The 138,944-nt window shown below is 45.5% G+C and overlaps 3 protein-coding genes, 1 long non-coding RNA gene and 1 pseudogene across 4 annotated transcripts in view; 3 read left to right on the top strand and 2 right to left on the bottom strand.

Annotated features, from left to right (window-relative positions):
- The window catches only part of LOC135878769 (uncharacterized), a 16,510-nt gene extending 15,886 nt beyond the window's left edge, over positions 1-624 (top strand). Inside the window, exon 4 of the long non-coding RNA XR_010561403.1 lies at positions 554-624. This is a non-coding gene — a long non-coding RNA (uncharacterized LOC135878769). The remainder of the gene's footprint in view (positions 1-553) is intronic.
- A 24,491-nt stretch (positions 625-25,115) lies between these two features.
- LOC135878415 (E3 ubiquitin-protein ligase TRIM39-like) lies at positions 25,116-33,417 on the top strand. Its single transcript, XM_065404085.1, has 6 exons — positions 25,116-25,529; positions 27,312-27,407; positions 27,634-27,864; positions 31,411-31,433; positions 32,045-32,160; positions 32,876-33,417. The coding sequence occupies exons 1-6, from the start codon at positions 25,116-25,118 to the stop codon at positions 33,415-33,417; spliced, it is 1,422 nt and encodes a 473-aa protein (XP_065260157.1).
- A 2,622-nt stretch (positions 33,418-36,039) lies between these two features.
- On the bottom strand, positions 36,040-36,992 carry LOC135877852 (olfactory receptor 5M5-like; annotated as a pseudogene).
- Positions 36,993-54,992: 18,000 nt separating this feature from the next.
- Positions 54,993-114,871, top strand: LOC135877851 (olfactory receptor 5F1-like). The gene is given in 4 exon segments (XM_065403382.1): positions 54,993-55,168; positions 101,033-101,050; positions 114,096-114,398; positions 114,400-114,871. Coding segments are annotated over 4 exon segments (969 nt in total).
- LOC135877088 (olfactory receptor 5V1-like) lies at positions 69,999-70,949 on the bottom strand. Its single transcript, XM_065402438.1, has one exon. It carries the CDS (start codon positions 70,947-70,949, stop codon positions 69,999-70,001), a length of 951 nt encoding a protein of 316 aa, XP_065258510.1.
- Positions 114,872-138,944: the final 24,073 nt, after the last annotated feature.

Raw genomic sequence — 138,944 nt, 5'->3', positions numbered from 1 at the left:
AGACAGTGGACTCCTGGAGAAGCAATTTTCAAGTCTTCTAGGCTCCCAGCTGTGAAGCCAGGACTCGGAGGCTAGCCACACTGCTGCAGAAACATTGGGGTCCCTGGCCCTTGGACAGGTTGCATGGTGGAGCCACAAAGCCAGGGATCCCCCACCCTGCTACAGACCACATTACAGGCCTGGCCAGAAACCACAGACTTTGGAGGCCCTGGCATCCTGTGACAGTCTGTACCATTATGTTCAACACTTTTACAAGACTATGATACATTTTATAAAAAGTGTGCCTTGTAAGGTATCATTTGAAAAACCATAATCTACTGGATATTATTATCCTATTGAAATATGGGTAGCAATGCTATATGTTAAGTTATAAGATTCTACTGTATGATTGTTACTGAAATATGTTGTAATTCGGGTAACATGCACAAACCTTTTTTTGAGAGACAAAGACACACTGGCACCGCAGCCACATGTTAAAGGGCTATCACCTGGGTAAGCAGCCATTTTCAATCAGGGTGGAAGGTGTAAACAAGAAATTTACATTTCATCACAGGGATGGTTCAAACCTCACATCCAGAGGAGACTGTTTTGTCACCATGACTCAGCAAGGATATTTCCAGCACAAGGAATTGAATTATAAAGAAGGTAGGAAAGGCTTGACTTCACTCCTCCTCCCATTTCTCTGCTCAGCTTGTTAGGTATTAGCTTGTGTATTATCTTTTATTTCTTTTGTAACCAATTCTGAGTTTATGCATCATTACTTGTAATCACTTAAAATCTATCTTTCTGTAGTTAAACTTATTTTATTGTTTTATCTTAACCAGTGTGTGTTTGGATTGAAGTGTTTGGGATCGTTTAAAATGGAGTGAAGTCCTACGTGATGGTCCCCTGCATTTTGAACTTGCTCGCCGACAAGCTGAAGAGGACAAAAGGTGCAGAAGGAAGGAGAGACTGGCTTCCAGTCATGGTCAACAGCCTCCTGCTGAGCCTGAAAACATCTGCCCTCATTGTAATAGAACTCGTGGTTCAAGGATTGGCCTTATTAGCCACCTGAGGACCCATGACTCCCATGGAAGATGATCATACTCGGTAATGAGTGATCGCCCATCAGCATCATAACAATAGCATGCAGTGTGCGAACACGGGTATACTCTGTCATATGCCCCATTCATCTGAATGGGGTGTTAACTCCAGGGCACACTACTCTGGGAGCCCTGCCACCCCCATCCCAGCAGAGTGATGTGTGTGGCAGGAAGGGGGTAGTGCAGTTGACCTGCTCTCCTCAAAAACAGATACACCGTATCTCCTGGGGCAAGTACTGGGACATGCCACCACCCCTTCATCTCTAGGGTCAGAGGAAACTCCTGATGTTCCAAAAGTGAGGGAGGGATGGACATGATGCTAATGCTGGGTGAGAAAATGCATTATCCCTGCCTCTCTGGAAGGGGACGTCTCTGTCATCATCATTCCAAGTGGCGGGTGAGGTTATGAGGGGGAGGGAGGAGAGGAACATGTCATGATGTGCCTAGGACCATAAATTGCCTTTAATCTCACTCTGATCTTTTTAAAAACAAATAATAATTTGAAGATTTTTTTAGTTTAAAAATTTTAGTAGCATAAGCATAACCAGGCCCTGGTTCTCAGCTCACACAAGTAAAGTGATGCACTGGGCAAGCACTGGCAGCAGAGAGCTTTAAGAGATTATTTTCCTTTATAATATTTACCTGGGAGGAAGGGGTTGTGCTAGGATATCAGCAGTTATCTGTGGGAGAGGGGGCAAAGTATGTGTCTGTGGCGGGGTGGGGTGTCTATTGACTTAAAAGGAGCTGGTCAAAAAACGGAGTTTTTCACAAAAAGGTTTACCCCTTTTTTCCTGTGGAAAAAATCCACCAGCTCTACTTTAAACTCAAACCGTGGCAGTCGCGCAGCTTCTTCCCCTGAGATACAGGATACCTCCATTCCAGCAAAGATCTGTGTATTTGGGGGAAGAGGTACTGAGCTGTCTGTGCTTTACATTGATTAAAAGGCTAGAAATCAGGAACTCCGTCATTGCCACTGACTGGCCATAATAACACTTTGCACTTATACACAAAGATGATAAAAAATATGATAGAAAAAATATTGTTATATCAGGCGTCACCAGGTGGCGCAATTGTACATAGTCTTAGTTCTTTTTCTTAGAGTATGTCTAACCTACAGCTGGAAGATGTAACTTCCATCTCAGGTAGACATATTCAGATTAGCTCTGATTGAGCTAGCATGCTAAAAGTAGAAGTGTAGCCCTGACAGCATGAGGGTTTATGCCCAATTACATGCTTAGGGTTTCAAATGAAATCATACTTGGGGCAGCTAACATCCTGCCGTTCGCACTGCCATGGCTACACTTCTGTTTTTAGCATGCTAGCTTGATCAGAGCTAGAAGGAATATGTCAACCCTAGCTGGAAATTACACCTCCAGTGCCAGTATAAACTACTTCTTAGTGTGCCAGCAAGATTTGACTTTTTGGGAAACGTGCTGTCTTGTTATCTTTGGGTAAAACAAGACTTTGGTTCTAGAGGCAGCTTCAGGGGAGTGGGAGTTGTGTGCATGGCAGGAAAGTTTGCTGTCTGCCTTGGTATCTGATTAGAGTAAATTCTTGAGGCGGAGGGACCTGGGCATTGGTGTTGGGATGAGATTCCTGGAAAAAGAGATTGCCCTGCATCTTGTTTGACCATCTAATTTCAGGACTGGTATATATGTGTAAATAAAGCAAGTTACACTTAGAGTGCACCCCGACTATGCATCATGGATTTAACTACTACTGGGAAGCTGACTTGCAAGGCCCCAGACATCGGTGAGGGGTGACGTTGGTATCAGAATAAGAGGCAACAATATTATTTTATTGTCCATTATTTATACTGAGCCACAAGTACTCTTGATGCCCACACAAACAGAAAGACAAGGTCATTGCCTTGAAGACCATACCATGGACAATAGTGCCATCATGCAGCGTTCATGGATTTATTGGAACTGCCCAAATTTGGAACTTTTCACATTTCTGGAGAAAGCAATGTGTTGGCAGATAATTTCCTTAGGGCTGATTTAACTTCCCTGTTTCTCAGACTATAAACCACAGGGTTCAACATAGGGCTAAACAAGGTAAAAGACAAGGCAATCAAAGTGTCCTTATCTAGGGAAGAGGTTGATTTGGGTATTAAATACACACACAAAATCACAGCCGCAGTGTGTGTTCACAACGATGAGATGGGAGGCGCAGGTGGAGAAGGTCTTGGGCCTGCCTATGACAGAATGGATCTTCAGGATAGTGGAGAGAATATAGATGTAAGATGATTATTGCTGTGAAGGTGCCTAGCAAAACAAAGTCACATAAAACAACAACAATCCCAGGGCCATGATGGTCACCACACACCAGCCTCAGAACAGGCGAGATGGCCCAGAAGAAATGTCTGATGACATTGGGCCCGCAGAAGGGCAAACTGAATATATGGGAACTGATGCCTAGTGCTATGAGACAGCCCCTTGCACATGAAATAGTGACCAGCTCAGCACAGGACTTGTGATGCTGTCATAGGTTTCACCCCCACTCTGAACTTTAGGGTACAGATGTGGGGACCTGCATGAGAACCCCTAAGCTTAATTACTAGCTTAGATCAGTATGCTGCCACCACCAAATCGTTTAAACAACCATTTATGAGTCATTTGGGAACTCTGTCTTCCCCCCAAAATATCTCCCTCCCAAGTACTATAACCCTTCCCTGGGTAGCCTTGAGAGACTTCTCCACCAATTTCCTGGTGAACACAGTTCACAGTCCAAACCCCTTGGATCTTAACAACAAGAAAAAAATCAATCAGGTTCTTAAAAAGAAGACTTTTAATTAAAGAAAAGGGGTGAAAGGGATACCTCTGTGAGATTAGCATGCAAGCTACTCTTACAGACAACAGATTCAAAACACAGAGGATGTTCCTCTGGGCAAAAACCTTAGTTACACAAAAGAAAACCCACTTTGATTATCCCTCTATGCAAAAAGAACAAGTCACAAAAGGAAATAAACATAAGCTAACATATTCCTTCTCTAATACTCACTACCCTGTTGGATTCCTGGGTCTTTTCACTCCGGCACAAAACTTAATGAACTAGAACAAAGGAAAAATTTCCCTCCTTCCTCTTGAAAAATCTTGTCCCCCCATTGGTTCCTCTGGTCAGGTGTCCACTAGGCTAGGTGAACTTCTTAACCCCAAGGTGGTACCACTGAAATCACTAAGTTCCTCTGTATTTGCACTGCTGTGTATGGAAGTTGTATCTAGCACATTAATAGCCTTATTTCCCCCTTGAGATGAAGTTAGAGAGAAGCAGATCACTTTTACCCATCAGAGTATGATTTTGTTCAGCACCATCAGAGTCACTTCCATTAGCTCTAACACAGCCTCAGACATGATCAAATTATTGGTGTAAAGGAACAAAAACAAACCCAAGACTGCTGATTATATAATTTTTTATTTTACAGTAAAGTAGTCATTGCTCAGATGTTGCAGTGGTGGGAGCCCATTTAAGGAGCTGGGTAGATTGACTGATCAATTGATTGATTGATTGATTTATAAAAGTTACGGGAGTAATGTTAGCTTTGGCTGCAATATTCTCTGTTTCCATGGAACTGTTATAGTATGGACAATGACAATGTAAGTTTATCCCAAGCTATTTCCCCAACCTGACTCCCACTTTGTTTCAGAAGAATCACTTCTAGAGGAACCAAGGCTTCGCGGACTATTTATTATTAATTATTCTTCTAGTTATTTATATTGGTGTTGTGGTAGCATCTAGGAACCTCAGTCATAAACCAGAACCCATTGTGCTAGATGTTGTACAAAAACAGAACAAAAAGACAGTCCCTGACCCAAAAAGCTTACAATTTAAGTATAAGACAATAGACAACAGTTGGATGCAGACTGACAGATGGGGGAATACAAGGAAGCAATGAGCTGATAGGCAGTGGCTGTAGCACACCATCTGCTTAGCTATGGTCAATGTTTTTGTAGTCATCAGAGAAGAGGGGAATATTATTTAGTCCTTTTTATTGTCTGTTGCAAGTGCCCCAAAAGGCTAATGTATGCCTACTCATATGGGGTGTTATTATTACTAAAGGATATGCTCTAGGAAATATTTTGGGGAAGTTCTCTGGCCTGTGTTATATAGGAGATCAGTCTAGATGATCACATTTGTCCCTTCTGGCCTTGGACTCTATGAATCTGTGGAAAAAAATGATATGGGCACGTGTCCATTAGCAACTGGACAGAAAATAGAACTGGGAGTTCGCAGACCTGATTTCTGTTCCCAGCTCTGCCACAGGCTTTCTGCATGATCATGGGCAAGACACTGCACCTCTCTGTGCCTCATCTATAAAATGGGGGCAATTGTGCTCATAGGGCCTTTGTAAAGCACTTTGAGATCTATGTGTGAACCGTTATATAAGTTCTAAGTATTATTAACTACATGTTGTGGATGTAGAGGCATGGAGGTATGGAAAAAATGAAAAGTGCTATATAAGAGCTAGATATTAATATCATATCATAATCATCACCCAATCTTTCCTTGAAACCCCAGCTACAACACTAGGAGAGTTACCTGTTTGCTAGCTAGCTATCTCAGGATGTCTACACTGCAATAAAAGACCTGTAGCACTGAGTCTCAGAACCTGGGTCAATGAACTTCGGCTCATGGGGCTCGGATTACGGGGCTACAAAAAGCAGTGTAATCATTTGGGCTCGGGCTGGAGCCAGGACTATGAAATCCGGCAAGGAGGGAAGGTCTCAGAGCCCGGGGAACAGCCTGAGCCTGAATAAGAAACTCTACACCTCTATTTTTAACCCCCAAGCCCAAGCCCTGCAAGCCCGAATCTGTTGACCGAGGATCGGAGACTTGGTGCCGTGAGTTTTTCTTTGCAGTGTAGATGTACCCTAAGGTACTTATACAGCTCCCATCATTGCTGATGCTGGGTGCAAGAACAGGTTCTTCTGAACTACTGCTGAAAACCATTTAACAGCTAGACAGCACTAAACAATTCTCACCATCCAACTTTCTGAACAAAATCATACTCTGATGGGTAAAAATGATCTGCTTCTCTCTAACTTCATCTCAAGGGGGAAATAAGGCTATTAATGCGCTAGATACAACTTCCATACACAGCAGTGCAAATACAGAGGAACTTAGTGATTTCAGTGGTACCACCTTGGGGTTACACGAGCCTGAGTGCTATCACAATCTGGCTGTATAAGGAAAAATTCTATTTATGAAGGACTCACTGTCTCAACCAAGATATTCCAGGCACTATACTTCCTGGCACTGTCCTTCTAATATGGTTTTCCAACCAGGCATCTGCAGTGCATCCACATAGATTAAATAGTCACCCTTTCCTATATTCTAAATCATCCTTCTTCATTTGTGGAACAGGAGGGTTTTATTTTTTCTGGAATGTAGGGACAGGCATGATGCTTTCCTGCAATGATTTCTGAATTAAGGCACCCTGAAAAATAGCTGATAAATTCATTTCCAATAGTTCGTGTTCTCTCTCTATATATATATATCTATGTCTATATATTTATATTTAGAGCTAGTAGAAAATTTTCCAATAGAAGATTTTTCCATGAGGAAATGCTGTTCTGTCAAAATTGATGGGGAAAAAGTGAGAAGAGTTTCTTATTGTAATGGGATGTTTTGAGTTTTCTTTTCAAAATGTTTTTTTTCCAGTTTGAGATTTATTTTAATTTTGTACTATATTATAACAAAACTTAAAATTAAATTGTAGAAATTGGAATGAATCAGTTTGATTGTATTGAAATGGAACATTTTGCTTCTCCTGAAACAATTTCCCCCCCAATTTAATTTCATGAGAATTTTTTTACTCTTTATTTTCTGATTTGCAATGAAAACAAATGTCAAAATGTCAGAATTTCCCATGGAATAGAATTTCTACCAGCTTTTATGTCCTATCTCTCTATTATTGAGATGATAGCTAGACAGACAGATAGATAGATAGATCACTATACCTTTGCATGACATTAAAAACACATCTATCAGTCTATTTATTTTTACATCCAATTAAAGCCATCACCAGGTAACATACCTGTAGCACCAGGAAAGAGACTCCAAAAGGATCTGTGCTTAGAGATGTTTATATTGGGTTTTGATCACCACTTGGGATGTGATCCCCTGTTGCTTCCCCCAGCTGCTAATCCAGGCCAGGCACTCCTGAAGCAATTAAAAGGGAATTATAATCCATCCACGTGCATTTGGATGTGGGTTGCGTGGGTCGAGATGGAAACGTTTACATTTGATGCTGACTATTGATACAGATGATGCCCTGATTAATACACATTAAATACTGGAATCTGATTATTCCAGGTCTGTGTAACACTCTCATAGCTTCTTTTAAAATTCCATAGAGTGAGAAACCTTTTAAAGATTAAAAGTGAGCATAGCACTGTGAGGTTCTGCACTGATAGCCCTGGGGAATGGAGCCCTCAGGGCAGATCCAGCCAGTGGCATTGCAAACTTCCCTACATTGCCCTGCCTATGGGCATCTACTCTCAGGACAACTGCACCTGTGTTTCCCCTCAGCATCCCAGCAAGGGCATTGTAATAGATCTGGCAGATTGTCATGGAAAAATGACCATGCGTTGTGTTTGGATCAGAACCGCCTGAGGCCCCTTTATTATGAATATGCAAGGGGGTACCAGTGAACTGGCAGTCCCCCCGAATACAGATTTTCAGCAGCTTATATAGCGTAAAACCACAATTAGCAATACATACTTCCTTGTTAACATTTTTGCCATAATTGGAATACACTTTCCATAAAAGGAAGACAGCACCAGCCAGCTTTCCTGTTATTCACAGTTTGCCCTTTGCGGTTACAAGCTTCTTCTAACACTAGCAGTGGGCAGTTATATTTCTCAAGCCCTGTGATTACAAATAGTTCTGCTTTTGTATTTTTTCTTTACCCTGTCTCCAATACCCCCCCCCTTACGGTTAACTTGACCAAAGTTCAGGCCTGAGCCAAAGTTTAGGCCTGAGCCAATTTTCTACTACACTATCTTACAGCGCCCTCCTCCTGTCAGGCTGAGCTTTATTCTGTCAGGTCAGCTCACTCCCTGGGGTAACCCTGTGCTTTCACAAGGAATCCAGGGAAGCTGTCTTCAGCTCAGGTAGTTTCTGTAACTGAACCTCACTAACAAACACAATCCCATCCCATGCAGACTCTTTCTTCAAAGTCTGTGCAAGCACAGCAGTCTCTCACCCCAATAATTTCCATAACAAGGTTTCCTAACTCTGACCCTCAGAGTCTCAGCCGTCCAGGGTTCCCCAGACAGTCTCCCCTCTTGTCCATTTGGTTTCTGCAGCAGTTCCTCTCAGCGATAACTCTAGTGGCAGTCCATTGGGAGTTCTACCCCCTCTTTTATAAGGGTGAGCTAATGAAGTTCCACCTGTTTTCTCAGGAGTAGGGGGCAGGCAAATCAGGCAGTCAAGCCAGCTCCCGGCCTATGACTGCAGAGGAATGCTATCCCTTACTCTTTCACAGGCACTGAGTCCCAAACTTTGAGCTCCCCCACCATTGCCTCTCTTGGGTGCAGTATGATTGCTCAGAGCTCCAGTATGAAACTGGAGAAAAACCTGTTGAGAGTCTTTGGGTTAAGTTTAGAGGTGAGAGCAACAAGGTTGATGTCATGGTGGGCATCTGCTGTAGACCACCATACCAGGAGGTGGAGGTAGATGAGGCTTTCTTCAGACAACTAACAGAAGTTTCCAGATCACAGGCCCTGGTGGGGGACATCAATCACCCTGACATCTGCTGGGAGAACAAACCAGCAGTGTACAAACAATTCCAGGAAGTTTTTGGAGAGTGCTGGGGACAACTTCCTGGTGCAAGTGCTGGAGGAACCAACTAGGGGTCAAGGATGTGGACAAATTGGAGAGAGTTCAATGGAGGACAAGGAAAATGCTTAGGGGCTGGAGCACGTGACTTATGAGGAGTGGCTGAGGGAACTGGGCTTGTTTAGTCTGCAGAAGAGAAGAGTGAGGGGGGGATTTGATAGTAATCTTCAACTATCTGAAGTGAGGTTCCAGAGAGGATGGAGCTCGGCTGTTCTCAGAGCTGGCAGATGACAGAACAAGTAACAATGGTCTCAAGTTGCAGTGGGGGAGGTCTAGGTTGGATATTAGGAAAAACTATTTCACTAGGAGGGTGGTGAAGCCCCGGAATGGGTTACCTAGGGAGCAGCAGCGTAGCTAGTGGGGTGCAGGAGAAGCGGCTGCTCCCCCCGAGCACATTTTGCAAAAGCTGTGCCTTTCCATGCAGCCATCACTGGGCTCCGGACTCGAAATCCGGAGCCAGGTTTTGCATGCTGCCGCTGGCTGGCTCTGGGCTCCACACCGCCCTCCCCCACCCCCAGCCCTGCTTGCTCGCTCCGGGGCTGCAGGCAGCTGCCTGGCTCTCCGGGGATGATGATGATGAGGAGGCTCCCTAAGCCGGGGTGGCCTCTGCCGGGAGGGGAAGGGGTGGCAGCATAGCCCCCCCCAGCGCGGCGAGGGGGGGGCGCTGTGGTCAGACTGGGGCCGGTTAGTGGTGAGGGGCGCTGAAGCAAGATCTCCAGACTCCCAGTCCATAACCTTAATCACAATATCATCCTTCCTGCCATTCATATAAACTGTCACTTCCATCTTTCTGAGGGTGAGATGATCACTAGCTGCGCCGCCCTGCGCCTCTGAAATCCCTACACTGAGGGCAGACCCATATAAATCCCTTGTTTAGGGACAGGCTAATTTTCTCCCTACACCAGTTGGGGGTCTACCCACTCCATCATATTACAATTAAAATAACCCTGAAAGAAAGGAAAACTTAGCCTTCTTAAAATAGCATTAAAAAAAAAATCTAAACCTAGAGATACAAAGATTCAGCATTAGGGCTTTTTGTTCCATCCTTCAGTCACCTGTTGAACCTTAGTATTATCACATGCTATTCTGAGACCGTTACAATCAAGAAATGACATTACAGCTAAAGTTCCCCCATCCTTGATTCTTTTCCCCCCTCTTCTCCCAAATTTGGATGACTTTGAAGAATCAGGCCTGCTGTGGACTGTGGTGTTCGTGCAGCATTAGATCATGTTAATATTCGATATAATCCAGCAGAAATCCTCTTAGTGATACTGGCACTATAAGGGGTGTTATAATTGCTCAGAGCTTAAAAACAATTTTGTAGCTTTTTCTCCCCTTGTGCACCAGTTCCAATTAGGCCAAGGGAACCTTATGAACGCACAGAGGTTCTATTTAGGACCCAGCCCAATCCTGACAACATGCTGTCATCCCCACAAAGAAGCTGGGAAAATGTCCGACTTACACTCACTCTGCTTTGTCATGTGTAACTAAAGAACACGTTATTCTTAAAATCTAGTACAGCCCTCCTAAGGCGATTGTCTGTGCTTGATGCTAGGGACAGTCTTGTCCTCTTCTCCTCTCTTGATGTCAGTGTAGATGCAGGTAGTGCAAACTGTACTACAGTCATATAGTATCTCAAATGCAAAGCTGCATTTCTCTGATCTGAGGTTTGAAGAACAATGTGGAACTAGCTATTTTACGGGATGTCTAGATTTAATTCCTGTAGTAACAGAACTGGTGATAGGAAAGCAGGAAGAGGTGTGTGTGTGTGTGTGTGTGTGTGTGTGTGTACACAGCTTAAATTGGTTAAAAACCCTAACTTTCAGTACTCAGTGTTTCAAAAATTTTAGACTGCCAACCTGTGTCGTAGAGATGTCTTTTGTTTAAAACCGCCCCCCATGAATAAAGCTACTTTAAGGGAAAATACTGCTTTGTCCAACCCCGAAGAGCTATGAGATCTTTGCTCACCAATTCTCATAAAACTTGCATTTGTCATGCCTTTTTGTTGACTTTAGTATTACGATCTATTATAAATAAAGTGCATTTCATTGATTTTTAAAATTAAATTAGTAACTGGAAAAAATGTCACAGGTTTAAAAAAATACTGGCCAATTATAAACTACTGTATTCTGTCATTTACTTTCTAGAATCTAAAGTATATCTAAATATAATCTAAAGTTCTCCTGCAAAATGCCAGCTGTGCAAACCCTTCCGTTGCTGGATCATTCTTGTGTTTTTATTTTAAGTACAAATAAATATGTATAACGAATTTAAAAGTATGTAATTAGTAATTTGATATGCCGGGTGACACCTTTTTTTAATGTTTTCACTCTCCCTGATGTTAGAACCTGGCTACGCCACTGCTAGGGAGGTGGCGGAATCTCTATCCTTAGAACTTTTTAAGACCTGACTTGACAAAACCCAGTCTGGGATGATTTAGTTGGGGTTGGTCCCGCTTTGAGAAGGGGGTTGGACTAGATGACCTCCTGAGGTCTCTTCCAACAATAATCTTCTGTGATTCTATGATTGGGTGGAGATACATGTCCCTCTCCCTTCTGACAGGGGTATTCCCAGGCTGCACAGTTCCCTGCCTATACCAGCCCAGGACCCTCAGCCTCTCCTCGTAAGTCATGTGCCCCAGCCCCCTAATCATTTTTGTTGCCCTCCGCTGGACTCTCTCCAATTTGTCCACATCCTTTCTGTAGTGGGGGGCCCAAAACTGGACACAATACTCCAGATGTGGCCTCACCAGTGCCAAATAGAGGGGAATAATCACTTCCCTCAATCTGCTGGCAATACTCCTACTAATGCGACCCAATATAATATATGGAGATATACCTATCTTATAGAACTGGAAGGGAGCCTGAAAGGTAATTGAGTCCAGCCCCCTACTTTCACTAGCAGGACCAAGTACTGATTTTGCCCCGGATCCCTAAGTGGCCCCCTCAAGGATTGAACTCACAACCCTGGGTTTAGCAGACCAATGCTCAAACCACTGAGCTATCCCTCCCCCACTAATCTTCTTGGCAACAAGGGCACACTGTTGACTCATATCCAGCTTCTTGTCCACTTAATCCCCAGGTCCTTTTCTGCAGAACTGCCACTTAGCCAGTCAGTCCCCAGCCTGTAGCAGTGCATGGGATTCTTCAATCCTAAATTCAGGACTCTGCACTTGTCCTTGTTGAACCTCATCAGATTTCTTTTGGCCCAATCCTCCAATTTGTCTAGGTCACTCTGGACCCTATCCCTACTCTCCAGCATAGCTACCTATCCCCCCAGTTTAGTGTCATCCACGAACTTGCTGAGGGTGCAATCCATCCCATCATCCAGATCATTAATGAAGATGTTGAACAAAACCGGCCCCAGGACCGACCCTGGGGAATTCCGCTTGATACCAGCTGCCAACTAGACATCGAGCTGTTAATCACTACCTGTTGAGCCCAATGATCTAGCCAGCTTTCTATCCACCTTATAGTCCATTCATCCAATTCATACTTCTTTAACTTGCTGGCAATAATACTGGGGGAGACCATATCAAAAGGTTTGCTAAAGTCAAGGTATATCATGTCCACCACTTTCCCCATATCCATAGACCCAGTTATTTCATCATAGAAGGCAATCAGGTGGGTCAGGCATTACTTGTGCTTGGTGAATCCATGTTGACTGTTCCTGATCACCTTCCTCTTCTCCAAATGATTCAAAATGGATTCCTTGAGGACCTGCTCCATGATTTTTCCAGGGACTGAGGTGAGGCTGTAGTTCCCCAGATTCTCCTCCCCTTTTTTAAAGATGGTGTCAGGGTTCCTTCCCCACTCTGAACTCTAGGGTACAGATGTGGTGACCCGCATGAGAGCCCCCTAAGCTTATTTCTACCAGCTTAGGTTAAAACCTGGTACTCTGCCACCACCAAGTGATTTAACAAGAAACAGGGAAAGGACCACTTGGCATTCCTCTTCCCCCAAAATATCCCCCCAAGCCCTTACACCCCCTTTCCTGGGGAGGTTTGAGAATAATATCCTAACCAATTGGTACAAAGTGATCAAAGACCCAAACCCCTGGGTTTTATTTTATTAAAAAGAAAATGTAAAAATCATCTCTGTAAAATCAGGATGGAAAATAACTTTACAGGGTAATCAGATTCAAAGAGCCCAGAGGAACCCCCTCTAGCCTTAGTTTCAAAGTTACAACAAAACAGGGATAAACCTCCGTCTAGCAAAGGTAAAATTCACAAGTTGAGAAAACAAAGATAAACTAATACGTCTTTCCTGGCTGTTACTAGTTTGAAATATGAGAGACTTGTCTAGAAAAGATTTGAAGAACATGGATTGATGTCTGGTCCCTCTTAGTCCCAAGAGCGAACACCACCAAAACAAAGAGCACAAACAAAAGCCTTCCTCCCCCTCCGAAGATTTGAAAGTATCTTGTCCCCTTATTGGTCCTTTGGGTCAGGTGTCAGCCAGGTTACCTGAGCTTCTTTACCCTTTACAGGTAAAAGGATTTTGGTGCCTCTGGACAGGAGGGATTTTATAGTATTGTAAAGAGGAGGGTTGTTACCCTTCTGTAGGAGGGTTCGGTTGGGGGTCGCCCCTCTCTGGGGCGGCTGGGAGCCAGGCCGCCTCACTACTTAGGTTCGGTGAGTCGGGGAATTAGCCTGGTGGGTCAGGAAACAGTCAAGGGCTCAGGCCCTCAGGCAGGGGCTGAGCAAATAGTTCAGTAACAGGCCCAGGCTCTGGGGCAGGGCGGGGCCACACACAGTCTGGAGCTCAGGCCCTCAGGCAGGGGCTGGGCAAAATAGTTCAATAATAGGCTCAGGCCCTGGGTCAGGGCGGGGCAGCAAACAGTCTGGAGCTCAGACCCTCAGGCAGGGGCTGAACAAATAGTTCAATAGCAAAACCCAGGCTCCTGGTTCTGAGTGTCTGGGGCAAGGGGGAGACTGCCACCCGTGAGTGGGGTGGCAGGGGGGAAGCAGGCCCGCCCACTCCACTGCATCCCAGCCCGGGGCCCTAACAGCGGCAGGCAGCCTGCTGCTGTGTCAGTGGGGATCCTGGTTGCAACACACCGACATCGGCTCTGGGTGTGCCGCAGCCAGACTAGGGTCGGCTGCCCCCGGGCTACTTCCTACCTCCCCCTCTAGCAGTACCTGCGTCTGGTCGGTGTCCTCCACGGAATCAAGCACCATGGGCTCCTCAGGGTACTCGGCGAGCGGTAGGCTTGGCAGCTCCTCTGGGTCGCTTCTCACAGGTAGGCTTAACAGCTTCTCCGGGGTCTGGTCGCCATCAGGCCTTGACTGGTATGGCCAGTCCTCGGGTCGGTCACAGGCTGCAGGAGTCTCCCCAGCGGGAGCTAGGCCCCCTGCGTCTGGCTTCTCCAGCAGCCAGGCAGCTTCTGAGCCCTGGGGTGGGGCTTTTATACTTCCTGTCCTGCGCTTTGACCTCTGGGGGGGCGGGTGCAGGCTCCTGTGGCTCCACCCACTTTGGCATCCGGAGGGGCTCGTCCCTCTCTGGGGCGGCTGAGAGCCAGGCCGCCTCACTACACCTTCCCTTTATAGTTATGACAGATGGGCACTATATTTGCCTTTTTCCAATCATCTGAGACCTTCCCAACTCCACGAATTTTCAAAGATAATGGCCAATGGCTCTGCAATCACATCAGCCAACTCCCTCAGCACCCTTGGATGCATTGCATCAGGCCCTATGGACTTGTGCATGTCCAGCTGACACATAGATAAGATATCTGACTGCGGAGAGGATACCTTGCTGACAAATTCATAACATGTTCCAATGGCTGGAAGTTGAAGTTAGACAAATTCAAGCTTGAAATAAGATGCAAGTATGTAGAAGTGAGAGTAATGACACATTGGAACAGCTTCCCTGGGGAGGTGGTGGACTCACCATCCCTTGGAATTTTTAAAACGAGATTAGCTCTCTTTCTGAAAAACAGGTTTTAATCCAGTTTGTGGGATTAATTTGTGGCCTGTGTATACAGGAGGTCAGACAAGATGATGATGGTAGTCCCTTCTGGCCTTAGAATCTATGAATCTGTGAGGAGGTTTACAGCCCACACACTATGTTAAAGAAGCGTTGGAGGAATATTGGGCCAAGAAGGCACAGGGGAAGAACCAGGACTGGGAGTATGATTCAGCTGGGAGGCCGGGGGCCTGACCAGGGGGACCAATGCTCTGACCAGGGGAAACAACTGGATTCTGAGATCCTTGCATCCAAAGAAGTGGGTATTCACCCACGAAAGCTCATGCTCCAATACGTCTGTTAGTCTATAAGGTGCCACAGGACTCTTTGCTGCTTTTACAGATCCAGACTAACATGGCTACCCCTTTGATACTGGATTCTGAGAGTGAGCAGGGAAGCCTCCATTGCCCCAAGCTGTGGCTTTGAATTCCTGAGACTGTGTAAACAGAGGGTTGGTGCCATGCCCCAAACTGAAGGGAAAACAGGAAAGGTAGGAAGCTGCCCAGGAGAGGCTGATGTGAAGTAGGAGCCAGAAGGGACTGAGCCATCCCTCACCTCTACCCTCTTGGGCCCTGGGCCAAGACCTGGTGGAGAGGGAGAGCCTGGGTCCCTCACCCTTTCTTTCTCCTCCAGCCATGTGAGAGATCCCAGAGGGCTCTAGGGGTGGGGGGGGGCAGTGATGAACTGTGACTTGGCTGCTGGGCCCTCCAGGATGAGCAAAAAACCCATCCCAAAACTCAGAGAGATGGTTTGGCTGATCTCTAGGCCAGCTAGCCCTCAAGCAAAGCCCCTCTGCAGAATATATGAACGGTTAATTCCCCCTCTCCCACTTACATGTTTTCTTGAAAATGGAATTGCTGGTCCCAGTTGCTGTCAGCTAAGAGACTAAGGGTATGTTTACACTATGAAATTAGGTCAATTTTATAGAAGTTGATTTTTTAGAAATCGATTTTATACAGTCGATTGTGTGTGTCCCCACTAAGCGCATTAAGTCGGTGGAGTGCGTCCACAGTTCCGAGGTTGGTGTCGACTTTCGGAGCATTGCACTGTGGGTAGTTATCCCACTCATTGGAATTCTGAGTTGAGCTCCCAATGCCTGATGGGGCAAAAACATTGTCGCGGGTGGTTTTGGGTACATGTCGTCAGGCCCCCCTCCCTCCCTCCCTCCCTCCCTCCGTGAAAGCAACGGCAAACAATCGTTTCTCGCCTTTTTTCCTGGGTTACCTGTGCAGATGACATACCACGGCAAGCATGGAGCCTGCTCAGCTCACCATCACCGTACATCTCCTGGGTGCTGCTGGCAGATGCGGTACTGCATTGCTACACAGCAGCAGCTCCTTGTCTTCCTGGCAGCAGATGGTGCAGTATGACTGCTAGCTGTCGTTGTCGTCTCCTGGGTGCTCCTGGCCGACCTCGGTGAGGTCGATCAGGGGTGCCTGGGCAGACATGGGTGCTCCTGGCAGACCTCGGTGAGGTCGGTCAGGGGCGCCTGGACATAAATGGGAGTGACCCCAGGTCATTCTCTTCTTTAAGTTTCGTCTCATGGATATTCAGTCCTGCCTGGAATATCATGCGAGCTGGAGGCTTCTGCCTCAGGCTGCTCTCCCAGCTGGCAGCACGGCGTGGTCGCATTACCCCAGCCTACCCCTTGCTCCCATGGCTCATGAAGCCTGAACAGTAGTAAGGAGCAGTTAAACTATAGGCTGAGCAAGTGCAGAATGGTGGTAGAATGTGCCTTTGGACATTTAAAAGCACGCCGGCGCAGTTTACTGACTTGGTTAGACCTCAGCGAAACCAATATTCCCATCGTTATTACTGCTTGCTGTGTGCTCCTCAATATCTGTGAGAGTAAGGGGGAGACATTTATGGCAGGGTGGGAGGTTGAGGCAAATCGCCTGGCCACTGATTACGCGCAGCCAGACACCAGGGCGGTTAGAAGAGCGCATCAGAGAAGCTTTGAAAACCAGTTTCATGACTGGCCAGGCTAAGGTGTGAAAGTTCTGTTTGTTTCTCCTTGATGAAAACCCGCCCCCTTGGTTCACTCTACTTCCCTGTAAACCAACCACTCTCCCCTCCCCCCTTTGATCACATCTTGCAGAGGCAATAAAGTCATTGTTGTTTTAAATTCATGCATTCTTTATTAATTCGTCACACAAATGGGGGGATAATTGCCAAGGTAGCCCGGGAGGGGTGGGGGAGGAGGGAAGCACCGGGTGGGGTGGTGGAGGAGGGGAGGAGGGAAGGACAAGGCCACACTGCACTTCAGAACTTATTGAATGCCAGCTTTCTGTTGCTTGGGCAGTCCTTTGGGGTGGAGTGGAGTTCTGATAGCACGGATTCCTCTCCCCATACAGCGATCAGATCCAGTACCTCCCGTTCAGTCCATGCTGGAGCTCTTTTGCGATTCTGGGACTCCATGGTCACCTCTGCTGATGAGATCTGCACGGTCACCTCTGAGCTCACCACGCTGGCCAAACAGGAAATGAAATTCAAAAGTTCACGGGGCTTATCCTGTCTACCTGGCCACTGCATCTGAGTTGAGAGTGCTGTCCAGAGTGGTCACAATGGAGCACTCTGGGATAGCTCCCGGAGGCCAATACCGTCGAATTGCGTCCACACTACCCCAAATTTGACCCAGCAAGGTCGATTTCAGCGCTAATCCCCTCATCGGGGAGAAGTACAGAAATCGATTTTAAGAGCCCTTTAAGTCGACAAAAATGGCTTTGTCGTGTGGACGGGTGCAGGGTTAAATCGATCTAACGCTGCTAAATTCGACCTAAACTCGTAGTGTAGACCAGGGCTACGAAACCCAACTTCCATTGAATTTTAATGGAGATTTGGGCTTCTAACTCCCTCAAGCTTCTTTGAAAACCCCAGAAATTCCTAATGTTCAGGTATTTATATCTCCACCCCATCCACTGAAGAAACCATATAGTGATAACTGGCACTGGCTGGGACCCTTGTAGGCAGCCTGGGCACAGATACTGAAGAGTGGAAGAATTAATTCCTCCCGTTCTCTCCCCTGATGATTCCTTTATCAAGAAATCTGCTGTCTGCAGAGGCAGCTGCTATTTTGTAAGGCAGAGGTGATGTGCCATGTGACTGAGGACACAACGCATGCACACATTGTGCTTTCTCCCGAGGACTTACATTTGTTCTTTCTTGTTCTGTTGTTTTCCTTAATCTAACATGAAAGTCATTTAGACATTTGGTTCCTCCATGTTTATGGTAAATATATATTCCCCACTGGGGATGAATGAACTAGTTGCAATCCCCCCCCCAAAGAACAAACCATTGCTCCCCCATAGACCCATCCTCTTCCTCTAGCCCCCAATTCAGACATGAGTTGGTTTAAGATTCTGAAACACTCACATGTATTTTCATGTCTTAGTGTTTTCAGTGTCCAACTAAGACCAGAAGTAGAGGTGTTGGGACTCTCATGAGAAAGTGGGTATTTGCCACCCACTTTTTGCTCATTGCCAGCCCAGTGTTATAGATTCCAGATATTTGCTTTGCACAGAAAAGCTTTGGATGCTTAAAGAAAACAGACATACATTCTGAGAGCCAGAGCCTGACCTGGCTTTATGGGGTCATTCACACATGAGGAAGGGTAAGACCCCACAGACATGACCCTATGTAGGGGACACTATGGGGAAAGCTGGGGCTGCACAGCTGATACACAGGTGGGTGGAAAGTTGGCAGAGCATTGGCTCTTCCCCTCTGTCTCAATGAACCAGCACAGGTGATATCTGCTGTGGTACCTGTCACAATTCAATCCCTGACCTCCTGCTGGGGTGGTATAGTTAAGCATTGCCCATTACATAGAGCTGGTGATCTGATCTGAAAGTTACTTATGTAGAAAACTGCTCCTTCAGCTGTAGCTGAAGCTCCTACACTTAGAATCTAAGGAGCAGCCCTGGGTGCAGACCTTCCAGCTGTACACAGCAGGCAAATCGCTGTGTAGCTAGGCTATACTGGGGTGGGGGGGGGGGGGGGGAGGGATGGTGCTGCAGATTACAGCAAAGTGTTTTTGGTTTATTTCATGTACTGTAGTTATTTTCCGTCCTCCCGAACACTGAGTCCTTTCTCCTCTAGCCCCTTTGCTTTCCTTGTAAAAGGCCACCTAGTGGGATCCCAATGGGTAGTGTATAAATCTCAGTTTACCTGCTGAGTTTTACTGGTTCTGTAATTACCCTGCATTGGGTGGATATCAGTAATTCCTATGGGATTTCCAAGAGGAGGCACCAGAATTGTACCCAAGGATCATTCACGCCAAAGCAACAGCGTTAGCCCTTGCAACACAATACCGTGAGTGTAAGGGTCACAGCTACATACAGAAATCATCTTCCAAATGAGTTATTCTGGAGTTACTAGACTTGGCCAAGAGCGAGATGTTACCCAAGGACCTCTTGATGCCAACTAACAGAGGGCACAGAGGTACACAAGGATTACAGGAACCCCCTGAGTTGGATATCTACAGACTAGTCCACCAAAGACTGTCATGTAAGGTCCCTAATGAAAGCCTGTGTTCCACTGGTCAGCATAATCATTGTGAGATGTATGTATGTAAAATATGTGAAGATTTATGTGTATATACCAAAATATAGGTTCTCTAGGTCTGTGAGTTAACACAGGTCACCAAAAAATAATCCACATATTCCTGGCAGTCGGGGAGGAAGAGATGCTTACCTCACTCTAACTGGTCATGTGCAAATTAAGTGCTGTATGGTTCACAATGGACATCATTTACAGTCTGAGCAAAATGGTAATCAATAGATTACGGGGGCTGCAGGGGGAAAAACAGCAGTGGTAACCTGTGTAGGGGTAAGACAATGAACTTTTGAAACTATATCTGGGGTGCAGATAAACCCCCAGTTATTGCTTCAACCTGTGAGGAAAAGCTGCTAGCGGGCTTGATTTTATGGGAAGGGATCTCAGCCAAACTGGTTGAAAATGCTGAGGAAGCCCTGGAGTAAGCTATCTTGTGGGAGACAGGGGAACACCTTGAGATACAAGGTGGGTGAGGTAACATCTTTTATTGAACCAACTTCTGTTGGTGAAAGAGAGAAGCTTTTAAGTTCTTCTTCAGATCTGTGAAAGGTACTCAGTATGTCACAGGTAAATACAAGGTGGGACAGATTGTTTAGCATAAGTAGTTACATATTGTAAGAGGTGAAGTGGCCTGTTAACACCTCTGTGAAAAGGACAAAACGGGGATTAGTGGGTTACAGATTGTTGTAATAAACCATAAATCCAAAATCTTTATTAAAACCATGATTTTTAGCGTCTAACAATGTTATGAATTCAAGCTCCCAGGCTTGTCTTTTGAAGGTGTTGTGCCTTATTAGTTAAATTTAGGCTCTAGAAAGCATATTATGATTTTGTTTTATAAGTAACTGTTTCCAGTTATCTTACTTTCTATCACTTGAATCCCTGTTCTTTGATAATAAACTTACTCTTGTTGTCTATATTTCTATATATCTTATTCTTGTTGTTGGAAAGCTTAATCACAACTCTACATATAAAATGATGGGGTCTAAATTAGGTGTTACTACTCAAGAAAGAGATCTTGGAGTTATTGTGGATAGTTTTCTGAAAACATCCACTCAATGTGCAGTGGCAGTCAAAAAAGTGAACAGAATGCTGGAAATAATTAAGAAGGGGATAGAAAATAGGACAGAAAATATCGTGTTGCCTCTATATAAATCCCTGGTACGCCCACATCTTGAATGCTGTGTGCAGATGTGTTCGCCCCATCTCAAAAAAGATGTACTGGAATTCGAAAAGGTTCAGAAAAGGGCAACAAAATGATTAGGGGTATGGAACAAGGGATGATTAAGGCAAGTCACTGAGACTAAACTCCAGAGAAATTCCAAGGGGAGTGGAGTCTGTCTCATTCAGGGCAATTGAACCTGTATTCCCCCTGTATTTTCCAGTAAGACACCTGCTTTTAGGTTTCTGGCTCCTCAGCCACTTCTCTTGGACGGAGATGCACATCTCTTTCCCTCTTGATTGGGGTTTTTCCAGGCTGCACAGTTCCCTACCTACACTGTGAATTCCCCAGCAAGCCGGACTGCCTAAGGCAACCTGCTTTACTTTTCTCCGCAAAGATACAAAATGGTGTAATTTCCACAGTTATAAGTTACCACACAGTTCTTTCTAAGCAAGCAAATTTATTCTTAAGGGGAAAGCATTATATATTTATATATTATAAAACAATAAAAGAACCTACATGCATGCTAATAAGCTCACCAGAGATCACCCCAACTCCAACAAGGGCTCTGGATGCTGAACAGTACTTCGAACCCTGCCATCAAGGGGTTTTTCTATGCTTACAAGCTCATAATAACTTTTGCTCAGAACAAACATACAGACTGGGCCACATCCTTCCAAACCTTCCCAGGAAGGATTGGGGCAGCCCTTAGATAGAAAATCCTGTCTGTTTGGAGGACTAGAAAGAAGGCTCTGAATCAGTTTTAACTAGAGCTATTCAACCCAAAGTCCTTTTTTTGTCCGTTGGCCCTTGACGAAACCAGTTTGAACCAATATACGTGAGCCTCTCTCCAGGTAGCGGTAGGTCTCTGGAGGTGTTACAATCTGAGTGAATTTGCCACTCCAACCAATTCTTAATTTTTGGAAGATTGTGGTCCTCCTGTCCCATGGAATTTTAATTCAGTCCCTAGCACACAATGATACATAAACTTAATTCAATAAGGTTTGTGCAGGATATTGCAGGAAATTGCCATCACAAGGTCTATAGATAGACAAAATAGGTGAGGTAATATCTTTTATTGGACCAACTTCTGTTGGTGAGACAAGCTTTTGAGCTGTACAGAGCACTTCTTAAGGTCTGGGAAAGAGTCTATGGGGCAGAGAAGGAGGACACTGGGAGCCAGGATTCCTGGGTTCTAAACCCAGGTCTGAGTGGGGCCTAGGGGGTTAGAGAAGACAGATCTCACACCCATTCTGTTCCTGAATCTCCCTGCTGTGAGCGAGAATATCCTCTCTTAAAATTCTCTTCATGGGGACAGAAACCAGGAATTCTAGCTCCCAGACCTCCCTGCTCCAGCCAGAGCTGGGAACAGAACGCAGGAGCCCTGACTCTCAGCCCTCCCCTACAAAAGCCGGCTACTTCTTCTTGCGACCACCTACAAACACAGTCCTATCTTACAAACAAACTCAAACTCTTGCTCTAAAGGAAACCACTGCTGCCTGAGAATGGTCCTTTATAAGGAGAAGCAGAGTCAGAATATTTGTGGGTGGGACTAGAGGGCCTTAGCTATACTTTAGGGGTACAGGCTCCAGGGTGCTTACCTCAAGCAGCTCCCAGAAGCAGCAGCATGTCTCCCCTCTGGTTCCTACATGGAGGCGCAGCCAGGCAGCTCTGTGAGCTGCCCCGTCAGCAGGCACCTCCCCTGCAGCTCCCATTGGCCACAGTTACCAGACAATGGGAGCTGCGGGGGCAGCATGTGGAGCCCCCTGGATGCCCCAGGCATAGAAGCCGGAGGAGCAACAGGTCAGCTGCTTCCTGGGAGCCATATAGCATGGAGGCTAGCAGGGAGCCTGTCAGCCCCGCTGTGTGGTGCCACCAACTGGACAGTCAACGGCCTGGTCAGCAGTGCTGACCGGAGCTGCCGGGATCCCTTTTCGACTGGGTGCTCGTGACCTCAGCAGGGAGGCTGAGGGCTGAACAGGCCACAGAGACTGAGCTCCCCTCTGCCCCAGCTCTGGGGGTTACACAGAGGCCTCCAAACTCCTTTTCCCAGTCACCAGAATCAGCAGGGCTGTGTAAGGAAACCTTTACCTTGTGTTGCTTTAAGGGCCTGGAGGGCATCTGACCACAGCCCTGAGGATATAAGAGCAGCTGTGCTCATTTAGTGGTGTTAATAGACTAGTGCTCAGCTGCGTTGGGCTTTGGAGGAGTGAGAGTTCACCAGATCTGCTGAGATACTGCAAGTATTATTGCTATTATTACAACTAATCATAGATTAAACATGTTGTCTTGATGCAATGCTTAGGGTCTGAGATTTGACATCTCGGTTAGGAAATGTGGGGCGATTGAGCTTCAGATAGGACCTCCTGGGGTCTAGTCCCAGCTCTGAGAGGAGAGTGGGGTCTTCTGGGTTAGAGCAGGGGTGGGGCAGAGCAGGGCTGGGAGCCAGGACTTCTGCATTCTACTCCTGGATCTGGGAGGGGAGTGGGGTCTAATGGTTAGAGGGGAAGAGACAGGAGTCAAGACACCTGGTTTCTGTCTGTAGCTTTGGAAGGGGAGTGAGGATTTTGGGGTTAGATCAGGAGGGCTGGGAGCCAGGACTCCTGGGTTCTATTTGTGGCTCTGGGAGAGTAATGGGGTTTAGCGGGTGGGGGGTATCCTAGTTGTCAGGTCTCCTGGGTTCCATTCCCAGGTCTGGGAGGGGAGTCTAGAGGTGTCTGTATTTCCACACTGCTGAGCCAGTATTGAAGGATGGGGAAAAGTGTGCAGTTATTGCATAGGGTTGATTGTCATGCAGAGCCCGTGTGGAGCTTTTTCTCTGTGCTTCCCATGCTGCAGAGAGATGGAGAATGAGCTCTGAGCGGCTCAATGCCTGGTGTTTTCTCCTCACCTTGGGGGCGGGGGCAAGAACTGAATCACACAAGGGCATTTTTTCTTCTGATGATTAGGTGCTAGGCCCTGCTGTCTGGGCTGCTCAGTATGGGGATCCCTGAGGGAGTGTCCAGGAAGCGGGGCTTTGTAGTGGGGTGAGCAGGAACTGGGGTGATTCACCCATCCAGGCCTGGGCTCCCCAGGCTGGAAGCCCTGAGCCATTTTGCTATGTGCACTGTGTGCAGCATATAGTTTTGGCGTGGGAGAGCTGGGGATTGCAGGGCAGGGCATGAAGGGTTAAAATCAGCCGTCTCTCCTCTCCCCCCCTCCCGCATCCCCAATTGGGAGGATGTATAATCCCTGGGTGGAGGGGTGCTTTTGGACTGTAAGGGGTTAAGCTTGGGGTGCTGAAGAGTAAGGTGCCATGTATGGGTTTATGGGTTTGGGGAAAGCTGCATGGCATACAAGAATGGGTTCAGGTTCTGGGATAGCAGCAGAGAGCAACAAAAATGATTAGGGGTCTGGAGCACATGACTTATGAGGAGAGGCTGAAGGAACTGGGATTATTTAATCTGAAGAAGAGAAGAATGAGGGGAGATTAGATAGTTGAAAGCAGCTACCTGAAGGGGGGTTCCAAAGAGGATGGATCTAGACTGTTCTCAGTAGTAGCAGATGACCGAACAAGGAATAATAGTGTCAAGTTGCAGTGGGGGAGGTTTAGGTCGAATATTAGAAAAAACTGTTTCACTAAGAGGGTGGTGAAGCACTGGAATGGGTTACCCAGGGAGGTGGTGGAATCTCTTTCCTTAGAGGTTTTTAAGGCCTGGCTCGACATAGCCCTGGCTGGGATGTTTTAGTTGGGGATTGGCCCTGCTTTGAGCAGGGGGGTTGACTAGATGACCTCCTGAGGTCCCTTCCATCCCTGATATTCTATGATATGGGGCCTTTCTCCTCTGTGGGGCATGGCCTTTGATCCGGCCACAGGGTGAGGGGCACTGATTGGCTCAGGAGGGTGCAGAATGGGCTACAGGGCCTTTTACTTCCAATGGGACCTGGCTGTGATCTAGCCTGACGGCAGGGGGACTGGCTTGCTGGCTGGCTCATGGGGGTGAGAAATGAGAGTTGGGGCCTTTCCCCTCTAGGCATAGTTCAGAAGAAAGGGTTGGCTTGGGGAAAGGAAGGGGGCAGGTATGGAGCATGGGGCTGTTCCCCTCTAGTGCTGATCCCAGTCTGACCCAGACCAGGGTGCACTGGCAAGCTGAGTGGGCTTGGGGGGAATGTGAGAGGGAGGCTTTCCTCTGTACTGATTCAAGTGTGTTTTGGTTTTGTTTCCTGGCTGTCTTGGTGCACCAATACCAGGATGTTACAGTTTTAAAAACAAACCAAATAAATAAACTAGGAGTCAGAACTTTGGCTTCTCCCACCCCTGTGGCTCCTATTTCTATCCTCTAGACTCCTTGGCCCACCCAGAGCCAGGGATAGAACCGAAGAGTCCTGACTCCCAGACACCTGCCCTTGCACCAGTGCAATCTCACATGGTGAATAATGTATTGCTTTTCCCCATAGCCTGCCTTTGGGTTGTTTCTTCCCTCTGCCTCTCACTGAGCGGCCCTCCCACCTCATCCTAGAGTGGTCCAAGCAATGGCCTCCCTCAATCCCTTGGAGATCCTGTGCATGGACACCACCTGTTCCATTTGCCTGGAGTACCTGATGGACCCAGTCACGATTAGTTGTGGCCATAGCTTCTGCAGGGCCTGCATCAGCCACTGTTGGGAGCCTGGGACCCAGGATCACCTCTGCCCTGTGTGCCGGGAGCTCTGTGCCCAGCATGTCGTGGTGCCCAACCGGCATCTAGCCAGTGTGGTGGAGATCACCAAGCAGCTGCACTCAGGCAAGTGTGAGGTGAAGGACGAGCCCCTCTGCCCCTGGCACCATGAGGGGCTCCACTTCTTCTGCAAAGAGGACCAGGAGGCCGTGTGCCTGGTGTGTGCAGTCTCCCATGGCAACCGTGGCCACAGTGTGGGGCCCCTGGAGGATGCCATCGTGGAATACAAGGTACCGGACTGCTATCCCCTGGCAAGAAATGCTAGACCCCAATCTCCTCTTAGAGCTTAAGGAGAATCCTGGGTTCCTGGCCTCCTTGTCCCTCCTGCTCTAGCCCACTAGACCCTTCTCCCCTCCCAGAGGTGAGGGTAGAACTCAGGAGTCCTAGCCTCCCTGCTCTGACCCCCTCCTCTCCCAGAGCTGGGCATGGGACTCAGGAATCCTGCCCTCCCCACCATTCCTGTTCTAAGGGAGGGGAGGGATAGCTCAGTGGTTTGAGCATTGGCCTGCTAAACCCAGGGTTGTGAGTTCAATCCTTGAGGGGGCCATTTAGGGATCTGGGGCAAAAATCTGTCTGGGGATTGGTCCTGCTTTGAGCAGGGGGTTGGACTAGATGACTTCCTGAGGTCCTTTCCAACCCTGATATTCTATTATTTTAACCCAGTGGCCTCCTAGAGCTGGGATAAAACTCAGAAGTCCTGTCCTTCCAGCTCCTTGGTCTAACCATTAGAAACCTCTCTCCAACCGAAGAATTGAACACAGAAATTTTCTTGGGCCTTATCTAGTCACTAGACCAACTTCCCTCCCAGAGCTAGGTATTAACCCATCAGTCTCTCTGAATCCCCCTTGAACAAGTCACTGAATCGGTCTGTGCTGCCATTCCCCATCTGTAAAAAGGAATGATCATTCTTCATTTATCTCAGATTGTAAGCTCCTCAGTGCAGGGGAGTGTGTTTGTACAGCCTTGAGCTTGATAGGGCCTTGATCTTGATTAGGGTTCTGCCATAATGCAGATCATTTAGGTGTGAAACACTGAATCAGAATGGATTCATCCCCTTGCCCTCTGGAAGGGAAATTGACTTTCTCCTGGTCTTATTGCTTAGGGTAAGATAGACAGAGATGGAAGGGGATGGACTGATGAAGCATGATGCTTGGGTCATCAGTGGGATTTGAATGCACCATCTTCATTGTTGTAAGCATGTGCCTGTACTGCTTAAGCTAAAGGAAATAACTCCATGTGGTAGACATTTATCGTCTCAGGTGGATCAACCACTAAAGGGAAATAAAGATCCCCACATTTTGCTAGCGCTGGCTCCACGGTGATTCCATGATAGTTAGCTCCTGGATATGTTTCCAGGTTCTTGTTTGGTGGTGAGAACATGTTTAGTAGCTTTGAAGGCCAGAAGATATTGTTGTGATCATCTAGTCTAAGCTCCTGCAGCAGCATAACACAAGTCAGAGGACCTCCCCTAGTGATTCCTGCATCCAGTCCCTATCTGGTGCTTGAACTAGAGCAGATCTTTAAGAAGGACACACACAGGCTTGATTTAAAGCCTGCCCATGATGGAGAAGCCACCATATCCCCTGGAAGTTTTTCCAGTGCTTTATTACCCTCCCTTTCAAAAATGTGCCCCTTTTTTCTAGCCTGAATATATCTAGCTTTGGCTCTTAGCCCTTAGCATTCCTGTGCATTCAGAGTATAAATCTTGGCCGTGGAGGAAAGTTACTTGGGATTCTTTGTCTTATGATAGCAGCTAAATCCTCCAGCCAAGATCAGGACCCAAGTGCGCTAGGCACTGTACACACACATTGTGAAAGATAGCACCTTACCCAAATTGCTGAACTGCCTAAATAGACAAAGGGTGGAAGTGGAAAAAGATGCGCACGCACACAGGCAAAAGTTACTTGCCTGAAGCCACCGGGAACAGGTTCCAGGTCTCCTGAGTCTCGTTCCAGTGCTGAATCCACTGGCTATCTTGCCTAAATAGAAACTGTTTCTTGTCCCACCCCCAGTCCAAGCTGCAGGATTGCCAGCTGCAGCTGGATGTGAAATTGCAGGAGGTGAATAAGCACATCTCTGCCAAGGAGAAAAGGCCCAAGGAACTGAGGGTGAGTGGGGTCAGAGAATCCCTAGGAGTGGGGATAGGAGACCTTTCAGCTTGGGGGGTACTGGCTCCAATCTGCGACCCTGGCTGGGAGACTGGCTGGCTTAAGGTGTGGGTGGGTAACTGAAGAGAGGGGGGGCTTTGCTCTCCCTGGGTCCTGGCTCCGATGCAGACCCAGGTCAAGGAATGTTCTCCACTGATCTCCTGCTATTTGTCTCCCCTGCTGATAGGAGTTGGTGAAGAGCTGCCACCAGCGCATCATCTGTGAGTTCAAGGAGTTGTGCTGCCTTCTGGAGGAGGAGAAGGAGATGCAGCTGCAGCGTCTGAAAGCAGAGGAGGCAGAGATCCTGGAGAAGCTGAAGGACCACATGGCCCTGCTCTCAGAGAAGCGCCTCTCCCTCAGCAAACTCATCACTGAGATGGGGGAGAAGTGTCTGGAATTGGGTCCAGAGATGCTGAAGGTCAGTGGGGGGTCTAGCAGTTAGAGCATGGGGCAGAGAATATCAACTCCTGGGTTCTCTCCCAGCTCTGGGAGGAGAGTGGGGCCTGGAGGTTAGAGCAAGGGAGGAGTCTGGAGTCCAGAGTTCTATCTCTGGCAGGGCAATGGGGTCTAATGGGTTAGAACAGGTAGTCAGGACTCCTGCATTCTTTAACCCTTTTGTTTCAGGCCAGAAGCCAACCTTGAACTGCATGAGACTGAGGGTTGGCCTACACTTAAAACTTAGGTTGAGTTAATTATGGCCTCAGGGGTATGAAAAAATCCACATCCTGGAGCACCACAGCTATGCTGACCTAGACCCACAGTGTAGACATGGCTAGATCAATGGAAGCATTCTTCTGTTTGACCTAGCTACCTTCACTTGGAGAGTTGGAGTTACTACAGTGAAGGAAGAACCCATTCCATTGCTGTAGTGTGTGTCTACACTACAGGGTTACAGTGGCACAGCTGTGGCACCGTAGGTATGCTGCTGTGAGCACTGTAGTGTAGACAAGCCCTAAGGAGTAACTTCTCCCTATGGTCAATTATGGAATTGAACCAGTAGAGGGTAGTTCGTCCCTTTCTGTGAAGCAGCTGGTGCAGGCCAGCACTGGAGGCTAGATGGGCCTGGAAAATCCTGTGTTAATACAGGATTGCTGGGTTCCAAAGTTCATGTGGGACACTATTGGATATCATTCAGCGGGAATGTGTGGCTGGTCTTGTAGTTAATGCAGGAAAATGGGACTGGAAAGAGCTGGGTTCAAGTCTCAGTTTGGCCACAGGGTCCCTCTGTGACCTTGGTCTCTGGCTCAGTTCCCTGTGTATTAAATAAAATTCATTATGTACCTATTTAGATTGAGCCTTTCAGGGCAGGGACCACGTCTCTATGTATAAATGCAGCACTCGGCATAATGGGACCCGATCTCAGTTGAGTTCTTTAGGCCTTAACATAATATACCTAAGAATTAACCTTCTTCTTACTTGACGGCTTAGGAATGTGGGGGAACCAGCCAGCCAGGAATTCCTCATAGATTTTAAGGCTAGAAGGAACCATTCTGATCATCTAGTCTGACCTCCTGCATATCACAGGCCACAGAATCTCACCCACCCCATCCTGTGACAGACCCAGAACCTCTGGCTGAGTTACTGACGTCCTCAAATCATGCTTTAAAAACTTCAAGTTATAGAGAATCCACCGTCTACTCTAGTTGAAATGAAGGTGAACTCCCCCCACCCACACCCCCAGGTCGCTGCCAATCTGACCTGGGGACAAATTCCTGTTCAACCCCAAATATGGCAATCCGACCCCGAGCAGGTGAGTGAGACCCACCAGCCAGAAACCTGGGAAAGAATTCTCTGTAGTAACTCAGAGCCCTCACCATCTAGTGTCCCGTCTCTGGTCATTGGAGATATTTACTAATAGCAGTGGCAGATGGGCCATATGCCATCGTAGGCAACCTAACCATACCATCCCCTTCATAAACTGATCAAGCTCAGTCTTGAGTTAAATTAGGTGTGGTTTTTTTTTTGTTTTTTTGCCCCCACTATTCCTCTTAGACAGCTATTCCAGAACTTCACTCCTCCGATTGTTAGAATCCTTTGTCTAATTTCAAGCCTAAACTTGTTGATGGCCAGTTTATATCCATTTGTTCTTGTGTTCACACTGGTGCTTAACTTAACTCCTCTCCTTCTCTATGATGTATTATCCCTATAATGTATTTATAAAGAGCAATTCTATCTCCTCTCAGCCTTCATTTGGTTAGGCTAAATAAGCCAAGCTCCTTACATCTCTCGTAAGGCAGATTCTCTATTCCTCTGGTCATCCCTAGTAGCCCTTCTTTGCACCTGTCCCAGTTTAAATTCATCTTTTTTTAAACATGGGAGACCAGAATTGCACATGATATTCCAGATGAGGACTTGCTATTGTCTTGCCCAAAGACACTAACACTTCCCTCTCTCTACTGAAAATGCCTCACCTGATGCATCCTAGGACTGCATTAGCCTTTGTCATGTCTGCATCCTCAAACCCAGCAGAGAGGAATTTGAGGTTGACAGTACTAAAGGAGGTGTGGTTACTGAGGGGAAGAAAAGTGGCTCTGTGCTTAGGTCATTACGTTAGGATTTCAGAAACTCGGGGTCAAATCCCTGCTCCACTGCAGTTTTACTGTCTGATCTTGGGCAACTCACCTGGCCCCTCTGCCTCCACTTCTCCTCTGTTAAATGGAGTTAATAGCATTGCCCTTCCTCATTGGAGTGTTGTGAGGATAAATATATGAAAGATTGTGTGGTGCTCATATTACAGTGTGGGGGTGTCAGAAACATACAGCTACGGATAGCATAAAATCCCTCCTTTACCTGTAAGGGGTTAAGAAGCTCAAATAACCTGATTGGTCCTTTTGATCAGGTGCCCATGAGGGAAGAAGATCCTTTCAAATCTGTTGGGGGTGGTTTTTTGTTTGTGGTCTCTTTGTTGTTCTCTCTCAGACAGAGAGGGACCAGGGCAGGAAAAAAAAATCTCCTAAAACCCTACCTGAAATAAGCATCTAAGAGTATAAAAATTGTAAGTAATTGCAAGGAAATGCGCTAGATTACCTTTTGTTTTAGCTTGTGAATTTTCCCTATGCTAAGAGGTAATTTTATTCCTGTTTTGTAACTGGGAAGCAGAATCAGAGGGGAATCCTCTGGGTTTTAAATCTTTTTATTTACCCTGTAAAGTTATCTTCCATCCTGCTTTTGCAGGTGTGATTCTTTTATATATTTTTTTAAATAAAATTCTTCTTCTAAGAACCTGATTGATTTTCAGTGTCCTAAAAACCAGAGATTTGGTCTGGGCTCACTTTGTTAACCTAACGGTTGGTGTATTATTCTCAAGCCTCCCCAGGAAAGGGGGTGAAGGGGTTTGGGGGGGGGGGGAAATAGGGCTCCAAGTGGCCCCTCCCTGAATGTTTGTTTAAATCACTTGGTGGTGGCAGCAATACCATCCAAGGACAAGGAAACTAATTTGTGCCTTGGGGAAGTTTTAACCTAAACTGGTGAAATATAAGCTTAGGGGGTCTTTAATGCAGGTCCCCACATCTGTACCTCAGAGTTCAGAGTGGGCAGGGAACCCTGACAGGGGGCCATGGAAGTACCTAAGAGCAACATTGGAAGACAAGAAGCACACTCTAGTGAATTAAGAAATCTGCTGCTTGCAATGGAAAGTGCCCTAACCACTGGATTATACTTCCCTTCCTGAGTCCAAGTATATTAACCCCAAGGAATGTGTAGGGGGTGTTCAGGGCAGGACTCAATGTATTTATCAGAAATAATCAGTCACTATATTTTGGAGGGAAACGCGAACACTGTATGATATGTTCATTTGCAGATTATTCAGCCACTAGCTTTTGCTGTCTGCTTAGGGATCCAAATGCGTTGTGGTTCATGATAGAGAAGAGAGAACAAGCTGGGACTCCAGCTGTGTGGATTCAGGGATGTTGTGGGACTAAACCATAGAACTTGCTTTAAATTTACCCCTCCTCCTTCCTTCTAGGATGTGCAGAGCATCATGCAGCGGTGAGTTCCATCCTCTCCTGGCTGTGAAGTGGTGTTTAAAGATGCTGTGATTCTAGAGTGATTCAGAAGGGAGCACTTTTCCATTGGCGTCAATACTGATTCCATTGTCCCAGCAAGGTGCCAGAGGACTGTAGTGTTCTCCTCACTGGACCACAGCACTAGCAAGTGCTCTATTGCAGGGTGCAGTATGGGAGGCTCAGTAGGGAATGCTCTCCTCTCTGGATCAATACAGACCCCAGTGGCCCAGCACAGCACTGGAGCTAGATCCTCCAATTTTAGATGTTATGAAAGGATTCTGACTCCTCATGGTCACTGAAGAACCCCTGCTTCTTCCCCCTCCAGCCCCCAGATTTGGGGCATTGATCACGGTGTCCTGGTTCAATTCCTGGCAATTCTATCCTTCCTCCCCTCAAATGCCCCCTGTGGTTTCAATTATATATGGGATTCCCCTTCACTTTGTGGCCTGTTCTGCAGCAATTGCTCTGCTGATGTTAATCAGCTGCCAGGCTCCACCCCAGAAGCAGCTGCATGTCATCTCTGGGTGAATAATTTCTGTTAAACATAGGCTGTAAAGTTCACTGCAGTAATAATATGACATTCGTTTTCCTCAGGTATGAAATATCTAAGATCCTAGAGCTGCCTTCAATTTCTCTTGAGCTAAAGAAGACAATGGAATTTTTCCCACGGCAGTTCTTCACACTTACTAAATTGCTGAGAAAATACAGTGGTAGATAAATAACTAAAATATATTCAGCCCTGGGCGTTGGGATTCATGAGTTCTATTCCCATCTCTAGGAGGGGAGTAGGGTCTCGTTGGTTAGAGCAGGGGGGCTGGAAGTCAGGACTCCTGGATTCTATTCCTAGCTCTGGGAAGTAGGATGCTGCATACTGAGTGTTTTGTGCTGGCCATGGGGATGGATGGGGATACAGGGGTGTGACTCAGACACTGCGTTTATCCTGTAGGGTGACTGCATGCTGCTCCAGCTTCTTGTGGGCCAGGCATGTTCCCACTGGCATTAATTGGCCCCCTCGCTGGTGCACCCTCTGCAGGGAGGCCAAGGGCTGACTGAGCCATGGAGGCAGTCTTTCTCTGCCTCTTAAAGGATGTTCTCTGCAGATGGATTGCTAAGGCAGACTGGTAGGGGGTGCTGCTCGTGTGTATGGGGGAGCCTCTGGAGACTAAATGTCTTTATTCCCCAACTGATCTCCCTCTTGTTGCTCCTAGACTCTATTCTAAATGTCTCTCTCTCTCACACACACACACACACACACACACACACCACACACGCGCACACCCCGCAACATCTAGCCCTCTGTTAAGCCCCCCCCCTTTTTGAGGTTACCATGGGGGCAGGGAGGTGCTAGGCACCTGTTGGCCCCCCCCACTTTTATGTGGGGGTAGATGAGTAATGGGTCTTCTTTTCCCCACCTCTTCTGTCTAGGGGACATGACCCTGGATCCTGAGACGGCTCATCCCAACCTTGTACTCTCAAAGAATCTCAAGAGTGTGCACTTCATCAATGTCTCCCAGGTGCTTCCCGACACCCCATGGCGCTTCATCATCTACCCCTGTGTGCTGGGCTCAGCCGCCTACATCTCAGGCCGGCACTACTGGGAGGTGGATGTGGGCAACAAGACCCAGTGGGCCCTGGGTGTCTGTTATGAGTCAGTCAGCCGCAAGGCCAAGATCGATGCCAAGCCGGACACTGGCTACTGGCGAGTGCGGCTGTGGAATGGGAAGTATGCGGCCACCACTACTCCCTTCACACTGCTGCACCTGCGCGTCAAACCCAAGCGGGTCGGGGTGTTCCTGGACTATGAGGCAGGGAAGGTCTCCTTCTATAATGTGACAGACCATTCCCACATCTACACCTTCAGCGTTGAGTTTGCTGAGCCTGTCTGTCCTCTCTTCTACCCGGGGATCCGCTTCGGGCATGTTAACGCTGCCCCCCTTGTAATCTGCCAGCCCTTGGACTGGGACTAAGCTGTGTCTTCTCCCTTCTCTTCCTCCACCAGCCCTTGGCCTGGAAGTGACTGTCACCAGCACCAGCAGCCAGACCCCAATTTGACATAAGAGCCTTTTCATATCCCACTCCTGACCCTATAAATGACACCCATATGCCCTAAACCCTTTTTTGTCTCTGGCCCCCTACAGTGCTATAATCAGACCCCCAGGGGCAGTGATGCTGGCCTTGCTTTGATGGGCATGTTCAATCTTCTTTGTGTTCCCCTCCCTGTTGGCAGATCAAAGCTGACCCAGCTACCCAAGTTACACCCACTTTCCGATACCACTGATCATAAAAACCAGGATTTCCCCAAGAGTGTCTTTTGTGCTTTAGCAGAAACTCTGCTACATAGGCCATTCCCCTCTCTCCCCCGTAGTATATTATTTCCTCCAAGACCTATCTCAAGCGCTGTGCAAGTTAAACAGCAACTGTGGGGAGGGGAGGTCAGTAAATGTTGGAGGTAGCACTTTGGTTTGGACTCAACTGATCGAGGTTGAGAGATGGGTTCTGAGCTCTTAACTCCTGTGCTCCAGCCTGTTTTGTCTTTCTGTCTGTTCGTTTGTAATTTAAGTCTAGTCATAACTGGTGCTCATTGTCTGTTGCACTGAGATATGTTTCTTGTTATGTCTGGTGGTTTTGCAATAAAATTATTTTGGGTTTTGGAAACCAACATCTCTGCCTTCATTGGTTGACCTGTGCTTAATTCTTTGGGGCCTCAGCGCTGTAGATAAGTAATTCTTAACCTCTTCCACACTTGGAAACCACCCACACTCTTCTATGTAGCAACATAGGGAGTTGTGACCTGTCCTAGCTGGTTGAGACCCCCAAGTTAGAAATCCTTGTTGTATGATGTTCCTGTAATGTTTGTCTAGATAGTCATTTCATTGCTTCACTTACCCTCTACTGAATAGGATCACGTGCTTACCTGTGTCATGGGCACTACATTACTAAGCACATAAAAGCAATTCCCCTTTACTGAAGCAAGAGGGGGCCGGCCTTGTTTGGTGCAGGAGAAGCTGAGGGATGAGTTAACACGTTTGCCCTTTATACACCTCTTTCCAGCAGCAGATCTCAAAGTGCTCTACAAAGGGAGAAATGGAGAGGCGGGGTTGGAAGGGACTTTTCTGATGTCAAATAGTGATTTGGGGTAGAAAACAGGATAGACGTACCAAATGTTCTGACTCCTAGTCCTGGACTTATGCATCAGACTTGTACCAATTTTCCATAACTAGGAATTTGAAGTGGGTTGGGAATTAGGAATTGGGTCTCCTTATGCAGAGTTGGTAAGAAATATTTACAGGGCCAAGATTTCAAAAATTGGGTGCCTAAAGTTAGGCCCCATAACTAATATTTAGACAGTTTGAGAGGGAGAGTTTCAAAGGTTCAAATGGTAGTTAGGCACCCAACTTCCACTGACTTTCAATTAGCTCTATTTTCAAAAATGCTGAGCACCAAGAAGCTTCTATTGACATCAAAAGGAGATTTTGGGTGCTCAGCAGTCTTGGAGATACATATTTAGGCCCAAAGATGAATTTAGCAGCCCAACTCAAGGCAGCCATTTTTGAAGATCTTAACCCTAGGACCTGGTTTTCAATGAGTTGCACTTTTGAAAATCAGGCCAGCAGTATTATAAAAATATTACCAAACCCTTCTAAACCTGACCAAAGATCATATGACAACATAGACTGAAGCTAATAAAAAAATGGAGTACCATTCTGTGGGAATTTCTGAAATTTCAATGTTTGTTTTCATCCTTTTTTTAAAATTTTTTTTTGGAGATTATTGTATGAAATGTGACATGTTGACTTTCACAACTGGAAAAGTTTCATCTTGGATTGTTGAGGTAAATTGAAATGTTTCTCTTTAGGTCAGCTCAGAATTCATCTACATCTGCTTGAGTAGCTGCAGTGCCTTCTGGGAGTTGTAGTTCTGTGTCTCATGCCCCCATTCCTTCCTCTGAGCAGGCTGCCATAGCTGATTAAATTTCCCATGATGCATCATAGTCTTACACCATGGCACCTCACCAGAGGGAATCATAGGAGTTCTCTGAACACAGTGCATCATGGGAAATGTAGTTCAACAAGGAATGCCAACCCTGAGGTCATGAGGCACTCAAACAACAGCTCCCATAAGGGACCACAGCAGCTTAGGTGAATGCAGAAATTAATGTAGAAATGATCCAAAGCAAAATATTTGGTTTAGATTTCTCACACCAGAAAGTCTAAACTAGTCTTCAAAATCAACGTTTTCTTGTGGAAAATTTCACTTTTGTGGAAAGTAGTAGCTAAAAAGACAAATTATGCCAAACTAGTTGCGTGTTCTAATTTCCACATAATGATGCACAATTTTTATTCTTTCTTTCCTATTAACTCCCTTCATGAGCTTACAATATTTTTTTTCTGTTGAATCACATTTCTATTGAAGACAAAAATTTCAAGGAAAATTCCTGATCAACCTTGATATAAATCTTGATCTATTTTTTTTTTCAGTGCTTGATCATTTCTAAAAGATATATATTATTAACAGAGAAGTGTTGAATAAGCAGTGTGAATTATGTCAAAAAAGTCTATCCGTGCCGTTTGATGGGGTATTTTTTTTAATCAGGTTCTAAACAATAGTATTTTTCTTCTTACAGTTGATGTCAGAGCATCCTTCACCTCTTTGTTCCTCAAGCTGTAGATCAGGGGGTTCAACAGGGGAATCACCAGAGTATAAAACACCGAGATGATTTTGCCCTCTTCAAGCAAATGTTTGGATTGAGGTATGCCGTAAATGCAAATGGCTGTCCCATAGAACACAGTGACGGCTGTCAGATGGGAGGTGCATGTGGAGAGGCTTTACACCTACTCTCAGTGGAGCGGATCCTCTGGATGGTGGTGAGGATGTAAATGTAGGACACAAGGATGATCGAAAATGTTGTGAGGGCAATAACCCCACAGAAGATGAAAAGCACCATCTCTGAAATGTAGGTGCTGGAGCAGGAGAGCTTGACGACTGCTGGGATGTCACAGAAGAAATGATTGATGATGTTGGAGACATGGAAGGATAATCGAAAGGCACCGCTTGTTTGAACCGAAGCACCAGTAACACCCAAGATATATGACCCAGCCACCAGCTGGGCACAGACCCTTGGGGACATGATGGTCATATAGAGCAGGGGGTTACAAATAGCCACATATCGGTCATAAGCCATCACGGCCAGGAGGAAACATTCTGTAGTTATCAATGTAGTGAAGAAGAACATTTGAGCAGCACATCCCATGTAAGGGATTGATTTCCTTTCTGACAAGAAATTCTGCATTGCCTTTGGGGCGATGGCTGAGGAGTGACAGAGGTCGACAAAAGACAAATTACTGAGGAAGAAGTACATGGCCGTGTGGAGATGGGGATTGACCCTAATTAGCACAATCAGCCCGAGATTCCCCACCAGCGTGGTGATATAGATCACTAGAAACACCATGAAGATGATGCTCTGCAGCACTGGATGGTCAGTGAATCCCAGGAGAATGAATTCGGTCACTGTAGTGTAGTTTTCCCCAGCCATGTATTCAGTATTGAGCATCTTCCAAAAGAAGGTTAAAGTATATGTTAGAATTAGAGAGGGTCTTAAAGAAAACAGTCTTTGAGTCACAATTTTTTTGTCTAGTAATTCCTCCCCTTAGACAGAAGAAATGCCTAGTCCCTGTTAAATCCCTCAGAAATACATGAGAGGTAGTGATAGGTGGGAGGCACTTTATTATAACATGGCAACTTTGAGTGCTGCCTGTAAATAGGACAATTGGGCAAATGCTTACCTTCCAGGGAAAGTATAGAGTTCACAATACCCCCTGCGAATGCTTCCAAAACTCTGGGACCGGGTGAGAGGAAGGGACAGCTGTTGAAGATGTATACATGAACATTGATAAGCCTTTATCAACACATGGAGGGGTTGCAGCAGAGGATGTGATTGGTTTCATTTTCTTAAAGTGGGATTCAGCTTTCAAAAGTCTGGGCAAAGCTGCCCTGTATGACAGCTAGGAGGCAAGCAGGTCCTACCCATAGTTTGTCTTGGGTGACTCATGTGCAACATAGTGAATGGGATTTCAAAATATAGTTGAAAGTTTTCTAAAGTTTTTTTTTCTCTCCAGTAATATGTTGTGGCAGAGAGTTCCAAAGGTTAATTATAACGCTGTGGAAATTTATCCAAAGGCTAATTATAATGTTACATTCAAAATTACTTCCTTCTATGCTTTATTCATTTTGGAATTCCATATAGGAGCACACTTGCATCTCATAAGATAAAAATAACATAGGCAATGGAACCACATATTTCAGGGCATAACCTCGTTTACTGAGATCAGGAAATCATTTCTTAAACCCATCCCTGTTTTTAAAGGAATTTATTCTTAACCTTTGCTTACTTTTTTCCCATCATTAATTTATATTGTAGTTCCATCACTTGCCTATCAGCAACTCATTACTTTTATTTTTAGCTCCCACCTGATATTTGTTTACCTGTTATTTATTGACACATTCACTGAATAGTAAAATAGTAAAAACAGGAAAAAATAATGGGGAGGGGGCTAGACTCACAAACCAGCAATAGCCCACCTTATAACTTTTAAGCCCAGTGGTTAGGGCACTCACCTGGAATGTGGGAGATCCCAGTTCAAATACCTACTCTACAGCAGGGATTTGAATCCAGGTTTTCCCTCTTGTAAGTGCATTCCTAACAACTAGCTGTAGGCTACTTGCTCTCAATCATCATTGGAGCAGGGATTTAAAGTTGGGTCTCCCAAGTTCCAGGTGAGTGCCCTAAACTTCAGGCTACAATGTCAGTCTGAACTTCTTTCTCTCTCTGGCCCAATGGCTATTCAAATCTTTTATACATAGTGGAACAGTTTCAACATGGGAGATGGAGAAATCCCAACTTAAGAATGTCTCATAGGCTGGCAGTTAGGGTACTTACTTAGCAGATGGGAGACCTTAGTTCAAATCTCTATTCCAGAGCTGGGATATGAATGCTGTCTTCCCCATCTGAGGCATGTGCTCTAATCACTGGGTTAAAAGTTACATGCTGGTTTCCTTCGCAAGCAATCTTCTAAATGTAGCCCTTTAAAAATGCCCAGAAACAAAATGTTGCAGGTTAAACAACATTTTTCATTGGATCCAAAATTGACTGGATTTGTCAGTTGTTTTTTCAGAAATTTCAGATTGTTTGACACACACCAATTTTTTTCCAGAACTGCCAGCGAATTGAAAACATCTTCATTCATGATCTGGATGATGGGATAGATTGCACCCTCAGGAAGTTCATGGATCACACTAAGCTGGGGGGAGAGGTAGGTATGCTGGAGGGTAGGGATAGGATACAGAGGGACCTGGACAAAATGGAGGACTGGCCAAAAGAAATCTGATGAGGTTCAACAAGGACAAGTGCAGAGTCCTGTACTTAGGACGGAAGAATCCCATGGCATATTGGCCTGCATTAGTAGGAGCATTGCCAGCAGATCAAGGGGAGTATTTTTAACCCACTCCCCCTCAAAAAGTTGAATTTTGCTTTTTTTTAAAAAAGCTTTTTTTTTTTTTTTTTTTTTTTTTTTTAACAAACACATGAGAAATTTCAACACCGACAGACTCCTTTCAAGAAAAATGTCAGTTTATTAAAAAAGCCATTTTCCATAGAAAAATGTGTTGGAAAATTTTCCACCAGCTATTGTTCTAGAAGCTGTCTGGCTTATGCAGAGTGGACTCAAATCCCACAGATGACATATGATGGATTCTCTACATCTTGCAGGATTTGCTCTCAATTTGCACTTTAAATCTTAGAGTTTCTCTCTGGGATGGAGGTGAGGTGGAAGAGAGAATTGAAGTACTGTGCATGATAAGTTTAATTACATGTATTTCTCAACCTTCTACTGTCCAGAGGGTAACTTAAAAGAACAAGTATGTAACAAAAACTGTGTGGCTCCTCATCTGTCAATTTCAAAGCACATTAATCCTAATTATTCTCCATTCTACAGATTCGCAAAGCTCAGGTAGACAAAGTTTTAAGCAATTTGCCCAAAGTCACACTGCAAGTCAATAGCAGAGTGAAGAATAGAATACAGGTCTCCTACATCACATCCTACAGTTTTCTCCAGCTGACCACATTGCCTCATGTATAAGAATGCTGAATTAACATACTGCCCTACTCTGTCCATTATTAAACTAACATAATTGAAATGGGAATGGATTAAGAAAGGTATTTTGTATCTATTAATTTCAATTTCTGGATCATCACAGTTTGATTTCTATGACACTGCACCTGATTATACATTTGTCCTCGCTCTGTTATTAGACCATCATTTCACATCTGAGTTAAAAACGGTTCTTCTTTGACATTCTCTGGAAAACTCCACCTACTGTACCACTGAAGATATTCAGATAGACAGCTCTTCATACTAGCTTCAGTGTAACCCACAACCACAGAACCTACCTGCATCAGAAACATACTCATCCACTCAGATTCCAAAGGATCCGTTATTTGATCTGGTAGAGTTCTTTATTATGGGTTTTGGTCATCATTGGAGATGCAATTCTCTTGATGTCCTTCTCAGAACCTAACCTCAGGCAGGTGCTTCATTTGCAATTAAGAGCTACCTTAGTGCCTTTTGAATCAGAAAAGCCCTTGGGAAATTAACAAAGTATCTTGAAACTTCTCTTTAATTTGAAGTGATTCAGTACACTTTGGACTCATCCCTCTATTCCATGTAGTGCACACACATAACAATCCCTTCATATCACTCTGTTTGAAAAAGATGTTATATGTTTTAAAGTGAAATTTTTTTTGCTGGTGAATGGCATTAGGTTGACCTAGCAGCCCTTCTGTATGAAATCCATACAACAGGTACAACATGGGTAGTAACTGTACAATCCCCAGCTACACACACTGCCCCAACCTGGAGAAGCCAAATGAAAGGGGAGGACAATCTCCATGACTTTCATCCTTGGCCTTTTTGGCAAAAAGAGGGCACATAAGACTGTGTTGTGACCAGGTGCATTGGATGGGCTACACTGAGAATGCCAAACTCAGACAGTCCCCCAAAATGCTGATTTATTCTATAATTAGATTCACCAAGCCAGTAACAAAAGAGCCTCTGCAGTGCCACACTGGGTAACCAGAAGCCAAACACAGTCCAACTCCCTGCTCAAAGCAGGACCAACCCCAACTAAATCATCCCAGCCAGGCTTTGTCAAGCCAGGCCTTAAAAACCTCTAAGGGTGGAGAGTCCATCACCTCCCTAGGTAACCCATTCCAGTGCTTCACCACTCTCCTAGTGAAATAGTGTTTCCTAATATGCAACCTAGACCTCCCGCACTGCAACTTGAGAACATTGCTCCTTGTTCTGCCATCTGCCACCACTGAGAACAGCCGAGCTCCATCCTCTTTGGAACCCCCCCTTCAGGTAGTTGAAGGCTGCTATCAAATCCCCCCTCACTCTTCTCTTCTGCAGACTAAATAAACCCAGTTTCCCCAGCCTCTCCCCATAAGTCATGTGCCCCAGGCCCCTAATCATTTTTGTTGCCCTCTGCTGGACTCTCTCCAATTTGTCCACATCCTTTCTGTAATGGGGGGCCCAAAACTGGATGCAATACTCCAGATGTGGCCTCACCAGTGCTGAATAGAGGGAAATAATCACTTCCCTCAATCTCCTAGGCAATGCTCCTACTAATGCAGCCCAACTATGCGAACCTGCTGAGGGTGCAATCCATCCCATCATCCAGATTATTAATGAAGATGTTGAACAAAACTGGCCCCAAGACCGACTCCAGGGGCACTCCGCTTAATACTGGCTGCCAACTAGACATGGAGCCATTGATCACTGCCTGTTGAGCCTGACAATCTAACCAGCTTTCTATCCACCTTATAGTCCATTCATCCAATCCATACTTCTTTAACTTACTGGCAAGAATACTGTGGGAGACCGTATCAAAAGGCTTGCTAAAGTCAGGGTGTATCACGTCCACCACTTTCCCCATATCCACAGAGCCACTTATCTCATTATAGAAGGCAATCAGGCTAGTCAGGCATGACTTGCCCTTCGTGAATCCATGTTGACTGTTCCTGATCACCTTCCTCTCCTCCAAAAGCTTCAAAATGGATTCCTTGAGGACCTTCTCCATGATTTTTCCAGGGATTGAGGTAGTTCCCTGGATACGCCTTCTTCCCTTTTTAAAAGGTGGGCACTATATTTGCCTTTTTCCAATTGTCTGGGACCTCCCCCGATCACCATGAGTTTTCAAAGATAATGGCCAATGGCTCTGCAATCACATCAGCCAACTCCCTCAGCACTCTCAGAGGTGTTGCACTCATTGTCTTGTGCATGTCCAGCTTTTCTAAATAGTCCTTAACCTACTCTTTCACCACTGAGGGCTGCTCACCTCCTCCCCATACTGTGCTGCCCAATGCAGCAGCCTGGGAGCTGACTTTGTCTGTGAAGACCGAGGCAAAAAAAGCATTGTGTACTTCAGCTTTTTCCACATCATCTGTCACTAGGTTGCCTCCCCCATTCAGTAAGGGTCCCACACTTTCCCTAACCTTCTTCTTGTTGCTAATAAAACTGTAGAAACCCTTCTTGTTACCCTTCACATCCCTTGCTAGCTGCAACTCCAATTGTGCTTTGGCCTTTCTGATTACACGCCTGCATGGTCGAGCAATATTTTTATACTTTTCCCTAGTCATCTGTCCAAGTTTCCACTTCTTGTAAGTTTCCTTTTTGTGTTTAAGCTCACCGAAGATTTCTCTGTTAAGCCAAGTTGGTCTCCTGCCATATTTGCTATTCTTTATGCACATTGGGATGGTTTGTTCCTGCGCCCTCAATAAGGCTTCTTTAAAATACAGCCGGATCTCCTGGACTCCTTTCCCCCTCATATTAACCTCCCAGGGGATCCTGCCCATCAGTTCCCTGAGGGAGTCAAAGTCTGCTTTTCTGAAGTCCAAGGTCCATATTCTGTGGCTCTCCTTCCTTCCTTTTGTCAGGATTCTGAACTCGATCATCTCATGGTCACTGCTGCCCTGGTTGCCACCCACTTCTACTTCCCTTACTAATTCTTCCTTTTTTGTGAGCAGCAGCTCAAGAGGAGCATGGCCCCTAGTTGGTTCCTCCAGCACTTGTACCAGGAAGTTGTCCCCAACACTCTCCAAAAACTTCCTGGATTGTCTGTGCATTGCTGTATTGCTCTCCCAGCAGATGTCAGGGTGATTGTATTCCCCCAGGAGAACCAGGGCCTGTGATCTGGAAACTTCTGTTAGTTGTCTGAAGAAAGCCTCGTTCACCTCATCCTCCTGGTCTGGTGGTCTATAGCAGACGCGTACCACGACATCACCCTTGTTGCTCTTATCTCTAAATAGCAACAGGGGGTCCTGTGGCACCTTTGAGACTAACAGAAGTATTGGGAGCATAAGCTTTCGTGGGTAAGAACCTCACTTCTTCAGATGCAAGTTATCTCTAAATGAAACCCAAAGACTCTCAACAGGCTTTTCTCCCGTTTCATACTGGAGCTCTGAACAATCATACTGCTCTCTTTCATACAGTGCAACTCCTCCACCCTTTCTCCACTGCCTGTCCTTCCTGAACAGTTTATACCCATCCATGACAGTGCTCCAGTCATGTGAGTTACCCCACCAAATTTATGTTATTCCAAGCACATCATAGTTCCTTGACTGTGCCAGGACTTCCAATTCTTCCTGCTTGTTTCCCAGGCTTCTTGCATTCATGTACAGGCACCTAAGATAACTAGCTGATTGCCCAACATTCTCGGTATGAATCAGGAGGCCTCCCCTGTTGCACCCTCCTCCTTGTGTTTCCTCCTGGTATCCCACTTCCCCACTTACCTTAGAGCTTATGTCTGAATCCCCCTGTGAACCTAATTTAAAGCCCTCCTCACTAGGTTAGCAAGCCTGCCTGCGAAGATGCTCTTCCCTCTCTTCGTTAGGTGGATCTCATCTCTTCCTAGTGATCCTTCTTCTGGGAACAATATCCCATGGTCAAAGAATCCAAAGCCCTCTCTCCGACACCATGTGCGTAACCACACATTTACTTCCACAGTTCAATGGTCCCTACCTGGGCCTTTTCCTTCAACAGGGGAGGATAGATGAGAACATGACTTTTAGGGCATCACAAATGTTTCCAAGTTCATAGCAAAGGGGCTTCAAAGCATCAGTGCGACTCTCCCATCTTGTCTGACTAAATGGTTTCACAGTTCGAGAATTCACACAATTCAGAATCTCCCAACGGCATGTTAAGCCATTATTCTCTTTTGCACACCATTGTCTTTACCCTTCATATTACTCCCATTATTATTGCCTTGGCCATGTAAGTTTTTAACAGATAATGACACTGTTTCAAGCTCTTGTAGAATAGTTTCAGTCATAAATGCTCCAGTCATCTCCTTCAGTGGTACAAAACCCAAAAAATGTTCCTTTATGAGCACTTCAACATTATCTTCATCTGCAGACTTTTCCTTATCCACAAAATGAATGATCATCATCATTTGTTCAACATGACTCACATCTGGTGTACAGTCCAGTATTATTGAAAAGTTTTTGCAGAATGGGCAGCTTCTACAATTTTCTTTTTAATGGCATTTGCTAGGATTTGAATCAGTTCATTCTGCATATTTTTTCCTGTGTTTCATGATCAGTTATTTTACGTAGATGCTCCTTCATGACTGGATCAAACAAAGCTAGGTATTCAACAAATTTTAAAAAGTTTCCATTACTTGGAGTGTACAATTTTCATTTCTACCGCGGCCATGGAATGCTAAATTTTGCCCACCAAGAACTCTCACTAAAGCAATCGGACGCTCTAATATTTGTTACCAATATTCTTCTTTTTCCTTGATCACATGTAAATTTTCTTCATCGATAGTTTCTCCTTTTTTCAATCGTAATTCAAGTTCTTTCCAATTTTGAAGACATTCCAAATGTTCTGTACTTCTTTCATGTGAAGAGAGAATTGAAGATATGTTTTTCCAGTCCTTTGAACCATTTTCAGTAAGTGATGTACCAATTGCTTGATTTCTAAACAATTGCAGCAAAAGCAAAACACAGAGTCTTTCGACACTGAATATTGTAACCAGTTTTGATGAATTTCTTCCCCATTAATGAGTTTCCTCTTGTAATGCCGAGCAGAGAATTTTCTTTTATTTCCATCCTTAGGGAAGGGAAATTCATGAACTTGTTCGGGTCCATGTTCCACGAGAATTTGCTGCACACTGTCATCACATCTGGGCTATGAAGCTGGGTCCCCATACTGTAACTTATTTGTAACTTCCTCATCCTTTCTTCCTTCTACTTCATTTACTTCAATTTCTGCAAGTGTCTCTAAAGGTGAATAAATTTTCTCCACTTCCATATCAGTCTGATGCTGTGAGTTGCCTTCATCTAGAAGTAAGTATCCATCATCTTGAGTTTCCAAACTGCTTTTTTGTGGATGTGAGCTACCTTTATCTCGAAGTAATATACCTTCATCTTGATGTTCCAAATGCTTCCATGCGGATGTGAGCTAACCTCCTCTCCAAGTAAAATTCCTTCATCTGGATGTTGTGAACTGCTTCATCTTTATTTGGATTAAAGAGAAGATATTTCAGGAAGGATCCCTGCTGTTTTTGCTTGGTCCTTTTCCTTCTCAGTCTTTCATTTATGATACTCAACTCCTGGGGGTTTTCTTTTTCCTCTTTCTGCCATGGGACATTTGAATATTGTTATGTACTGTGCTCCCGACTGCAAGCATTATAGCATTAAGGAGGGCTGACACACCCACCACGTGGTTGTCAATTTAAACCACATTGCAGCCATCCCAACACGTCTTTTCACTGCTTAAAGGTTCAATGATTAGTAACATACACTCACTTACCTATTAAAACAGTTAGGGTATGTCTACACTACGGGATTACTCCGAATTTACAGAATTCAATTTTGGGCAACCGATTGTATAAAGTCGAGTGCATGCGGCCACAGTAAGCACATTAATTCGGCGGTGTGCGTCCATGTACCGACTTCCGGAGCGTTGCACTGTGGGTAGCTATCCCATAGCTATCCCATAGTTCCTGGAGTCTCCCCCACCCATTTGAATTCTGGGTTGAGATCCCAATGCCTGATGGGGCAAAAAACATTGTCGTGGGTGATTCTGGGTACATCCTCCCCCTCCCTCCGTGAAAGCAACGGCAGACAACTGTTTCACGCCTTTTTTCCTGGGTGAACTGTGCAGACGCTATACCACGGCAATCATGGAGCCTGCTCAGCTCAAGACAGCAGTCATGAACATTGTAAACACCTCGCGCATTATCGTGCAGTTTATGCTGAACCAGGACCTGAAAAACCAGGCTAGGAGGAGGCGGCTACGGCAGCGTGGCGACAAGAGTGATGAGGACATGGACACAGAATTCTCTCAAACCGTGGGCCCCGGCGCTTTGGAGATCATGTTGTTAATGGGGCAGGTTCTACTCATGGAATGCCGATTCTGGGCCCGGGAAACAAGCACAGACTGGTGGGTCCGCATAGTGTTGCAGGTATGGGATGATTCCCAGTGGCTGCGAAACTTGCGCATGCGTAAGGGTGCTTTCATGGAACTTTGTGACTTGCTTTCCCCTGCCCTGAAGCGCCAGAATACCAGGATGAGAGCAGCCCTCACAGTTGAGAAGCGAGTGGCGATAGCCCTGTGGAAGCTTGCAATGCCAGTCAGTCGGAAATCAATTTGGAGTGGGCAAATCTACCGTGGGGGCTGCTGTGGTGCAAGTAGCCAAAACAATCGCTGAGCTGCTGCTACCAAATATAGTGACTCTGGGAAATGTGCAGGTCATAGGAGATGGCTTTGCTGCAATGGGATTCCCTAACTGTGGTGGGGCGATAGATGGAACCCATATCCCTATCTTGGCACCAGAGCACCAGGGCAGCCAGTACATAAACCGTAAGGGGTACTTTTCAATGGCACTGCAAGCACTGGTGGATCACAAGGGACGTTTCACCAACGTCAACGTGGGATGGCTGGGAAGGGTTCATGATGCTCGCGTCTTCAGGAACACTAATCTGTTTAAATGGCTGCAGGAAGGGATTTACTTCCCAGACCAGAAAATAACCGTTGGGGATGTTGAGATGCCTATAGTTATCTTTGGGGTCCCAGCCTACCCCTTAATGCCATGGCTTATGGAGCCATACACAGGCAGCCTGGATAGTAGTCAGGAGCTGTTAAACTACAGGCTGAGCAAGTGCAGAATGGTGGTAGAATGTGCCTTTGGACGTTTAAAGGGTCGCTGGCGCACTTTACTGACTCGCTCAGACCTCAGCCAAACCAATATTCCCATTGTTATTGCTGCTTACTGTGTGCTCCACAATCTCTGTGAGAGTAAGGGGGAGACCTTTATGGCGAGGTGGGAGGTTGAGGCAAGTCACCTGGCCGCTGATTACGCACAGCTAGACACCAGGGCGATTAGAAGAGCACACCAGGAAGCGCTGCACATCAGAAAGCTTTGAAAACTAGTTTCATGACTGGCCAGGCTACGGTGTGAAAGTTCTGTTTGTTCCTCCTTGATGAAAACCCACCCCCTTGATTGACTCATTCCCTGTAAGTAACCCACCCTCCCCCCTTCGATCACAGCTTGCTTTCAAAGGAAATAAAGTCACTATCGTTTATAAATCATGTATTCTTTATTAATTGATTATAAACATAGGGAGAGAACTGACAAGGTAGCCCGGGTGGGGTTTGGGAAGAGGATAGGAGGGAAGGAAAAGGCCACTAAAAAAGTTCAAAATAATGACAGCCTTTTGCTTGGGCTATCCACTGGGGTGGAGTGGCAGGGTGCACGGAGCCTCCCCCCCCACGTTCTTACACGTCTGGGTGAGGAGGCTATGGAACTTGGGGAGGGGGAAGGGCAGTTATACAGGGGCTGCAGCAGCACTCTGTGATCCTGCTGCCGTTCCTGAAGCTCCACCAGACACCGGAGCATGTCTGTTTGTTCACGCAGCAGCCCCAGCATTGCATCCCGCCACCTCTCATCTCGAGCATCCCTCCTCTCCTCACGTTGGTCCCTCCTGTCCTCACGTTGGTCCCTCCTGTCCTCACGTTCACTGACATCTTTCCTGTACTTTGATACTGTGTCCTTCCACTCATTCAGATGAGCTCTTTCATCGTGGGTCGATTGCATGATTTCAGAGAACATTTAGTCTCACATGCATTTTTTTTGCCGCCTTATCTGAGATAGCCTTCGGGTTGGAGGAGGGAGGCTTGAAAAATTTGCAGCTGCGGGAGGGAGGGAAAAAAGGGAGAGAAGTATTTAAAAAGATACATTTTACAGAACAATGCTTATACTCTTTCACGGTGAACAACACTATTCACATTACATAGCACATGTGATTTTGGTACAAGGTCGCATTTTGCATCTTAATATTGAGTGCCTGCGGCTTTGGTGTTAGAGATCACAGACGCAGGTCTGGGCAACAGAATTCAGCTTGCATGCAGCCACGGTAAGCCATTGTCTTTCGGCTTCTGCAACCTTCATTAAAGCAGCGCCCTCCTTTCCCATACCAAGCAAAGCCTGTTGAGTGCTGCGGTTTTCCTGTTAACGTGCAGCAGCAGAAACCAAACTAACCCCCCCCCACCACCCATCCAATTCTCTGGGATGATCGCTTTACCCCTCCCCCCACCGCATGGCTGGTATCAGGGAAGATCCCTGCTAGCCAAACGCGAAAAGCTCAGCACCAATGCCCGCCCCCCCCCCCCCGCTTGGCTAACTGCAGGGAAGGATTTCTTTTCAGCCACAGGCAAACAGCCCAGTAGGAACGGCCACCTCTGTCCCCTTAATTAAATTCCCGTATTTCAACCAGGTTCCCATGAACGATATCACTCTCCTGAGGATAACACAGCGAGATAAAGAACGGATGTTGCTTGAATGCCAGCAAACACCGGGACCATACGCTGCCAGGCTTTGTCATGCAATGATACCAGATTACTTGCTACTAGCATGGCGTGGTCAAGTGTCCTACCATGGAGGATGGAATAAGGCTGCACTGCCCAGAAACGTTCTGCAAAGGCTTTTGGAGTACCTCCAGGAGAGCTTCATGGAGATGTCCCTGGAGGATTTCCGCTCCATCCCCAGACATGTTAACAGACTTTTCCAGTAGCTGTACTGTCCGCGAATGCACCCCTAGTCCGCAGGGCAAATTAATCATTAAAAAACGCTTGCTTTTAAACCATGTTTTATATTTACAAAGGTATACTCACCAGAGGTCCCTTCCATGGCTTCATGGTCTGGGATACCGCCTTGGGAGGTTTGGGAGGGTACTTCAGTCAGGCTGAGAAAAAGATCCTGGCTGTTGGGGAGAATGGAGTGCTGTGTGCTCTCCGCAAGCTCGTCCTCCTCCTCATCTTTCCCGTCTGCAGAATCCTCAGGCATGGCTGAGAGTACCCCCTCCTCGGAATCCACGGTCAGGGGTGGGGTAGTGGTGGCGGCCCCCCCTAGAATTGCATGCAGCTCAGCGTGGAAGCGGTATGTCTGCGGCTCTGCCCCGGACTTTCCGTTTGCTTCTGGTACGCTTGTCTGAGCTCCTTAACTTTCACGCGGCACTGATATGAGTCCCTGTTGTGGCCTCTCTCCATCATGCCCTTGGAGATTTTTTCAAATGTTTTGGCATTTCGTCTTTTGGAACGTAGTTCTGCTAGCACGGAATCCTTTCCCCATATAGCGATCAGATCCAATACCTCCCGTACGGTCCATGCTGGTGCTCTTTTTCAGTTCTCGGATTGCATGGTTACCTGTGCTGATGAGCTATGCGTGGTCACCTGTGCTCTCCACGCTGGGCAAACAGGAAATGAAATTCAAAAGTTCGCAGGGCTTTTCCTGTCTACCTGGCCAGTGCATCCGAGTTCAGATTGCTGTCCAGAGCGGTCACAATGGTGCACTGTGGGATAGCTCCAATACCGTCAAATTTCGTCCACACTAACCCTAATTCGAACCGGCAATGTTGATTTCAGCACTACTCCCCTCGTCGGAGAGGAGTACAGAAATCGATTTTAAGAGCCCTTTATGTCGAAGTAAATGGCTTCGTTGTGTGGATGGGTGCAGGGTTAATTAGATTTAACGCTGCTAAATTCAACCTAAACTCATAGTGTAGACCAGGCCTTAGGGCTGGTCTACACTAACCCCCCCACTTCGGACTAAGGTACGCAAATTCAGCTACGTTAATAACGTAGCTGAATTCGAAGTACCTTAGTCCGAAGTTACCGCGGTCCAGACGCGGCAGGAAGGCTCCCCCGTCGATGCTGCGTACTCCGCTCGCCGAGCTGGAGTACCAGCGTCGAAGGCGAGCACTTCCGGGATCGATCCGGGGCACTTCCGGGATCGATCCGGGATCGATTTATCGCGTCTTAACCAGACGCGATAAATCGAACTCAGAAAATCGATTGCTTACATCCGGACCCGGATGTAAGTGAAGACGTACCCCAAGCTACAGCATTTACACAGAAACAAAATGACCTTTTTTGACATTATAACCCGACACCAGTTGTTTGGAAAGTAATCCCCTTCCTCACGGTTATCCTCTTGAAGTGTGACATCATCACTTTCGTAGTCTATTAAGCTTTAACGCTGTTACTTTTCTTTTATGGACCTTATTTATTACATGTGAACCAGTTATAACAAAGAAAAGTTCATAATTATACAGCCCGATAATAACGCTAAGGTTAATAACGCTTAAAGATACTCACATTTTGGATTTATAATGCTGAAAGACATTATTCTTTATTCTTTGGCACCAAGAAACACAATTTTTCCACAGTATTCTCTCGATTCTTAACCATCTACCTGCGACGTGTGTTTAAAATGACCGTTTGACATGTAAAAACTCAAGATATCTCCGTTCTACATGAATTTCCGGCTATGTGACCTTGATGTATATTCGAGTTAGATGTCACTAGCATTGCAGCTCTTGCCGCTGGTGGATGTGTTTCATTGTGGCTGAGTTATTGCTTATCAAAATTGCGGAATGGGTCATCTTGACTCTACGTCGCAAATTAAATTTTTTTGCTAAAATATTATTTATTTTTGCAGTAAATAAAAGATTTGACATATTAATACATTATCAGAAATGTAGAGAAATGAATTATAATTCATATTCCCTCCGTACGTGCACCAGAATTGAAATAATGACATCTTCATTATTTTATTCGTATTTTTTTCATCTTTTTCAATTTTTTTCATTTTATTTTTTTAATTTGATTTTTTTCCTTGAATTTGGTGCCCCATTTAACTTGGCACCCTAGGCGACTGCCTAGTTCGCCTATATGGATGGGCCGCCCCTGCCCACAGAAAACTGATACATTTGCCGTGAACAGCCTACTCCCAGATTAGAGATTTCTGAGTTTGCCTGGGAATTAGAGATGTTAGCAAGATGCTTTAAATCCTGCTTGTTGCTTAACGACTTATTTTTAACAAAAGAAAACCAAATTTTCTTTCCTTTCAGGCCTTAAGCAGGCCATAGAATGTCATCCAGTTACTCATATGTTGAGCCCAATAACTTGTGTTTGAATAAAGCATCTCTTCCAGAAAGCTTGGAGAATGTGAAGAGGGGACATTAAACTTCCTCAGTGAAATTGTAATTGCAGAAGACAGGTAAGATGTACTGTAACGCTGCATTATACTGTAGCTTGTAAATCCCTCACAAAGACCACCAAGGGTCTAGAAGATCAATGACCATCCATTTTGCCCAAATTAGGGGTGTATGTGTGGCCAGGTTTGATTAAAATAAAAAACATTCCTAACCTGATTCCAAAGTTCTCGATCACTTTTTAGAACACCCACGCGTGTTGTTAACATGGTTAAAATCAGTGAGTTAAAGAAGGAATGAGTGTGGTATTTTGTCCATTCATGTTTTGTTGTTGATGTTGTCGTCGTTATTGACCTGACATTTAAAAATCAGTTTCATAGTAGCTAGTTGTAGTGGACACAGCCTGAGTCAGCAGTGGCAGAAAGGTGTCCTTATGTGCTCTCAGTGATCTATGTGAATTTAGCTAGTGAGCCAGCAAAATGACTACACTCCCTTTGGAATCAGTTGTCCCTCAAAGCTGGCATTCTGAGAAGAGAGGCCAAAGGATGACCAGATGCAGAGTATCAAAGTGTACCCCACTGGTGTTTGTATGTTATGGTTCCTGTTCTGAAGATATGGGTTGGTACAGTACATAGTAATGGAGCTTTTGCTCAAGCTGTCACAGCTTGGGGGAGTTAGGAAAAAAAAAGAAAAGCTCTGGAGGTCCCTGGTTCAAACCCTGGCATGTCAGTCAAGAGTTGGTCATCACAAATTCTTAGTGGCTGGGTAGGGTGCTTCTGCTTTGCAGGAGGACGGCAGTTTCCAAAACTGTCATCCACACTAAATTCCCCTGAAAAATAAACACCATGATTAATGGCCTTCTCCATCTATGACATTTCTGAAATCCACCACTTCTTCCTCTCAGGCCCTCCCGTCTCTCATATCTTCACTCTCCAGTCCATCCAACATGCACATAGTATTATCAGGTTTCACTCATTGCCCGGACAGTGTAGCCCCATCACTCTCTCCCGGTCTTTCCTCATTAAATGTGGTCTCCTCATCTTCACTTTTAAGGCTCTACATGACGGTGCCCCTACCTACATATCAAAACAAATTTCCTATTCCCCCTGTCACTATCTGCGATCCAGTCAACCCTTCTCCATGTTGCTCCCTTTGTCTATAATCATAGAATCATAGAATATCAGGGTTGGAAGGGACCTCAGGAGGTCATCTAGTTCAACCCCCTGCTCAAAGCAGGACCAATTCCCAACTAAATCATCCCAGCCAGGGCTTTGTCAAGCCGGGCCTTAAAAACCTCCAAAGAAGGAGAATCTACCACCTCCCTAGGTAACGCATTCCAGTGCTTCACCACCCTCCTAGTGAAAAAGTTTTTCCTAATATCCAACCTAGACCTCCCCCACTGCAACTTGAGACCATTGCTCCTTGTTCTGTCATCTGCCACCACTGAGAACAGCCGAGCTCCATCCTCTTTGGAACCCCTCCTCAGGTAGTTGAAAGCAGCTATCAAATCCCCCCTCATTCTTCGCTTCTGGAGACTAAATAATCCCAGTTCCCTCAGCCTCTCCTCATAAGTCATGTGCTCCAGACCTCTAATCATTTTTGTTGCCCTCCGCTGGACTCTTTCCAATTTTTCCACATCCTTCTTGTAGTGTGGGGCCCAAAACTGGACACAGTATTCCAGATGAGGCCTCACCAATGTCGAATAAAGGGGAACGATCACGTTCCTCGATCTGCTGGCAATGCCCCTACTTATACAGCCCAAAATGCCGTTAGCCTTCTTGGCAACAAGAGCATACTGTTGACTCATATCCAGCTTCTCGTCCACTGTGACCCCTAGGTCCTTTTCTGCAGAACTGCTACCCAGCCATTCGGTCCGTAGTCTGTAGCAGTGCATGGGATTCTTCCGTCCTAAGTGCAGGACTCTGCACTTGTCCTTGTTGAACCTCATCAGGTTTTTTTTGGCCCAATCCTCTAATTTGTCTAGGTCCCTCTGTATCTGATCCCTACCCTCTAGTGTATCTACCACGCCTCCCAGTTTAGTGTCATCTGCAAATTTGCTGAGAGTGCAATCCACACCATCCTCCAGATCATTAATAAAGATATTAAACAAAACTGGCCCCAGGACCGACCCTTGGGGCACTCCGCTTGAAACCGGCTGCCAACTAGACATGGACCCGTAGAGCCCGACGATATAGCCAGCTTTCTATCCACCTTACAGTCCATTCATCCAGCCCATACTTCTTTAACTTGGCGGCAAGAATACTGTGGGAGACCATATCAAAAGCTTTGCTAAAGTCAAGGAATAACACATCCACTGCTTTCCCCTCATCCACAGAGCCAGTTATCTCATCATAGAAGGCAATTAGGTTAGTCAGGCATGACTTGCCCTTGGTGAATCCATGCTGACTGTTCCTGATCACTTTCCTCTCCTCTAAGTGTTTCATAATTGATTCCTTGAGGACTCTACTTCCACCACTCAGCTTTTCATGCCTGGAACAGCCTCATCAGACATCAGCCTGCATCTGACACCCTTTCAAACTCACTTCCTTCAATTAACTTTCCAGCCATCGCCTCTACACCTGCTCTAATGCCCAGCATTACTCAGAACACACAACATGGATGCATATATCTCTGGAATTCCTTACTCAAACTACCCCAGAGTTGGACCACTAACCCTACTCCTACACTGTAGCAGTGCATGGGATTCTTCCGTCCTAAGTCCTAAGTGTTCCAGGCATGAAAAGCTGAGTGGTGGAAGTAGAGTCCTCAAGGAATCAATTATGAAACACTTAGAGGAGAGGAAAGTGATCAGGAACAGTCAGCATGGATTCACCAAGGGCAAGTCATGCCTGACTAACCTAATTGCCTTCTATGATGAGATAACTGGCTCTGTGGATGAGGGGAAAGCAGTGGATGAGGAAAAGCAATTTTCAAGATAATCCAAGTCACACAGAAAAATCAGCTATTAAACGGTATGCTAATTTCTCCCTTAATTATAGCAGAACTATACAACTCCTAAATCTTCTGCCTCTTGTCTCTCCCTTCCTTGTTCTACCTTTGGCTCTTGTAATAATTTGCTGTGTTTGTCTGATTCAGTTTCTATCTACTGTTCTCATTACAGAAGCATCTGAGTACCTCACAGTCTTTCATCTATGTACCCTCACAGGTCCCCGTGAGGTAGGGAAGTGCTATTATCCCAATTTTACAGATGAGGAATCGAGGCACAGAGAGACTAAAGGCTTGTCTATACAGGGACATCCATAACAGTTAATCTGAATGAACTAAAGGCATGAATTTGAAGTGGATTTGTGGGGGGGAAAGAATTAGATAAGTTCATGGAGGATGGGTCCATCAATGGCTATTAGCCAAGATGGTCAGGGACACAACCCCATGCTCTGGTTGTCCCTAAACCATCAACTGGTAGAAGCTGGGACTGAATGACAGGGAATCACTTGAAATTGCCCCGTTCTGTTCATTCTCTCTGAAACATCTGGCACTGACCACTGTTAGAGACAGGATACTGGGCTAGATGGATCCTTGGTCTGATAGAGTATGGCCATTTTTATGTTAATTGCATTAAACTCCTGTGTGGACACTGTTATTCAGAGTTAAAGTGGCCTGCCTTTGGTTTAGTTTAATTCACTTTGGAACCCCCACACTGTGCTATCTTCACAGCTATTGCTCCCTGCACTAGCTCAATTCAAACTAGTTCAGGTAAGTTAGCCTATGTGCTGCTTTTGCTCTATAGATATTCTGTGACTTGCCCAAGGCCCCCTGGGAAGTTTGTGGCAGAGTAAGGAATCGGAGCTGAGTCTCCCAAGCCTTAGGCCATTGCCCTAATCAATGGACCATCCTTCCTCTTTTTGTAAATTGGAAACCCTTAGGCTTTGGGATTGTTTCTGCTACTATTTATGTAAATCACTGTGCCCTCTTATGGAATAATAATTATTGTCATCCTTCTTATTGCAGAGACAAAATATGTGGAGAAAGATGGCTGGGGAGAATGGTACCCCAGTGACTGAGTTTATTCTTGTGGGATTCACAGATCATCCAGCACTGCAAGTGCCCCTCTTCATGGTGTTCCTGGTGATCTATATTATCACCCTGGTGGGGAATCTTGGGATGATGTTGTTAATCAGGAGTGATCCCCAACTTCACACCCCCATGTCAGTACCGGGTTTATAATGGCGCCAAAGGCGCCATGGCACTGGGCCCATGCACAGCAGAGGCCCCCTTGGGCCTGGCGCTCCACTTCTGCTGCAGACGCAGCCCAGCGGCCGCAGTGCTGGCTCTGCTCTCCAGCCCTTCCCTGACGACCTGGACCCTGGGCTTCTCCTCCGCCCCCCCCCCACTCGCTCCTCCTCTCCCCCTATTTTCTGACTAGCTCTACTCAGGAACGAGCCTAAATGTTCAATATAGACCTTAATTTACTAATAGATCCAATACATAAAAAGATATTTTTCTTTCTGTAATTTTCCAAAATGAACCCAACTACTCTTGACAGAAGCTTCTGAAGCACTGTAATATACTGAAAATATACCCATTAATCCTTATCAGGCTGTCTTTTTTATTAGCTTAGCATTTGACAGCTATTTAGCACCTGCTTAATCACCATTATATTCCTTGGTACTAGCTAAATTTATGCTAATAAATTAATCCTTGTTAAAGAAAAAAACAATATGTGACCATGTAAGTAAATACTTTATTATAATACATACACGCAAGAGGGCTGAATTAAAGTTGCACAGGCAAGCTTAATTCTGGTATTTCCTAACTTTTGAGTGCTTGAATTTTCAAACGTAATGACATTCTTTTAATGAAAGGCTAATTTGCGTGTGCAATTTCCTACTTTAAAAAAAGACCAAATTGAATAATCAGAAATAATCATACTGAAACCCACATGGTTCAGCAGCAGGGTTGGAACCTTCAGATCCACCTCACAGACCTCTGCCACTGGAGCTAATAGAAAAAACTGATAACAGCAGTAGGTTGTCAACTCCTACGTAGACCAGCACCTGAGGGGGATGAGACACACTTTGCCAGTGTGTTTCACAGCTATTCGCTGACCACAGAGGAATGGTGAGACTCAGGATTCTTGGGTTCCATTCCAAGCTTTGGAGAGGAGTGTGTTCTAGTACCACAGACACTTCTGCCTGTTCCCCCTGAAGTTTGAGCCCTTTCGTCCTGTCCCCTCCAATATGTCCTTTCCCCAGACCTGTCTTTTCCCCACCTCTGATTCCTTGTCCCTATCTCATTCTCCTTGCCTTCACAGTCCTAGTCTCCACTCCTTAGGCTTCTCATCTCAGTCCCAGTCTTGTTGCTCAGCCAGTTTTGGTCCCAGTCTCCCATCTCTCTCCTGCTGCTTGTCTAAACTCAGTGTTTTCTCCCAGCCAAGTGGCTCCCAATCCCTCCCACTGCTTCCCTCTCTGACTCCCAGTCCCAATCTCATTGCCCAATAAGGGCAGGTCTTCACTACGGGGGGGGGGTCGATTTAAGATACGCAAATTCAGCTACGTGAATAGCGTAGCTGAATTCGACGTATTGCAGCCGACTTACCCCGCTGTAAGAACGGCGGCAAAATCGACCTCCGCGGCTTCCCGTCGACGGCGCTTACTCCCACCTCCGCTGGTGGAGTAAGAGCGTCGATTCGGGGATCGATTGTCGCGTCCCGACGATACGCGATAATTCAATCCCCAAGAGGTCGATTTCTACCCGCCGATTCAGGCGGGTAGTGTAGACCTAGCCTAAGTCTCAGCTTCCCCTCCCCCAGCCTTGTTGGCTCCCAGTCTCTATCTCCTTGGTAACCCAGTTCCAGCCTCACTTCTACACCTGCAATTCATAGGCCAAATCTCCTTGCCTGGGTAGTCCTAGTCCCAGTTTCAGACTCCTTGTCCCAATCTACTCTTTAACCCTCCCCTCTGCTCCAGCTTTTGTCCACACTGCATTCAAATTGGACAGTTTCCTCCAACACACTGCCCAGGTGTCAATGGGGGGGGGGGGCGGCGGCGGCGTAATTAAGAGCACAGGAAAGACGGGCTCACTTTCTGTTCCAGTACCTGGCCTCATCCTGGCCTGGAGCAGCAGGGAGCACCAGTTACAGGGAAAGTCTGGCTTCACCCTTACAGCCCTTGGCTGGAGCATGCTCTTTTGTTCTGTGAATTTGGTGCACATGTAGGAGTCTGGTCACATGTAGGAGCTGTGAGGGGATGGAGCATGCACAGTGAGGATAGAATCTTTGGACATTTTAAAGCAGTTAAAATCAAAGACATTTCTGTTGAGCATGTGCAAATTCAATTTTTCAGAGGTTTTATAACTTGGCCAAATTCAAGCAGATTTCCATGGTTGTAGCAAAAAACCCATATCCTTGATTTTAAGGACACCCACCGGACAAATTTCAAGTCCCTGCTCCAAAACATGGAAGGACTAAAGCTGTTGAAAGAAAAGGTGTCCAGAATTTTTTTTACCGTAGGCAAAACAACATATTTTTCTCTAGCCTCATTCTCAAAAATGGCTGAACTATTTTGGGTGAAAATTTTCAAAAATAATTTAGTCTGATACAAACAACCAGCATGGGAAATTTCAGCCTTTACAGTTAGTTTTTCAAAGTTGTAAGCAACTGAAAACAGGGTCATATAAAGGGTCATATAAAGGGAAGTGTCAGGCAATCTTAATAAAGATAGAGGTGATGTTATCAACCCTGCCTAGAATACTCAGAGGAGCATGAGACAGTGCCAATCTCATGGATAAGGGCAGCAGCCAACCAGTGCCCAGGATGCTCCTCTACAATGTGGGGGGAGAGTAAATCTGATATGATGACCCTAGGACAAGCCTAACACTTTCTCATTGCATCATGGGCTATGTTGCATCCACACACAGCCAAGAGGACTTCAGTATTCAGTACCAACTCTACCTTTGTAACTCATGACAGTGCAGTAGTGATTGATCTCCTGGGGCCCGCAGAAGCATAAGCAAAAGGTAAAAATAGTTTCCAGTACTGCATGGATGACGTCAATAGTATAGATACCCAAATTAGCTGGAAACAGACCCTGAAGAACCTGACAACAGTATAGAGCAGTGAGTTACAGATGTCTGCATCCCGATCATATGTCATCACAGCCAGCAGGAGACATTGAAGGGTGGCAAAAAGAACAAAGTAATATAATTGAACGGTACTCCCAGGGAAAGAAATCTTCTTCCTCCCCAATAACAAGCATGGCATCATCTTGGGGGTGATGGTGGAGGAATAACCAAGATCAGCGATTGACAAGTAGCTGAGGAAGAAGTACAGGTGGCTATGGAGCCAGGAGTCAATCCTGATTAATGCAGTCATCCCCATATTCCCCACTAAGGTGAAAGGTGCATGATGAGGAAAGCCACAAAGAGGAAACAGTGCAGCTGTGGACAATTCGTAGCTCCGAAGAGGATGAACTTACACACACTGGTGTGATTTTCCCCAGCCATTGAACTGGTTTCTACACTGTGGGAAGAATGAGATATTAACAATACTGTTGCATAAGGAGGGTATGAAGGAATTAGGAAAGACCACATTGTCTAAAAAGCCAACAAAACTGTAATAGTCCATATCATTCAGTGTGGTGCTATGTCACCCTCTAATGGTGAGTTGGCCACAGATACAGGTTGATGAGCCTGCTACAGTATTTAGTAACAGATGTGGGTCTCTCAGCTTAGATGGTTGAGGCTGCTGCTTTAAGGTCTCAGGTTTGATCCCTACTGATGATGAACTGCCCAGGGGCAACAATTTACACCCTCACACACACCTCACCACCTTTCCTTCTGCTGGCAACAAATAGCACCATTCACCAAAAGGACACTTTATTTTATTTTCCCATTCCCCCAGTCTCTCTCTCACACCCTATTCACCTGCCACCCAACCACCAGAGGATGGGCAGCCCATTATAATACATTACTATAATTTCTTTCCTTCCTGAAGTGCTTTACAGGCTGAAGTATTGCCGACCCCAAGCATTCAAAAACCAGGAGATCTGACCCTCCCAAGAATCATAAGATTGGCTTAAAAGTTAATAGGTAATCTTTTTATTTACTGGTTTCAGAGTAGCAGCCGTGTTAGTCTGTATCCGCAAAAAGAACAGGAGTACTTGTGGCACCTTAGAGACTAACAAATTTATTAGAGCATAAGCTTTCGTGGGCTACAACCCACTTCTTCGGATGCATATAGAGTGAACCATATATTGAGGAGATATATATACACACACATACAGAGAGCATGAACAGGTGGGAGTTGTCTTACCAACTCTGAGAGGCCAATTAAGTAAGAGAAAAAAAACTTTTGAAGTGATAATCAAGATGGTTCAGTACAGACAGTTTGATAAGAAGCAAGTGTGAAAATACTTACAAGGGGAGATAGATTCAATGTTTGTAATGGCTCAGCCATTCCCAATCCCTATTTAGCCCTGAGTTGATTGTGTCTAGTTTGCATATCAATTCCAGCTCAGCAGTCTCTCGTTGGAGTCTGTTTTTGAAGTTTTTCTGTTTTAAGATAGCCACCCGCAGGTCTGTCAAAGAATGGCCAGACAGGTTAAAGTGTTCTCCCACTGGTTTTTGAGTATTATGATTCCTGATGTCAGATTTGTGTCCATTAATTCTTTTGCGTAGAGACTGTCCGGTTTGGCCAATGTACATGGCAGAGGGGCATTGCTGGCACATGATGGCATATATCACATTGGTAGATGTGCAGGTGAATGAGCCACTGATGGTATAGCTGATGTGATTAGGCCCTATGATGGTGTCACTTGAATAGATATGTGGACAGAGTTGGCATCGGGCTTTGTTACAAGGATAGGTTCCTGGGTCAGTGTTTTTGTTCAGTGATGTGTGGTTGCTGGTGAGTATTTGCTTTAGGTTGGGGGGTTGTCTGTAAGCGAGGACAGGTCTGTCTCCCAAGATCTGTGAGAGTAAAGGATCATCTTTCAGGATAGGTTGTAGATCTCTGATGATGCGCTGGAGAGGTTTTAGTTGGGGGCTGAAGGTGACAGCTAGTGGTGTTCTGTTATTTTCTTTGTTGGCCCTGTCTTGTAGGAGGTGACTTCTGGGTACTCGTCTGGCTCTGTCAATCTGTTTTTTCACTTCAGCAGGTGGGTATTGTAGTTTTAAGAATGCTTGATAGAGATCTTGTAGGTGCTTGTCTCTATCTGAGGGATTGGAGCAAATGCGGTTATATCTTAGAGCTTGGCTGTAGACAATGGATCGTGTGGTGTGTCCTGGATGGAAGCTGGAGGCATGTAGGTAAGTGTAGCGGTCAGTAGGTTTCCGGTACAGGGTGGTATTTATGTGACCATCGCTTATTAGCACAGTAGTGTCCAGGAAATGGACCGCTTGTGTGGATTGATCTAGGCTGAGGTTGATGGTGGGATGGAAATTATTGAAATCATGGTGGAATTCCTCAAGGGCTTCTTTTCCATGGGTCCAGATGATGAAGATGTCATCAATGTAGCGCAAGTAGAGTAGGGGCGTTAGGGGACGAGAGCTAAGGAAGCGTTGTTCTAAGTCAGCCATAAAAATGTTGGCATACTGCGGGGCCATGCGGGTACCCATAGCAGTGCCGCTGACTTGAAGGTATATATTGTCCCCAAATGTGAAATAGTTGTGGGTGAGGACAAAGTCACAGAGTTCAGCCACTAGGTTAGCTGTGACATTATCGGGGATACTGTTCCTGATAGCTTGTAGTCCATCTGTGTGTGGAATATTGGTGTAGAGGGCTTCTACGTCCATAGTGGCCAGGATGGTGTTTTCTGGAAGATCACCGATGGATTCTAGTTTCCTCAGGAAGTCAGTAGTATCTCGAAGATAGCTAGGAGTGCTGGTAGCGTAGGGTCTGAGGAGAGAGTCCACATAACCAGACAAGCCTGATGTTAGGGTGCCAATGCCTGAGATGATGGGGCGTCCAGGATTTCCAGGTTTATGGATCTTGGGTAGCAAATAGAATGTCCCTGGTCGGGGTTCTAGGCATGTGTCTGTACAGATTTGTTCCTTTGCTTTGTCAGGGAGTTTTTTTAGCAGATGGTGTAGTTTCTTTAGGTAATCCTCAGTGGGATCAGAGGATAATGGCCTGTAGAATGTGGTGTTAGAGAGCTGTCTAGCAGCCTCTTGGTCATATTCCAATTTATTCATGATGACGACAGCACCTCCTTTGTCAGCCTTTTTGATAATGATGTCAGGGTTGTTTCTGAGGCTGTAGATGGCGTTGTGTTCAGCATGGCTGAGGTTATGGGGCAAGTGATGTTGCTTATCCACAATTTCAGCCTTTGCACGTTGACGGAAGCAATCTATGTAGAAATCCAGTCTGTTGTTTCGACCGTCCGGAGGAGTCCACGCAGAATCCTTTTGTTTGTAGTGCTGGTAGGGGGGATTCTGTGGGTTAGTATGCTGTTCAGAGGTATGTTGGAAATATTCTTTGAGTCGGAGACGTCGAAAGTAGGATTCTAGGTCACCGCAGAACTGTATCATGTTCGTGGGTCTGGAGGGACAAAAGGAGAGGCCCCGAGATAGGACAGACTCTTCTGCTGGGCTAAGAGTATAGCTGGAAAGGTTAACAATATTGCTGGGTGGGTTAAGGGAACTACTGTTGTGGCTCCTTGTGGCATGTAGCAGTTTAGATAGTTTAGTGTCCTTTTTCCTTTGTAGAGAGGCAAAGTTTGTCTTGTAAATGGCTTGTCTAGTTTTTGTAAAGTCTATCCATGAGGAAGTTTGTGTGGAAGGTTGGTTTCTTATGAGAGTATCCAGTTTTGAGAGCTCATTCTTAATCTTTCCCTGTTTGTTGTATAGGATGCTGATCAGGTGGTTTCGCAGTTTCTTTGAGAGTGTGTGACACAGTCTCTCAGCATAGTCTGTGTGATATGTAGATTGTAATGGATTTTTTACCTTTAGTCCTTTTGGTATGATGTCCATCTGCTTGCATTTGGAAAGGAAGATGATGTCTGTCTGTATCTGTACGAGTTTTTTCATGAAGTTGATGGATTTCCACTCCATACACTAAACTATCTAAACTGCTACATGCCACAAGGAGCCACAACAGTAGTTCCCTTAACCCACCCAGCAATATTGTTAACCTTTCCAGCTATACTCTTAGCCCAGCAGAAGAGTCTGTCCTATCTCGGGGCCTCTCCTTTTGTCCCTCCAGACCCACGAACATGATACAGTTCTGCGGTGACCTAGAATCCTACTTTCGACGTCTCCGACTCAAAGAATATTTCCAACATACCTCTGAACAGCATACTAACCCACAGAATCCCCCCTACCAGCACTACAAACAAAAGGATTCTGCGTGGACTCCTCCGGACGGTCGAAACAACAGACTGGATTTCTACATAGATTGCTTCCGTCAACGTGCAAAGGCTGAAATTGTGGATAAGCAACATCACTTGCCCCATAACCTCAGCCATGCTGAACACAACGCCATCTACAGCCTCAGAAACAACCCTGACATCATTATCAAAAAGGCTGACAAAGGAGGTGCTGTCGTCATCATGAATAAATTGGAATATGACCAAGAGGCTGCTAGACAGCTCTCTAACACCACATTCTACAGGCCATTATCCTCTGATCCCACTGAGGATTACCTAAAGAAACTACACCATCTGCTAAAAAAACTCCCTGACAAAGCAAAGGAACAAATCTGTACAGACACATGCCTAGAACCCCGACCAGGGACATTCTATTTGCTACCCAAGATCCATAAACCTGGAAATCCTGGACGCCCCATCATCTCAGGCATTGGCACCCTAACATCAGGCTTGTCTGGTTATGTGGACTCTCTCCTCAGACCCTACGCTACCAGCACTCCTAGCTATCTTCGAGATACTACTGACTTCCTGAGGAAACTAGAATCCATCGGTGATCTTCCAGAAAACACCATCCTGGCCACTATGGACGTAGAAGCCCTCTACACCAATATTCCACACACAGATGGACTACAAGCTATCAGGAACAGTATCCCCGATAATGTCACAGCTAACCTAGTGGCTGAACTCTGTGACTTTGTCCTCACCCACAACTATTTCACATTTGGGGACAATATATACCTTCAAGTCAGCGGCACTGCTATGGGTACCCGCATGGCCCCGCAGTATGCCAACATTTTTATGGCTGACTTAGAACAACGCTTCCTTAGCTCTCGTCCCCTAACGCCCCTACTCTACTTGCGCTACATTGATGACATCTTCATCATCTGGACCCATGGAAAAGAAGCCCTTGAGGAATTCCACCATGATTTCAATAATTTCCATCCCACCATCAACCTCAGCCTAGATCAATCCACACAAGCGGTCCATTTCCTGGACACTACTGTGCTAATAAGCGATGGTCACATAAATACCACCCTGTACCGGAAACCTACTGACCGCTACACTTACCTACATGCCTCCAGCTTCCATCCAGGACACACCACACGATCCATTGTCTACAGCCAAGCTCTAAGATATAACCGCATTTGCTCCAATCCCTCAGATAGAGACAAGCACCTACAAGATCTCTATCAAGCATTCTTAAAACTACAATACCCACCTGCTGAAGTGAAAAAACAGATTGACAGAGCCAGACGAGTACCCAGAAGTCACCTCCTACAAGACAGGGCCAACAAAGAAAATAACAGAACACCACTAGCTGTCACCTTCAGCCCCCAACTAAAACCTCTCCAGCGCATCATCAGAGATCTACAACCTATCCTGAAAGATGATCCTTTACTCTCACAGATCTTGGGAGACAGACCTGTCCTCGCTTACAGACAACCCCCCAACCTAAAGCAAATACTCACCAGCAACCACACATCACTGAACAAAAACACTGACCCAGGAACCTATCCTTGTAACAAAGCCCGATGCCAACTCTGTCCACATATCTATTCAAGTGACACCATCATAGGGCCTAATCACATCAGCTATACCATCAGTGGCTCATTCACCTGCACATCTACCAATGTGATATATGCCATCATGTGCCAGCAATGCCCCTCTGCCATGTACATTGGCCAAACCGGACAGTCTCTACGCAAAAGAATTAATGGACACAAATCTGACATCAGGAATCATAATACTCAAAAACCAGTGGGAGAACACTTTAACCTGTCTGGCCATTCTTTGACAGACCTGCGGGTGGCTATCTTAAAACAGAAAAACTTCAAAAACAGACTCCAACGAGAGACTGCTGAGCTGGAATTGATATGCAAACTAGACACAATCAACTCAGGGCTAAATAGGGATTGGGAATGGCTGAGCCATTACAAACATTGAATCTATCTCCCCTTGTAAGTATTTTCACACTTGCTTCTTATCAAACTGTCTGTACTGAACCATCTTGATTATCACTTCAAAAGTTTTTTTTCTCTTACTTAATTGGCCTCTCAGAGTTGGTAAGACAACTCCCACCTGTTCATGCTCTCTGTATGTGTGTGTATATATATCTCCTCAATATATGGTTCACTCTATATGCATCCGAAGAAGTGGGTTGTAGCCCACGAAAGCTTATGCTCTAATAAATTTGTTAGTCTCTAAGGTGCCACAAGTACTCCTGTTCTTTTTATTTACTATCTACTTTCTGCACCTTTTGGGAGCACTCGTCTCATGCTTTCAAGATTTCCTTTGCAAACTCAAAGGGCCAGAAATTAACTTTTTCATTAAATGAAAGTTGTGATTCTCCTGAAATATCTTAATTCTTGGAACTGGGGCTTTAAGAAAACTACCAAATATTGAGAAACTCACAGTATAATCATGAGAGTTGGCTACTCTGCAACTGTGGGCCTCTTTCTCCTCTAACACTGGTTTTACATAGATGTTATGCTGTTATGAGAGACCTGGACTTGACATAACCCGCAGCCATCTTGTGCACTTAACCACCATAAGCTGGAAGTGAGAACACCACGTAGTCAAGAAGAATGTGGCCTTGCTTAGGCAGACAGAACAAAAACATATGCACTGCTGCAGTGTTACTAACTAGGATAGATAGAGTAAAGTGGCCAATTCATGAAAATGGAAGGGAGTGTGAATAGCTGACCTTGGGCTGGGTGCTTGTGCCTGTAAGTTTCTTGCCAGAGCTACTTTGCTGATAAGTAAAAATTATGAGTTCTTTGCTGTTGCTGGGGAAATTGTTAGCATCTTAAGATATTTTGAGTTATGTGCTTTATTTGGAGAAACCTACAGTTTAGTGAGTGTGTATACTCTGGAGAAGTTTGGATTTTCTATGAGCAGCAGCTAGGAGGACACCACTCTAGACTTTGGGTAACTATATTATGGGGTGCTCTAGTCTATTGCTATTTTATATGTGTGCTTTGTACTCAATAAAAACGAGTATTTTTGGGTGGAAGCACTCTTGTGTGTACCAATCATTTATTAGACAGAGGTGCTGTGCTCCCATCCCTATTTATTTCCTGACACCATCAGGAAAACAGAGACTAGTTACCATAGCTTTGGGTTCAGATAACCCTGGGTAACAATGCCACTCTCATAGTCATGGAATCATGGAATCACAGTCCTTAAACAGGAAGCATTTATTATACAAAACAGTTACATGCTACTGGCTTCCATATGGCTCAAGTGCCAGATTGGTCTTGCTTTATCATGTAATCTAGAGGAGAGGCACTGGATGAATAGTTAGGAAATCCATTTTTTAATCCCAGCTCTGCCACTGATCTTTAGAAAGGTTACTTTCAATCTTTGTATCACTGTTTCCATTCACATCCTTTAGCTTGTCTATTTTTACTGTAAACTCATTGGGGGCAAGAACTGTCTCTTGTATAGACCCCAGCACATTGAACAAAGGAGAGTAGACTACAGCTACCATTGACTCTTCTGAAGCTGTGAAAGGTTAGATTTTACCACTATAGTGTTCAATTTAGGATTATGGGGAAAGAGATGAGAGAGTCAGGAGCAGCATGGTGTCAGAGACCACAATGTCAAACCCTGATCCATAGGGCTCCTGGGGCCAGAAATCTCTGACATGCTACCTATTAACCTGTTAACAGCTGTCAGAACTAGAAGATCAACTCTGACAGAGGACTCCAGTCCTGAGATCTGATGGACTGAGCTCTGTTTCCATTTAAAACAAGCAGAGGATCAGGAAGTTGTCTGTGCAAGTGGGTTTTTCCCAGCTCAAGATTGCCTCCCCTTATGCTACCTTCTCCTGCTGCCTAACTATGACCTCCTGATATCCTGACACCTGACCCTTGGATCACCCTCTGGCCTGTCTTGGAACCTGATCTCTTGGTAACCTGACCCTGCCTACCTCCTGACCCCTGATTCTCAGTCCACTCTCTGGCCTGTCACAGACTCTGATCCTCTGGTATCTGACCTGGCCTGGCGTCTGACTCTGCTCTGACCATTAGGTCAGACTGCCTACATCCTGGTGCCTGAAGATCTGATAAGTGTGAGGGATTCCAAAGCCTTCTGAGACTCAAATGGGATTAATCAGAGAGACGCAAATGTCTATGTCTGTATTTGTTTTGGTCCTTGAAATAAAAAAAAAAAGAACCTAAATGTGAACTGAGTTATTGTGATTTCCATGTGGTTCCAGGAGAACAGAGAGGTCCATAGATGTTATTGGTCATGTTTGTGTGGCTGGGGAAGAATAGATGAAGCTGGATTTGGGTTCTCAACAAAGACACCAGACTTTAATCCAAGCCTGCTCTCTTCCCTGTACTCAGCCTTATGTTGTGAAGCTAGTTCAGATTCCCATTTCAGTCATTTGCCCAGCCTAGGAAGGAGTGCCAGCATTATACTATCAAAATAGTCCAGTCAGGATACCTTTATATACTGAGTGAGAGAAACATCCTAATGACAAAGCTGAACAAGTGACTAGTGATTTTGTGTAGACAAAAATGAGACCCCCTTAAAGGGGCTTAATTTTTCAGAAGGTGTGTGCGCAGTGCTCTCTGAAAATCAAATCCTTTTGAGGTGCCTGAAGCTGGGCACCCAAAATCATATTCCCTTTTGAAAATCTTGACTCTAGTGATCAGCTTCATTCTTCAAGCCCTCATCCCTCACCTCAGACCCAAACACATAAAGGGAGTGAGAGCTAATGGGAATCAAACTGTTAAACTATATTTCCTAGCAACATCTAACTCCTGGCCTTTCAACTGAATAAAATAGCAACAACAAAAAAGGAGAAACTAATTGTTTTACTCAAACAGGGAAAAATCAGCACAAAATTAGAAAGAGTAGAAGATACTAAAAGAAAACAAAAGATGATTGGTAGACAGATAGAACTCCAACATTTCAGACCTACATCAAGCGGGAACACATTTGCATCCTGCCTCCAAAGCAGTTCCATCTTGTTATCAGCATCCGAGTTTATCCTGCCTCTTCATGAGCAATGGGGACCCTGATCCCTGAGGCATGATTGTGACAGACGTTCCCGGGGTGCAACCTGGAACTGGGCACCGCTGAGCCCTCTGTCTTACCAACCTGAGCTTCCTTTCATACTGTGATAATGTGAAAGGTCTTGCACTCACACAAACTTTCACAGGCAGGAACACATCTAGCAGAGTTACATGAATGCTTTTGCCAGCCACTCATGAACCAACAATAGAGAGGCTTCAGTCAGTTCCCTCCAGCTCCCCAGCCTAGGATCCCAAACCTGTCCTGTACTGTCCTGGTCAGAAGCCTGACTAGTGTAAGTTATTACCCCATCCACCCTCCCTCAATGTGGAGAGGACAGTGCACCAGCCCCTGTTCCTGAGCAGATTTCCCTTTACATGTCAAACAACACACTGTTTTAGGTAAAAAATATAAAACAGGTTTATTAACTACAAAAAGACAGATTTTAAGTGATTATAAGTAATAAGTGTACATATGAAAGTAGATTCCCTAAGAAATAAAACAAAATCACAATCTAAGTTCTATAACCTAGACAAGATTTGAATCAAGCCGTGTCTCACCCTGATGGTACAAACAGCTCACCAATATTCCATACACAGGCTGGTATTCCTCCTTTCCCACCTGGGACCACCTCCCCAATCCAACTCTTTATCCTCTAGCCATCTTTCCAGGTGCTCAGTTGTGGGGGGAGTGAGTCCAAGTGATGATGTCATTTCTCCCTTTTATAGCTTCTGCAATGTGAAGGGAACTTCATTGTCCCAAACAAAGCCCCCAGCAGAGTTAGTGGAAAAGTACAGCACAAGATGGAGACCAGTGTCATATGAGCTGATCACATGTCCTTGCATGCTTCGATGAATCATAGCAAGGGCCATTACCCATATTCTGGCTAGAACGTCAACAGCAAAGTCCATTAGGTGGGGATAAGCTTCCTCCATGGCCCATTGTGTTAATTGATGGGCCATCAACTTGAATAGTCCATTCACAATGTGCTGACTAGACTGGATGTAAACTACCTTGTGGGAGTTACCTCAGGAGCAAACTTATTTGAAATACAGGTACATAGTCAATATTCATAACTTCAGATACAAAAATGATACATGCATACAAATAGGATAATCCTATTCAGCAAACCATAACTTTTCCATTGACACTTCACATGACATATTTTGTACAAGGTTTGTTGCAATTATATAACAGTGGTGAATATGTGGGTGCCAGGGTGTTGCTTTGAGGTACAGAGTGTCACAATGATACAGCAGAGAAACTTGGTCACACCACAAATAACTAATCAAGCTGTTTAACCAGGTGTGTTTGGGGGTTGAAGCATAAATTGCATGTGAACTCTCAAGTGCATTTTCAATTCATTATTACTTGGTAAACTTTTTTTGCTTTTCTCCCTAGGTTTCCTTCCCAAAGGCTATTTGTATTTAGTTCCCATCCACAGGAGGATAAAGGTACCAACAACCATGTTTAAAGAGGACAGCTGCAGCTGGCTCAGTTTTCCAGGGGATACAGCAGACTTATGCTTAATTTGGGGTGCAAGATGCACTTGTCACGTATAATAGGTTCATTCTTTGGTGGCTACTTAGAGATTAATTATGAAGAAGACAGTTGGTGAGATTCAAATAGAGACTTTATGGGTTTTATTAATACCACAATCAATATAAGTAAAATCACAGAACTATTAAAACAAGATAGGGATAACAGCAGAATCCTCATCAATACACTCATAAATTTGTGGGGCTGTGGGTTTCCCTTCAGGTGAGATAAGCTTTAAGGCTGCTACTGTCCTACCTTCCTGAGATCCCACTGAGGGTCAGGTTTGATTCCCTCTTATGCACCTAATTCCTTACACCTACCTATTTCCAAGACCATATTTAATTAAGCCTCTTGTCCATATTTGTCATTCCTGCCATCTATTTTGTGTGTGTGGGGGGGTACCTATTGTTGTAAGAATTTGTGCAGATAGATGGTTCTCTATACAATGTGGTTAAGAAAGTTTGGCCTTTGCAGTCTAAAGGTATGTCTACACAGGGACCTGGGTCAGCTGATGGACTTGTGAGGCTTGGGCTCTGGGGCTGAAAAATTGCTGTGAAGACGTTTGGCCTCAGGCTCCAATCTGAGATCTGGGACCCTGCAAGAAATACAAAAATTTCTGAAGGACAGCAATTCCACTTCCTGCCCAGCTCTAGTAACTGCCATTGATAACATTGGGAGGTGCTACCAACATGCCATTAGCATGGTCAATTCAATGTCAAGTGAACCCAATGGTGATTGTGCTTTACACGTTACCCTCTGTGCCAATCACTGGGGGCCATGAGTCTGTTACAGCCCCCATCCAGAAAAACTTTCATGTTTAGCTCAAGCTGTAGCAGATTATGTTTTCAGCACTGGATTCATTCCCTGGTGGACTGGCCAGGAGAGGAGAGGATTTTTCCTTCTTAGGTCCTGGTCCAGCTCCGACAATGGAAAGACACCCATTGGCTTTAGTGGTTGTGGCATTGCAAAAAGTGGCTAAGAATACTAACACTCTGATCCAACAAAGCATTTAAGCCTGTGCTTAGCTTGAAGCATGAGTGGTCCCAGGGACGTCAGTGGAACTACTCTTAAAGTTAAGCACGTATATAAGTGCTGGGACTGGGGCTTCAGCGAGTTAATCTTCACTCCTGGCTGTAAATCTTTCCTGACTGATCACTCTCCTCAGGGCCCGTTTCACTTCCTTATTCCGCAGGCTATAGATCATGGGGTTTAACATGGGAGTGATGATCCCGTAGAGCATAGAAATGACCCTGTCCTGATTTGGTGAGTAGCGAGAGGAAGGGCGCACGTAGGTGAAAATGGTGGTGCCATAAAACAGGCCAACCACAGTCAGGTGGGAGGCACAGGTGGAGAAGGCTTTGTGCCTGCCCTTGGCAGAGCTCATGCGCAAGATGGCAAAGACAATATAGATATAGGAGACCAGGGTGATCACAAAAGCACTGCTTCCTAAGACCCCAGCCACGATAAGAAGTACCATTTCACTGGTGTAGGTGGAGGAGCAGGAGAGGGCCACCACTGGAGGGATATCGCAGAAATATTGATTGACTTCATTAGACCCACAGAAAGATAATGTAAAGGTGAATGAAGTGTGCAGCAGGGAATTAAGAAACCCTGATATCCAGGTACCAGCTGCCATCTGAGCACAGAGTCTTTTATTCATTATGGCCGTGTATTGCAGGGGATGGCATATTGCGACATACCGGTCATAGGCCATCACCGCCAGAAGGAAGATCTCTGTCCCCACCACATCAATGAGGAAATACAGCTGCAACACGCAGCTGGCAAATGAAATCTCCTTGTTCCCAGACAGGAACATGTCCAGCATCTTTGGTACTGTGATGGTTGGACACAGGATATCCAGCAAGGACAAGTTGCTGAGGAAGAAATACATGGGGTTGTGCAGGCGAACATCTGTTCCTATGGCAATGAGGATGGTGATGTTCCCTGCCAGTGTGGCTAAATAGATGAGAGAAAACAACAGAAAAAGAGGGAAATGCACCTCCGGGAGGTCGGAAAGTCCCGTGAGAATGAATTTGGCCACTGTGGTGACATTGTCTCCCTCCATCTATCCTTGGCCAGTAGGATTTTACTGCAGGGGTTTACATGGAAGAAAAGCAAATGCATATATGTCAAAATGTCAGATGCATCATATTCAATTAGACCAATGTTTCTCAGCCTTCTCAGGTTGGTGACCCCTTATTCCAAGTCAAACATTTTCATGACACCATTCTACTTACTGTAAGAGTAAAATATGTATCAGTGATAACAATGATAAATCTATGTCATTTATTTGCATGTGTGTTTCAAGAGGTTGACCTTGAAGGCCAAAGGTGGGCAAGTTTTTCTTTGGTTTAGATTGTTCAGAACATTACAACCCCCCCCCAATTCATTTTCATGACCCTCTAGGGGCTCATGACTCACCATCTGAGAAACACTGAGGTAGATGATCTGATATACAGTAGTTTCTGAAATCTCTGCTTCTAAATGCCTGGCGAGCTCACTATCCCAAGGTATTATTGAGGCATAGAAAGATAAGGATTGCCATATTGAATCAAACCAGTCATCTACTACAGTCTAGTCCAGCTAATTTAATCTTCAACAATGGCCAGGACTAGCTGCTTTAGAGGAAGGTGCAAGAAAATCTGCAGTTGTCAGATATGGGATAACTTGTTTGAACAAAGTTTCTTCCTAACACCCACTGGTTAGAGGTTGGTTTCTGCAATAAAAGAAAAGGGTTTATATCTATTCCAAAAATAATTTTTAATTTTTTTAACCTTTATTATAAATCTGGATATTGTATTTATCCATAAAATTCCCCTTCCTTTTTTAATCCTGCCTCAACGATATCTTATGATAGTGAGTTCCATAGGCAAATATATCAGACCTGAGTCTCACATGAACTAGTATAGTAGGAGCACTTGAAACGTTCCTTCTGTTTATCGAGAGAGATGTTCCCTATAATTTAATTGGGTATTACTGCTTAAACTGATAATACTGATAGAGCCAAAAGGAATATTTTAAGTGCAATCACTGTACCTTATTCAGGGAATGATCACACTTAAATCAAAGGGAGTTAAGAGTAGCAGGCAGATTTGGGTCCAAAGAGTGAAGTGATTAATTATTCATTTATTAGTTAGTAATTATTGTGATCATGTAGAGAAACCAGAGAGGGGAAAATTTCTTTTTTGCCATTTTAATTTCACAAATTGTAATTATTAGGACAAGACAGTTCAAATACTATATTTCATTATATAAGAATCATACAAAAATAGATAATAGGACATTACAAAAAGTTTAGCACCACCCAGGATAGGTACCCAATCCTCCCCTATTTAAATTCTATGGGAGCTTTGCTACTGATTTAAATGGGATTAAGATCAGACCCTTTAACAGAAATATTTTGATTTACAGTAATAACAGAAACCTTTACCTAGGAGAACCATCTAACATCACAGAACTGCAAAATACTAATATCAATACATTAATCTGTTGCCACAAAAATTGTAAGAATTTATTTAGACATTTTGTTGGTGTCATTTTTTCCATTCTCCACATGCATAAAAATTGGATATGACCTTTAATTTTGTATATCTATTTGACAAATCAAACCAGTATGCTAAACATATAATTATTTGTAGATTTACTTGCAATACAAAAATATTATTAGGCACAATCAGAAATGATAACATAAGTATTCATTCTATAACAAGATAAAAAGGACAGAAGAACTGAGTCCAAAGAGTGAATTAATTCATGATTCAATTCTCTATTAACTATGAATAATTATGATCATATGTTTTGTTTATAATTGCCTATCAACATAAATTTAATTTCTAGGACAAGATAGCTTGAACATTATATTATGTTTCCTTGCATGAAAGTTGTATCAAAAATTAGGTTGTTACAAAAATTACCTCTTGAAACACACATTAGACCCTATAAGATTTGACATATTTCACTTTACAGTAACAAGAGGCATCATTACATAAGACATCTGTCTAAACCAAAGCATCATTTTATGGTTGAAAAAGGAGAAGGTATTTTGGTTTAAACTCAGATGAAATACACCATAGAAGTTCAAAGTGTTGTGTAGTTATCATTAGTAATAATAATGATATATATTGACCTACAAGTGCATAAACGCTAGGAATTTATTTATATATTTTGTTAGCTTTTCCATTTTCAAATCTACATACAAGTTAAATATGCCCTGAAGTTTAGTTTATTAACTAAAGGAAAGAAAATTAGAAAATTACATAGAGCAAATTAGTTTATTTATTTGCAATATGGCAATATTAGTCACAGTCAGAAATACTGGCATAAAAATTCATTCTGTTGTCAAATCACAATTTTGTTTGCCTACCTTGAGAACAAAGGGCAGTGTCTTTTTTGATGCTAGAGGTTTTCATAAATATCTGCTGGCAATTATACCTGGGGACCACAATCTCTAAGGGCTCTCACACTTACTACCCTCAGCAGACACATAAGACTTTTCTTAGTCTTATCAAAGAATCACAAAGCTAAAAATGGAATGGACCTATTACGTCATCCAGAACTCTGTGGTTTCATGCCTATTTTATTCCATAGGAGTTTCCCATAAGGTCATGTTTCCCAAACATTTGAAATCTAAGCGTCCCTTCAGGAAAACCAAATCAATCATGCCCTGATCCTTCTGCAGCTCCACCATGTTTTTTGAAAGGCCTACACATCTTAATTTAAACATTTTCCACATTGCCCTGTCCTCTGGCCAGTCCTTTGTATACATATATGGGGGGAGGGATAGCTCAGTGGTTTGAGCATTGGCCTGCTAAACCCAGGGTTGTGAGTTCAATCCTTGAGGAGGCCATTTGGGGATCTGGGGCAAAATCAGTACTTGGTCCTGCTAGTGAAGGCAGGGGGCTGGACTCGATGACCTTTCAAGGTCCCTTCCAGTTCTAGGAGATGGGATATCTCCATTAATTATTATTAGTATAACCCTCTTGTTCTCCTCACACACCGAATTTTGGAAATGTGTTGAAGATCTTCATAATATTATTGCTCCTTTGCTGAGCAGTTGCAGATTTCAGAACCTTTTAGATTAGCTTCCCATTGGAGGAGAAATCAGAGATGAGGGGTGTGGGTATTTTCTTAGTGTAACTTATTTTTTTACACTTTATACACCAGTCCTTGAACAAAGGTGGTCACAAATATTACGTAGGCAATCCCCTCTTTCAGAAATCAAAGCCCTTATCTCCCGTATCCAATTCCCAAGAGCAGCCTACCCTCAGGACTGACCTAGTTAGAGAGATTAAAGCAGAAAGCAATCTCTCCTACTGCTTGCAAAACTCCCCACAAAAGAAAGTCAGTCACAAAGCTAGCAACAATACAGCTTTTCTTGAGACAACCTGCACACTAAAAAACAGAACTTGTAGTTCTGTGCGTAACAATGTCATCTTGTGACTTCCGCTATAAAGATATTGTCATAACTATAAAGGGAAGGGTAACAGCCCTCCTGTGTACAGTACTATAAAATCCCTCCTGGCCAGAGACTCCAAAATCCTTTTACCTGTAAAGGGTTAAGAAGCTCAGGTAACCTGGCTGACATCTGACCCAAAGGACCAATAAGGGGACAAGATACTTTCAAATCTTGGTGGGGGGAAGGTTTTTGTTTGTGCTCTTTGTTTTTGGGGTTGTTCGCTCTTGGGACTGAGAGGGACCAGACATCAATCCAGGCTCTCCAAATCTTTCTGAACAAGTCTCTCATATTTCCAACTTGTAAGTAAACCGCCAGGCAAGGCGTGTTAGTTTTTATCTTTGTTTTCTCAACTTGTAAATGTACCTTTTTGCTAGAGTGTTTATCTCTGTTTGCTGTAACTTTGAACCTAAGGCTAGAGGGGATTCCTCTGGGCTCTTTAAGTTTAATTACCCTGTAAAGTTAGTTTCCATCCTGATTTTACAGAGATGATTTTTACCTTTTTCTTTAATTAAAAGCCTTCTTTTTAAGAACCTGATTGATTTTTCCTTGTTTTTAGATCCAAGGGGGTTGGATCTTGATCCACCAGGAGTTGGTGGGAGGTAGGAGGGGGGATGGTTAATTTCTCCTTGTTTTAAGATCCAAGGGGTTTGGATCTGTATTCACCAGGGAATTGGTGAAGAGTCTCTCAAGGCTACCCAGGGAAGGGAATTAGCATCAAGAGTGGTGGCAGCGGACCAAATCTAAGCTGGTAGTTAAGCTTAAAAGTTTTCATGCAGGCCTCCACATCTGTACCCTAAAGTTCAGAGTGGGGAAGCAGCCTTGACAGATATATATCCTCTCTGTTCTTACACACTTTGGTGATCTGTGAATTAGTTAACAATGCTGACACATAAAGTATTATTACTGGCATCTGAGTTAGCACCAGTTGAAATGTACAATGCAATTCACACCTCTCCGGTATTATTTCAGGCTCTCCGCTAACTCAGGCAGATGTCTCTGCATCCATTACACTTGCTTCAGGTTTTGATGATTTACTTTATAACCAAAACAGCTAGAAACTTACTATTTTAAATAAAAACTGAGACTCTGGAGAACAATTGAAATGTCAATCCACACCCACACTTTGATAAACATTGCCAAAAAGAGCCTTTCAAACATCCATCAAAAATGACTACAGCTGATGACTAGAAACCTACTGCAGTGATTCAAACAACTGGGAAGTTAAGTTTTTCTTTGATAAAGACACTAGACAGACATTGCTACTGCAGTAGGGTCTCCATAAACCAATGCAATAATAGCCTGATTTTCAAAGGCGATCATCCTAGCTCCCAATCCCTTGAATGGAAGTGGTAGGTGCTCACTACATCTGGAAAACTATGTCATAGACACGTACAGTAAAAACTGGTGACACCTGTGATGTGCCAGTTAAATTCAAGACCTTTTACAGAGATAAGCAGGATTGACAATTGGGGTATGTCTACACTACGAAATCAGGTCGAATTTATAGAAGCCGGTTTTATAGAAATCGGTTTTATACAGTCGATTGTGTGTGTCCCCACATAAAATGCTCTAAATGCATTAAGTCGGCGGACCGCGTCCACAGTACCAGGGCTAGCGTCGACTTCCGGAGCGTTGCACTGTGGGTAGCTATCCCACAGTTCCCACAGTCTCCACTGCCCATTGGAATTCTGGGTTGAGATCTCAATGCCTGATGATGCAAAAACAGTGTCGCGGGGGTTCTGGGTACATGTCGTCAGAGCAACGGCTGACAATCGAGTCATGCCTTTTTACCTGGGTTACCTGTGCAGACAACATACCACGGCAAGCATGGAGCCCGCTCAGCTCAGCTCAGCTCACCGTCACCATATGTCATCTGGGTGCTGGCAGACATGGTACTGCATTGCTACACAGCAGCAGCTAATTGCCTTTTGGCAGTAGACGGTGCAGTATGACTGGTAGCCGTCATCGGCTATCTGGGAGCTGGCAGACGTGGGGCTGCATTGCTATACAGCAGCAGCTCCTTGCCTTTTGGCAGTGGATGGTGTATTACGACTGGTATCCGTCGTCGTCGTACTCCTCAGTGAGTTCGGTCAGAGGCACCTGGGCAGACATGTTTTGTCTCCTGGAGACTCAGTCCTGCCGGCAGTCCTATTGAACCATCTTGACGATGATGGCTAGCAGTCATAATACAGCATCTTCTGCCAAGCACCCAGAAGATGCCGATGGCTATCAGTCATGCTGCACCATCTGCTGCCAGCCTAAGATGTAAAAAATAGATGGACCAGATTTGTTCTGTATTCAGTTGCTTTCCCCTCCCTCCGTGAAATCAACGGCCTGCTAAACCCAGGGTTTTGAATTCAATCTTTGGGGAGGCCGTTCTGTGTGACAGTTGTTTGTGTTTCTCCCTGATGCACAGCCACCTATGTTGATTTTAATTCCCTGTAAGCCATGTCGTCACTTGCCCCTCCCTCCCTCCGTCAGACAATAGTTTCGCGCCTTTTTTCAGACCAGACGCCATAGCACTGGGATCATGGAGCCCGCTCAGATCACCACGGCAATTATGAGCACTATGAACACCACGCGCATTGTCCTGGAGTATATGCAGAGCCAGAACATGCCAAAGCAAAACCAGGCTAGGAAGCGATTGCAGCGATTTCAGCGCGGCGACGAGAGTGATGAGGAAATTGACATGGACATAGACCTCTCACAAAGTACAGGCCCCAGCAATGTGCAAATCATGGTGTTACTGGAGCAGGTTCATGCCGTGGAACGCCGATTCTGGGCCCGGGAAACAAGCACAGACTGGTGGGACCGCATCGTGTTGCAGGTGTGGGACGATTCCCAGTGGCTGCGAAACTTTCGCATGCGTAAGGGCACTTTTATGGAACTTTGTGACTTGCTTTCCCCTGCCCTGAAGCGCCAGAATACCAGGATGAGAGCAGCCCTCACAGTTGAGAAGCGAGTGGCGATAGCCCTGTGGAAGCTTGCAATGCCAGTCAGTCGGAAATCAATTTGGAGTGGGCAAATCTATTGTGGGGGCTGCTGTGATCCAAGTAGCCAACGCAATCAAAGACCTGCTGATATCAAGGGTAGTGACTCTTGGAAATGTGCAGGTCATAGTGGATGGCTTTGCTGCAATGGGATTCCAAAACTGTGGTGGGGCGATAGACGGAACCCATATCCCTATCTTGTCACCGGAGCACCAAGCCACCGAGTACATAAACCGCAAGGGGTACTTTTCAATGCTGCTGCAAGCCCTGGTGGACCACAAGGGACGTTTCACTAATATCAACGTAGGATGGCCAGGAAAGGTACATGATGCTCGCGTCTTCAGGAACTCTGGTCTGTTTCAAAAGCTGGAGGAAGGGACTTTCTTCCTGGACCAGAAAATAACCGTTGGGGATGTTGAAATGCCTATCGTTATCCTTGGGGACCCAGCCTACCCCTTAATGCCATGGCTCATGAAGCTGTACACAGGCAGCCTGGACAGTAGTCAGTACCTGTTCAACTATAGGCTGAGCAAGTGCTGAATGGTGGTAGAATGTGCATTTGGACGTTTAAAAGCGCGCTGGTGCAGTTTACTAACTCGGATAGACCTCAGCGAAGCCAATATTCCAATTGTTATTGCTGCTTGCTGTGCGCTCCACAATATCTGTGAGAGTAAGGGGGAGACATTTATGGCGGGGTGGGAGGCTGAAGCAAATCGCCTGGTCGCTGATTACGCGCAGCCAGACACCAGGGCGGTTAGAAGAGTACAGCAGGGCATGGTGCGCATCAGAGAAGCTTTGAAAACGAGTTTTGTGACTGGCCAGGCTACGGTGTGAAACTTCTGTTTGTTTCTCCTTGATGAACCCTTCCCCTCCCCCGGTTCACTCTACTTCCCTGTAAACTAACCACCCTCCCCTCCCCCCTTCGAGCACCGCTTGCAGAGGCAATAAAGTCATTGTTACTTCACATTCATGCATTCTTTATTAATTCATTACACAACTAGGGGGATAACTGCCAAGGTAGCCCGGGAGGGGTGGGGGAGGAGGGAAGGAAAGGGACACACTGCAGTTTAAAACTTTAAAACTTTAACACTTATTGAAGGCCAGCCTTCTGATGCTTGGGCAATCATCTGGGGTGGAGTGGCTGGGTGGCCGGAGGCCCCACCACCGCGTTCTTGGGCATCTGGGTGAGGAGGCAATGTAACTTGGGGAGGAGGGCTGTTGGTTACACAGGGGCTGTAGCGGTGGTCTCTGCTCCTGCTGCCTTTCCTGCAGCTCAACCATATGCTGGAGCATTTCAGTTTGATGCTCCAGCAGCCGGAGCATCGACTCTTGCCTTCTGTCAGCAAGCTGACGCCACCTATCCTCTTCAGCCCGCCACTTGCTCTCTTGCCCGCGATTCAGCCCGCCACCTCTCCTCTCGTTCATATTGTGCTTTTTTGCACTCTGACATTGACTGCCTCCACGCATACTGCTGTGCTCTGTCAGCGTGGGAGGACATCTGGAGCTCCGAGAACATATCATCCCGAGTCCGCCGTTTTCTCCTTCTAATCTTCACTAGCCTCTGTGAAGGAGAAACATTTGCAGCTGGTAGAGGAGAAGGGAGAGGTGGTTAAAAAAGACACATTTTAGAGAACAATGGGTACACTCTTTCACGTTAAATTTTGCTGTTCACATTACACAGCACATGTGCTTTCGTTACAAAGTCGCATTTTTCCTCTTATATTGAGGGCCTGCCGGTTTGGTGTGAGAGATCACTCACGCAGTGCCATGCAACAGAATTCGGCTTGCAGGCAGCCATGGTAAGCCACAGTCTTTTGGCTTTTTTAACCTTCATAACATGTGGGAATGGTTTCAAACAGTAGCGCCCTCATTTCCCATACCAAGCACCCGTTGGGTTGGCCATTTAAAATGGGTTTGCAATGTAAAAGGAGGGGCTTCTGTTTCCGGGTTAACATGCAGCACAAACCCAACTACCCCCACACACACCCAATTCTCTGGGATGATCACTTCACCCCTCCCCCCCACCTCGTGGCTAACAGGGGGGAACATTTCTGTTCAGCCGAGCAGGAACGGGCACCTCTGAATGTCCCCTTAATAAAATCACCCCATTTCAACCAGGTAACCGTGAATGATATCACTCTCCTGAGGATAACAAAGAGAGATAAGGAATGGATGTTGTCTGCATGCCAGCAAACACCGGGACCATACGCTGTCATGCTTTGTTATGCAATGATTCCAGACTACATGCTACTGGCCTGGTGTGGTAAAGTGTCCTACCATGGCGGACGGGATAAGGCAGCCCTCCCCAGAAACCTTTTGCAAAGGCTTTGGGAGTACATGAAGGAGAGCTTTCTGGAGATGTCCCTGGAGGATTTCCGCTCCATCCCCATACACGTTAACAGACTTTTCCAGTAGCTGTACTGGCCGCGATTGCCAGGGCAAATTAATCATTAATCATTAAACACGCTTGCTTTTAAACCATGTGTAATATTTACAAAGGTACACTCACCAGAGGTCCCTTGTGTGCCCTCAGGGTCTGGGAGCACGCCTTGGGTGAGTTTGGGGGTTACTGGTTCCAGGTCCAGGGTGATAAACATATCCTGGCTGTTGGGGAAACCGGTTTCTCCGCTTCCTTGCTGTGAGCTATCTTCATTGTCTTCATCATCATCTTCCTCGTACCCCGAACCCTCTTCCCTGTTGAGTGATTCTCCATTGATGGAGTCAAAGCACACGGTTGGGGTAGTGGTGGCTGCACCCCCTAGCATGGCATGCAGCTCCGTGTAGAAGCGGCACGTTTGCGGCTCTGCCCCGGACCTTCCGTTTGCCTCTCTGGCTTTGTGGTAGGCTTGCCTTAGATCCTTAATTTTCACGCAGTACTGCTGTGTGTCCCTGTTATGGCCTCTGTCCTTCATGGCCTTTGAGACTTTTTCTAATATTTTGCCATTTCGTTTACTGCTTCGGAGTTCAGCTAGCACTGATTCATCTCCCCATATGGGGAGCAGATCCCGTACCTCCCGTTCGGTCCATGCTGGAGCTCTTTTGCGATCCTGGGACTCCATCATGGTTACCTGTGCTGATGAGCTCTGCGTGGTCACCTGTGCTCTCCATGCTGGGCAAACAGGAAATGAAATTCAAACGTTCGCGGGGCTTTTCCTGTCTACCTGGTCAGTGCATCTGAGTTGAGAGTGCTATCCAGAGCGGTCACAATGAAGCACTGTGGGATAGCTCCCGGAGGCCAATAACGTTGAATTCCGTCCACACTACCCAAATCCGACCCGCAAAGGCCGATTTCAGCGCTCATCCCCTCGTCGGAGGTGGAGTAAAGAAAACGGTTTAAGTCGAAAAAAAGGGCTTCGTCGTGTGGGCGTGTCCAGGCTTAATTCGATTTAACGCTGCTAAATTCGACCTAAACTCGTAGTGTAGACCAGGCCTTAGTATCAGATGGAAACATAACTTGGGATATTCCTAATTCTCAAACGTGATTGCATAATTGAATACCAGTTTGGTATAACTTGCCCAAAGACTACTGAATATTAAATCTCCCAGATGGTGCCAGTGTGCTGTTGCATGATAAAAGTTACAGTGGTCTTATTGTAGCAAGCCAATGTGACAAGGACAACTGATACAATTAACATACATCTTACACAGAACTAGGAGAAGAACCCTGGCCTTCCATTTCCTAAAAAGGCAGTGTGATGGGTTGGACCCCCCTCCGGAATGCCACCCACTGAGCCCGCCCTTTCCGCCAACTTGGGTTTCCTCACCCTGTTCTTGCTGTGCCAGGCTCTCAAGCCTTCTCTAGCACACACACAGGTAAGGCCACACCCAGCTGCAGACACAGACTGTAACCAGCTCTGTGTGGGAAGACTCAGCTTGGGGATTTTATCCAGCACTCACGTGCACACCCCCTCTGTGTTGTGCTGTATACAGAAATCTGTACAGCATAAACTCATAAAAATCGCCCTCTCCCTCAATGTGGAGAGAGATATGCACAACTTCTCCCCCCCACGCCCAGTTATAAATTGCACAAACTGGGTTTTATAATAAACACAAACAAGTTTATTAACTACAAAAGGCAGATTTTAAGTGATTATAAGGGATAGCAAACAGAACAAAGCAGATTACTATGCATATAAACAAAACATGCATACTAAGCTTAATATCTTAAAGAGACTGATTTCAAGAAGTAATTTCTCACCCTAAATGTTGCTTTTGGGCAGGTTGCAGAAATTCTTGAAGGTTAGCTACCCTGCTTGCAGCTTAAATCTTCAGACACCATATTCACAGACCAGATCCCTTTTCCAGCCTGGGCTCAACTCTTTCCCCCTCCACCCCTGTGTCTTTGTTTCTCAGATCTTTCCAGCTGTCATCCTTGGTGGGGATTCAGTGAAGAGTGAACCAAGATCAACTTATTCTCCAGCCTTAAATAGAATTTACATAGGGCAAGAACCTTCTGTTTCCCAGTCTTGACTTCCCGGCCCTTTTAGTGGAAAATCACTAGAAGTCCAAGATGGTGTTTAGTACCAGGTGACATGACCACATGACCTTGTAGTGTCAAAGAAACATCCCAGGATGCTTCTAAGGAAGGAGAGAGATTAGTATCTTCAAACTCTTAATGTTTCTTCCTAATGGCCCATCAAGGCTGATGGCCTGTAATTTTTACATAGTCAATTTTCCTAACTTTAGACACAGAAATGATACATGCATACATATTGGATAATCACATTCAATAAATCATAACCTTTCCAATGATATGTCACATGACCCATCTTGCATAAAACATATCTTAGTTATGCATATTCATATTATAACAATATTTCTTGAAGAATATGGGGGGTAACATCATACCTCTCCACTTAGATTACTGCTGGAGGGTTGGTCACTGACCAATGCGAAGGCAGTATGTCTAAAATTCTCTTTAGTTTTTGGTCATCTAACTTATTAGTGTTTACCAAAAATTTTAGTGACACTCCCAAATGTTTTTACAAAGTTCTGGGTGCCTTTCCCCAAGTTGCCTGAAAGCCTTTTAAAGTACAGCATTGTTAACACAATATAGATATTAATATTTTCTAGAGTGTAGGTATCTGAGCATTTAGCCACCAATGCCATGAGGGGGTGTGCCTCAGTTTCCCCTTTCACACAGCAGTCTAGATTGGTTATGCTTTTCCTGCTGTGCCAAGCTCTAAGCCTGTTCACAGATACTGGCTGAGAAGTAGTATTTTATAGGACTTTCTTGTTACCACTCCTAGCCTGTACTAAAGTTTCTTCCAAAAATCATGCATGTTACATATTTTTAAAGTATTTACCATCAATACCAAATTCTTTGTCTTAACACATAGATTGTGTAGGAAGAGACATAAAATTACCAGCAAATTCATGAGAGAGAGGCGCTTCCAAGTATGATTTTCATACCATGCCTTCTGTTCAGACAATCCAGTTTGTTCAGCATTTATTGTATTTCTCACCTGCTTAGTAAAAGTTTTTAGTTCATGTAGGTTATGAAAAAAACCAAGTCCTCACTCTGCATTTGTTAGCAACAAGTTCAGAGACAGTTTATTACAAGCAATTGCATGGGAAGACTGCGGTTGGACGGGGGGGCCCCTGACCTTAGGCAGACCTTCCCCCTCCAAGCAGCATAAGACAAGTATTTATACCTTCCCGTTACATGCACCAACGGCTAATGGTTATCCTTTGTTTATAAAAACTCCCTCCAGACACTACCTTATCTCAAGGTTTCTGCTTAAATCAGCATTCCATTCTTATCAACTAAAGCGAGCAGAAAAGCGAGGCATGAAGCAGCATCTCATTACAACTCTCGTGTTGTTAGGGTTAGGGTTACATTTCACTCTGTCCTTAAGACACCTGTCTAAAACATTTACCCTGCTTTAATTCTGCTTCCACAAGGGCTTTGGGGTTTTGGTAAGGAAAGGATGTATGGAGACCTTGCATGTTACTGGCCCACCCCCTGTGGATTTTTATTTCCTCTTAAGCCCATGGGAAGAATCCGCCCCCGTCCTGGGATTCACTCCCATTACTCAGTGTTCCCTGCTTAGCTGCTGGGAGGGGTTTACCTGCCTGAGAAATGGCCTTCTCCTTCCCTTTGTCAGGTGGGTCATTAGCATATTCACTGACACCTGAGCTATTGGAAAGGCTCTTTTCCTGCATTAAAGAGACAGAGTTAGTTTTTACAAGTGCAGCGGGAACAACATTTTGCAAAAGTGGGGCCCAGATTGGGGTACCCTCTGCCACCCCTCTCTCTGTTCCAAAGAGGTCAGCTGTATGGCTGCTCCCCTCTGGGAGGACAGTTACACAGTCCCCTCTTAAAATCTGAGTCTCAGGTTGGGTGCCTGAAAGTACAGATGCCACTCCAGCAAACTCCTCCTGGGCAAATCCTTCCCTGTAATTAGTGGGGAGACATTCCTGTACTTCCGCACATTCCCTCTTAACTTCCGTCTCTGGGCCCCGCTCCAAGACCTTCCACTGGCAAGCACTGTACCCTTCTCCCTCTTTGAATTGGGTTTGCCTCCAGTTACAGAGCCCATGGAATCTGCACCGACCGCAGTGGTTTCTAGGATTCCATGACCCTTTTCTGGGCTTCCCTCCAGGACATATTTCCATATGCTTCCTAAAGCAAGATTTGTCCCGTGCTCAATTGCAACTTCCTGGACAGTTTTCTTTTAGTTGGGTAAACACGCCCTTCTCCCCCCAGATAAAAGCTTGTCTGTAGCCTCCGGGTAAGAGATGGTCTCAAGCACTTCCACCCTTGTTAGCAGACTGTGCTCCACTTCTTCTTCTTCAACGCTTAGCTAGAGAGTTGGCCATAACAATTACTCACCATTTGGTCCATTCCTGCGCAACCGCAAAGGCTTGATGGCCCAAGAGTCCAAAAAACAAGAGCGAATGATTATCCTGGGAAATACCTCGCCTCACTGGGATGAGACAGAGGTGCAGTAATTCACCCTTTTCCTGATCGACCAGTACTGGCTTCATGTTGTGTGACGAGCCGTTGAGTCTTTCTCAGCGACTTCCTTCACCTCGGGTAGCTAGGTGCAGCTGATGCCCTGCATCTTTGCCGCCTGTGTTAGCCATCATTTTCAGGGTTCACGTTGGATCTGTCCACCTCTCATAATGCCCAAGGCAATATTTCGGAGAAGCCTTCATTGCTGATGGCATAGCTCCAATGAGCAATCCCCTACTTCAGATGTTACACCCCCCTCCACCACGATGAGGTACAGGTCAGACTTCGGGGGTGGGGAGGCTGCAGAGGAATTTCCCCAGAAGTTTCTGTGACTTTACTTTTTCCCTCTGGGGCTTCAGCACAAGATTCCTTCTTGCTGCTGACAGACCCTTGGACAGCCTGAGTCATTATCAAAAGGATTTGTGTTGGGTTATGAGGGACCACGGCAACTGTCAGTTCAGCTTGCAAATTCTCAGCTTCCATGTGCACTTTAGTCAAAGGCACAAGGATTTTGTGACCACCTACTAACTAAAGAATTGCTGATCAGGGATCCATGTAAAGAGGAAGCAAACATCCAGGAGGCAGAAAAAGATCTTGAGATCAACACAGACACCCCAACTAAGGAAGAGATCATTCAAGCCATCAAATCCTTAAAAAATGGGAAAGCTCCTGGCAAGGATAACTTGAATGCAGAATTGTTCAAGGTAAATCCTGAGTTACCAGCATCTATCCTGGCCCCTCTATTTACATCAGTCTGGGAAAGGGAAAAAGTGCCAGATGAGTGGATCAATGGGGTTATAGTGAAGATACCAAAGAAAGGAACTCTCAGTGATTGTAATAACTGTTGTGGTATCACACTTTTATCTGTGCCAAGTATTGTGTAACATCATAGTTCAGCGTATATCAGAGGCAGTCAATAGTGTTCTCAGAAAAAAGCAAGCTGGTTTTCAGAAAGGGCGTGGATGCACAGACCAGATCTTCACTCTACAAAACATAATAGAACAGTGCTTAGAATGGCAATGACAACTCTACATAAATTTCATAGACTTTGAGAAGGCTTTTGATAGCATTCACAGGACCAGCCTATGACACATTCTGCGGGCATATGGAATTCCTTTTCATATAATCAATGAAGCTTCTATTTCAACTTTACTTGCAGCGTTAATCACAGTGAGCTCAGTTTTGAAATCAAAACAGGAGTACATCAGGGGTGTGTCATGCCTGCAATCCTCTTCAACATTGCCATCGACTGGGTAATGCAGCGTACAACAGAAGACATGCCAAGAGGCATTAAATGGACACTCTTCTCATCCCTTGAAGACCTGGACTTCACAGATGATGTCGCTCTCCTATCATATACCCAAAACTATATACAAGAAAAAACAACTCGACTCAATGCATTCAGCCAGCAAATTGGACTGAAAATCAACCGCAATAAGACAGATATCATGACCTTTAATATTGCCTCACCATCAGCAGTATGGATAGAGGATTATGTTCTCACCAATGTAGAAACAGTCATATACTTGGGCAGCACCATCAGCCAGGATGGTGGAACAAGCCAGGACATCAGGAACAAAATCAGTAAAGCCAGGAATACCTTCAGGAGCTTAAATACAGTCTAGTATCAGGAGGTAGCCGTGTTAGTCTGTATCCACAAAAACAACAAGGAATCTGGTGGCACCTTAAAGACTAACAGATTTATTTGGGCATAAGCTTTTTACCCACGAAAGCTAATACCCAAATAAATCTGTTAGTCTTTAAGGTGCCACCGGACTCATTGTTGTTTTTGTAAATACAGTCTGGAAATCATCAAAATACAACACCAAAACCAAACTCAAGATTTATCAGAGCTATGTACTTTCAACACTACTTTATAGTGCAGGATGCTGGGGAATGAGAAAGTATGACATGTCCAAACTATCTTCATTCCATACAACCTGCCTCAGAAAAATCCTCCGTATCTTTTGGCTCAGAACAATCTCAAACCAACATCTATTAACACAGTGCAGCCAAGAGGATATGAGCACCATCATTGTCAGGAGGCGCTGGAGTTGGATTGGCCATGTGCTTTGGATGGAAACTGATTCCATCACCAGAAGAGCAATAAGATGGACACCTGAAGGCAAGCAAAAATGAGGCCTCCCAAAAACAACATGGTGAAGAGCTGTGGAAGCCGAGCTGAAAAACCTGGGGCACAGCAGGAGAACCATTGAAAGACTTGCCAGAAACAGACATGAGTGGAGGAGCTTCGTCACTGCAGGTCTGTACCACTTGATCCAACAAGAGCTTCTTGAGTGAGTAGTAACTGCTCCCTCCTGCGTTCCCAGAGCTTGGGCTTCTAGCATCTACACTCCTATTTTATAGCCAAACAGCCTGACCCTGCGAGCCTGAGTCAGCTGACCTGGGCCAGCTGCCTGTGTTTTATTGCAGTGTAGATATATCCATTGAGTTCATGGTAAGCAATTAACTTCAGTGAGACTTACCACATTCTTAAGGACAGGTTTCAGAGTAGCAGCCGTGTTAGTCTGTATCCGCAAAAAGAACAGGAGTACTTGTGGCACCTTAGAGACTAACAAATTTAAATTTAAATTTAAATTTGTTAGTCTCTAAGGTGCCACAAGTACTCCTGTTCTTTTTGTACATTCTTAAGGTTAGGTACATGCTTACCATTCTTCCTGAATGGGGATCCTTTCTAGAATCAGGGCCTATAACCTTAGAAGCAGATGAGACCATTTCATAAGACATGCCAAATTTCCAAATGTGGTTGCCTAAACCAGCTTTACATTTGGATGACCAAACTGTCATTTTGTTGACAAATACCTACTGCAGATATCTAAATGCTGGCAGACCTGAGTACCCTGCCATAGTTGACAAAGTCTGAATATGAGACTTGATGCACCAAATTAATCTGTGGTGTAATTTCACTGATGCTATAGGAGTTACTCCTGGCATGAATTGGGCTCAATACATCCACAAGCTCAGCAAGATGCCATGGCCTTATCATAATCAGGTAGCTAATCATGTGTCTGCTCAAATCAAAGGCAAACATTAAGGGCCTGTTCTTCTGAATCAATGAGGGCATCAGCTGAATAGCACAGCACCTCAGGGGGTCTGAACCTAATTTAATTGCAGAATAGTAATAAATACCTAACTCTTATATGATGCTTTTCACCAATAACTCTCAAAGCTCTTTATAAAGGAAGGCAGTATCATTGTTCCCATTTTACAGATGGGGAAGGTGAAACACAGAGAGGGGAAGAAACGGGACCAAGGTCATCCAGGTGACCAAACACAGAATCAGAAATAAAACTTGGGTTTCCTGAGTCTCAATCTAGTGCTCTATATACTATGCCACACTGTTGTAGCATTATGCAAATAAGACACAGCATTAAGAGCCTAGTCTACACTGCTGTAATGCACTATGAGGCTGGCATACCAGTCACATAATATAGGAGCACTCAGCTGAACTGTCTGGTTAATGAAGGCAGTGCTAGTCTGGTCTTGTTTAGAGATGGGAATCAAACACAATCTACACCCTGGAACTAGCCACTGTTGAAATTGGGAGATGTTTGTATTTTATGATTGGATCCTGCCCCTTATAAAGGCAGGCTCATACTGTTGGGTTAGTAGCTAAGGGCTACATTCTGCCCACAGTGCTGTCTGTCAAGTTAGAGGAGTTGTAAAGGGGCTGAGTCCCCAGAAAGAATTCTTGCTTACCCTTCCAAATCAACTCCTGGGAGCACTTACACAGTGAATAGCAGAGCACCCACAGCTTTACCCTTGAGAAGTGTGTATCATATGCCCCACAAGAGTTGTGAAGGAGATGGAATTTCCATTTCATGGGAAATTCCAAGATTTCAATAATTGTTTTTATTCTTAATTGGAAACATAATTTCAAAATTTCTTGTGAAATGAATTTTTCAAAAACAAATATTTCAGGACAATTGAAACATTTTGTTTTGATAAAATATTTCATTTAAATTTCAACTTCTATTAATTTTATATTATATTATACAATGGTAATATAACATTAAATAAAACAGATATATATTAGACCTTAAGTCTAGATGGGAGTATCTGTGTGATATTGCCCCCCTAAATATTATTAGGCCTTGAGCCTGTCTGGCCGTACCTGTGGGTTATCGATAACTTAAAGTTTATTAGGTCACAAATCTGCATGGCAATACTTATGAATTACTGCTTACCTAAAGATTATTAGGCTTGAGTCTGCCTCGCTTTAACTTTAGGGTATTGCTCACCTAAAGATTATTAGGCCTTGAGCCTAGATGGAAACACCTGTGAGGTATAACTGACCTAAAGGTTACTAGGCCACAAACCTGCATGCCAATATTTGCATAGCATTCCTCACTTAAAAATTATTAGGCCCCTCATATCTGTTGGGCAATGCCTATGACATATGACTCACCTAAAGTTTATTAGGTCACAATCCTGCATAGCCGTACCTGTGTGGTATTGCTCACCTAACTATTATTAGGCCATATGCCTGCATGGAAGTACTCATGTGTGGCATTACTCATCTAAAGATGAATAGGCTTCAAGCACTCCTTGTGTGGTTGTGACAGATGTTTTCCAAGAATATTGTCGGAAATTCATATTGGATTAAGTTTAAATATCTTTGGAGTCCATTGTATTAAACACAAAGTTTATGTATTAATGTGGGCCTGGATGATCAAAGGACCATATTGAACAACGTGGCAGACAAGAATGGTCTTTTAGAACAACACATGTAAAGTGGATTTCATGGCAAATGTCTAAGGAGAGGCAAATGTAAATTTCCCACCTCCAGTTACGCAAAAACCCAGCCTTTTAAAGCTATGGCCTGAAGAGTGGGCCTTTGTCTGCTGACTACTTATTCCTGGAGGCACAAGATCAGTGGACAAAGCTGTATAAAGGATAGACTGACTTATTCAGAGGGGGAGTGAGTTCTGAGCTGATGCTGTTATGAACTTTTAGTCACAGGGGAAAACCCTGAGGTGCGGTTTGAAGGACTGACTCCTACCACAGCCCTTGCTGGAGTTGGGAGGTAATCTCTGGTAAGCTTATTAGCAAGTGTGTAGGTTTGGTTATTGTTTTTAATATGTTTTCTCTGTAATGCTTTCACCTTAAGAATAAATGTGCTATCTTATCAAGATCTGTGTCGTAATTTATAACTGCGGGCAATTACACTGTTCATAATCTTTGATAAGAAAGCAAAGCACAGAAGCTGGCCTGTTTAGACAGTCTGATTTTCTGGGGATATCACAGTGTAGGCAGGGAACTGGTAAGTCCCCAGTCAGGAGGGAGAGAGATGCAGATCTCTGTCCAAGAGAGGTGTTGGCTGAGGAGCTGGGAGCCTAGAATGGGTGCCCTTAGTGGACCAGGGAGTGGGAAATACACGTGCAGTTGCTCTGAACTGTGACAGTGGTATTGCTCACCTAAAGATTACTAGGCCTTAGTCCTAGATGGCATTACCTGAGTGTTATTTCTCACCTATAGAGCATTAGGTTTCAGGCTTATATGGTAGTCTCTATGTGGTAGTCCTAATCTAAAGGTTATTAAACTTTATGCCTAGATAGCCGTATTTTTGTGGCACTGCTCATCTAAAGATTATTAGGCCATACGCCTTCATGCCAGTACCTGTGTGGTATTGCTCACCTAAATATTATTAGATCTTATGCTTTAGGTGGCAGTACTTGTGTGGTAATGCTCATCTAAAGTTTATTAGCCTATAGCCTTATCTCTGTGATATTTCTGATGAATAGAATATTACGTCTTGAAACTGCCTGTAAGCATAGGTACCAACTTTCCCCGGCGCCGGTGGGAGCTCATGCCCCCCCCGCCCCCAGCCCCGCCCTGGCTCCGCCCTTTCCCCGCCCCTGCCCTGCTCCCATTCCAACCCCTTCCCCAAAGTCCCCGCCCCAACTCCGCCCCCTTCCTGCCCCCATTGGACTCCTTCCCCAAATCCCCGCCCTGGCCCCGCCTCTTCCCCGAGCGCACCGCATTCCCCCTCCTCCCCCCTCCCTCCCAGCCGCGCGAAATAGCTGTTTCGTGGCGGAAGCGCTGGGAGCTAGGGGGAAAAAGCAGGCACGTGGCGGGCTCAGGGGAGGAGGCAGAGACGGAGCGGGGGGGGGGAGCCCACCAATTTTTCCCCGTGGGTGCTCCAGCCCCGGAGCACCCACGGAGTCGGCGCCTATGCCTGTAAGATATTGCTAACCTAAAGGTTTGTGTGGTATTGCTCACCTAAAGATTATTAAACCTTAAACCTGCATGGTATTATCTGTATGGTATGGCTTACCTAACGATTATTTGGCTTCATGCCTGTATAGCAGTATCTGTGCGGTACTGCTCACCTAAATATTATTAGGCCACATGCCTGCCTGGTAGTATCTGTGTAGTATTATTCACCCAAAGATTATTAGGCCTTTGTCCTAGTTGGCATTACCTGTGTGTTATTTCTCACCTGCAAGGTATGTCTATACTTTGAGCTGGGGGTATGATTCCCAGCTTGAGGAGACATACCCATGCTAGCTCTGATTGAGCTAGCACACTAAATATAGAGTGTAGCTGGGAAGGCATGAGGGGCTAGCCACCATGAGTACATGCCTAGCATCTCGGATGGATATGTACTTGGAATGGTTAGCCCCTCCTGCCACTTGCACCACTCCAGCTACACTCTAGTGCACTAGCTCAGTCAGAGCTAATGTGGAAATGTCTCCTTGAGCTGTGAATTACAGCCCCACTTTGAAGTGTAGACACACCCATAGAGTATTAGGCTTCAAGCCAATATGGCAGTACCTGTGTGCTATTGCTAACCTAAAGATGAATAAAGCTTAACCCTAGATGTCAGTACCTGTGTGGTATTGCCAGGGGTGGCGCTAGCTTTTTTGCTGCCCCAAGCACGGCAGGCAGGCTGCTTTCAGCGGCATGCCTGCGGGAGGTCCGCCAGTCCCGCGGCTTCGGCGTACCCGCCGCCGAATTGCCGCCGAATCCGCGGGACTGGCGGACCTCCCGCAGGCAAGCCGCCGAAGGCTGCCTGACTGCCGCCCTCGTAGGGACCGGCAGGGCGCCCCCCGTGGCTTGCTGCCCCAGGCACGCGCTTGGTGCACTGGTGCCTGGAGCCGCCGCTGGGTATTGCTCACATGAAGATGATTAGGCCACAAATCTGCATGGCAATACTTGTACCACATTGCTCACCCGGAGATTATTAGGCCTCATTCATGCCTGGAGGTGCCGGTGACATATTGCTACTCTAAAGTTTCTTGGGTCACAAACCTACATGCTAATATCTGTAAGGTATTGCTTACGTAAAAAATATTAGGCCACAAACCTGCATAGCAACACCTGTCAGGTGCTGCCAACCTAAAAGGTATGAGACCTTAAGCCTAAATGGATTATTAGATTTCATGACTGTGTGGCAGTACATGTGAAGTATTGCTCACCTAAAATGATTGGGCTATAAACCTAGGGTTGCCAATTCTGACTGAAGTTATTTCAGGAGATTTTCCCCCCCAACATGACATAGTGTCATTTTCTTAAAATATCCTATTAAAATCTCCTGGGTTGCTTTCAGTGGTCACTGGGAGATCAATGCCAATTCTGGGAGACTCCAGGCCAATCCTGGAGGGTTGGCAACCCTAGCCTAGATGGCAGTACCTGCATGGTTTCGCTCACCTAATGAATAGTCCTTGTTATGGCTCAAGTGCTTATTATAGGGAAAATTGATGGTGTTAAAAGTGGTGTCAAAATGGCATTGTAATTTGACATTTGTTTATATTTTTGACATTGAGCCAAGTTCATCTAAGAGGCAGCTCTGCTGAGTTAATTTGGAGTTACACTGGGAATGATTATGGCCCACGGTTTTTACCCAAAAGCACTTTTATGTTCAGGTTTCTTACATATTTGAATGTTGTTTATTGTAAAATCAAATTTACTCATGTTGTCTACTCAAAACCTTGTCCCTTATTTGTGTATCTCTGACTGCCCCCTCCTAGCCAGTGACTTTAGTGCCACAACTGGCAATAGAACCATATTGTCAATTGTTCTGTCAGGCAGAGTGAGCAGTATGAGACCCAAACAAGAGGACGTGTGCAGAACAGGAGTGCTGGGAGTGATGAAACAGCTAGGCAGCGTGACAAACTCAGAGGTATGTTTGGCAAAGATAAGACATCTGACATCTATTATCCATGGTACTGGAACTGTGGGCCAGATTCATCAGTCTGCTCGGGCTGCTTTGTGCCACTCTAGCAAAGCAAAGTATCTAGAAAGTATCTAGGAGGGGGCAGTCAGATACACAAATAAGGGACAAGGTTTTGAGTAGACAACATGAGTGAATTTGATTATGAGTCAACATTGTGCCCTTGTTGCCAAGAAGGCTAACGGCACCTTGGGCTGTATAAGTAGGGGCATTGCCAGCAGATCAAGGGACATGATCATTCCCCTCTATTCAGCATTGGTGAGGCCTCATCTGGAGTACTATGTCCAGTTTTGGGCCCCACACTACAAGAAGGATGTGGAAAAATTGGAAAGAGTCCAGTGGAGGGCAACAAAAATGTTTAGGGGGCTGGAGCACATGACTTATGAGGAGAGGCTAAGGGAACTGGGATTGTTTAGTCTGCAGAAGAGAAGAATGAGGGGGGATTTGATAGCTGCTTTCAACTACCTGAAAGGGGGTTCCAAAGAGGATGGCTCTAGACTGTTCTCAGTAGTAGCACATGACAGAACAAGGAGTAATGGTCTCAAGTTGCAGTGCGGGAGGTTTAGGTTGGATATTAGGAAAATCTTTTTCACTAGGACGGTGGTGAAGCACTGGAATGGGTTACATAGGGAGGTGCTGGAATCTCCTTCCCTAGAGGTTTTTAAGATCAGGCTTGGAGAAGCCCTGGCTGGGATGATTTAGTTGGGGATTGGTCCTGCTTTGAGCAGGGGGTTGGACTAGATGACCTCCTGAGGTCCCTTCCAACCCTGATATTCTATGATTCAATGAAACCTAGTTTAGTTAAGCCTAAATTTACAGCTGCTTTGCATTGTTAGAATGGCAGAAAGCAGCCAGATGAATATGATCCATAGTCCTTAAACTGCTTCCTGTAGTGGTTAGCACAGTGGGGACCACAGAGTGCTAAGCATGGTGGTTAGCACAGGCCAGGGACTTCTAGCTTTTCTTGAGATGAGAAATCACTGTATAAATCCTGTTGCTCTTTCGACAGGACTCTTTTCCTTTAGGGAAGCCTCTCAGAGTCCCCTAAGTTAGAAAAGCAATCAAGCCTGTTCGTTTATCTCTGGCAGCTGCTAATTTCAGTGAATATTTGCAATGTCTTTGAAACACATTCAGATTTTAATGATGCACAGTGGACCCAATTTAACCACACTTCCAAACTTGCTTGCAAAGTTACGCAATCGCAGTTTAGCAGGCGCAAACTTTCTAATCATGCCCACCGAGAGCTTATTAAAATTGTCAGAAGTTAATACTGTTTCTGGAGAGTCAATTACACTAAATTGATCACCTCAGGTCCTGAGAAGAGGCACCTGACAACGTAACCTCCCTGGAATTTGCATTTTTGTTTTGTTGCCAGAGTCTGGGTGATTATTTAGAACCAGCACGCATAATCTCCAAACTGCATTATCTTGTTCCTCATAGGGGTGGTTAGGAAATTACCAGTAGAGAATCCCCTAAGAGGGACTATACAGAGAAAGAAACTAATTATTTGATCTCTAACTGCAAAACTGCACAGAAGATACATTTGAAATTCAAAACTTTTGTTCCAGTGACTATATTAGTATCAGTAAAATATTACTATTAATGTCCGACCTACATATTCAACTCTCTGTCTATATCCCACATACCCTCTGCCCAGATCTTGTAGACCAGGACACACACATCTTGATTGGATGCACCTTAATGCCATGGGAAAACAGAGTGCAATGCAGTGAAAGAATATGGACAGAATAATCATGTTTTAAACTGAAACTGCTATCACAGCCACAGGTTATAAAACAGGTTCCCCCATAGGACTGAATAATTCCCTTCACTGCAGGAATGATTGCAATGTCATGCAGGACATCAGACTATCTGATAATCATGATCTCTTCTGACCTTAAAATCTTTGACCCTGTGTACTGGCTCAATTTCCTGTTTAAAAATAATGCAAAGAGAAGCCTCTGTGTTCATAATTGTTTGAGTGAATTCAAGAGCAGAATAAAAAAAAATTAAAACCAGTTACTAAAAACAGAAAAGAATATTTTGAAAATTCACCCACTCTCCAAATAGACAGTGCACTTCATTTCTGATCTGCAGCAAACCTCCTGGTATTTGTATTTCTATAATTCTATTCCTGGATCCCCTGGCATTCCAGTGCTGTCCATCTCATCTCTAATCTGCAGCACTCCTCCTGTCCCCCTCACCCCCACGTGCCCCAGCTCTGTCAATGCATCAAAATACTAATTTGCATCACCCTGGTTTCCACTAAATTAAAGATGTAGGACTAGGGTTACCATATTTCAACAATCAAAAAAGAGGACACGGGGTGCTGCCCTAGCCCCGGCCCTGCCCCCTCCCACTTCCTGCCCCCCTCAGAATCCCCCTACCTGTCCCCTGACTGCCCTCTCCTGAGACCACCCCCACCCTAACTGCCCCCAGGACCCCACCCCCTATCTAAGTCTCCCTGCTCCCTGTCCCCTGACTGCCCCAACCGCTCTCTACACCCCCTTCTCCCGACAGCCCCCTTTAGAACCCCCGACCAATCTAACCCCCCCGTTCCCTGTCTCTTGCCTGCCCCCCCCCACCAGGCCGAGGGAGAGCTGCGAGCTCCACGTGCAGCCAAACACTGTGGCGCTGCTCTGCGGGGAAGGAGGGAGCGGGGGAGGGGAAGGGGGAGGGACTCTGGCTGCTAGAGGCCCCAGTGGCTGCGAGTGGCTTTCAATCAGGCCCAGCCGTCCAATCAGCCGCGCCGCACTCTGCATGAGGGGAAGGGGGAAATCCCGGACATTTCTACTTTATTAGAAATCCCCCCCGGACGGCCATTTAAAGCTGAAAAAGCCGGACATGTCCGGGGAAAGCCGGACGGATGGTAACCCTATGTAGGACACCTCCACACTTACACACACACACACACACACACACACACACACACACACACAAATCTCTGCCGACACACTTTAGTTGAGAGGATAGATAGCCTAGCATTTAGGGTGCTAGCCTGTTAGATAAGGTGGGTTCGTGACCCTGTCCTGCCACAGACTTCCTGGGGGACCTTGGGAATGTGACCTAGGCCCAGATTTTTAAAGGTAGTTAGGAGTTGTTGTGCTCAGTGTTGTAATGCCTAACTGATTTAGAAGCCTAAATCTCATTTTCAGAAAGGTTTTTGGGCACTTAGAAATGTAAATACTATTGACTGTCTATGAGAATTTGGCTCTGAGGTGCCTAAATCCCTTTTGAAAATGAGATTTAGGCTCCTAAATAAGTTAGGCATTGCAACACAGAGTGTAGCAATACCTAAATACCTTAAAAATCTGGGCCTTCAGCTGCCTCTGCATCAGTTCCCTATCTGGGACCATGTGAACAGGGGATCACAGTTCTCCCCTACCTCTGAGAGGTGTTGTAAGGCTAAATACAGTGGAGGGTCACCTATTTTGTTCTAAATGTAGGCTGAGCTCTCTGTGTTATTCAACTTTTCAAGTGCAAATGGAGGCCTGGCTGGGGAGCTGGCTGGAGCGGTGGGGTGAGGGGCCCCACTGGAAGGGTGCGGCTGGCCATAGTGAGGCTGAGGGTCTGTCTGCTGAGTGCTGACCACAGAGGGCACAAGGGGTGTAGGTCCTAGCTGGAGTGGGGAGGAAAGGCCCAGATAGGGGGCTGATGCCTGGAGAGAAGGGAAGAAGTCCAGCTGGGATGTCAGGGGTAGGGGGGCTCGCCAGAGGAAGGCAATGAGACCCCAGGCTGGCAGGGGCTGTCTGGAGTGGGGGCAAAGACACAGTTGGAGGCTGGGGACTAGCTGGAGTGACAGCGAAGAGTCCCGCTGGGTGTACAGCTCCCTCTACATAAGCTACAAAGGGTGGGATGCTCTAGTAAGCTGTTACCTGACATGTGCAGGCAGCAGCAGAGGGAACCCGAGAGCTACCTCTGCCTGCAGCACCAAATGCACCAAATACAGATTGCCAGGTGCTGCGATGCTGTGATAATGGGGGCCACATAAATACCTTAGATAGATAGTCCTGACCTGTAATAACCCCTCTAATTCTTTGCCTGGATCGCCTGGTATTCCAGTCCTATGCTGCCCACACAGCTCTGCTGATGCCCCTCAATCCTGTCATGCTACAGCCCCACTGCTATTTCAATCTTTGTGCCCCTCAACTCATTTTCCATAAAGTATTCCATACGTAAGTCCACTGAATTGTTTTCAGCTAATAACGCCTGATGTGCACAAGGCAGCATGTAATGGAATGACATGTGCAGAATTATTTATACACTGCGAGCTTGTGTACTGAAGGGGGCCTGTTTTTTCCTGCAATCTATATCCTAAAGAAAGTCCAAGCTCCTAACGCCTTTTCCTTCCTGGAGATACCTTAGTTTGCGCAATGGTTCCAAGCTCAGTGTGGACAAATACTGAGCAAAGAAGTGCCGCGCGGACTGGATGCATCTGAGAGCATCACACAGACTGGGCTAGCTATGGGGGAATGTGGAGAAGAGAGTGTCAGTGGACAGGAGTGGAAGTGTGTGTTATGATGTTGGGCCCTATAGTGATAGTGTAATGAACCTGCTCGCTCGTGGTCGGTTCTCTCCTTCCACCCCACTCCAGAATTAGCTGGAGGAAAAGCATTGGGTGACAGTTCATTCTGGGAGGGATCTGGTTCATGTATGACCATCAGAGGGCACTGTTGACTCTTACCCAAGTTCAGCATCGTGACAGTAGAGGGGTCCATGTGAACAGGCAAGGCAGGGACACCGAGAGGGCAGAGGAAAAGCAGGGTCAGCCAGTGAGCTGCATCAGAGTGGGCAGTGGCAGACCAGAGGCAGCAGCCTGGGCGGCACCTGTGGAAGGACAAGTAGCAGGCAGCCTGAGAGCAGAGTCAGAGGCTGGAGATGAGAAGTTGTAAGCAGAGCATTAAAGCACCTGAAGCTCTCAGAAAGCGAAGTGTTTAATGGGAACCCGCCATGAGATGGAAAACCCACCAAGAACCTAGTGCTTGGAGGGCTTACCGCACTGACCTCTGTGTTCATGGTACATAGAGCTCACTAGAAAGGACTGGTAAACTCGCAGCAAAACCCTCCAGTGGTGACAGTAGATTCAATAGAAGCAAAGGAAGAGCTGGACTGTTCATTGCATCACGCGGGCCCTGATTGTGAGTGTTAGGCACAGCCAGCCTAGATCCTTAAAGGTATTTAGGTGCCTAATTCACATTGAAATCAATGGGGCCTAGACATGAAATCAATAGACCTATTAACTTCAGTGGGACTTACAGCAGTCCCATAGGGAACAGCACCTCCTCCCGTCCAGGTCCAGTCATCTCTGCTGCCTTCTAAGGAGGAGGGGAAACATGACTCTATCTCCCCCCTGCTTTTCCCACCCTTTTTGGGATAGCTGTCACCCAAAAGGAGATTAGCAGGGAGAGATGCTTGTACTCAGGAAAGCAAAGAGAATGCAGTCGTGCCTGGTATCTGTGCAGGGGTGCTATGGTGGAAACTTTCCTTGCACTGTCTCCTTAACCCTACATATTCAAGCAAGGACCAGCCACAACGTGACCATTTGCAGGCAACTACTCTCCTAGCAACTTATCTGTGCACAAATCTCCAGGCCTAGAAAATATTTCCTTCACTAAAACACTCATGTATTGACCTCTATTATGTGTCATAATTGTTTATAGGACCCAAGATTTCAGCACCAAAGCAAAGCCCACACTGCCTGAGCATAATAACTACATTTGCTGGTCTCAGTAGTAGATTTTTATCTTCTCTACGGACCAGCCACTAGATGGGGGCAGGGTACATTTAGCTGGTATGTTACATTCACTCAGAATGTCTTCCCTGCACAAAATGCTCCCATAGAACTTTTAATTTGATGGAATTTTGGTGTTTCCAGTTTTAATTAAATATTTTTCTTTCAAAACCTTTTCACGTAGAAAGTTTCAAAGGCTGGAGTGATGAGGCATAAATGAACAACAATGAAAAATGCTGTTCGTTTAGGCCTAGTCTACCCTGGAAAGGGTTTGCCATTATAGATATAGCGGTATAACTATACTGGCAAACCCGCCTAGTGTAGCCTCAGCTTATACAAGCAAAAGAGCGGTTTTGCTTGTATAACTTATATTAATTCCCCAAAAGAAATAAACTATATCAGCAAAAGCACTTTTTTGCCATTATAACTGCATCTCCACTAGGGGCTGGTTTACAGTAGAAACTTAGATCAACCTAGCTATGTCAGTCAGGGGTGTGAAAACCCCAAACCCCAAGTGATGTAGCTAAGCCGACCTAAGTCCCCGAGTAGACTAGCTACCGCCTCTCGAGCAGTTGGATTACCTCTGTCGACAAGAGAACCCCTCTCATCAGCACTGATAGCATCTATACTGAAGTGCTACAGTGGCGCAGCTGCAGCACAGCAGCTGTGCCACTGTAGCATTTCAAGTGTAGATAAACCCTAGAGGTTTTGCTGGTATAGAAATGTCATTAAAAAAAAATCCCATGTCTAACCCACGTTGCTATACTGGCAAAAGTTTCTAGTGTACACCTGGCCTAAAGCTGGTCAAATACCAAAACCAAAACCATAATTTGTGAGTATTCTCATTAATAAAAGTGCCATTTTCAGCTGGCAATTATTCACATGGACATAATATAGAAGTTAGCCAAAGGAGGCTGTGCATTGGTGATACTTAGGTCAGACCCACTGCCAGTGCAAATTGGCATATGATTCACACCAGCTGTGGATCTGGCCCATTGACTTCAATGGAACTGCACCAGTTTACAGCACCCAGTGGCTCCAAATGAGTGACATCATTTGGAGCCATCAGCAAAGAATCTGGTATAGAGACTTCAATGGAGCGTCTTTGATTTACACCACTTGAGGATCTGTCCCATTGTCTTCAGTGGATCTAAGTGGATTTATGCCAGCTGGGGATCAGGCCCTATTGACTTACATAGAGTTTATGGCCAATTGACACTAGCTGGAGATCTGGGCAATTAACTTCAATAGAGCCTTTCTTATTTACACCAGATGAGTATCTGACCCAGTGAGAGCTGTGTAGCTATGCTGATTTGCACCAGCTGAACACCTAGTCAAGGGTAACAGCTCTCCTGTGTACAGTACTATAAAATCCCTCCTGACCAGAGACTCCAAAATCCTTTTACCTGTAAAGGGTTAAGAAGCTCGGGTAACCTGGCTGACACCTGACCCAAAGGACCAATAAGGGGACAAGATACTTTCAAATCTTGGGGGGGGGGGGAAGGCTTTTGTTTGTGCTCTTTGTTTAGGGGGTTGTTCGCTCTTGGGACTGAGAGGGACCAGACATCAATCCAGGTTCTCCACATCTTTCTAAACAAGTCTCTCATATTTCAAACTTGTAAGTAAACAGCCAGGCAAGGCGTGTTAGTTTTACTTTGTTTTCTCAACTTGTAAATGTACCTTTTACTAGAGTGTTTATCTCTGTTTGCTGTACTTTGATCCTGAGGCTAGAGGGGGGTCCTCTGAGCTCTTTAAGTTTGATTACCCTGTAAAGTTATTTTCCATCCTGATTTTACAGAGATGATTTTTACCTTTTTCTTTAATTAAAAGCCTTCTTTTTAAGAACCTGATTGATTTTTCCTTGTTTTTAGATCCAAGGGGGTTGGCTCTGTATTCACCAGGAGTTGGTGGGAGGAAGGAGGGGGGATGGTTAATTTCTCCTTGTTTTAAGATCCAAGGGGGTTGGAACTGTATTCACCAGGAGTTGGTGGGAGGAAGGAGGGGGGATGGTTAATTTCTCCTTGTTTTAAGATCCAAGGGGTTTGGATCTGTATTCACCAGGGAATTGGTGAAGGTCTCTCAAGGCTACCCAGGGAAGGGAATTAGCTTTGGGATGGTGGCAGCGGACCAGATCTAAGCTGGTAGTTAAACTTAGAAGTTTTCATGCAGGCCCCCACATTTGTACCCTAAAGTTCAAAGTGGGGAAGCAGCCTTGACATGGTGGCAGAGCGGTGGGATATCATTTTAAACAAAAAGCCAGTAAGATTTTTTTTTCCATTCTAGCTGCTTGGAAAGCAGAGCTGAAGGTAGATGCATATCTTATCTCTCCTTGCCTGAAGGCAGAGGTGTTAAGTTTTTTTTAACAAGGGTCTTTGTTAAGAGAAGGATTCAATCAATGAGCAAACAACTGGTAAAAGGAATTTACAAGCTGAATTGTTTTTTTTTTCTTTTTACCTCCTCAGGAATAGCTAGTTAGAAAGTCTCTGTTACCACAGCAGCAGCCTGAGCTGAGTGTATCCCAGTTTCAGTCAACTGCAGAGGGGTGTGGCCCAGCACAAGAAAACAGGAAAATGAGTACCAGTGATGTAGCTAACAAACTAGAACTGGCCAGACTAGAAGCAGAAGAAAATGAAAGGAAACATCAGAGACTGCTTCAATTAAAAAAACTCGAGAAAGAAGCTGATGAAAGAGAAGAGAAAGCCAAAGAGGAGGCCCACAAGAGAGCTATGGAGCTGAGAGAAAAAGAAATGGAGCATGAACTGGAATTAGCACGGGCTAGGCCGGGTACACCAGCCAATCCTAGCAACCCCTCTCCAGGTACCACTTCCCATCCCAGAAAATTCCCCACCTACAAGGCAGGCGATGATACTGAGGCCTTCTTAGAAAATTTTGAAAGGGCCTGCCTTGGATACAGCATCGCTGCAGACCAGTACATGGTAGAGCTGAGGCCGCAGCTCAGTGGACCCTTAGCAGAGGTGGCGGCTGAAATGCCTAAGGAACACATGAACAATTATGAACTTTTTAAAAACAAGGCCAGACTCAGAATGGGGCTAACACCCGAGCATGCCCGTCGGCGGTTCAGAGCCCTAAGGTGGAAACCAGACGTGTCATTTACCTGGCATGCCTACCACATTGACAAAAATTGTGATGCCTGGGTATCAGGAGCAAATGTTAAATCTCTGGAAGATCTGGTTTCCCTAGTAAAAATGGAGCAGTTTTTAGAGGGTGTTCCTGAGGAAATAGAAAGGTACATCCTGGATAGGAAGCCCAAAACTGTAACCGAGGCGGGGGAGATTGGAGCCAAATGGGTGGAGGTGGCAGAAAAGAAAAAAACTAGTAGCAGTTGGAGCGAATATCAGAAGGGACAAGCCGAAACAAAACCTTATCACCGGGGACAACCCAAGGCCCCATCCACATCCCAAGGGAAACCCCAGACACCTTCTCACCCCACCACACCAGTCTCCACCAACCAACATCGCCCCGTGATACCTTAGCAGGGTGATGTTTTAAATGTAATGAACTGGGACATATAAAGGCTCACTGCCCCAAGAACCCCAACCGATTACAGTTCATTACACCACAATCACACCAAAGATCCCCAGACCCAGATGCCTCTCTCATACCCTCGGAGCGAAGGGAAACCTTAAGAGTGGGCGGAAAGAAGGTTATCGCTTGGAGGGACACTGGGGCACAAGTGTCAACTATCCACCAATCCCTAGTGGACCCCAAACTCATCAACCCGGAGGCTCCAGTGACAATTCAACCCTTCGTGTCACAGTCTGTAACCTTGCCTACAGCCAAGTTGCATGTCCAGTACAAGGGCTGGTCAGGAATGTGGACTTTTGCAGTCTATGACAATTATCCCATCCCCATGCTGCTGGGGGAAGACTTGGCCAACCATGTGAAGCTAGCCAAGAGGGTGGGAATAGTCACCCGCAGCCAGGCTAAGCAAGCTTTCACCCCCATCCCTGTTCCTGAGCCGTCCACCAGGGCCCCGTCTGTGTTACCAGAGACCCAAACAAAGGTGGTGGAACCGGATCCCCTGCCAACGACTGCAACAGCCGTAGTGGATCCAATCCCAGAGACCCAGCCAAAGCCAGTCCCAGAACCGGAACTGGCAACGCAACCAGCACCAGAACCATTGCCAGCACTGAGTCCAGCGCTTGCAAACCCGTCTACAACTCCAATGCCAGAGGGCACCAGCGAGCCTGAACTGGCGGAAGCAGCAGATAACCCTACCCAAGAGGCTCAGCCAGAGCCTGAAATACCACATAGTGCACCAGCGGACAGCGGTTCACAGTCAATGGAAACAGCCCCAGCACCTGCATCGCTTCCAGAGGGACCAAGCCCCAGTCCACAGTCCAAGGAGGAACTGATGTCTCCAGCATCAAGGGAACAGTTCCAGGCCGAGCAGGAAGCAGATGACAGCCTTCAGAAAGCTTGGGCGGCGGCGCGGAGCACCCCGCCGCCTCTCAGCTCTTCTAACCGATCCCGGTTTGTTGTAGAACAAGGACTTTTATACAAGGAGACTCTTTCTGGTGGGCACCAGGAAGACTGGCATCCTCAAAGACAGTTGATAGTTCCCACTAAGTATCGGGTAAAGCTCTTGAGCTTAGCCCATGATCATCCCAGTGGCCATTCTGGGGTGAACAGAACCAAAGACCGGTTGGGGAAGTCCTTCCACTGGGAGGGAATGGGCAAGGACGTTGCTAATTATGTCCGGTCTTGTGAGGTGTGCCAACGAGTGGGAAAGCCCCAAGACCAGGTTAAAGCCCCTCTCCAGCCACTACCCATAATTGAGGTCCCATTTCAGCGAGTAGCTGTGGATATTCTGGGTCCTTTCCCAAAGAAGACACCCAGAGGAAAGCAGTACATACTGACTTTCATGGATTTTGCTACCCGATGGCCGGAAGCAGTACCCTTAAGCAACACCAGGGCTAAAAGTGTGTGCCAGGCATTAGCAGACATTTTTGCCAGGGTAGGGTGGCCCTCCGACATCCTTACAGATTCGGGAACTAATTTCCTGGCAGGGACCATGAAAACCCTGTGGGAAGCTCATGGGGTGAATCACTTGGTTGCCACCCCTTACCACCATCAAACCAATGGCCTGGTGGAGAGGTTTAATGGAACTTTGGGGGCCATGATACGTAAATTCGTAAATGAACACTCCAATGATTGGGACCTAGTGTTGCAGCAGTTGCTTTTTGCCTACAGGGCTGTACCACATCCCAGTTTAGGGTTTTCACCATTTGAACTTGTGTATGGCCACGAGGTTAAAGGGCCATTACAGTTGGTGAAGCAGCAATGGGAGGGGTTTACACCTTCTCCAGGAACTAACATTCTAGACTTTGTAAGCAACCTACAAAGCACCCTCCGACACTCTTTAGCCCTTGCTAAAGAAAACATAAGGATGCTCAGGAAGAGCAAAAGGCCTGGTATGATAAACATTCCAGAGAACGGTCCTTCAAAGTAGGAGACCAAGTCATGGTCTTAAAGGCGCTCCAGGCCCATAAAATGGAAGCGTCGTGGGAAGGACTATTCACGGTCCAGGAGCGCCTAGGAGCTGTTAACTATCTCATAGCCTCCCCCACCTCCAACATAAAGCCTAAGGTATACCATGTTAATTCTCTTAAGCCCTTTTATTCCAGAGAATTAAACGTTTGCCACTTTACAGCCCAGGAAACAGATGATGCGGAGTGGCCTGAAAGTGTCTACTACGAAGGAAAAAAGGATGGTGGCGTGGAAGAGGTGAACCTCTCCACGACCCTTGGACGTCTGCAGCGACAGCAGATCAAGGAGCTGCGCACAAGCTTTGCACCAATTTTCTCAGCCACTCCAGGATGGACCGAACGGGCATACCACTCCATTGACACAGGTAATGCTCACCCAATTAGAACCCCACCCTACCGGGAGTCACCTCATGCCCAAACTGCTATACAAAGGGAGATCCAGGACATGCTACAGATGGGTATAATCCGCCCCTCTAACAGTGCATGGGCATCTCCAGTGGTTCTAGTTCCCAAACCAGATGGGGAAATACGCTTTTGCGTGGACTACCGTAAGCTAAATGCTGTAACTCGTCCTGACAACTATCCAATGCCACGCACAGATGAGCTATTGGAGAAATTGGGACATGCCCAATTCATCTCTACTTTAGACTTAACCAAAGGGTACTGGCAAGTACCACTAGATGAACCCTCTAAGGAAAGGTCAGCCTTCGTCACCCAGGCAGGGGTGTATGAATTCAATGTACTCCCTTTCGGGTTGCGAAATGCACCCGCCACCTTCCAAAGACTTGTAGATGGTCTCCTAGCCGGATTGGGAGAATCTGCAGTTGCCTACCTCGATGATGTGGCCATTTTTTCTGATTCATGGACAGAACACCTGGAGCACCTGGAAAAAATCTTCGAGCGCATCCGGCAGGCAGGACTAACTGTTAAGGCTAAAAAGTGTCAAATAGGCCAAAACAGAGTGACTTACCTGGGGCACCAGGTGGGTCAAGGAACTATAAATCCCCTACAGGCCAAAGTGGATGCTATCCAAAAGTGGCCGGTTCCAAAGTCAAAGAAACAGATCCAATCCTTCTTAGGCTTGGCCGGATATTATAGGCGATTTGTACCACACTACAGTCAAATCGCCGCCCCGCTGACAGACCTAACCAAAAAGAAACAGCCAAATGCAGTTCAGTGGACTAATGAGTGTCAAAAGGCCTTTCACCAGCTTAAGGCGACGCTCATGTCTGACCCTGTGCTAAGGGCCCCAGACTTTGACAAACCGTTCCTAGTAACCACAGATGCGTCCGAGCGGGGCGTGGGAGCAGTTTTAATGCAGGAAGGACCGGATCAAAAATTCCATCCTGTCGTGTTTCTCAGCAAGAAAGTGTCTGAGAGGGAAAGCCACTGGTCAATCAGCGAAAAGGAATGCTACGCCATTGTGTACGCGCTGGAAAAGCTACGCCCATATGTTTGGGGACGGCGTTTCCAACTACAAACAGACCATGCTGCGCTACAGTGGCTTCATACCACCAAGGGGAATAACAAAAAACTTCTTCGGTGGAGTTTAGCTCTCCAATATTTTGATTTTCAAATACAACACATTTCAGGGGCTTCTAACAAAGTGGCTGATGCACTCTCCCGGGAAATTTTCCAGAATCAACTGGTTAAAAATTGTTCTTGGAATGTGGAACATATTGTTAGTTTTTATGTAATCAGTAGTATGTCTAAAGGTGCATGTGTCTTATTAACTCTGTTTTCTCCTAGAGCTCCAGGAAGAAATCACAGCCAGTGTGGAACCGGCTGTCCAACACTATCTGTGATTTGGGGTGTGTGTCATAACTATAAAGGGAAGGGTAACAGCTCTCCTGTGTACAGTACTATAAAATCCCTCCTGGCCAGAGACTCCAAAATCCTTTTACCTGTAAAGGGTTAAGAAGCTCGGGTAACCTGGCTGACACCTGACCCAAAGGACCAATAAGGGGACAAGATACTTTCAAATCTTGGGGGGGGGGGGAAGGCTTTTGTTTGTGCTCTTTGTTTTGGGGGTTGTTCGCTCTTGGGACTGAGAGGGACCAGACATCAATCCAGGTTCTCCACATCTTTCTAAACAAGTCTCTCATATTTCAAACTTGTAAGTAAACAGCCAGGCAAGGCATGTTAGTTTTACTTTGTTTTCTCAACTTGTAAATGTACCTTTTACTAGAGTGTTTATCTCTGTTTGCTGTACTTTGAACCTGAGGCTAGAGGGGGGTCTTCTGATCTCTTTAAGTTTGATTACCCTGTAAAGATATTTTCCATCCTGATTTTACAGAGATGATTTTTACCTTTTTCTTTAATTAAAAGCCTTCTTTTTAAGAACCTGATTGATTTTTCCTTGTTTTAAGATCCAAGGGGTTTGGATCTGTATTCACCAGGGAATTAGTGAAGGTCTCTCAAGGCTACCCAGGGAAGGGAATTAGCTTTGGGATGGTGGCAGCGGACCAGATCTAAGCTGGTAGTTAAGCTTAGAAGTTTTCATGCAGGCCCCCACATTTGTACCCTAAAGTTCAAAGTGGGGAAGCAGCCTTGACAGGCCCATTGACTTTAATGGAACTGCACCAGTTTACAGCACCCAGTGGCTCCAGATGAGTGACATCATTTGGAGCCATCAGCAAAGAATCTGGTATAGAGACTTTGATTTACACCACTTGAGGATCTGTCCCATTGTCTTCAGTGGATCTAAGTGGATTTATGCCAGCTGGGGATCAGGCCCTATTGATTTACATAGAGTTTATGGCCAATTGACACTAGCTGGAGATCTGGGCAATTAACTTCAATAGAGCCTTTCTTATTTACACCAGATGTGTATCTGACGCAGTGAGAGCTGTGTAGCTATGCTGATTTGCACCAGCTGAACACCTAGTCCATTGGCATCAATGGAGCTAGGGCTGATTTATACCAGTTGGGGATCTTGCCCATTAACTTCAATAGAGTTATGCTGATTCAGATCAACTGGGGAACCTAGCCTTCACATGGCTGAGTGGGAAAAACCAGTAATGTTTGAAGAATGCTAATATGTTTTCCCTCAAATCTTCTCTTTTTGGAAATGAGTGAATGACTTTTTGTTTTGTTTTAAACCTGTACAGAATGTTTTGAGAAAATGTTTTTAAGTTTTCCAGGCAAAAAAGGCTCATCTCTGAAGCTCCTTCCTGCAAAATCCCATAAGAAACATAAGAATAGCCATAGTGGGTCAGACCAATGATCCATCTAGCCCAGTATCCTGTCTTCTGACAGTGGCCAGTGCCAGGTGCTTCAGCGGGAATGGACAGAACAGGTAAACATCGAGTGATCCATCCTGTCACCCATCCCTCTCGCAATTTGACTGATACAGTAACTCCTCACTTAACATTGTAGTTATGTTCCTGAAAAATGCGACTTTAAGCAAAATGATATTAAGCAAATCCAATTTCCCCATAACAATTAATGTAAATGGGGGGGTTAGATTCCAGGGAAATTTTTTTCACCAGACAAAAGACTCTATTATATATATGTATATATACACACACAGTATAAGTTTTAAACAAACAATTTAATAGTGGTACACAGCGATGATGATTGTGAAGCTTGGTTGAGGTGGTGATGTCAGAGGGTGTGATATTTCCCAGGGAATCCCTTACTGCTAAATGATGAACTAGCAATCAGCTGAGCCCTCAAGGGTTAACCCATTGTTGTTAATGTAGCCTCACACTCTACAAGGCTGCATGAATGGAGGGAGGGGAGATAGCATGGCAGACAGAGACAGAGACACACACCGTGTGTGAGAGACAGAGATGCGCATTGCCCCTTTAAGTACACTGACGCACTCTACGTACACTGCCTTTTTAAATAGATCAGCAAGTTGAGATAGAAGCTGCTGCCGGGAAGCTCCCTCCATTGTGAGCCCTGTCGTGTCTCCCCCCTATGGAAATGGGGTAAGCGGGGTGCAGGAGCAGGGGGGAGAGGGACACCCTGACATTAGCCCCCCACTCCCTCCCCCGCACAGTAAGCAGGAGGCTCCGGGGAGCAGCTCCAAAGCAGAGGGCAGGAGCAGCACATGGCAGTGGGGGGAGGGACAACTGAACTGCTGGCAATTGATAGCCTGGTGGGCAGCTGCCGCACAGGGAACTTAGGGGAACGGGGAGCTGATAGGGGGGCTGCCAGTCCACCCTGGTTCTAAGCCCCCACCAGCTAGCTCCAACGGGCTGCTCTTCCTGCAAGCAGGGGACAAAGCAGGCGGCTGCCAAACGACGTTATAAGGGAGCATTGCGCAACTTAAATGAGCATGTTCTCGAATTGATCAGCAACGTAACAACGAAACAACATTAACTGGGATGACTTTAAGTGAGGAGTTACTATATTGCCTTGAAGACTGTATAGTCTTGTACACCTTTGCATTGTAAGGCCCTGATCCATAGCCCACTGAAGTCAGTGGGAAGATTCCTCTTTACTTCAGAGAAATTTGGATCAGGACCTCATATTGGACAGTTGTAAGTGACAGCACAAGGTGCTCAGTGGTGCAGAATTGGGCACATTGTAACTAGAGCTGGTGAAAGCAGAAGTTTAAAACAATTTGATTCAAAATTTCAAAGTTTTGGTTTGCAGGTTTCAAAACACACCCATTTTAAATGTTTGGCAAAATATTTTTTGTTTTACCCTTTTTAGTTTTCCCGCTTCCCTCTTTTCTTTTGCCCTCTTTCTTCTGAAATTAAAAAGGAAAGACAAAGGGTGGGGAAGGGAGAGGGAAAACTGGAAAAAATGTAAACAAGAAATATTGGCAAGTAATACTGAAAAAATATACCATGAAACATTTTTTGTGAAAATTATCCCCTTAGGAAATTAAAAGGCTATTTGTGACTAAAAAGGTTTTCATCTTAAAAATGTTTTGCCATCTCTAATGGCAAACTTTTCTCCAGTAAAACTGAGTCAGATAGAAAGAAAAATGTCCTGCCAAATCCTGCTCACATCTAAACATTCTTCCTGCAAACACCAGAGTGATGAGCAAACCTTCTTCAAGCCACATAGTAGGTCTTTGGCCCCCCTCTTGTGGTTAGTCTATAGCAGAGGCCAAAAAAGAGGGGCTTAGTATTTAAGCTCAAAATGTAGATGCTCCTGTTTTTAGGACCTACTCCTACACAGCCAAAGGAAATTGGAGCTTTACCATTGACTTCAATGAGCACTGGATCTGGTCCTGAGTAAATCTCTGCCAATGTCCCATGTCAGGCAACTGCAGTATTGCCAACCGCAAATATTCAAAATCATGACACAGGTCCCCCACACTCATAAGAGAGATACAAATAGTTGGTCATACTTACAAGTTTTTCTCTGTAATAATGAGGGCTAGACAATGAATTGTCTTTAAATGAAAGCTGAGATTCACCTGACTGCAGGTGCTGGTGCTTTAAGAAAAGCACCAAATGTCGACATGCAATAAAATCATGAGGGTTGGCAACACTGCAGTTGTCACACATCCATGGTTACACAGATGTTAGTAACTTTATGTATTTGTGCTTTATTCTTTCTTTTTTAAAGTATCCTGGGCATAAAAATAGAGATTTACATGTTTAGAAGGTGTCAGTCTATTCTTTCTTGAGCTACTGGAACCCAGAAAAAGGTTAGAAAAGTAGATCTAATTTTTATTTTAAATATTTCAATTTTTAAAGCCTAAGTAGAAAAAAGGCATGCCAAGAGAATGCCCCGCCCGCCCCCTCCCTGTCAGTTCTGCCTCCTCACATGAAACCTCCTCAGCTGTGCCTTTCTTACCCAGTCTATCCATGTAAAGGCCAGGAACAGCACGGCCCTAAAACTCTCTGCTGTGTAGCCTTTCCCTACTCATGCCAAGCACAGGCAATCTCTGAAAACTAACTGTGTAAAAATGTCACCTTCCTACACCACAGACCCGCTCCCTGTCTGCATTACAGTCACATCTTCTACCTTCAGTGACAGCAGTCAGTTTTTACTGCTGATTATTTCTGTTAGCACTGTAGAACTGACATAGCTGAGAGAGAAGGAGCTGGACTCCTTCCCATTTTACACATCATCAACAAAACTGTTTCTTCAGTTCCAATTGGTTCCATCTGTGCAAACCTACTGCAGGTACTGTGACTGGATAGGTGTCACTGAGGGCCCAGTTTGGCTAGTGATGATGATGCATGAGGCAGACAATGCCCCATTTGACTCTCAGAGACCAGGCGAAGTTTGCAGCGGTAGCAGTGAGGTAAAAAAAACACCCAGTTTAGCAGTGAGATATAATCTGAGCATACTTGTAGATATTAGTGAGAGACAATAAACCCTGAGAGCCATGATGCCATTTTTACCAAGTTACTTTTCAAAGAGCTCACGATACTTTACAGTGAACACGATGTGAGCGATAGGTGTCTGACTGACATCTCTGGAGACTGAAGACTGCTCTCAATCACCCACATCAGATACATTGTGGGCAGCTAGAATAAAGACTTACACACAAGTCATTTCCAACTAATGTGCCTCTATGCTGACCTAGAAGCAACATCTCCGGGGGATGATAGGAGCGTTCAGTCTCTGTGGCCTAGTCACTCTTTGCTTTTTCTGCTGAAGTTGCCAAAAAGTACCAATAAGCACTAATTGCAATGGCGGAATTTGTGATGTGGGTCAAACTTTTTCCATCAAAATTGTTTTTCATTAAATTTTTGGTTTTCAACTAAATGTTTGTTTGTTTGTTTTGTCATCCAAAACCTGAATTCCTAAGGGCCCAAATATGTTTGGATTTAATTTGAAAACGAAAATACTTCAATTCTGAAATGCTGCCATGGTGTCTCATGGGACCTGTAGCTCTGGTATCTCATGCTCCAATTCTCCTTGATGGGCCCCATTCTCCAGCCAGACTACATCTCCCAAGAAGCACCGGGGTCATGTGTCTATAATGATACACGTACTTCCCTCACCAAGAAGGGACATGATAGTGCATCATGGAACATATAGCCCAACCAGGGAGTGCAGCCTGTAGAGAAAAATGGGAGCAAGAGGCTCTTGAAGTACATGAGTCACTGCAACAGCATTTTCAAGCCAAAATATTTCAGTGTACGGCCAAGATATATCGAATTATGATTTTTCAATTAAAATTTGAAATTTTCAGTCGAAAAAAAATTCCCAAGCAACTCTAGATGTGGTCACCTGTCATGCTAGAAGATGTAGTGAGGGACCCAATTCATATCGCAAAGGCCATCAATCAGACTTAAGATAAATAACAATTCCTGATCACTATCAACTGGGCTTTCAACCTGGACTTGAGTGGAAAAGGTGTGTAACTCATTCCCAACAGCTACTCTGTCCTCCCGTCTCCATCCTCCTGGCTGGTTTATTTTCCTTCCTACAATGGTCACCCAAGCACGATAGCTGGGCTTGATTTTAGTATTCCCCAGTTAGTGCCCTGCCATACAAGATGCGCAGCTCTGAGTATCTGCATTTCCTTTGGAAATTTGAATATGTATTTAAAACAGTCTGTTCCTCAGCTGCACTATTTAATTGCTTAGTGCATTCCATAAGGGAGATTAGGAGGTTTGGGGTTTGAGGAAGTCTCCTTCATGGTTCCAGAGTTCCCAGTGCAATATAAATATTACTGCATGATCAAAACATGAATCCTTCCACACATCCAATTATTCGTTCAAGTTGTGGGTTTTACCAACCTCTGGAGTAGATCTAAATATTCTTCACAGCTGTAACAACAACAGTCATCATTAGCAACCCCTTTTGCTTTGATAGAAAGCTGAGAAAGGGCTTTTCTTTCAGATGCCAGCATGAACTGAAGTTCTGTTTAGACGTTCTTTACAACATGGGACAATACGTGAGCAGTGTTCATAGCTCAGTTTGGATCCTGGTAAGTCTGATTCTATTAGTGAAATTTAAAAACCATTGTAGTCAATAGTGTAGGAATTGGGAATTAGGTGAACTTTTAGGTTTTAAAGAAAAAATATTTAAAAAAATCCAAACTTTTCACTCCTAATGTGGGTTCAGTTTCCATTTGTTTGGAAAGGTCTGGGATTAAATAAAATAACCAATTTCCTTGGATTTTGATTCTTCTAATAAGAAACCCTCTGAGTTAATAATTTGTGCCTCAGCTGAGATCAGGTCCCCATCAAACCAGGCAATGTATAAACACATACTCAGAGTCAATCCATGCCCCAACAAGCTTATAATCAAAATAGACACGACAGACACAGGATGAATGACAAGAAATATTATCCTCACTTTACAGATGGGGAACTAAAGCACAGAGAGATTAAGGGTGAATTTTTCAAAATGGGCCTAAGTGACTTAGGAGCTTGAGTCCCATTTTTAAAGGTGACTCGACACACTTTTTAAAATGGGACTTAGGATCCTAAGTTACATAGGCATTTTTGAATATTTTTCTCTGTGTGACTTGCACTTAGGATCAGAGAGGATGTTTCTGGCAGAGGTGGGAATTGAATCCAGATCTTCTGAGACCCAGTCCAGTGCCTTAACTACCAGATTTCAGAGTAGCAGCCGTGTTAGTCTGTATCCGCAAAAATAACAGGAGTACTTGTGGCACCTTAGAGACTAACAAATTTATTAGAGCATTTATTAAAGCTCTAATAAATTTGTTAGTCTCTAAGGTGCCACAAGTACTCCTGTTATTTTAACTACCAGACTTATCCTTCCACTCTAATTAGACTGATGTAGATTTTGTGTATCAATATAGTAATAACGTAACAGTAATATCCAGGGTACAGGGTTGGCATTTAACATAATAATTAGTCTGGAGTGTTTCGCTGAGAAAAAGAGCTAGATTAATACATCTATAATTAAATACTGTACCTATTCTGCTCTTGTGTTGACAGTTCTGGGTTCCTCAAGTTCTCTCTTTATTCACAGAACAGCATCACCAGCAGCAGAGCAAGTTTCCCTGCCACACTGTTCCTAAAAGGACCACTTCCTGGGATAAGAGTTCAATCTCTAGGCTTCCAGTCCTTCGCTTCTGCAATGGGTTCCAGTTCTGGTGGTTGATATTACAGAACATTTCCCACTGTGAAATAGACCCAAGAACTTATTCAACTCACTCAACACCTACAGTACCACTCACTCACCATCAATCCACCCATCTTCAAACTCTCTGACTCATCTGACTACTGCCTTACAGAGACAGTATATTACTGTCAATATCTTTTACTGGACCAACAGTCAGGTCTTTGTGTAGCCCTGTGTAGCTTGAAGGCTTGTCTCTTTCACCAACAGAAGTTGGTCCAATAAAAGATATTACCTCACCCACCTTGCCTCTGTAATATCCTGAGATCAACATGGCTACTACAACACTGTCTGCCTTATAGTGCACTCTCCCAGCCACCTTCTCACTAATCCAATCCCACATTTCTCCTTACTCAATGATTCGTCCATTTGGGGGAGGGATAGCTCAGTGGTTTGAGCATTGGCCTGCTAAACCCAGGGTTGTGAGCTCAATCCTTGAGGGGGGCCATTTAGGGAACTGGGGTAAAAATATGTCTGGGGATTGGTCCTGCTTTGAGCAGGGGGTTGGACTAGATGACCTCCTGAGGTCCCTTCCAACCCTGATATTCTATGATTTGACTGCCCACTGACTCACCCATTCATCCACTTTTTCAACTCCCTACACAACCATCTATTCCCTAGCTCCTTCTTACACCAACAATATGCTCACCCATCTATCAATTCAACAGTTTACTAACACATCTAATTGTCCAGTACAACCAATAGACGCTCCCATCCAGTTACAAACCAAATCACCCTTCCAATCACCTATTCATTTACATCCATTCATTCATGCAGCCACGCACTTACTCACCTACCATTCAATACATCCACCCAATCACCAATTTAGAGAATATACCAAATACAATGGGATACATTTTGGAAAACATCCAAATTATCGGATGCATAAGACTGAACTGAGCACTCAGTTGTTTTGTTATCTGCCTGTCACTACAGAAACCATTTTAAGCAAACCCCAGAGAAGAGTTTGTTACCTCCTTTAGGTAGAGAGTTGAATGTTTGTGAATATATATCACTGAAGCCCAAATCTCAAAACAGTATGCATGCAAAAATATGTATGCATTTGCATGTTTTGTACACAGAATGACGACTGAGCATGAAATAGTTCATTTTCTCTTTATTAATCTTTCAGCAGGTATCAGAAATGGGAATGCTGGAAGAGAAAAATTGTACCGTAGCAACTCAGTTCATTCTCATGGGATTCACAGATGGGCCAAAGCTGCAGGTCATCTACTTTGTGTTGTTCTTTAGTGATCTATGTTATCACCCTGGTGGGGAATCTTGGGATGATCATTTTGATTAGGATCAGTTCCCGACTACACACTCCCATGTACTTCTTCCTGTGCAATTTTGTCTGTTGTCGATATCTGCTATTCATCTGTTGTCACCCCAAAGATGCTGGCGAACTTCTTAGCACAGAGCAAAGCCATTTCCTATTCTGGGTGTTTGGTTCAACTGTATTTTTTTATTATCTGGCTCAGCACTGAGTGCCTGCTTCTGGCTGTGATGGCGTATGACCGCTATGTGGCTATCTGCAAACCACTGCTTTACTCAGCAGTTATGTCCCATAAAGTCTGTGTCCCATTGGTGGCTAGCTCCTATTTCACTAGTTTCATGAGTGCTATGATTACTGCATGTTTAATTAGCAGGTTAACACTGTGGCTCCAACATCATCAACCATTTTTTCTGTGACACCCCTCCACTGCTAGCTCTGTCATCCTCTGATAGCTCCATCGCTGAAAATACCATTTCTATTTTAGCTGGTTTCACCAGTGTCAGCTCCCTCCTGATAATCCTCTTCTCTTACCTGTACATCCTGGCTGTCATCCTGAGGATCCACTCTGCCAAGGGCAGGCACAAAGCCTTCAACACTTGTGCCTCCCACCTGAGGGCCGTCACCATGTTTTATGTGACTCTGATCTTTACATACTTACGCCCCAACACCAGCTACTCACTGGGCCAAGACCAGGTGGCCTCAGTGTTCTACACAGTGGTGATCCCCATGCTGAACCCCCTGATCTACAGCCTGAGGAACAAGGAGGTGAAGGATGCTCTGAGGAGATCACTGGGGAGGGGTAGTGTTTTGAAGATGAATGCGTTTATTAAAATGACTAGAAAAGAATAACAAACACATTCATCTCCTTTCTTTATTTTTCGAGGAATGTAGCTGAGGCGGTTTCTCTCTCAAGTGCTCTTTACATAGGCATTGTAAGTAATAACCACATCTCATAGAAATGCTCACTTAAAGCTAGGCATGAAATCACTGACCTTAAATTAGTTTTGGAGGCCCACATGTGCTCACTTTAACAGTCTGTAAGGCTCTCGAATGCTACAGTGATGAGCACTGTATAAGAACATAGATAGATAGACGAAGAGGCAGACAAATAGTATTAGAAGTACATATCACAGAATAATAATTTTGTACGTGTGAGAGAAGAAACATTTGTACTTTAAATTCCGGTATCAGTCAAGTCATATGGCAGGATGGCACAGAGTAAATGGAACATAATGTGTTTTTAAAAACATTGTATGTAAAAAAATATGTAGTGTGTAGCTACATATACCATTGGTGTAATAACCAGACAGCAAACCCTGAGATCAGCAGTCCCTGACCTCTCTTTCCCCGAACATATATTGCTATTATTGTGTCTGATGCTCTCAGGGGTTTACAGCCATGCAGGAGGCACTTGGCACTTTGCAGCATCTGTCACATTGTTATTGCTACATTAAACCCCAAGCTATAAATACTACAAGTGTCTCCTTTGAACCTCAGGAGAGAGCCATGCCCCCTGATTATAAATCACTTGTTGATGGAAAGGTCATGGATGAAAGTTTAAATCTGGTGTGATACAGGAGGGCCAGGGAGCAGTGGGAAGTGGTAGAAGGGAAGTATATAAACCCTAGGTTAATTAAGGCGTGGTTCCCTATAGACTATGGAGGGTTGCTACAGGTTAATTGGAGCACCTGTAATCAACTAAGGCCCTGTTAGAAACCTAATAAAACCCCCTGCTTCAGGCAGTCAGGGGGAAGGAGGAAGGAGAGAGGACTGGAGCGTGGAGGTGTGCTGTTAGACTTGGAGGAACAGAAAACTGGAGTAAGGGAGACCCTGCCCCAGCAGGGGAGGGACATTCCCTCCCCCAGCGTTTAAGGACTGAAGGTACCCCACCCAAGGGAGAAGAGGGTAAGAACCTGCAGGGGTTGAGAGGGGCTGGGACTCAGAGTGAGGAGCAAACCCAGACCCCTCCCCCGCTTCCCTCCTTTACCACCTTCCTGGGCCACTAGTGGGGCCCTTGGTGCCCCAAGAGCAGGGGTAAGGGGTGGTATTTTAGGCCCCCCCACCAAGAAAAGTGCAGGACCCACCATACTATATCGACCATCTTGTCACACGTGGTGTGAGGAGTGGGATCCCTGCGCTGTGAACATAATCCAGAGTGGGTCACAACCACCCTGCCTCAAGATGGAGGATCTGGTCAAAGCACTGGTGCAAGCCACTGCCGCCCAGCAGGAGGCTACCCGGGTTCAGGCAGCTGCCCAACAGGAGGCCATGCGGCTGCAGCAAGAGACCAATCACCTGTTGATGACTCAGGCCACCCAAGATCGGGCCATGCTGCAGGAACTAGTGAACCAAGTGAAGATCCTTATGGAGCTGAGCCGTGGGTATGATGGGACACGGACCATACGGGCCAGCTACTGTCTGCAGAAAATGACCTGGGAGGATGATGTGGAGGCGTACCTCCTGGCTTTTGAGAGGACAGCTCTGAGGGAGGCCTGGGCCCGAGACCAGTGGTCAGGGATCCTTGCCCCATTTTTGTGCGGGGAGGCCCAGAAGGCCTACTATGATATGACCACAGAGGAGGCAGCAGATTACCCCCGACTGAAGGCGGAGATCCTAGCCAGGGCAGGGGTAACAACGGCCTTGAGAGCCCGGAGGTTCCATGAATGGCAGTACTGTGAAGACAAGACACCGCGATCACAACTATTTGACCTAATCCACCTAGCCTGGAAGTGGTTAAGCCCGGAGGCTCTCAGCTCAGAGAAAATGATGGAGTTCCTGGTACTGGACCACTATACGAGGGGACTACCCTCGGGCCTCCGAACCTGGGTAGGCCAGAATGACGCCTCCACCTATGGCGAACTAGTCACCCTTGTAGAGAGACAACTGGCAGCCTGTGAACTGTTCGAAACCCCGGGAGGTGAAACACGGCGTTTTAGGAAACCAGCCCCAACCCCGAGACCCCGGATCATCGAGAACTCCAGGAAAGCCATAGCTGGAAGAACAAGCACCAAGGAGCAGCCTGAGGCCCCAAAGGGACCTGGGGGTCCGGGGGGAGAGGGTTGGGGAAGCGAGTCAGAGGACCCAAGACAGAGGGCAACCTCCGGAATGAGATATCACTGTTATGAGTGTGGGGAGTTGGGGCATATAGCAGCCCAGTGCCCCAACAGGGAGGAGCCCATGCAATGTAATCTGGGGGATCCCGGGGACCAATGTGGCCTAATCAGCCTGGTGGGGGTTGCGATGGCCCAACATGAGTACACCAGGCCAGTAAAGATGAATGGCATCCAGACCATAGCTTTGGTGGACTCTGGGAGCGCTGTCACATTGGTCTCAGGGAAATTAGTGGGGCAAGACCAACTGAGCCGGGCCAAGAGCACTGGAGTAACATATGTCCATGGCACAGTAAATTTCTACCCCACAATTCCAATACGGATTGAGATCCAGGGAAGTACTACCAAGATGACTGCAGGGGTGGTCCCCAAGCTCCCCTACCCAGTCTTAATTGGCAGGGACTTTCCTGGGTTCGAGAGCCTACTCCCCCCCCTTGAGTTAGGGAAGGGAAGTAAACCCCGAGCAGAATGTGAGGTACCCATGGATGATCCTACCACAATTTTTGCTGGGTTTTCCCCAGAGTTATTTTCACCCCCTGGGAAGTCCCGGAAATCCAGACGGGAAAGGAGAGCAGACAAAAGATTAGGAACCAGGATCTTGGCAGCAAACCAGAAAGCTGCCCTGGTTGGGAGGAAGGCTCGTGGAGACCCAGAGACGGCCCCCAGCATGAGCAGAAGCACCCCAAAAGAAGGAGGGAAACCCAAGTCAATAGAATCAGGCCAGATTGGTCCCGCACGTGAATGTTTTGGGCAGGACCAAGCTGATGACCCACTATATGCAAACGTGAGGGAGGAGGTAGTAGAGGTAAATGGCGTGCCAGTAGAAGGGAAAACCAAAGGCACAGGGCCATACTATATAATCAAGCAGGATCTGTTGTACCGGGTAGTGCCAATATGGGGGGAAGTAGTAGAACAGCTCTTGGTGCCACGGAAGCACACAAGGGCTGTATTAGAATTAGCTCACAGTCATCTGTTTGGGGGACATTTAGGAGCAGACAAGACCCTGGATAGAGTCCTAAGAAGGTTCTACTGGCCGGGGGTACGGGCAGAAGTCCAACACTATTGCACCTCCTGCCCAGAGTGCCAGCTGCATAGTCCCCGACCTCAGTTAAGGGCCCCATTGGTACCCTTGCCCATAATTGAAGTTCCTTTTGAAAGAATAGCAATGGATCTAGTGGGCCCACTAGAAAGAACAGCCCGGGGCCACCAAAGCATACTTGTCATCCTGGACTATGCTACATGGTACCCTGAAGCCATTCCTTTAAGGAACCCCACATCCAAGGCAATCGCAAAAGAACTGGTGCAGGTTTTTGCTAGGGTAGGCATCTCTAAGGAGATCCTGACAGATCAAGGGACTCCCTTCATGTCGAGAGTAATGAAAGACTTATGTACCCTGCTCCACATCCAAGCCTTGCGGACCTCGGTCTATCATCCCCAAACAGATGGTCTGGTTGAGCGATTTAACCGCACTCTCAAGAGCATGATCCGAAAGGTGGTGGCCCAAGACGGAAAAGATTGGGATACCCTCCTACCATATCTGATGTTTGCAATATGAGAAGTTCCCCAAGCCTCTACTGGTTTCTCCCCCTTCGAGCTACTGTATGGACGCCACCCACGTGGCATATTAGACATCGCAAAGGAGGAATGGGAGGAACAACCCAACCCAGGGAAGAATGTCATTGCACATGTAGCCCAGATGAGAGAACGAATAGCCCAAGTGACCCCCATAGTACGAGAGCATTTGGAGAAAGCACAAGAGGCCCAACGAACCTACTACAATCGTCTGGCAAAAACACGGAAATTTCAACCAGGAGAACGGGTGCTGGTGCTGGTACCAACAGCAGAAAATAAGCTCCTGGCCAGTTGGCATGGACCCTATGAGATCGTGGAAGCTGTTGGGGAGGTGAATTATAAGGTAAAGCAGCCAGACCGCCGAAGGCCAGAGCAGATCTATCATGTCAACTTACTGAAACCCTGGCACGATCGGGAGACGTGCCTGGCCATCCTGCCGGCCACACCCCAGGCAGATGGCCCACAAGGGCAGGTAAGGATATCCCCCGAATTAGCCCCAGAACAATGAACAGAGGTCATCGAAATGATCCAGCGGAACCAAGATGTGTTCTCCACACAACCAGGCCGTACGACGCTGATCCAACACCACATTGTCACCTGTCCCAGAGCAAGGGTGACCATAAAACCATATCGCATACTGGAGGCAAAAAGAGAAGAAATTAGGGCAGAAGTAAGGAAGATGCTGGAACTTGGGGTGATTGAGGAATCCCACAGCCAGTGGTCCAGCCCTATTGTCTTGGTCCCCAAGCCTGATGGCACCCTGAGGTTTTGTAATGACTTTCGGAAGTTAAATGAGGTATCCCAATTCGATGCCTACCCGATACCACGTGTTGATGAGCTGGTGGATCAGTTAGGCAAGGCCCGATACTTGACCACCTTGGACTTGACAAAAGGCTACTGGCAGATCCCCCTGGCTGAGGACGCCAAGGAAAAAACCACTTTCTCTACACCTGATGGCCTCTTCCAATATACTGTCCTCCCTTTTGGGCTCCATGGGGCCCCCGCAACTTTCCAACGATTGATGGACAGATTACTTCGACCCCATGCCAAGTATGCTTCTGCCTATTTAGATGACGTGGTAATCCATAGTCCTGACTGGGAGACACACCTGGGGAAAGTGGAAGCGGTACTAGATACTCTTAGACAGGCTGGCCTCACCGCTAACCCATCCAAATGTGCAATAGGGCTAGCCAAGGCCAGATACCTCGGGTATGTAGTCGGAACGGGCCTGGTGAAGCCCCAGTGGAACAAAGTGGAGGCAATACAGAAATGGCCCCGCCCAATCCGAAAAAAACAAGTCAGAGCATTCTTAGGGTTAGTAGGGTACTATCGCCGGTTCATCCCTCACTTCGTCACAAGGGCAGCGCCTCTGATGAACCTAATAAGAGCTCGGGGCCCGGAGATAGTTAAGTGGACCGAGGAAGCAGAGGAAGCTTTCACAGACCTAAGGACAGCCCTTTGCAGCCATCCAGTGCTCATAGCCCCAGATTTCACAAAGGAATTCATCCTACAAACAGACGCCTCGGAGGTAGGACTTGGGGCCGTCCTTTCACAGATGGTGGGAGATGAGGCGCACCCGATCCTTTACCTCAGCCGAAAGCTCCTGCCCAGGGAGCAATGGTACGCCATAGTAGAAAAGGAATGCCTAGCAATTAAATGGGCCATGGAGATTCTACGGTACTACCTACTTGGGCGGCCGTTCACCCTTGTGACGGACCACGCCCCGCTCCAATGGATGCACACAAATAAGGAGAGGAATGCACGAGTGACTAGATGGTTCCTGTCCCTACAACCTTTTCACTTCCGGATCCAGCATAGAGCCGGCAGCCAACACAGCAACGCGGACGGCCTATCACGACAACACTGTCTTTCGTCCCAAGTAGCCCAACCACATGGCGTTGAGCAGGGGAGGGGGATATGTGATACAGGAGGGCCAGGGAGCAGTGGGAAGTGGTAGAAGGGAAGTATATAAACCCTAGGTTAATTAAGGCGTGGTTCCCTATAGACTAGGGAGGGTTGCTACAGGTTAATTGGAGCACCTGTAATCAATTAAGGCCCTGTTAGAAACCTAATAAAACCCCCTGCTTCAGGCAGTCAGGGGGAAGGAGGAAGGAGAGAGGACTGGAGCGTGGAGGTGTGCTGTTAGACTTGGAGGAACAGAAAACCGGAGTAAGGGAGACCCTGCCCCAGCGGGGGAGGGACATTCCCTCCCCCAGCGTTTAAGGACTGAAGGTACCCCACCCAAGGGAGAAGAGGGTAAGAACCTGCAGGGGTTGAGAGGGGCTGGGACTCAGAGTGAGGAGCAAACCCAGACCCCTCCCCCGCTTCCCTCCTTTACCACCTTCCTGGGCCACTAGTGGGGCCCTCGGTGCCCCAAGAGCAGGGGTAAGGGGTGGTATTTTAGCCCCCCCCCCACCAAGAAAAGCGCAGGACCCACCATACTATATCGACCATCTTGTCACACTGGGAACTGTGCCACAGATCTGTGTAACTGACCCAAATACAAAGAGGCTAGTTCAGTGGGACTATGGAAATTAATTACATCAACCACTTACACCCTCATTCATTACAGGTGTCTGTATTATATTGCACAATATAGAATGGAATAACCTTAGCTATTCAAAGAACAGGGATGCTGGTACAATAACTGACTTGAACTGTACACTAATTTCTCACATCAACACTGCAATGCACTCTGATAGGTTAGGGGCTCCTGTTTTGCATAATGACTGAATTGTTTTTTCTTAGAAGCCTCCAAACATGCAAATACCTGTGCTCTGACTGGCTGAGGGTCATTATTCTCTATACAGCATAACCACCATTCAAGTTATTTCTCAAGGGCCATGAAGTAATTATGCAACTCCTTCCTTTCTGATTGGCTGCTGCCTACAGCAAATGTAGCCATTTCACCTGTGCGACCTCCTTCTCCTGCTACCCCATGTAGCCCCTGATAAATGCAATTTAATTTAGAATGGAATTATTCTTGAAGGGATAGATCTTTTTTAGATGGCATATAGGCAGCCCTCTTTAGAACTCTGAGAGACACCAGCTAGTAGCCGTTATGTCAGCCAGCGACCATTAGGGGGAAGCAGACACTTCAAGTACACAGTAGCCTAAACTTTTCAACTGTCTTCCCTTTCAAGGCCTTAAGGTAGTTAAAGCTGGTCCCAAGCCGGTTTTCACTGACCAGATAGCAAAAGCACGGGTCTGACAACCACCAATCAAGTGTTAACACGGCAAGGACCTTTGTCTAAATGTGTATAAAATATCTGTAAAATATGTGTAAGACAAAGTACTTGTACCAAGGTGCAAGACTCTCCTTTTTTCTGCAGAATAAAGTGACTCTTCCTTATCCCTGTCTGGCTGTTATTGGCTCTCAGCTAAATGGACCCAATATTTCGGTAACATCTGCAAGGACACTGAGAAGTATCAGAAGGGTTGATGCATAATCCACACTGCTGCAAATATGAGGCTGGGCCTTACAATCACAATATAACCCTATACAACTACGTACTAGTACTACTGGTAGTATTGGCTGCAGCCAAAAGGATGTAAAGCCAATTATTGCTATTACACAGAAATAGAGGAAATAGATGAATATTTTGGTTTGGTAACAGCATTTGATAGCTAGGCCAGGGATAGAAAATAGCAGGGGTTCAACTCTTTCTGATATTCAACCTCAACTACTAGATGAAACTATCTCTCTCTCTCTGGTCTGATTATCACATAGGTGCCCACTGCAGACCTGTTTGCACTTTCCTCTGAAGCAACTAGTGCTGACCACTGTTGGAGTCAAGAAGCTGGATTGGATGGGCTACTGGTCTGACCTAGATTGACAGTTCCTATATTCCTGTACCCTACCCCCAGTGGTTTTCCTTATGATTGATATAAACAGGAAAAGTTGTCATGACAGTTTAACTGCCACTCCTGAATGACCTGTACTCCCTCACCCACTCAGTGCACGACAACCTACTCAGTAGTTTCAGAGAGGAAGAAAAAGAGGGAGTATAGGCAACTAAAATCTAATTACCCAAAGTGGGATCTGCTAAGGATATCCCAACTCCAGCAAAAGTGCAGGTGGATCTTTAATGATCCATCATGATGGGGTCTCAATATCACAGGGAAGGGAGTGTTCCAAATGGATACCAACAAATGGATGATCACAAGTTGCCAGCATTTGGGTTTTATTTCTCATCTCACCCCTCGCTCAGTCACTAACATCATCCTGGGTTTTTCCAAGAACTGGAAAGGTCATGGATGAAACTTTGCCTCTATTCATAGCTGCAGGAAATTGGGGGGGGAGGGGGGGAATCAGACAATAATTATTTAATGACCAGTAGACATTGAGATTCAAAAAGTTAAAGCTTAATAGCCGGTAAGATGCAAATTGTCAATATTACATGTCAAAATATACAAAGTAAATATCAAACTCTAATAAGTTCTCAAACAGCACTTTTCTTACTTTGTCGATCTGTAAATTTAGATTATTGATGAAAATATTTTTAGTTAGTTTCTGTGTGAAATCAGCATTTGCCGATAAAAATCTAATCCTTCTTAGGCTAGATATATCCAACTTGCTTACGTGTATTACTTCTAGAATTGTTCAAAATTAAAATTCTGTCAGAACAGTTTGACATCAGAAAATGCTGACTCCACAAATTCTAAACATCCTGTGGGAACATGTCGATTTTAATGAAATTCCATTTTTAAAATATCAAAATGATTTGTTTTGATTTTCATTTAGAAACAACTGTTTTCATTTTGAATTTTATTTTATGCTACATTATCTTATAAATTATAATGTAATGTAAAATTTTAAAAAAATGTGGAAACCGAAATAAATGCTCTGAGGCCAACAATCCATCCAGGAACTTTAAAGCATGAGCCTCTATGGCCTGAACTAAAAGACCCAGTACTGTCACCCTAGGCAGTAGCTGGCTCATCAATGTCTGTCTGTGGCCCAGCCACCGGTACAGGGAGCAGAGTGCCCCACTGAGTGGGTTGTGGATTACAATGGCCAACACCTCCTCCTGTACCAAACCCAGCAGACCAGATAAGTGATGGAAGAGATCCCTAGTCAATGTTACCTGGACGCCCCTTTGGAGAATTCCCCTTGTGTAGCAGGCACTCCTATGTCACCTTTGCGAGAGTCATGGGTGCAGGGGGCAGTGTTCAAGGGCAGGGAAAAGTGTGTGGTGGGCATAGGCCAGAGGAGAGATGGGATAGATTGGGGACAGAATGAGGTGTGGCCTAGATGGATCTGCTCCTGGTGATTCTACCCTCTGCAATAGCCCATAGGGGGAGCAGGTCACGCAGGGGAGAATATATGGCATACCCTGAAGGGGTCTAGCAGTGGGCATATTCCCCCTTGTGTGCTCAGGGTCTTTGGAAGGGTTTCTGTTCCCCTTACTCTGGGCTGTGTGCCATTTGTACATTCCCGCTCTTAGAAATTAGAATGGTAAGAGAACCATTAAATCCCTTTGTCCATTACCTCTCCATGCAGGTTTGGTCACTACTATCTCTAACACAATGCTTTAGGGTACCTAACACTGAATTTGTGCCCTGGCAGAGTTGCCAGCTGTTTTAATTGGAAAATGACTTTTGTGTTCAATTAAATCTCCATACACAATTCATGCAAAAGCCATTGCTTAATTACTTGGTGCTGTATGTTCCAGTCACTGGAAGATTTATATGCTCCCCCCAGAGACCAGGTTCCAAGATACTTGGAAATATGAATAAATATGGCAGCATTAACCAGATGTGAGTCCTTTCAGGGCTGCTTTTCATCTTTACAATTTGGGGTTTTACAAGAACTAGATTAAATGCTAATATTCTTGACATGTTAGAAAAATTTTTGGTGGTACAAAACTGATGCAACCCTCTTAACCATGTTCTGAAGTCAAAACCCCATGTTCAATTGTCAAATTGGCCTTAAATTCAGCAGCAAGATCCCACGGTTGTGTGACAGCCTGGGAATCCCATGACAGCTTCCTTTATTTTTATTTTTATTTATTTTATGTATTTATTTATTTATAAAGGGTAGGTTTTTAATGAACTAAGTGTTTAGTTGATTAAGACAGTAGCAGAAGGGTTTAGACATTTCCAGTTATAGGGAGGTGGAAACTGCATGGCTTACCTTGGGCAGCTTGGAACATGGTAAGTGTGCATGATGATCTGCATTCTGTCTCCTAGCCAGGAGTGTAGGTGAGGCAGGCACACACCACAGAGTGCCATCATATTTCCATGGTGACAAACCTTGCTTGTGACCTTATTTTCCCAAAGATTCTGAGCACCACTTTCTCCCCCTGGCATTACTAGTGTTTGTGGATGTACAATACCTCTGAAAAACAAGTCATTGGTTCTCAAAACCCTTCTAACAGTTATTTAATCAGATAAGCCATTGATTCCTGATTTGGAATATATTTGTTCCTTGCATTAGGAATTGGGAGGTTATGTTACCTCTGTATTTCTTACAGTTAAACTGCTGCTGGAATACTGTGTCCAGTTCTGGTGTCCACAGTTCAACAAGGATGTTGGTAAATTGAAGACAGTTCAGAGAATAGCCCCAAGAATGATTAAAGGATTGAAAAACATGCATTATAGGGCTGGTCTCCAGTACGGGGAAATCGACACAGCTGCAATTGATGCAGCAGGGATTGATTTAGCGGGTCTAGTGAAGACCCACTAAATCGATGGCAGAGTGCTCTCCTGCTCTCCGAGAAGAGTAAGGGAAGTTGACTGGACTGCGTCTCCCATCAACTGAGCGCTGTGACCTAAGCTATGTCGACTCAAGCTACATTATTCACATAGCTAGAGTAGTGTAACTTAGGTCAACTTACCCCTGTAGTGAAGACAAGCCATTAGTAACAAACTCAAGGAGCTCAATCTGTTTTGCTTAACTAAGAGAAGGTTAAGGGGTGACTTGATTAAAGTCTATAAGTACCTACAAGGGGAACAAGCATTTGATAATGAGCTCTTCAAGCTAGTGAACAAAGGTATAACAGGATCCACTGGCTGGAAGTTGAAGCTAGACAAATTCAGATTGGAAAGAAGATGCAAATTTTTATCAGTGAAGGTTCACTGGTTCAATCAGCCATTGGTAGAGTTTACCAAGGAAAGTGACAGATTCTCCATCACTGGCAATATTTAAATCAAGACTGGATGTTTTCTAAAAGATCTGCTGTAGTTCAAACAGGAATTAATTCAGGGAATACTATGGTGTGTGTTATATAGGAGGTCACACTAGATTATCAGAATGGTCCCTTTTGGCCTTATAATCTATGCATCTGTGTGGGAATGAAGAAGGTTAATCAAATAATTGCTTCCATTAGTATCTGATCCAAAATCTATTGAGGTCAGTGGAAATTCTCCCTCTGACTCCACTGTGCTTTGGATCAAGCCCACAGACTTTATTGTCTATACTAATAAAAAGTCTTCTGAAATTAAATATTACACTCAGGGTTGGCAGTCAGTAATAAATCTTTGTGCCAGATCCTCAGGTGATATAACTCATCATAGTTCCTTTGGAGTCAACTGAGGATTTGTGACTGTCTTTTTCTATCATCCTTGAGAAATTGTCTTGAAAACTTTATCAGCTTGGGCACAAAATGTACATGCCTGTCCTTAGCAATGATTAAAGATAATGAAAAAATGATGATAGTTTACTTGCCACTAAATTATATTAAATTCAATTAAATTGTCCACATGGGAAGGTAGAAATTTGCAAGACTCATTTATTCAATGCTTGTATAAGGTGCTGTGTTGACAGCTCTGGAGACTGAAGTCTTCTGCTCCATTACCCATACAGCACCTACTGAATAGGCAGTAACAGGGCAAACGTCCTCAAAAATATTGCCTCCCTAAAATGCATCTTTACCTTGAACTGCAGGGATCATCTCCAGAGGTAAGAGGGCATTTTAGCCTTCATTCATTTTGCCAAAAAATTAGAGATTTCAACTTTTTGTCTCAATCTGCGATGAAATGAAATGTCAAAATCATCAAATTTCCTGTGGGGTGAAAATTTGTTTTTTTTTCAAATGAGCTCTGTTCATTAGGACTAAGGAGGTTTATGAAGATCTCTAGAAACTAGCTGACTCAGCAGCACATTGATTGCAACCAACAACAACAAAAATCAGTGTTACCGTGATATCAAGCTACTGCATATAGAAAAGAACAGTTTAAACTACACACAGGCACTGATGGGTTCTGAAGCTTAAGGGGTGACTTGATCACAGTCTCTAAATATCTACATGGGGAAAAATATTTAATAATGGTCTCTTCAACCTAGCAGAGGAAGGTATAGCACGATCCAGTGACTGCATACTGAAGCTAGACAAATTCTAACTCGAAATAAGGCATCAATTTTTAACTGTGAGTGTAAGTAAACATTGAAATGATTTACTGAAGGTTGTGGTGGATTCTTCATCACTGACAATGTTTAAATCAAGATTGGATGTTTATTCTAAAAGATCTGCTCTGGAATTATTTTGGGGAAGTTTTATGGCCTGTCTTATATAAGAGGTCAGACTATTACAAATCTACAAATTAGTTCTAACATTGCAGGAGGAATAGCTAAGCACCTTTGTGGTCAGTTCAATCAAAAGGACTGCTCAGTGCACAGAGGTGGTTAAAAAATGCAAATGCATATAAAAAGGGAATAGAGTATTTATTAAGAGGGCAATACAAATAATTAATGGATAGTAGGTGATTTCTATGGAAAAAAATTACAGTGTGTTAGGAATGAATGGTACTATATGTCTTCATCTGCCATGTGCTGTTTGATTTTGCTCACCTCATCACAAAAAAGAACCAGCAACAGGTCTAGAGAAGAGCAACAACATTTATGCCAAGCTTGGTGGGCTTTATGCAAGGAGAGAGTAGAATGACTATATTCATAGAGTTATAGACTTTAAGGTCCCAAGAGATCATTAGATCATCTGGCCTGACTTCCTCCATTGTGTTTGTAAGAGAATGTAATCCAGTTATTCCTGGAAATCAGAGTTAGGAGATATATATGTATCTCCTCTTCCTGATTTCCAGGGACCCTATATATAGGGTCATAGATACAAAGAAACACCCACCAGAAACCCCAGTTACTACAGGCCTGATGCAGAGTTCATAGAAGTGAGCATGAATCTTACCATTGATTTCAGTGGGCTTTGGATCAGGGCCTATGTTTTGTAACTTCACAACAAACAGCTGCCCATGAAATTAAATGGTGTCATGTTTAAAATGGATATAGGAAGATGTTTTTCAATGCAACGTGGGACAAATGTGGAGTTCTCACTGCTACCAGGGCATGCAAACCACTACTACTGTGGTCGTATGTGTCCTCTTTAAAAAAGGATTAAGTACCTACATGGAGAGCAATAGCCGTTGAAGTAACAAGAATTTTAAAAGCTCATATAAAAGTGTCCTGGACAACACCCCTTTGTGGCACAGCATAGACCTGTGGGCACACTGCCTGCTACTCCCTTTGTCTGTTTCGTATAAGAAGCCACTCTCCAATCAGAATATTTTAAATGGAGATTCCCTCTGTGAGGAATATCACTTAATCCTCTTCTGGCAGTATGACAAATTAGTCCTTTGTACTCCAAGTCCAACCCTTGTTCCCCTTGATTCAGGGTTCCCACAGACGACCTTCCTAGGTCTCTGTAGACAATTCTGTAGGTTTCAGCTCCTTAGGCAAGAGTCCCACACCCCACCTCTTTGGCACCTGGCAGGACTGGCCTTACCATGAGGCGAACTCAGGTGGCGGCCTCAGGTGGCAGACTGGGGGGTGGGGGTAGGGGGATGCCACTAGGACCCAGAGTATAGAAATTTGTGTCTGCTGCTGGTGCATATGTATTCCCTCTGCTCTAGATGCACAGAGATGGTGGAGTGCTGTGCTGGAGGAAGGAGGGCACAAGAGACATAACAGGCAGGCAGGAGAAAAGGTGAGAGGGAATAACAGAAAGCAGCCAGAGCTGGAGGGAGAGAGAGGAGGAGGAGCCTCTTATGTACCTCTCTAGCACCCCCAGGAGCCTGGACTGATTAACATCAGCTTCTCAGGGAGCTTCCTGTTTCCTGCTGCTTCCCTGAACCCACTTGAGGAGAACAGGCAGTAAACTGAAGTAGTAGGAGCCAGTTAGGCCCTTAAGGTGCTGATATCTTCCCTCACTCAGGCCCTGCTACCAGCCTGCTTATTTGTTCCCTTCAATTGAGTGTTGAGAGCCACTATAGCTGGCACAGAACAGCAGTCAAGAGTGAAAGAAGAAAACACCCCTCTGGGGCAGCATTCAGAAAAAGAAAGAAAGCAAAGGAAGCTTTTCTATCTAAGCAGGCAGGAGCTCTCCTGAGATACATAGACACAAATGTTCATGGTGAACCTTCCGGCCCCAGTGAGGATGTGAGTGGTGAGGAGATGCCTGATCTTCCAGTTAGTCAGAGTGCAGGTGACCTGGCAGCTACTGCAGCATACATATCTCCAGCTCAAATGGATGTAACCATGCACATTCCTGAAGAAAAGTGTAGATCAGAGAAGGGTGTGGTGGAGGCGCAAGAAACAGCTGCTGTGGAGTTTAGTTCCTTAAGTCTAGATGATCCAGGACTGTGGATCCACTTGAGCAGTAGCCTGAGGGACTTCCTTGTACTGCATGGGCCACAGCAAGTGAAAAACTTCATGTTCCCCAAAGACAATGAAAATAGAAGTTTCCATCCAACACATTACTGGCGTGAAATCCCCAATGGTGACAAAGTGGAGAGGCCATGGCTTATGTACTCAAAACCCCAGAATGCTGCATACTGTTTTTGTTGCAAACTCTTCCAGTCTAATGTTCCAGCCACATTGGGTTCTACAGGAACAAAGGACTGGAAAAATCTGGCAAGAAATCTGGCATGCCATGAGAAGTCAGCAAATCACCAGAGAGCATTCCATAGGTGGAAAGAGCTTAAGATGAGACTAAGGTTAAAGGCCACCATAGATGATCAGCATCAAGAGAAGATTGCATCAGAGTCTCTTTACTGGCAAAATGTTCTGAAAAGGCTCATTGCCATTGTGAGAAAGATTGCTACCCAAAACCTAGCACTGTGTGGCACTTCAAATCAGCTGTATGTGCCAAACAATGGAAACTTCCTTAAAATTGTGGAGCTGATGGCTGAGTTTGATGCTGTACTTCAGGAGCATCTAAGAAGAGTCACCACCCAAGAAATGTACACACACCACTACCTTGGAAAAGCAATTCAAAATGAGATCATACAGTTACTGTCAACAAAAGTCAAACAGAAGATTGTGGTAGATCTGAAGTCAGCAAGATATTACTCTGTTATTCTGGACTGCACACCTGACATCAGCCATATGGAACAAATGACTTTAATGGGGCGTTTTGTAACAACAGCAGAACCTAGTGAAAATGTCCATGCAATGGTGACTGTCAGAGAGCATTTTCTAGAATTTATTGGCATTGAAGATACTACAGGAGCTCGTCTGACAAATGTGCTTCTTAAAAAGCTGGAAATATGGGAATTGTGATAGCTGACATGAGAGGTCAGGGCTACGATAGTGGTGCCAATATGAAAGGAACGAACAGAGGAGTGCAGACACGGATCCGAGAGTTAAACCCTTGAGCTTTTTTTGTCCCATGCAGTTCTCATTCATTGAACTTGGTGGTCAGTGATGCAGCGTCAGCTTCTAGTGAGGCTGCTGAATTTTTTAATGTAATTCAAAGCATCTATGTATTTTTCTCTGCATCAACTCATCGATGGCAAATTTTGAAGCAACATCTGGGAACATCCTCTCTGATACTGAAACCACTGAGTGCCACATGGTGGTAAAGTCAAGTGAAGGTGATAAAGCCTATCAAACACCAAATTGGGAAGATAGATGATGCCATAGTTGTCATTATGGAGGATAATGCCATGACAGGAACTATTCATGGGAGAACAGTGGCAGAGGGAAATGGAATCACCAGAAACATACATAACTTCACATTTTTGTGTGGCTTAGTGTTGTGGCATGACATACTGTTTGAAATAAATGTTGTAAGCAAGAGACTCCAAGGTGTTGACCTTGATATATCTGGAGCAATGGAACAACTGGACAAAGCAAAGTCATACCCACAGTCTTACCAGTCAGATGAGGGATTTCAAAACATTCTGAAGAGTGCACAGAAATTGGCAGAGGAACTTCACACTGAAGCTATTTTCCCACCCATTCAAGAATACAAGAGTCACTGAAGAAGAAGACATTTTGATTATGAGGCCATAAGAGACCCCAAACAACAATTCAAAGTTGAATTCTTTAACCAGGTGCTAGATTGTGCAATACAGTCAGTTGAAGAACATTTCATGCAGCTCAAGGAACACAGCAGAATATTTGGGATGTTGTATGATATTCCAAAACTCCTCACTATACCTGAAGAAGACCTACACCAGCAATGCAGGACACTAGAGACAGTGTTGACACGTGCGAACTGAAAGCCCTTTCAAGATACATTTCAGCAGTATCAACTACAAAGGCTGTTCTGGAATATATGTGCACAAATAAGCTGACCACCCTCTTTCCAAATGCTTTTGTTGCTCTGTGCATACTTCTAACACTTCCTGTAACAGTTGCCAGTGGAGAACACAGCTTCTCCAAGCTGAAGTTAATAAAAACACATCTACGCTCCACAATGACACAGGAGAGGCTGGTCGGCCTTGCAACCATCTCAATAGAGCATAAGCTGGCCCAGACTGTAGACCTTCAGGAAGCAGTTCAAATCTTTGCAACCAAGAAGGCACGGAAAGCACCACTTTGATTATTCAAACAGATAAAAATGCCAGTGTTTACTATGCAGACAAGAAAAGTTACATTTGCTGTTCAGGCGTTTGAAAGTTAAGTGTTACTTAAAATTTTTGAACAAGGCATTTAAAGTTGTTAGTTCTCCTTTATTGGGGTAGGTAGCAGAGCAGTACCATGAGAGGAGTAGAACAGGAAGAAGGCAGAATTGAGACCTTTCAAAGTTTTGGCCTAAGTGAGAGGGCATGGGGCCGTCATTTGAGCTCCCCGTCTCAGGTGCCAAAATGTTGTGGGCCGGCCCTGGCACCTGGGCTGTGTTTAGGGTCATGTTCCACCAGGTCACCAGTAGCTAGTTTCCAGCCCTGGGTTTAGGGGCCCATAACCCTCCTTCTGAGGCTGTACAGGCAGGACAGCTTTCTCCTTTCTCTGATGTCTGCCCTCTCTCCTCCTAGGCCTGCCACAAAAGATACCCTCCCTCTCACAGCTCTCCTGAGAACTGAGGCCCCTTTCTCCAGCTCTCCTTCTGCTGAGCTCTCTTCAGCCTTTTAAATAAATTACCCATCTGATCAGGACTAGTTTTGGCTAATCTGGCACAGGTATGGCTGAGCCCAATGATTCTTAAAGGACCAGCCAACCAGCCTGTGACAAAGAATTTTAAAATTCTCACACTTCACAAATTGATGGTCAGCTGGGGATGAGAAGGAATTCCTAGACTCATAGACTTTAAAGCCAGAAGGGACCACTATGATTATCTGCGCTGACCTCCTGTGTTATGCAGCTGAGAGAATTTTGCCTACATATTTCTGCATCAAGCCCTGCGACTTGTGATTCTGCATCAAGCCCTGCGACTTGTGATCGCAGGCCCTGGTTCTCATGGGAGACTTTAATCACCCTGATATCTGCTGGGAGAGCAATACAGCGGTGCACAGACAATCCAGGAAGTTTTTGGAAAGTGTAGGGGACAATTTCCTGATGCAAGTGCTGGAGGAACCAACTAGGGGCAGAACTCTTCTAGACCTGCTGCTCACAAACTGGGCAGAATTAGTAGGGGAAGCAAAAGTGGATGGGAACCTGGGAGGCAGTGACCATGAGATGGTCAAGTTCAGGATCCTGACACAAGGAAGAAAGGAGAGCAGCAGAATACGGACCCTGGACTTCAGAAAAGCAGACTTTGACTCCCTCAGGGAACTGATGGGCAGGGTCCCCTGGGAGAATAACATGAGGGGGAAAGGAGTCCAGGAGAGCTGGCTGTATTTTAAAGAATCCTTATTGAGGTTGCAGGAAAAAAACATCCCAATGTGTAGAAAGAACAGTAAATATGGCAGGCGACCAGCTTGGCTTAACAGTGAAATCCTTGCTGACCTTAAACGCAAAAAAGAAGCTTACAAGAAGTGGAAGATTGGACAAATGACCAGGGAGGAGTATAAAAATACTGCTCAGGCATGCAGGAGTGAAATCAGGAAGGCCAAATCACACTTGGAGTTGCAGCTAGCAAGAGATGTTAAGAGTAACAAGAAGGGTTTCTTCAGGTATGTTAGCAACAAGAAGAAAGTCAAGGAAAGTGTGGGCCCCTTACTGAATGAGGGAGGCAACCTAGTAACAGAGGATGTGGAAAAAGCTAATGTACTCAGTGATTTTTTTGCCTCTGTCTTCATGAACAAGGTCAGCTCCCAGACTGCTGCACTGGGCAGCACAGTATGGGGAGAAGGTGACCAGCCCTCTGTGGAGAAAGAAGTGGTTCGGGACTATTTAGAAAAACTGGACGAGCACAAGTCCATGGGGCCGGATGCGCTGCATCCGAGGGTGCTAAAGGAGTTGGCGGATGTGATTGCAGAGCCATTGGCCATTATCTTTGAAAACTCATGGCGATTGGGGGAGGTCCCGGATGACTGGAAAAAGGCTAATGTAGTGCCCACCTTTAAAAAAGGGAAGAAGGAGGATCCGGGGAACTACAGACCAGTCAGCCTCACCTCAGTCCCTGGAAAAATCATGGAGCAGGTCTTCAAGGAATCAATTCTGAAGCACTTAGAGGAGAGGAAAGTGATCAGGAACAGTCAGCATGGATTCACCAAGGGCAAGTCATGCCTGACTAACCTAATTGCCTTCTATGAGGAGATAACTGGGTCTGTGGATGAGGGGAAAGCTGTGGATGTGTTATTCCTTGACTTTAGCAAAGCTTTTGATATGGTCTCCCACAGTATTCTTACAGGCAAGTTAAAGAAGTATGGGCTGGATGAATGGACTATAAGGTGGATAGAAAGCTGGCTAGATCGTCGGGCTCAACGGGTAGTGATCAACGGCTCCATGTCTAGTTGGCAGCCGGTTTCAAGTGGAGTGCCCCAGGGGTCGGTCCTGGGGCCGGGTTTGTTCAATATCTTCATTAATGATCTGGAGGATGGCGTGGACTGCACTCTCAGCAAGTTTGCAGATGACACTAAACTGGGAGGAGTGGTAGATACGCTGGAGGGTAGGGATAGGATACAGAGGGACCTAGACAAATTAGTGGATTGGGCCAAAAGAAACCTGATGAGGTTCAACAAGGACAAGTGCAGCGTCCTGCACTTAGGACGGAAGAATCCCATGCACTGTTACAGACTAGGGACCGAATGGCTAGGAAGCAGTTCTGCAGAAAAGGACCTAGGGGTTACAGTGGACGAGAAGCTGGATATGAGTCAACAGTGTGCCCTTGTTGCCAAGAAGGCTAACGGCATTTTGGGCTGTATAAGTAGGGGCATTGCCAGCAGATCAAGGGACGTGATCATTCCCCTCTATTCGACATTGGTGAGGCCTCATCTGGAGTACTGTGTCCAGTTTTGGGCCCCACACTACAAGAAGGATGTGAAAAAATTGGAAAGAGTCCAGAGGAGGGCAACAAAAATGATTAGGGGGCTGGAGCACATGACTTATGAGGAGAGGCTGAGGGAACTGGGATTGTTTAGTCTGCAGAAGAGAAGAATGAGGGGGGATTTGATAGCTGCTTTCAACTACATGAAAGGGGGTTCCAAAGAGGATGGATCTAGAGTGTTCTCAGTGGTACCAGATGACAGAACAAGGAGTAATGGTCTCAAGTTGCAGTTGGGGAGGTTTAGGTTGGATATTAGGAAAAACTTTTTCACTAGGAGGGTGGTGAAGCACTGGAATGGGTTACCTAGGGAGGTGGTGGAATCTCCTTCCTTAGAGGTTTTTAAGGTCAGGCTTGACAAAGCCCTGGCTGGGATGATTTAGTTGGGAATTGGTCCTGCTTTGAGCAGGGGGTTGGACTAGATGACCTCCTGAGGTCCCTTCCAACCCTGATATTCTATGATTCTATGATTCTATAATTGAACAAGATTGTATCTTGAAAAAATATCCAATCTTTATTTAAAGAAGCCAAGTGATAGAGCATTTACTACATCCTGAGATAAGTTGTTTCAATGGTTAATTACCTTCATTGTTAAAAGTTAGCACCTTATTTCCAATCTCAACTAGTCTAGATTCAACTTCCAGCATTTGGCTCTCATTATGCATCTTTCTGCTAGATTAAAGAAGAATTGACCCACCAATGTGATTTGAATATACAGCCTTCTGATCTAGAGTCAGCTATGCTACTGTTGTACCACAAGGTCCTATTTGTTTCTTCTACTGTACAACATAGAGTACACCATTGTATGTCTGAGCAGATGAATTATGGGAGCTTTTCCCTTTCTCTGACCATTGCCAAGCTACAGTAGGTGGACCTATAATCTGATCCAGTAAAGCAGATGGAATAATACTGGACAAGATAACCCATTGTTTGCTGTGTTGTTGTAGCCATGTGTCCCAGGTCAAACACTTTTCACAAAACGATCACTCCATATCTGACCTCTCAATCCTTTCCTCAAAGGAAAGATGAGCCTGGGAACTTAAATTCATAACTTTGCTAGACACCAAAAATCATGGTCTTAATAAAGACACAGGATTTATGGCTTTTTACAACAATCTTTTTTTGTCCTATGACTGCAAGGGTATTAATGGGCCACTTCACCTTGAATGGTCCCTTAGAATATGTGTAAACGACTTATGCTAAACAATTTGTTTTACCTTGTGCTTAGCTGTGATGCTCTGAGCATCTTTCCAAGCCCTGAAGAAGAGCTCTGTGGAGCTCGAAAGCTTGTCTCTCTCACCAACAGAAGTTGGACCAATAAAATATATTACCTCACCCACCTTGTCTCTTTAAGATAAACCATTGCTAATTCTGGAGTTGAAGCAGGATGGCAACTTCTGTGTTTCCTGTGGGAACCAGAAACCATCTTCCTCCTGAAAGGTAAATTTGGTGATTGTGTTTTTCAGAGGAAATGGATGCTGCCCTCTCTTTGAACAATAAGGCTATGTTTATGTCACGGAGGTCATGGAAGTCATGGAATTTTTGACTTCCAGAGACCTCTGTGACATTCTCTGCTTCAGCCCCAGGGGCTGCAGGACTCTGGAGCTGGCAGCCAGCAGGGCCCTGGCAGGGTTCCAGCAACAGGCGACATCAGCAACAGGGGGCCCCCTGCAATGTTCCAGTGACAGATGACAGACTCCTGAGAGGGTTCTCCTTGGGGTTCCAGTGATGGGCGACAGCCTCGCAGGAGAGGTGGGAGAGAGAAAGCCTCGGGCAAGCGGCTGGGGGTGTCCTGTTTTCTCTTTGGGAAATATGTTCACCCTGCGGCTCTGTAGCGAGGCGGTGGGATACCCCACAGCCCCGCTGAGGGACGAACCTCCCCTAACACCAATGTGGGCGGAGCCCCTGGGTCCTGCGCCCGCCCCTCAGAGGTCACGGCGCAGACCCAGAAGTATAAAAGCCCGCCTGCAGAGCTCAGTTGAGAACCAGCCGCCGGAGAGACCAGACGTCTGTGGCCGTGCTCCCACTTGGGAGACGGCAGCAGGCCGCGGCCGGCCTGAGGACTCACCGGGCCAGCCGAGCCTACCCCTCGCTCGTTACCCCGAGGAGGACTGGCCGAGCCTGCCCCGTGCCAGCTACCCCGAGGAGGAGCCGAGCCTGCCCCGTGCCTGCTACCCCAAGGAGCAGCCGAGCCTACCCTTCACCACCTACCCAGAGGAACTGATGCTGCTGGAGACCGCCGAGGACACTGGCGCGACCCAGGTACCCTACGAGGGGGAGTGTGGAAGTAGCCCGGGGGCAGCTGACCCCAGTCTGGCTGCAGTACTGCCAGAGCCTATGTCAGTGTGTTGCGGCCAGGATCCCCACTGACAGCAGCGAGTTTCCACCGCTGCTAGGGCCCCGGGCTGGGACGCAGTGGAGTGGGAGGGCCTGCGTCCCCCCTGCCATCCACCCCTTGGGTGGCAGACTCCCCCTTTCCCTGGCCTGGAGAGGCTGGGACCTCTTGCTTATTGACTCAGCCCCTGCTTAAGGGCCTGAGTTCCTGACTGTTTGGTTGCTGCCCCGCCCTGACCTAGGGCCTGGGCTGCTATTGGACTATTGACTCAGCCCCTGCTTAAGGGCCTGAGTTCCTGACTGTTTGGTTGCTGCCCCGCCCTGACCTAGGGCCTGGGCGTCTGTATAGAACTATTGGCTCAGCCCCGGCCTAAAGGTCCTGAGCCCCTAACAGTGGGTTTGCTGTCCCCCACTACCGCAGGACCAGGACTGACAGTGAACTAGAGCGAGGTGGTGGGATACCCCACAGCCCCACTGAGGGACGAACTGCGGCCCCCATTACAGGCTCCCAGCTGCCGCAGGCAGAGGAGGAACCGGCCCCACAGCTCCCAGCAGGGGAAACCATGGAGCTTCAGCAGCAAAAGTCACAGACAGGTCACGGCTTCTGTGAATTTTTGTTTATTGCCTGTGACCTCTCTGTGACCTTTACTAAAAATAACCATGACAAAATCTTAGCCTTAACAATGAGTGATCTACAGGGCCCAGACTGCTGACATGGTGCAGGTCTCCCTTGTTTCCAGCTACTACATTGCATTAAAACTCAGTTAAAAATACTTAAGATACTTTACTAATGTTGTTTTTCCACACAGGCAATTGCTGTAGCCACTGCAGGAATGTTATTGGATGGGAGGGGAAGTGCCCATGAGACAGTTAATTAAGATTGGTTCCCCACGATGAACACATTTAAGAACCTCTGCAGTGAAGAATCGGAGATGAGGAAAGCTGGTGGATGTTGGACCTGAGATCAATACAAAGGGATTGCAATGAAATGGCTACTCCAAAACTAATTGCTTTGTTCTGTAGGACATTTCGGCAGGGAAGAATCTAGGGGGAGTTTGAGGTCCCAAAGTTTCTGTATCTACATAAGTGTCTTGCATCATCTAAGCAAGAATTATTGACAACCAGGGGATATGGTGATGCTGTCTTGCATTTTAGCTTATAACAGAACCATGTTAAATTATTGCAACCTTTGCAGCTAGGTGTGATTCTCTGCCCAGTAGCAACATCGGATAAAGAGTCTGGATTCTTGGCAGAGGAGTCTCATTAATTTATTTGGACATTTTAGAAAAGAAGTACCTTCCAGCCTGCTGACTAGATGGCAAGCGGTTGATGGTAAGTTCATTAAAGACAGTTTGTTTAATCAACCAGGTTAACTGACAACTAGTGAAATCGGAAATGCTTTTTTGGTTGAAGATGGACAAAGGGTCAGATTTTCATAGAATTAAAGAGCCATAGGGTTAGAAGGGACCGCATGGGTCATCTGGTCTAATCCCCTAACAAGATGCAGCATTTGTTGTGTCAAAACCATCCAAGACAGATGGCTATCCAGCCTCCTTTTGAAAACCTCCAGTGAAGGAGCTTCCACAACCTTCCCTAGGCAGTCTGTTCCTTTGTCCTCCTGTTCTTACAGTTAGGAAGTTTTTCCTGAGATTTAATCTAAATCTGCTCTGCTGTAGTTTGAACCCATTGCCTCTGAAGCAAGAGAGAATAACTTTTCTCCATATTTTTTATGGCAGCATTTCAAGTATTTGAAGGCCCTATCATGTCCCCACTTAATCTCCTCTTTTCCAAACTAAACATACCCAGTCCCTTCCGCCTTTCCTCAAATGGCTTGTATTCCATCCCTTTGATCAACTTTGTTGCTTGCCTCTGGAACCTTTCCAGTTTTCTACATCCTTTCTATACACTGGTGACCAAAATTGGACACAGTACTCCAGCTGAGGTCTAACCAGTGCTGAGTAGAGCAGTACTATCACTTTCCGTGACTTGCATGCTATACTTCTGCTAATGCAACCCAAAATTCCATTTCCTTTTTTTTGCAACAGCATCACATTGCTGACTCATGTTGAGGTTGTGATTCACCACAACTCCCAGATCCTTCTCAGCTGTGCTGCTGCCAAGCCAGTTTTCCCCCATTCTATACTTGTGCATTTGTTTTTTCTTCCCTAAGTGTAGCACCTTACATTTGTTTTTGTTGAATTTCATTTTGTTTTCTATAGCCCAGTTCTCCAATTTATCCCTTTGAATCCCTTTATATTTTAGCTCTATCCTCCAAAGTGTTTGCAAACACCACCACCCCAGCTTTGT

Source organism: Emys orbicularis, chromosome 4 (assembly GCF_028017835.1).
Source record: "Emys orbicularis isolate rEmyOrb1 chromosome 4, rEmyOrb1.hap1, whole genome shotgun sequence".
NCBI lineage: Eukaryota > Metazoa > Chordata > Testudines > Emydidae > Emys > Emys orbicularis.
The sequence above is the reverse complement of the archived record's forward strand: the minus strand, read 5'-3'. Positions and strand labels throughout refer to the sequence as shown.

Excerpts from the sequence above, each read along its gene's own strand:
- LOC135878415 (XM_065404085.1), top strand. The coding sequence starts at position 25,116 with ATGGCCTCCCTCAATCCCTTGGAGATCCTGTGCATGGACACCACCTGT. Across the intron at positions 27,408-27,633 it reads AAAGGCCCAAGGAACTGAGG|GAGTTGGTGAAGAGCTGCCA; the intron begins GTGAGTGGGGTC and ends CCCTGCTGATAG. Across the intron at positions 31,434-32,044 it reads GTGCAGAGCATCATGCAGCG|GTATGAAATATCTAAGATCC; the intron begins GTGAGTTCCATC and ends CGTTTTCCTCAG.
- LOC135877088 (XM_065402438.1), bottom strand. The coding sequence starts at position 70,949 with ATGGAGGGAGACAATGTCACCACAGTGGCCAAATTCATTCTCACGGGA.